A 144,179-nucleotide genomic window follows, 5' to 3' on the forward strand; every position below is an offset into this window, starting at 1 on the left:
CTTCCCTATTAGTCCTGTCTAATAAGGGGCATTCCAAGGTACTTACAAAGTTTCCGTTTGTACCCAATAGCACAGATTTTCGAAATCCTAAAGAATTAAATTTTAATTCGGTCTCCAATATTGCCTTCCGTTCCGGAGAAGATTAGGAAAGGAATAAGCATATGTACAGTTGGGTCCAAGGTAGTGTCTTTTAAAAAAATTGGCAACAAGGAAAACATTTATTTATACAGATACCGATAGACAGCTACTAAAGTCTTTTAGAATTTTATAAAATATAGTTATAAATGCATTGATCTCTTAGTGGATTTAACATCCTATTTCATGATAAACCTGCCATGGGATCCAGGACATAGTGATATCCCTGTAAATTGTAAAGCAGATGAACTAGCCAGAACAGGAAGCACCCTGCAATTAGATTCCGAAAAAGAAGAAATTTTTATGCCTATGGTCACTTGTAGATATTTAGTTGACAAACTTGTTATAAATATAGCTGGGTCTCAGTCCCTGCTTAAATAATGCCTACTATTAAAATTCAAAAGGAATGACATAAAAACTCTAATAGGAGTGTTAACAGTTCACTGTCTATTTGGCGGACATTCCAGCAGACTGGGGCTCTATACAATGACAATTGTAGAAGTTGGCAAGAGGAAATAGGAAGGTCAAGAGGTATAGGAGAAAAATCGCAACTATCGGTCGAGGGTTTCTTGACGATGTTTCGGAGGTTGCACAGATAAAACTTTTTGTAGTGATGACCTTCAGAGGTTACATAATAAAGTGAGGGGATTTTAGTTCCGGTGGATATATATATATATGTATGTATAGCACAATGAGTCTTCTAAAGGCCTAGGTGCGTCTGATATCTACTCTACCTACCTACATACCCTTTTATGCGATAAGGAACACACTTGTAAAAGGTACTATAGCTTGGTGCAGCCGAAGTTAACATTTTTCCTGTTTTTGATAATTTTTTTAAAAATAAAAATATTATACGAATCCACGATAGTTCATGCTTTCTCAGCAATTACAATATCTAAAGGGTTTGGATTGCTCCCTCCGAAAGAACTATTCCAATAACCAATTTATGTTGATAACCTTGAGAAGTATATAAAATCTGGCATATCATTGCAAAGAAATCAAGCAGCGTTTTAATTAGGTATTTTCAAAAGATCATAATGCAAAAATTTTCGCCTTATGTCGTTCAATCCCTTAAGAAAGAGACTTTGAGCCAAAAAAACAACATAAACTGAGTGATTTTCTACTTGTAATGCGATTTTTGTTGGTTTCCTTTATAATTTATTAATACTTCTTTAAAGAGAAAACAACACATTTTTGCTTTTTGAATTTTACAGATTCTATATACACTTGCTTTAAGTTTTTATACCTCTCTGAAAAATATAAGAAGAATCAGCACATAACCTTGTTAACATCTGCTCATTAGAATCTTCAAGGTAATAATGAAGAAACGAATATTAGTAACAGTAAAAAGTACATGCCACAATAATATACTCACATGTACAGCTCGACATATACTCACGTTTTACTTGCAAACAATGAAAATCCGCACCAAAGACAAATACAAAAGCAACAAGCAATCCAAACAATGTTAATTAAGCGCACGAAACGCAACATTGAATAGATAAAATCTTAAAAGCATGTAAAAATTCTCCACATGCGCTAAGAAAAGGGCGTAGGAAACTAATGAAGAGAAGTGGCGATGATATTTATACGGTTCACATGGTTGAGTTTAGCCGTTTTTACCCCATTGAAAAATTAGTACAATTGTTGCAAATTATTTAAACACAAACATGCGTACATCCAAAGCAAGCATGAAACAATGAACACAAAATGTAGCATACTTTTGTGGGCACCCAGGCGTAAAGAATGCGGAATACAGGTAGGAGGACAGCATTAAATGGTGTATAAATTAGCGGAGAACAATGAAGAAATTTCATGGTTACAGAGCGCATACGTTTTACGAAAAGCCTTTACATCTAGGCGCATTTGTATGGATACAAAAACAATGACTCACGAGCAAATGTGGATGTCGCCGCAAATGTGTGCTATAAGGTGTGTGCTCTACTTATTAAGCAGTGACACTTTAATTTGCTGGAAAAATCTAGCAACTTGATATTCTTATAGAATCTGTATATATAGAATTATACCCAAGCGCAATATCTAAGATTATTCCTTTGAACATACGATCCACCAAATTCTCTACATTGTCATAGGAAATTAGAACTTGCATCTATCTTCACCCTAACACCACATTATATCTTTATGTTAGATTAAACGGTCATTCGGCAAAATAATTCTTCAGTACCGGTATGAGTCTAGATAAATAATTATGTTCCGATTATGAACGAACTATATATTTTAGATAAATTACTTAACGTATGATATGACAAGAGTTAATACTCCATTGCATACGAACTGGGCTCCTCCTTACTTTTTCACGGATACCATTATATTTATTCTTGTTTATATACACAGAAATATGTATATGTTGGGAATAATTTTAAAACATCTTAATATAAAGAAAGGCATAAGGATTTCTTTCAGCTAAAAGAAAAGGAATTTGTTCCAAAATCTTAATTAGAGATAAACCTGTTTCATTCAGCGAGATCTACAATGCAAGCAGGCCTCGAGTAAACAACGTGTTTTAATTCATGAAATAGTTATAATGATATAATTATATATGTAGATAATAAAGTCCACTTAACATAATTTTTATATTTTACTGCTTTTCACAGTCTTAAAATTGGATGACTTTTCAACGCCCTAAGTTCGTATAACCTCTTACTATACAGTTGTCTGTTGACCTGCCGCTGAACTTAAAAGATCGTAATCTAAAATTTGAACTCTGGGTATTCTCTCTATATATTATAAAGTAATCGATTGTTGGCCGGAGATGAGATAATTTTAAAATATGAGTGGACTTCTAGGGTTCTAGTAGTAGAGCTCCTAGTATCGGATGACGTATTCTGTCGATTTTACTCCTATTACTACTTATAATGAGGCATTTTTTCGCTTGCAACATAATATCTCTACTAGCACACCTGTTCAAAATTCCGGCCGGATACTTTCGCCGCCATCAACACAGGTGTGCGAGTGTGCACTGAAAACTGTGAAAGTCTTCATCTTAATTAAATAACAACGGTACGCCAGCAATGAGTTTCGTGCACAGCTCATCTAATTATTCACTTAAGACTTACGTACACATACTTCTCCTGCGCCTTTTTTATTTAATTAAAAATATACTCACAACATAACGTCTGCTAGAATTGTACCGTGCATATGGATATGTGCGACAATGAGCGGAAGCGAATTAAATATGTCTAAATGGTAAAACGTGTACAGTTATACACACAGCACACAGACTGCTACCACATAATATGTGTGTATGTAAGTGTATTGGAGGCTTGCAGATGTTTGGCATTGGCGTACATCCTCTTGCAGATGAAAACAGCGACGTTGGCGATGTGGTACATAAAAATGTCTAAATATATTCAACGGCGCCAACGCCATGCTCGACTGTCGCGCTATCGTTGGCCTATTTCGATGGAGCATACATTTGTTACAAACTATTGTAAAGCTATAAACGATCACACACCCATACATAAACTATACGTGTGTGCCATTGTTAGCGCCTCTTTGTTCGCAATTCAGTTGTTTTTGGCGTTCGCAGCGTTTTACCTTGACTTGTTTGGCTAGCAATTAGTTAGAACGCCTACACTCATACATGCATGCTCTCTGCAAATATATGCTCATACATAAATTAACACAGCTCAACTGAATAGCAACCGAAAGGTTGGTAGTTTTCGAGAGACAAGTTACGTAGTTGCCTTGTAGTCCGCCTTTTCAGCAGACAATCAAATTATGTTACTGTCTTCACGTGATTTAAAGGTAAACACTGTTTCGGCATTCCTGCGCACATTCTCCTTTCTTATGTGTGTGAGCGTCGCTGGTTTAATTCACCGACTTATCATTTCAGTGTATCAATGGCAGTAAATTAGGTAGCTACCGAATTTCGGTTGTAATCCTTGTCATTTCCAAACGAAATACGAATATATTATATAATTATATACATGTGTACAAGTATATGTGGGTCTAATAAAAATAAATCCAGTATTTTTGCATTAAGTTTGCATTATTTTGTGCAATAACCTGTGGTCATTTTAAAGGTGATTTCATAATGTCACTCTCATAGAAACTCTCCTTCATATTTTCAAAAAATTGGGACAATCGATTTTCACAAGCTTCTTTTGAGACGAAGTTTTCACCACAAAAATTATTCGCCATGGACAGAAATAGGTAGTTGTTACTTGGTGCCAGGTCCGGACTATACGTTGGATGCCTAAAAGTCTCTTTGGCGAATTTGATTTTGCCAGATATTTTGGTGAGTTTCGATTCCTATTTATATCGGATGTTTTTTTCGATGTATAGAATTTTAAGCTCAAGATGGCGACCGATTTAACAGATGTCAAGTGATTAATTCTCAGTTTCCCAGATTTATTCACAGAGCTCGTGCCACAATCGATTTATTGAAAGACACGTTTGGTCACCGCCTAATTTCACGTTTAGGATCTGTGAATTGGCTCCAAGATCTTGTGATTTAACACCGCTAGACCGCTAGATCTGTGGGGTTATGTAAAGTCATTGGTCTATGCGCATAAGCCACAAACGCTTAACCATTTGGAAGACAACATTCGCCGTGTTATTGCCGATATACGGCCACAAATGTTGAAAAAGTCTTCGAAAATTGGACGTCCAGATTGGACTACACCCGAGCCAGTCAGATTATCTTTCGGATAAATAAAATTCATGTCAATCGAATAAACCGTCGTAGTTTTTTTATTTAAGAAATACACAGATCTAAAAATTTATAAACAGCTCCGAACTTCTGATAGATATTTTGGAAGATGTTTTAATGCACATATTTTAAGGAGTATCTATGTTAGACAATACCATTCGACTGAACATTAACATAGTACCTTTAGAGACAACATCCTATTGTTCGATACAAACAATTTTTAGCAAAGCCTAAAACCATATTCTATATACAACGCTGGGTCTTCAACGGTGTTCGATAATCAAAATCAGAAGTTGTATCGTAGAAAATTTATAGAAGTAAACCTATGTAAAATCTATACAGTAAGAAACTTAACCAATAATTTCATTACGTTTGTTAAAAATCTAAAGATGGAATTTGAAGGATTTCGGAAATCATCGTGGTTGAATATATAAAAGAAGAAAGAAAGAAGAATAAAGAAAGAATTCACTATCTTTCAATATATTCTCGTAGACCGTGACAAAAGTTCAGCATTCAGTGGTGAATCGGTTTAGTAACGTCCTGGGTGGTCAAAAAAGTTTAACGATAAGGAACTGGAAGCATTACTCAATGAAAAATGTTGTCAAGCACAAGAAGAGCTCACAGAATCTTAGAGAGTCACTTAACCAACCATTTTAAAATGTTTTAATCGGATACATTCAAAGGCAAGAAAATTAGTGCCATATGAATTGAAGTCAAAAGACGATATTTTACACAAAGAAGCCGCTTATGCGTCAAAGTTTTACTTGCGAAACTCAAATAATCAACCAAAACAACGGCAAAGCGGAAAAACAATGAAGCCAAGATAATGCTCTGTATTTAGTGGGATCAGAAGAGCGTGTTGCATCATGAGCTTATGATATTTATGAATTTGGTGAAACCATTTATGGGGAGCACTACCCGCAACAAGTTATCTAACTAAAGAGAGCAACTGCCAAAAAACGCCCGGAATTCGCGATTTTTTCAACCTTAGGGCGAGTTTGAAAATCAGAGTCTGAGAAGTTTTCCTCACCCGCCTTATAGCCCAGACCTTACTCCTTTTGACTACCATTTGTTCCAGTATATGATGACTGATTAATTCGTAAGTTATTTTGTGATGCAGTCCACAAATTTCCAGCAACATGGGAAAATGTTGTAGTTTCAGATGGCCAATACTTTGAATAATACCATCGTAACATACATTTTATTCCTATATATAATATATAGTTATATATATATTCAATACGTATCGGATTGCCTTCATATAGTTCAATAATAAACATCTTTCAGTAAATATGAGTGCGACTTGCTACCTTAAGTTTAGGGCAAAAAGCAAAAAGGTAAAGAAATATGCTATAGGTCTTCGCATTAACTCATGTTCTTTTATTTAAATATGTTCACTAAGCCCGATTGATTAGCGCTCTGTTCATTCCATTGGAGAATACTGTGGTTAAAATATCTTAATTTTACCATTTTTTACATTTTTATTTCTGAGGCGTTCTATTCGCATTATTATTTGAGTAATACGGCAGCATGTCATGTTATGTTAAATATATGTATGTACCTAATTTTCTTAACAAAACATTCTTCAAAATATTATCAATTGCTTCAAAGCAGCTACACAGCTTAGCTCGAGCGCAATTACCTTTACTTTGTGGCAATTATAATTAAATAAATATTGAATATAATGAGGCATTATAAGAAAGTGTTTTCGCACATCAGGCGGTACCACATCCGTAACATGTGAATTGCGTGACCGTTATATGTACGAGTGTTGGTGTTTGTACACACACATATGTATGCGAGTTTATCAAACCCAATGCCGGTAAATGTTAAAATGTTAATTTATATTCAAACAAATGGATACAAGCAAACATGCGCTCCCAAACATGCAAGCTAACACACAAACATATGTACATAATTCTGCTTCCAGAAGTAATTTTATGACTGCGACCTGTGGTAGCAAGGCGCGTAAATCAGAATGTAAACAAGGAGATCGTAAAAAGCCAAATTGCTGTGAATTTATTTTGTTAACACTGGGGAAAACATACACACACACATATTTATGAACGCACACGCATTTGCACATAACTACTTAAATAATTATGAATATTAATAATGGCAATATCAGCAGAAAAACGAAGGCTATTGAAATGCATACAAATAGATGAGGATTCACTTATTGTATGTATCTATACTGAAATGAATATGCCCAGTATAGAATAATGACAATTAACCAAAAAGTACTTTAGAGAAATAAGAAAACTTTATCATAAAACTGAAGTTGAGGAATAACGTAATCTTGCATATTTTGTTTTCATAAAAATTCATAATAAATAGTTACAATATGAAAGGTTTTGATTTGACTTGAGAAATGTATGTATTCACGACAGTTTTGGATTTTTTTTTATCAACCCACTTTCTGAGAGTTCTGAAGAAACAGAATTTGTGTGGGCTACGTACTCATGACTAAGACCCCAAGTTGGATCACTCTTAATCTACATTTTATTTCAATAGATTCGTACTTCATTCGCGATTACTTAACGTTTTCAAATTCTCAAAAAGTTAGTTAAGGTATTGCGAAAGGTTTTTGGAAAGGTAACCTCTAACCGTAACTAAAAAATTCGATAACCTTCTAACAATTTTGAATGGATAAAGTCTACGGTTTCGACCAACATCGCTGTGAATTAGTTTAACGGTTCACGAGTAAGCCCATAAAGCACCTACCACTCCGACAGATTTCTCATGCCTTATATGTCATGCAAGATATAACCTATACGATTATTTACAAGAGCGTAAAATTATGTCACGTTGTACTACATGGTAATCGATCTTCAACATTAGGCGTTCGCTAACGAAGTCACCGTAACAGCATCCATACTTGGATCTTACTTTGGCAAAAATGGAAAATTCCAACAGGAAATGTTGACTTTTTAAAATCCGTGGACTCGACGCGCCTGTTTCACTCGCGGAATTAAGATGGAATTAAAAATTGTGTTATATGATAAGTAGGCGAGCTTTGATTGAAGGTCCCGAGACATGGGTTTTCACCTAAATGATAAATAATACGCCCATCGTCCTAATTTGACACCGCCAAATATAAAGCCCTTTCGTCCATCTGGTTTATAAAATTTTATGTCTCTGGCGCATTTAGTTATACATTTATCGCACTTTTAATAAATAGTTTTTAGCAAAACTGTTATATGGGGAGTGGACGGGGTTATAGTCCACATTCACCCATTTTTACAAGTTCGATACGGATGCCAAAAAGATTTGTCCTGGCCGAATTTGCTTATTATAGCTTCAATGGTTTAGGAGATATTTACATTGAACTCATTAAAGAGTGTTCCACTCCCACTTTTTAAAAAAAATTTCAAAATTTGCCAAATAACAGTCTTGTATTTTATAGTAGATCCGATTTCGCCCATCTGCAATATCAACCCTCCGTGGATGTCAGAGAACATGTGTATCAAGTTTCATCAAACTATCTAAATTTTTACTCAAGTTATCACATACACGGACGGACGCACGGACAGATAGACACTTACTTGGAATTCAACTCGTCTCGTCATCCTGATTATATATAGGTATATGTATACCTCAATATCTATCCCGATTAGTTTTAGGACATACAAACAACCTTTAGGTGACCAAAACTACTTTACGCTGTAGCAACATGTTAAAAGAGTATAAAAATTGTAAAAGAACTTCACGTACCACAAATTATCAAATTTAAGGGTCTATTTGGAGAAAATTTAACTAAGACGTTATAAACACATAGCAATTACACAATAACTGAACGGTATGTAATAAATAAAAAAAAATAGTGGATAAAGACATTCGGAAACCAGAAAAGTCAATTTAAATGTGAATGCAATACTCAATTTAAACGAGATGTGTTTATTTACACGATCACACTTACAAGCGCTCCTTACACAGATCTTGGGTGAAGAAAAAATAAAATGGACTTTATAATAGTATACGCACATGTAAAAACATTTTCCTGGCTATATATTATATATTTACACTCACACATAATACAAATCTTGAAATATTTATGCGTGTACAGACAGTGGCCAAGAGAGGATTCAATGTTATTATGATATTTACAGATGAACATATTTTAATATCAACAAAAGTTTTAAAGTTCCTGTGAGCCAATAAAGATATAGCGCTCTCGAACGAGATATGATATTTATGAGAGAAGTGTTAAGGCCGAATATTTGAATGGAAGCTGTTACTGACCACCAAAAGGCAAAAAAGCTTATAAGATCTTAAGTCATCTAGTCATATTTCGGAGTTACGCCTGACTTTTCTGAAGGGAAGAATATCATAATATTTCTTTAGTACTACTGATCTTGCATATTTCTATAAAAATAAAATGCATTCAACAGAGTTCCTGACTAATATAAGATTCCAACTATACACTCTGTTTCATCATCAAATTAGATTTTATTAAGTTTCCAAATTTTTTTTTTTTTTGGAAGCTAGAAAGAAAGCAAGACTGCTTCTGAGAATCCCTATGTAAGTACAGTTCAAATTTTTTCGTGGAGGAACTCGCTCCCATCGGTTATTTCCGAATATCATGTCAATATCCATTAAAACCACCTGGGCCTTCAAAGTTGTATTCATTTCATCCGAAAATATTGTATGGAAATACATTTTAATAACTGATTTCGTAGTTTTTATAAAATAAATATTTCAGTTACTGAGGCCCAATTGGTTGAGGGGTTGCGCTCAGATAAATCCAACCGGCACAGTGGCTAGAAAATGCAAAACAACTCTGCATTGAACTGCTCACAATTCGACATATTTTCCTCGCATGCTACGTTTACAGTTTTCTTTCGCGTCTACTTTTTCTATTACTGTAGTAGATGTTTGGATTTCTCTAATAATTGGATACCACATAGTGACTGCGCCTAATTTTTTAGCGACTGCGCTTACTTGCAAGCCAAAACTCTATCCTTACGTTCAGAATCAAGTTCTTTTATGGAAAGCTTTTGAACTTGACAAGATATCTTCAAATTTAGCATAAATTCTTTTCCAAGTCCACATTACAATTTCCGAACATATTGTTCAGATCGTATCACTATAGCATATAGCTGCATTTGTATAAAAGATATTTTTAATTTATTAAGCCACCTTCATTCGACGTGAGGATTTACAACTACAAATAGCTTGAAATTTCCGACCTTTGAATCATATCTGAGAAGGTATTTCGTTTTATTTCTGTCACTGAAATAAAAATGTTAATTTAAAAAGAAAATGTATAAAAATGTTTTTTTAAATTATCTGTATGTTACTAAATTAATTTTGTTTTAATTGAATGCTATTTGTCTTTAGAAGTAATTTCTATTTTAATCACTGTATATTCAGTGGACGCATTGAATGTTAAAAACTGAAAACTACGCCACATGCAAGCATTATACAGACGTGGCCAGGCTATTGACCCGCTCACCTGTGTCAGCGCTTGTATTCCTATTTACGTAGCTCTTTCATTGCGTAAATACCATTACGTGAACAACATTATATCCGCGTGCATGAATTTTGCATCAAGCAATGCGTTAAAAGTGCAAAGGATTGTGGCTTCAAGAGGCCACGCATGCTGTGATCATTGCCAAACACACACACACTGACATTACTTAACACTGCAATGCACAGCTGTAGGCGGTAACACTTAACGTTCGCGTTAACACGAAAACTACATTAAAGATATTTATTTTACCTCATTTTGTCATAATCCAGCGGGAAAAAAGCTCATTTCCTTCATGCGCGTTTTAATGTGATTGCACACATGCCCACATTCGTGTTTACAAGTGTTTGTGTATTTAGTCATCTCAATGCCGGAGTGAACGATATCGGTCCTTGTACCTTCGTACATTTGTGTATACTATTTGTTAATATACTGTTATGTCACGTGCACGTGCCCGTTATAACTGCAATTCGTGCATTTCGCATTTACCGTTCATAAATATGTACCAAACTCATTTTACTCCAGAGTATATGAGTGTAAGAGCACACGCACACACTTGCTTAATCACTTTTGAGTTATCGTATACATTTTTTACATGACTGCTCCTCTTGTCGTTATTATTTATTTTTATTGAGGAGAACATGCGTCTACAAGTATAACTGCCTCAAGGACCGCAAAATTCATTAGCAAAATAAAAAGTCAAGCAAGATTTATTAAATCAATGTTATTTTTTTTATAACCAACGCATTGTATTAAAGCTTTGTTCATCAAACAGAAGTTTTTCAATTATTACCACAAAAATGAAACTAGTCCTTCTATTTATAGTTGTAAATTTTTGCCCGATATTAGAGGTTTTATTTTACTATTTTAAATGCGACCAAGCTTTAATATTCTCCCGCAATTAGTATGAACTATAGACTTGTGAGATATTTCCGCGTATATGTAAAAGTTTATCATTATGTTCTCTTTGCTACGGCCGATTGTCGTAATTTTTATACCCTGAACAGGGTATATTAAGTTTTCCACGAAGTTTGTAACACTTAGAAGGAAACGTCGGAGACCCTATAAATGTATACATAAATGATCAGCATGATGAGCTGAGTTGATTTAGCCATATCCGTCCGTTCGTCTGTATATACGCGAACTAGTCCCAAAGTTTTTAAGCTATCGATCTAAAATTTTGCACTTGTTCTTTTCTCACTAAGAAGCTGCTCATTCGGATTCATCGGAACGGCCGATATCGGACCACTATAGCATATAGCTGTCATACAAACTGAACAATCGGAATTAAGTGTTTGTATGGAAAACTTTTTTATTTAACGAGGTATCTTTACGAGATTAGATCGGAATCAAATCATTGTAAGGAACCTTTGTATCTGTGAAGGGTAATATAGCTTCAGTGCAACCAAAGTTAACGTTTTTTCTTGTTTTATCTTATTATTTAGATCTTATTCTATAGATTAGGACTTGGGCCAACACTAATTGAGACATTTTTGTTTATTATACATACTATTGCTGGGGGGCGAGGTATAAATCGGCATCACTAAATTTTTGTGCTGAAACACATATGTATGTGCTATGCTGTCCTAAAAAATATGGTATTAAGACTAGGTAGATTAGTTGACGAGCCTATGGAAAGGTGCGAACCGATATAATCATTTTTTGATCTAAATAATAATATTTTCAATATTAAATGATATTTAAAGTTAAAAGACAATCGGAGGCAAAACTCATTCTATTAGGTAAATGAGGCCTGAAACAAAATCATAAATTTCTACCGAATTTCATTACAATTTTATACAATTTTATCTAAATATGTGCCAATTTCAATGATTTTTAGATAAGGCACATCACATGTCAAAGGCACTATGTGATTCGTATTAAATTTTGTTTTGATATCTTCACTTAACCTCGAGTTATTATTATATGGGCAGTAGTCCCTTTTCCTCTATTTTCTAACTTATTATAGGGATACTATGACACCATTAAACAAAGAATCAAATTTGGAGATATGCAGTCCTCATTATATTACATATTTTGATATTATTATTTAAACAGTTTATACTTGTCACTCAGCACTCAACTCCCCATTACTTTTCTGTGATTTAAATAACTGTTAGGAAAACAAAACTATTATACTGCTTCTTCTGTTGCATACGGTAAAGAAAAACCTGCGAATGCATGCAATAAATTATTATTTCAATCTCGTTTTGAGATATCGATATACAATTTTGCACACGTCCTTTTCTTCCCAAGAAGCTGTTCATTTTTTGGGACCGGCGATATCGAACTACTATAACATATAGCTGCCATACGAACTGAACGATCGAAATCAAGTCCTTGCATGGAAAACTTTTTTATCTGACAAGGTATCTTCAAGAAATCGGTCATGGATTATTGTCTAAGCCAATGGTTCAATCTTCGAAGAAATTATTCAGATCGGATCGTTTTGACCTAGATAGATAAATGCTGATGCAATTGCTACGATTTCAATATCATTCGTTGCTAGGAAGTTGATTGACCGAGAGAATGATGTAATCCCATAATCCATATCTAAACTTATAATTCAAAGCCTAACCCCTCCTTTCAACATCAACTCTCACAAAACTCGGTTTGTGAGCTCTTGCCTGTAACTTGTGTTTGCATTTTCGTGCTCGTTTCTGTTTCTGTACTGTGTGGATTGTTTTCATTACAAATGCATGTAAAATGTTGTGGTAGTCCTATCACAAACAAACGCCAGAAACACGAACAATAGCAATATAGCAGCCCCCGACCACAATGAGAGCCCCTCGAACTGTTCATTAATACACAGGGATGTTGTAATTGTTGCTGTTGGCGCGACTACTTGCTACTTAAGCAAGCGCACCCCACTGACTTTGTGCGCATTCACTCGTCTGGCGTTGCCACCTGTGCTGCCTCATGTACTCCTTCGTTTACTTTGGCCTTTTGCATACACCATACCTTAATATTGTTGTTGTTGTTGTAGTTAATGTACATAACTCGTACTACAACACAAGAAGTAAGCCAATGGCTTTCAAGGCTGTGCACCAGTCGAGTTTATCCACAACCGGTGAACCGTACAACTGACACACTTCACTGCAGCCGCAGTTCTTTACCCATCGTAGCCGCTCTTAAGTGGCAATAAAGGCGGACGGTACAAAATGGAAGGCGGCAGGAGCACGAGTATGTTGGTGCGCAACAGAAAAATTGTGGCGAAAATGTAAAATAAATTAAAACTCCTCAAATACATTAAAGAGGGAAATAATACTATAAATCGACTAAATATAATATATAGGCTAAATATTTATAAGAGTTATATGAACTCATTAAATTAAGAAAAAACATTAACTTCGGATGCGGTGATGAAGGTAGTATCACATTCGAATTTATTATAGCAAATATATTTATAACTAAATCTAAAAATCAGCCAACGGTGATCATCCAACGGAAAAGGTTTTGCCAGTTACTCCTAGCCACGTTTTTTGATATAAATACGCTTGCAGTCGAATTACTTGTATATGGCAGCTATATGCTATAGTGGTCCGATCCGAACAAAATCGGACATTGTAGCGTTGGCGTTTGACAATAATCTATGCCAAATTTCGTGAAGATATCTTGTCAACCATAGTGGACATGGGTAAACCGATTCAGCTCGTCATGCTTATCATTTATATAATATAAACATTTTATAGGGTCTCTGACTTCCTTTTGGGTGTCACAAACTTTGTGGCAAACTTAATACTCGTATATCTGTTTCAGGTTATAATGAAATTAGAAGCGGAAATACCTTCATACCTTCTTCTAGATCCCATATACCCGGCCAAATAAAGCCGTATCTTTTATCTTTATTCGGTACGAATTTATTGTTCTCAGTTAGTCTGGTGAACTTTACTCCGTATGTGTTGGTAACAATGCGAGATATTAATAAAATTGGTAAGTATATTACAATTAATGTAACAATTAACATCAGGTTGCAAAAATGAATTAAACAAATTTATTTAACATTTAAATTGAAACCTTTTATTTTTGTCGGTTATAGCCGAGTTAATCCAACCTATCGTTTCTTCTTTTCGCTAATTGGAGATACCAAACGGAGCCAAATCCTTCTCTACATCATCTCTCTAACGGAGTGGGAGCCTTCCTCTGCTTCCAACGGCGGGTACGGTACGGGATCGAATACGTTCAAAGATAGAGTGTTCTTATCCATTCGATCTGTCCTGAGTATATCATACAGCTCATCATTCCATCGACTGCGGTATCGCCGTTGCCAATGCGGAAAGAACCATACATCTTTTCCAAAACCTTTCTCTCAAAAACTCCTTACGCCGACTCATCACATGTTGTCATTGTTAATGCCTGCGTACCATACTGCAATGGGAATGATGAGGCACTTTTAGAGTTTGGTCTTTGTTTCAATATTCTACTCAGTCTAAAGTAGCACCTATTGGTAAGAGTGATTCTGTGTAAGATTTCAACTCTGAAATTGTTGTTAAGTTTAATGCTCGTGCCAAGTAAGACGAAATTATCTATGACTTCCAAGTCTACAAAGTCGTGTGAGCCAAGTAGCAAATACGACTGTTTGTTTGATATTTCGTCTTGTCCTCATTCACTATCAGACGCGCTTTCTTATTCAGTCTGGATATACTGTACCGCACAGAACTAGCAGTACGGTTGTTGAGGCCAATGATATCAATATAATCGGCTATCGCCAGTAGCTGTACACTCTTATAAAAAATTATCGTCTGAAACCTCATTTGGTATCGAACCGGTCGGTTGCTTAACGTCAATTTACACAACCGTATTAATTTTGTGCCCTCTGTCGAAGGCGACTTTAAAATGGACTAAAAGGTGATGTGAGTCGATGTTCTCATCATTTTTCCAATGTTTTTCTTATGCTGAATATCTAGTCATCTTCGCTTGCAGCTGTTCGTAAAGGCCTTGATATGCCGTCCCTCATTTCAATACCGAGTTGCTGGTTTAACTACAAATACCGGATTGAAAAATAAAAAAAATGTTATCCTAAGTTTAAAACTAAAAACAAAAATTATTATTGAATTCAAATTATTTGGCGCTTAAGTACAGTGTGTTATACCATTTTGATCTAGAGCTCGCACAAAGCCATCATATTCAATACTAGACCAGGAGTTTGCCGATTACTTACCATACACACGCAAACGGTTTATGCCAATCAATTCAATAATCAATTTTATAACCTCGCAACATGTTGCACAGCGAATAATAGCTTTGTTCACCTAACGGTTGCTTGTATCACCGCAAACTAATCGAGATATATGCGGAGTTATAACGGTAGAAAGCCCGCCTTAGGTATGTATATTACCGTGACTTTCCTCCAAGGTAATATACTGGCGGACTGTTACCACCTCGTCCCCGCTCACGTCGTGAAACTGTGGTATCTATTACCAGTCGGCACTCTCAGGGAGGGTTCAGTTGAGGACCTCTAAGTGTAGTTTGGACCATTTTTAATACGTCATGATCTGTATTTTTCACAATTTCATCATGGTTATTTAATTTTATTATTAAAATAATTGTTCTCCAATTGCAAGTTTTCGTGTGCTTTTACCAGTGTAGAAAATCCACAAATTATTCATGAATAACCATTACATTTACTTAAACTAACAGTTTGGTTTGGTTTTTGGTATAGATCGATGATATCCAACTTTTTATGACCGCAATTGGAAGAAGTTGATCTTGAAAATATCTGGTTCCAACAAAACGGGGCTACGTGCCACACAGCACAAGCAACAACCGAATTATTGTGAGAAAAATTTGGAAATTTCAAAAAATTATGACATTGAATGGCCTCTAAGAAGTTGTAATTTAACTCCATTAGACTTTTAAATTTCATCTGATTCTTTTACTTTACAGAATACGAAACATCATTGAAGTTATGCGAGTGAAACTTTGAACATATAGTGACACAAGATATTTAATCTAACGACGAAAAATGTTCGAAATTAGACTACAACTTTTCAAAGACCCAGACACCAAATATGTGGAAACCATTGAATTTGGCTGATTTTTTACCAAACATATCGGTCACTCTTTGAGTTTTAGTATTGAAATTCGGGGAGAATATTTTCGTGATGACAGCATGCCCTTGTGCTAAAAATGGGTAAAATCGGATCAATACTTCCCTTAGCTCCCAAACACCTAATATTAATATTTTCGAACTTCCGGTTGATGGGTCAATATGTAAGATATCTAATGAAATTCCAAAAGAATCTGTTTCTAATAATAGTGAATCTTCTTGCCTATGATTGTAAATAATGGATGCTATACTTCTTACTTTTAATTGATTTTATCATTCCGGTTTTGCAATTTTAATTACATTACAATTCCCTACCCTGTTAAACATGCAATAAACATCAAGATTAGAATTAAAAAAATTTCGGGTAGTAATGTTATTTTGTGACTCGGTAAAACTAATATGTAATCAGCGGTACTTTTAATAATATACATATGTGTGTTGTGAGATCATACTAATATATATATAGTTCAAGATATATATATATATATATATATATAACTGTATTATATATTGAATATATATTAATGTGTAAGTCGTAAAATTAACAAAATAGTAAAATGACATTCACTTAACAACTCATAATGGTAACTAACTATTAACTATTAATTGTGTTTATGCAATTCTCGCAGAGTTACACATATAGTATAAAATTAATTTCACAGTTTGATAAGCATTAAAATTTAAATTGATATTTTGAACGATTGTAAGCTGGCGAGTATATTTAGTGGAAATGAGCTGCGTCGTTATATTTAGTGCATTCAAGAGCATATACTCGTATAATGTGTATAAAATTTATTATATCCATTTATGTATATGTATTCTCACAATAATGACAATACGTACACATACCTACATAAGAGGCTTAGGATGCCATGAAAATTACAGATATTAATTGAGAAATTTTCGGAAAGGTCACTGCCATTGAATGAATATTACTGTTCAGCATCAATGCATTCATATATTGCAAAATACATATATGTACATATGAATTTGTATTCAGGTATTGTTTGCGTTATATGCTCATATTGCTTTATATTCGGCTTACGAACAGAACAATTGCAGTAAAGTCAAAAGTTGCACATCATCATCATCATAAAGTGATGTGCTGTGCACTTTATACAATAACTGTAATGTATAATGAAGTAAGTCGAGAAATTCGTTTCCATTAGCTACCAAATTTTCTCATTTCAACTGAGCTCATCTTACTTATACCTATAAACATATGAATCATGAAATTAATGATTTTTAAACCAAATTATCAGTGGCAAAGAGCAGTTTTCCGATCATTTTTCAAGTTGGTTTCTGAAATAGGTTTGAATAATAAAATACTTGTATTATAATGAATCCGAGGGAAAAAATTAATAAATGAATGGAGAATCAACATTGATTATTCGACGAAATCGTGAATAAATTACACTCAAATTCGGTGTTTTATGTTTGAGAATTCTGACATTAGTTATATGAGGGCTAGGACACAAAGATGTACCGTTATTAGAAAAACACGCTCACTCAATTGTATTAAGATAACCCACATTCTGGCCGATATTGACTCATTTTCATCATATAGACATCCTACTATGAGAAAAGGGCTCTCTCCGAATTTCAATTATATATCTAACACATTGACTGATATTTTCAACAAAAAGTCAGACATATGCACTAGGTCTATATTTTCTATATATGGCATTTGAATCGTTATAGATTTTGACAGCTTTAAGACTTGAGACGGCATATTTTAAAGGCACTATTTGTGCAAAGTTCCATTCCGGTTGAAATTGGTTTATATGTTCCAGGGACTTACGTTTTCACCTAAAGATGGGCAGTGTCACGCCGATTGTCCAATTTATTAATCGGCTCCTTTACAACTCGATTGTAAAACCTTATTTGTAAGATTTGATGTCCTTTTAGTTATTGATGAATCGTACTTTAAATAGTTTTAATCAAAATCATTATATGTGGAGCGGGCGGGGTCAACATCCGGTTTTAACCTATTTATTTATTTATACATTAAATCTATAATGGGTCGGGCCACAACCCATTTTTAAAGATTTTCAAACCACAAATGATGGCATTAAAGTTTTTTATCTTAATTTGCGGCTTAGTTACGGCAGTTTATTTGTGGGGCATGGCAGTGGCACCCTTAACCGCACACCCAAAAACAAATTACGTACACTACTACCCTAAGTCCCCAGAACTCATTATATTAAGAAAAAAACCACCAAAGGTATTATTTTTTTCAACATTTTATTTAATAGAGAGGTACACCTTAGTGTTTTTATCATACGATAATCCTAAAAAATCATATAAAAATATTAAAAAATAAAGACTCCAAATTAAGCGAAAGTAAATCATAAAAATAGTGCTTTATACATTTCACTTAAGCATAACATATATAATAATAAAAGAGCTTTAGAAGGTTTTCTTTCCATTTAAAATAAAAGATCGTGCAACGGGTGAAGTTACTAAATCGAAACACATGTTAAATATATTTTTTGGCACATGTAACACAAATTGGTTGTTTGGAAGTTAAACAAGGTAAGTAGTTTTGTTGGACACAGTTATTCTAAGTAAGTAATGAATTCTTCATTACTGTATCAAAAATTTTGATAAAAACGTCTGCAGAACTAAGATCCATCATCTGTTGAGAGTTCATGCGTATGAGGTTATGTGTATCAATTGAACTTTTCGTATCGAAGCGACCACTGACCATTTGAATCTATTCTTACCATATAAATAATTATAATCTGCCATTTACTATTCTTCATCTTCATCCTCGATATCACTATTGGAATATTCTGTAGCAGAACCATGGTCAGTTGGAATGAAATCAGCATGACTTTTTTCGAAAATACTTCAAAAATACAATTTGAGAAGATCCTGCACGATCAAACCATACTTTTTCCAAAACGCTTCCATTCTCATCCTTCTCGGGCCAATTTAAACTTTTTATGGTTTCATCAATTTTACGCAAGTTACAGCTTGCACGGACGGACTGACAGACAGTCAACCGGATTTCAACTCGTCTCGTCATCCTGATCATTTATATATACACAACTCTATATCTATCTCGATTAGTTTTTGGTGTTACAAACAACCGTTAGGTGAACAAAACTTTGACAGTCTGTAGCAAGATGTTGCTAGAATACATAAATAATCAAACAGCAACTAATATATACATTTGTTATATTAAAATTAAAACATCAGGGATTAAGGAAGTCTATGATTTTCAAAAACAAAGTTTGGCTTAAGGCATCTCGAAACATTATTCAATTGGTAAATGCTGAAAAAAAAATTCAAAAGTTTATTGTTTCCGATAACATAAGTTCCTACAACTTCTGACGCTATTGAAAAAGGTAATCCCGAAGATTGACTCGGTAGCCGCCATATTAATTCAAACCATTATGCAAAAATTACATGTTTATTAAAGCCTTAACGAGGATGGGCTTTTGAAGGGCTCTAGACTAGCCCAACCCGTTTTTAAAGTCATCGACCCTATTATTTAACTAATTACTCAACTTAATGTAACAAGATTTCAGCATAAAAAATGTATATAATCATATGAAACAAACCGTTACTTTGGAAGCCCTTCTCGCGCCATCTATTGGTAAAAAAAAGTCAAACTGTTTTATTAACAATAGCAGCAACAGCAATGTGAATAGTCAATTTTATTGATTGGATATACCTTGATTTAAGAAGCTTAAGTTTTGGTTTGAACAGTTTATAAATAAAATATAAAAACTGATTAAGCTAGTGCAAATTGTACTTAAAGTCCCGAAATTTCTTATCCTTCCTTAAAAGATATTTAATCTAAATATACCTATATAACATGTACATGTAAGTACATACGTACCTATCAGTTAAGGCTGTTGGCCCTTTACGTGTATGCGTGCACTACATCAAATTGTTATGCCGCATTTAAATTAATTTTCGCTAAATTACAGTGCAATAGCTAATTAATTTATTGAATAATTAATAATGATATTGTCGTTGTCAACCGACGACAAGAGCATCACATACATACACATATCCATACGCATGTGCAACCGCGCGTGCACACGCATATTATATACCCCCCTGTATCAGACGTGTGTATGTAAATATACATTTATATTTGTATGTGCGCCTACGTTAAAATATCAGCTTTGGGCTTCGTTGCCGTTATTCATGCAAAAACCGAAAGATGAGTGATGAGTTTGTCAAGCCACATAGCACTGTGTGTGAGCGTGCGTGCGTGTTACCCAGTACCCAACTGCGAGGTGTGTATATTCAATAAGTGTTTTTACGTACGAAATTTATTTATGATTATACGTCGCTATCGCGTACGTGTTTTTATATGGAAGCGTCCATAATTTATGCTAATAACAGTGAGAATTTACGAGGTTATTTAACCAGAGTATTTATTTACGAATATATTGCTGCGTAATAAATATCTATGATGATAATATACAGTTGCTTTTGTAATGACCATTTAATTTATTTCAGTACAATAATACAAGTTCATTTAAAACTGATTATTTCCACACAATTTGATCAGTATTTTTGATGACGAACACTTACATCATATTATATAACGGTCCATACTGCTACTTTTCCCAATGTGACTATCATTTCGGAAATAAGCATAATCTTGAATTTCACGCACATTTTCGCGCAAAAAAGCTCTTATATGAAGGTTTGCAGCAAAATTTTCGGTGAGGCGCGATTCCTTAACCAATCTCAGTTGTACGGTCAATGAAAGCAAAGCTAACATCGCCACCATACCATCATAATGGTTACTAACTTCTAGAGTCAAGGAGATCGGATATATTGTTACCTTAATGCCAAGCGTTGATGCAAACATAAAAAGTCGGAATGCGTTCCTTTTTCAGCGGCTTGTTCCCAGGTATAAACGCAGAGAAACGCCACCGCATACTCGCCGACGTGCAGCGCCTTCAAGTAGCTTCATATGTTGTTTTGAGCAGAAAGAAACATAATATTATACATAATTTTTGAAAAATTATTGTTATACATCTATGTATGTGATTTCATCATCATTTCCTGTATTTCCTGTATTAATCTTCGCAAGTTGGAGTTAGCAGACGGTCATTACAACGGATAATTTATGATGACTTAAACCTGTTTCCGTACAAATGTCCACAAAGTTCAAATAACAAGTCGGTTAAACCCTCTAGATTTGCCTATTCGTCTGTAATTTTGCCAAAAAATTATTGAAATGGCCGAAGAAGACAATAACTTGATAAATCGCCTGTTTATGTCTGATGAGGGCCATTAACGGAAATATACAACAGTAAAATTGCCGTATATGGAGTAAATCAAATCCATAAATAATCCACGAGACGGAATTTCACTCAGAAAAATTCTCCGTGTGGTGCGCAGTTTCATCAAGGTGTATTGACGGGCAATGCTTCTTTGAAGACAACGGTAACTATCAATGGGCACCGTTATTTAAAGATGTTGAATGAGTTTTTTTACAGAGAACTGTGCCGAAGACGTATCCCTTTCAATAGAGTTTGGTTCCAGCAAGATGGAGCAACTGCACATATAGCCAGATCGGTTATTGCAGAGCTCCGACAAAAATTTGACAACAAATTACAATAATATCAAGAAAATCTACCATTCAAATCACCTATACAAAACAAAACCCAGAAATCTGACTGAATTGAAGCAGTACCCTACCAAACTCGACGCAAAAGTCGTTCAATTTTGCTTGCGTATCGGAGTGCTTCACAGACAATAAGCAAATATCATCCGCATACAATAGTATAGTATATATTATATGAATACTGTATATTCTTCTGCGCTCGTCACCTATGTATCTGATTAGGTTGTTGTCTATAACAATAAGAACAAGTAAGGAAGGGCTAAGTTCCGAAACCGAACATTTTATACTCTTGGAACGTGCAACGCTACCTCTATACCACTATTAGTGTAAAGTTTTGTCAAAATATATTTATTGGTGCCTGATTTGTGTAAGACTCATATGGAATTAAAAATTTTTTTATATGGGAAGTAGGCGCCCATTTTCACAATATGACATAACATCGTTCGGATTATGTTATATATCGAATGTGGTTGAAATTGGTCGAGTATGTCCGGAGATATGTTCTTTCACCGAAATTTGGGCGGTGCAACGCCCATTGTCCAATTTTGACACCGGTTCCGGTGTAGTTCACAGCTGCCCCTTTCTACTGCGATCCCCTGTGCCATATTATACTCGTATATCTTAATTTAGTGCTTAGTTATGGCTTTTTGATATGTTTTCGATTAATCAAATGTTTACTCAAGTTATTGCTTGCACAGGCGGATGGACGGACAGACAGACAATCACTCGGAATTCAACTCGTCTCATCATCCTGATCATTTATATATATATATAACCCTATATCTAACTCGATTATTTTTAGGTGATACGCACAACCGTTAGGTAACAAAACTGTTATACCATACTCTGTAGCAACTTTGCGATGCTGTCTGAGAGCTCGTCATTGTGAAGTACTCTGCACCTTAAGTCTGTCAAACACCGTACTATAGTCAACAAAAACAAGTTAAGATGTCAACAACCATTGATTCGTTAACTCATCCGATTAACAGATCAACACACGAACGATTCGGGCAAAATCCGGCTTGTTGCTTTCTCAGGCATTATTTAATGCCGCTTAAAAGTATACTAGACAGTACCTTGGACTTAATGGAGAGATTCCGCGGTAGTTTTTACATTGAGAGTTAAGCGATATAGCTCTACATAAAGCAATGTTTATAGAAAATCGATCTTTTAGCTTAATGAACTAAAGCGATTTGAAAATGCATAACATGTCTTGAGGGGTTATTTAGGAAATAATTTTAATTTTTAAAGTTAAACCAATCTCCCAGCTATATTCGAATCGGCTGAGCCCATAGCCATCGTTGTCTCAAAACAATATGTTTTAATCTCAACACAAATTATCGTTCAGTCACCAGTTCAATCAACTGTTTCGTAGTGAAACGCGCCTCGTAAATAGCAGTTCAATAGCTTATGTAATCCCCACTGTAATAACATGACAATGGCAATTGAGCGGCACAAGGGCCAAACCTACAATATAATGAAAGATTTAGGAGCACAAAAACAACAACAAGGGTGTAATAAGTATACCGATTATATGTTAGGCAAATAATTGGCCCAACAACAACATGCGATTGTGCGAATTTGTGACAAATATCTGCTGTTGTTGTTGTCGGCGTTCAACATAAATATTTTTTAATCTATCGCTCGGGTGATAATAAACGATTTAACACTAAAATTTTCTCGATATCAATGCAAATGCGTTTGTTAAAGCTTAAAGTTTCAGCTGTGTGTGTGTGAGTATTACAATAAGTAAACACATACACATTCACGTACATATCAGCCTATTTTTGTGTTTAGCAGAAATTGTTGCTTGTAATACTTGTTCGACTTTTCGCAAATAATATAACAGCAGCTGGAAAATGGTTGTCGAATTGTTGTCATTTGCTCTTTGCTGTTTGTAATTTTTGTTCATGCGCCTAAACATATGTTTTTGGTTATTTAGAGTGGATTTAATAACTGTGATTTTGGTTTTGAAAATATTTACTGGTTTGCTGATTGTTGTGGGTGTGGAAAATTTAAGACAACTACAAAAGTGAGCAAGTCATTTAAGTCTGTCGACGAAATTAAGAGCAATTTTGTATGCATTCAGCCAAATATTCATTTGCTAAATTTTCTTTTAATTTAGCTGTTTAATATTTTTGAAATACTTAGTTACCACAGAGAAATTGCTGCGGTTTTCAGTCTTCCTATTATTTCGACTGAAGTGAAAACTGTGTACATTAAAGTGAATACATCAAGATAGGAAAGGAAAAACGTATTTAAACTAAGAGTTAGAAGTAGTAATTGTGAAAGCAAACTGACCAGAAAATCATTAAAAATGATCGGACAGTGAAGTTGCGTGATATAACTAACTTCGTAAAGACTTCAAAAGAACGTGTTGCATTATATTGCATGAGCGTTTGTCTATGAGAAAGCTATGTTCAAAGTGGGTGCCACGTTCGCTGACTGCTGACCAAAACAGCAACGTGTTGATGATTCTGAGCAGTGTTTGGCCATGTTGACACGTAAAAAATGGAATTTTTGCATCGATAAAAGGATAAAACCTGGATCCATCACTTCACTCCGGAATCAAAATCGTCATCTGAGTGGACAACAGCTGGTGAACCTCGTCCAAAACGGCCGAAAGCACAACAATCAGTTGGAAAGGTTATGGCCTCGGTATTTGGGATATGAAAGATGTTATATTCATTGTATATCATCTATTTTGAGAAGGGAAAAAACATCAATATTGACTATTATATTAGGTAAAGTAAAAAGTTCGCTCGGTTTTTTATTGATTTTTCAAAAGATGATAACTTTGTGCACATCTGTCCGATTTAAGTCAAATATGCGCCGTTTTGTTTGTAAACTTGTGGCCCACGAGATGCCAACTTCATTATTCCCCTATCGTAGAAAGCTGCGTCCCTATTAGCAAAAAACTCGGAGAGCCAATTTTCACAGGCCTCTCTTGAGGCCAACTTCTCACCATTAAGCGCGTTCGCCATGAACAGGAAAAGATGATAATCACTTGGTGCCAGGTCCGGACTATAAGGTGGGTGCATTAGGACCTTTCATCCGAGCTCCCGGAGCTTCTGGCGCGTCACCAAAGACGTGTGTGACCTGGCGCTGATGGAACACAATTCGGCCTCTGTTGATCAAAGATGGCCTCTTCTGGATGAGTGCTGCCTTCAAGCAGTAGAGGGCCGAATTGAGCGTTTGGCCATAGCGGAGCATCTCGTAGTAGATGATTCCTTGCCAATCCCACCAAACACACAGCAAAACATTCCTGGCCATCAATCCGGTCTTGGCCACCGTCTGGGCTGCTTCCCCGAGCTTTGACGACGACAGTTTGCGCTCGATGTTGTCGTAAGTGACCCATTTTTCATCGCCAGTCACAATCCGCTTCAGAAACGGGTCGATTTTGTTGTGACTCAGCAGCAATTCACGGATGGAAATTCGGTCCATCATTATTTTTTGCGTTAGTTCGTGTGGCACCCAAACATCGAGCTTCTTTTTGAATCCAAGGTTATGCAAAGGGTTCCAAACGGTTTTCTGGTTTATCTTCAATTCCTCAGCAATTAAATAAGTGCTCACGTGATGGTCTGTTTCCACTATTTCCATGATTTTATTGCAATTTTCGACGACAGGCCTCCCGACGCGTGGTGTATCTTTGACATCGATATTACCGGAACGGAACCTAGCAAACCACTTTTGTGCTACACGTTCGTTTACAGTATCGGGCCCATAAACTAAATTAATTTTGTCGCTTTGGCTGCTTTTTCGCCTTGATCGAAGAAAAATTGTAAAATATAGCGAATTTTCTCTTTGCTGGTGTCCATCTTTGACGAGCGCTCACAACGTACAATCGAAAAACTGTCAAAGACAAACTTTTAGCGCGAATAATGTTATATGGGAAGTAGGGGTGGCTCTAGACCTATTTCATCCATTTCCGCACTGTAATATACAATTATTAGAAGAACGTTACGTACTGAATTTCATTCATTTTCACAGTGTCGGTAGAGGTTCTTAAAGTTCTAAGCGAATTTTGTTATTATAGCTTTAGTGATTTTGGAGATATGTAGATTAAACGTATTGGAGAGCTTGCCCAAGTTTTTTTTTTAATTTTTAGCCCACAGGTGCTCCTTGCTATTGATATCCCCTGTAACAAATTACAATTTTATATCTTAACTTTGTGTTTAGTTATAGCCTTTTATATGTTTTGGATTAACGGCGTTTTGTGGGCGAGGCAATGGTCCCAATACGCCCATCTACGAACTCGCTCCTACTTTTTTGCCAAAGAACACGTGTACAAAGTTTTAGATTGCACGGACAAACGGACGGACATTCACTCACCCGGATTTCAGCTCGCCTTATTCCCCCTAGGAAGATTAAAAATAAAATATATGAGAATCAGAATGTTTTTGCTATTAGTCCCGTTAGTAAACAAATCTGAATGGTTTGAATTAATAATATAAGTCCTATAGCTAAAGGGTGGTTTATTTGAATGAAAATTAATCTTGAGATTAATATGGAAGAATATAGGAAGAGTTGTATAATTGCAGAAGGTAGTTTAATTAAAATATTAATTTGGGTATTATTAATAAAGTTGTGATAAAGATGTGGTGTGTTGATGAATCGAATGTTATGTGTTCGTATGGTGCCATGTATGGTGTTATATTTTTTTGGGGGCGGCTTAACCCATTTAGCCACTGTGTCTCATCAAAGAAACACCTAAGTACTAGCGGCAGTGACCCTGCCCGCTTATATAGTTATGTAAATATCTCCCAGACTACTAAAGGTATACATATTACCCAAACTTTATGGCAATTTTTCTTTCTAGCATTTCATCATGCCATGTGAAAATATATATATGAGACCACGCCTATGGTATGCCAACGGTTATATTGAAAACTAATGAAAATCGCTAAATTAATACGTCAGAAGCTTTTAACTTTATAGTACGGAAGAACTGCATGTGAGCTGATATAAAAAATGGTAAAAGGTGTGGCACCGCACTCTTTTAGATGAATTAGGCATTGTGTGGATTACCTTAATGAAATTTATAAGTCACATGTTTTTGTTAATTTTTTTCCCTTGTGCTAAAAGTGGATAAAATCGGTTTAGTATTTCTCTCCGCTTCCACATTCCTATTGTAAGGTCTTTAAAGCATCATACTGTTTCGTACAGTATATAAATTTATATTTGTATTTTTTTATATATTGTATTCATATATGGGTGTATGCATTAATTCGTGCGGCTTTTTTACGAAAATTAAGACTTTATTGTGAAAAATTGTTATACATTTAATGTTTAAAGTATTACCCATCGGAAGCTATGATGTTTGCCCATCTTTCTGGCAGTTTGTGGATCCCATCCCAAAAGAACTTCTCCGGCTTGGAGGTCAAGAAAGAATCAATCCAATTTCTGATACCCTGTTCTGAAGAGAAGCGTACTCCGGTGAGGGCATTCTGCATTGATCTGAACAAGTGGTAATCGGAAGGTGCTATGTCTGGGCTATAAGGCGGGTGAGCTAGAACTTCCCACTCACAGTTTTCCAAATAGTTTTTAACTGGCCTTGCAACATGTGGCCGAGCGTTGTCATGATGAAAAATTATTGATTCGTGTCTGGTCGCATATTCTGGTCGTTTTTCCGCGATGGCCTTTTTCAAACGAATCAATTGTTTTCGGTAGAGGTCCCCATTGATCGTCTGACCCGATTTCAATAGCTCATAATAGAGCACACCCTTGTGGTCCCACCAAATACATAGCATAACCTTAGCAGCATGGATATTCGGCTTTGCCGTGGATGTTGATGGTTGGCCGGGCTTCACATACGATTTCTTGCGCTTTGGGTTATCATAATGAATCCATTTTTATCGCCAGCAAAAACGACTTCTTTTGGTGGCGTTGAAGCAACATTTCCGACATGTAGAATCGACGTTCGACGTCTCTTAGCTTTAATTCATAAGGCACCCAATTTCCAAGCTTCTGGATGAATCCTAATGATTTTAATCGTCTGGAAACGGTTGCTTGATCAACTCCTAATACTTTTGCATGCATCTGCGTCGAGAAATGTCTCCAATTCTTCGTCTTGAAGTTTGTTTGGCTGTCCGGGTCGTTCTCCGTCGTCTAAGTCGAAATTGCCACTTTTAAACCGTGCAAACCACTTTTGGCACGTTCGTTCGGCTAAAGCATGGTCACCATAAACGTCCAGTAAAATACGATGGCTTTCGGCAGCACTTTTCTTCATGTTAAAATAATGAAGAAGAACTCCCCGCAAAAACACTTTATCTGGTACAAATTTCGACATTTTCAAATGAATGAAACAAATTGTTGTTCACGCTCAAACAATTTATATCTACTGAAAACGACGCGAAATGGCAGTACCTTTGAAATGAATATAGACACAGATGAATACGACGCGAAATAATACTAGTAGAGCCCTTTCTTAGAAAACCGCACGAATTAATGCATACATTATTTAATATTTAAGATACTTTGGGAAAACTAAGTCGTATAATCATTGATATACATATTTAAGTTTAACTGGGGGAAATCGGTCCATGAATTACTCCAGCGCCTCTATGCTATATACAATGATTATTATAATCAGCCCAGATCTTCTCCTAACCACGACATAGCGATTTTCGATTTTTTACTTATTGAAAATTATTGTCGTGTGTTTAGTCGCAAACTCCGGCTACTTTTAAACATTTGGAAATAGCTGCTTGAGTGACTGCCAAAGATTCTGCGAGCTCTTCTTCTGTTGGCAACAATCTTTATCGAGTAATGCTTCGAGTTCCTCATCTTCAAAAGTTTTTGCCCGCCCAAAATGTTATGGGTCTTCCAAAAAAAAATCACCCCTTTTTAACCGTGCAAACCTATTTTGGCATGTTCGCTCAGCTGGAAAATCTTCACCAAAAACTTCCACCAAAATATTAAAAAATAGAGAAACTCCACGCAAAAACATTTCTCCAGCCATAAATTTATTCATATTTGAGTGAAAAAATATTCATTGTTGCTTATGCATCGCATAAGTGACATTTATTGCAAAGGATGCACTTTCCAACGATTGTTCGGAACTGCACGAATATAATTATACACCCAATACATTACAAAAAACACATTATTAAAAATACTATTAAAAACTATATAATAATGCAATCTAATCCCTTAAATTTGACTGTTTCCACATTTCGAATAGAAAAAACTAACAACTACAATCTGCCATCAATACTACTCACCATAAATTTTATATTTTCCTTCGATTTCCAATCGTTTTGGTGAAACTACTCAATTGCCTGAGCAGATTATATCCGCAATGATCACGGATTTACTTTGAGTGTCCGTCGAACGTTTAATGCCTGCCTTTGAATTGGACTGCTTGTCTAAGGTTTACTGCAGTCCAATGCTTGTCAAAGTGACTGGCTCTCAACTTGTTTGATTATGTGTTGGTGTGAGGGTGAGTGTATAACAGTCAATAGTTTGGTTTGTTTTACTCATTTTGTGTTTGTTTGCATGACATTTGCTGTACATTCTCTAAACTCTCCGTGCCTCTTGCGCGCCTTCTTCCAGGAGGAAACTGAAATGAATCCTTTTTCAGCAAATATTACTGAACATCCACACACATGTTAAACGTTATCTTAAGTAGCGGTGTGTATATCCAGTGATAGACAATATAAGTATTTAAGCAGGCGAATCCCGCATTAGACATGTGAGTAGCAGCTACATATGTACACACACACACATAACCGTACACAGCTCGGCCATCAAATGTCTTTTTTCAGTATTTTGTTTCGGCATTTCCTGCCTTTCTCCTTTACTTCCTTTTCCCTTTTTATTTGCCTAAAATGCTTCTCCCACCCCACTCAGGGGGTTAAGCGAACATGTGCGAATGTCAGAAGTGAAAATCGAATAGGATATGATAACGAGTAAGCGATTATAGTGGATGGCAAACAAACAGGCGATACGGCAAAAAAGAAACGGTCAATTGGTCAAATAAATGTTGGTGTGCGCAAATATGCAGACACACACTTGTGCACATACGAGTTTATTGGGGATATATCCATAGCGGTTCGTGTGTACTTCGTCAATCCATCTAACCAAATACTCGGTTTGGCTATAAAAATTTGTATTTTCATTGCCCATCGATTCGGTAGCAGCCCGCAATCGCTTGTTTGCCTTTGGATTTATTTTGCGGTCGAATTGATGATCATTAATCCTTCAGTGGACCGTAGCGAAGGCGTTGAAGCATTCGCCATCCACTGCACGAAACTTAATACCAGACTTCAGCACTCGTTAGAGGAGCCAAAAATGAGCATGTAATCACAAGTGCGTTTGTGTGCATTTTTGGTTATGCGCGGTAAGGCCCAAAAACAAATTACTTGATGCATCCCTTCGTGAATAGGTTGGTGCGACGTCAAAGACGGTCTGAAATACACAGTGAGTATTTGAAGCGGTCACTAGGAAAGTTTTTGGGAAAATTGCATTTAAGAGTTCTGTAACCAAATTACTTACCAAATATCAATATGGGAATGCTTAGCTATGTCCGTCTATATATCTATATACGAACTATACGATATCGACCTGAAATTATGCACACGTTCTTTTCTCACCAAGCTGCTTATTTGTCGGAAACGCCGATATTGGACAACTACATGTTAGCATATAGCTTCCATGCAAACTGACCGGTAAAACTCAAGACCTTGTGTGGAGAACTGCTTATTTGGAAAGGTATCGTCACGATATTGCTCGGATCTCTATAGCATATAGCTGTCAAAAAAATAAACCGATAAATATTAAGATAAAGATCTATTTATACACCTTTTTGCTATAAAAAATTAAGCTGTGAAGGTGATTGTTTTTGATTTCAGATGAGATAAGAGTAAAATGCGTGATAACCGAGATACGTAAGAGTTACGCTTTCTATTTTAACAATCCGCAACTTTGTGTTTTTTCTTCGAAAATTTTATTTGTTAACTCCTACAGTTAAATAAATAAATAATGTAACAAACCCCACTCTAATTTCAAATAAAGCGCTTTAGTTGGAGTGTATTTACCGCTTTTTATAATTGTATTTAATCCGCACAGCTTCGCTTCTTCTCTAAACTCGAAAAGTTTCACAAGTAGTTAAAATTCTCAACTTGGCTTCAGCACAAAGCAAGAATTATACTTAGCCACAACGATTTTCTTCACATATGATATAAGACGATTATGACTAATTAGCAACACTTTCTTTTATTACAGCAAAACTTTACTCGCAGAATAGAGATGGGGTTGCAAATGCGTTCTGCGAAATGGTGGAAATATTCTGTAGAAATTAAATGAACTTAAGTGGCTACACTTCGCAGGTTAAAAAACACCGGTTTAGAGTTGTGTAGCTGTAGCCTCGTTAAAGACAAAAAGAGCACAAATAGCATTCAAACCGGCCAGTACGGAAGTTCAAAAAATTTATTTATCGCAAAACTTTAGTTGTTGCTGGTAATCTAAGCCATTATGTACCTAATTCGAAAACAAAATTTGTGGATTATGGAAACAAAGTCGTTCTGACCGAGATTGTGTGTTTTCGATGAGTTTTTATTGACAGTTCACACACATATTTGTTTACATTTGTTATGTGGAAGAACAGTGACGGTCATCTGATGGGTAATATGACAGTCATTTCAGTTTCTATCATTTTCTTAAGAGCCTTGTTTTCTTTTTGTTTGTTTGTTTTGTTTTTTCTGAGTCATTGCTGACCATAAATCCGTCAGAGCTGAAAATTGTCAGTTATGACTGAAACGCTATCAGAAGTGAAAAATTCTTTTGCACAGTAGGTAATAAATGAATGCAACAAAAAATATAATAAAATATGAAAATATAAAAATAAATTTTCTCTTGATGCCATCTCCTCCTCTCAATAGCTCTGCGTACGTCTTTCTCTAATCAGTAGATAGTTCTGAATTTAAAAATGCAAATGTAAATTAACAGTACTGACATATCAAATATGAGTGTATTGGTGAACCCATCAGCAGTTTCTTATAGGGTACGTTTAGGCCAATTATGGAATGTAAACAAATTGTCAACTGACATTTAGGGCTGGCAAAATATGTCTTCTAATAATATCGATTAAACTAGAGCAGGCACCGATTATAATGAGTAGAATGTAAGTTTTCAAGGGGTTTTCAGCGAAAACTGTGTTTTCGTTTCACAGATTTTGTATGGATGAAAACACAAGTTTTCGCGTGAAAACCTCTTTTGTCTATGAAAATACGAATTTTGTGTCGGTGCGAACATAGTATAGTAAGTCCATTCGGGTTCGGCTGGATGCGTTAGAAAGATGACATTTCGTACTAAATGGTTTTCTCAGTCAGTTTTGTGATTAATTGACTCAGTTTTATTTGAGCGCGCGTCAAAGATGCAAAAAAACGTAAGCCAGGCTGCTGAAAATGAGAATAGCGTTTATGGTCCTGATACTGTAACAGCCAATCATGCGCAATTTTGGTTCCGTCGATTCCGTTGCGGTAATTTCGATGTCAAGGTGCATCTTTGCTCCTTCGCTCTGGAAGACCAATTAACAAAAAAGTCAATAAAATAATGGAAATCGCCGGGTCCAAACATCGATTACAATTGTCCAGGATCTAAACGTTGTACAAAAAACCGTTTGGAACCATTTAAATAAGGCTAGATACGCAAAGTAATAATTAAAGCATTCAATTTCATACAAAAATGATGGATTTCTTTTTACTACACCAATATTTTATAGAATCTCCGACGTTCTCTTCTGGGTGTTACAACCTTCGTGGAAAATTTAATATACCTTGTTCAGTTTAAAAAGAGCAATTCCCACTATCGTCAAAACTAATCCGGTTTTTATCCAAACAAAGGCTGTCCATTCCATGATTTAACCCTTTAAATGGGTAAGCAGCAAGTTAAGTTAGTTGTCGGAGAAATTTCTATTAATTGGATTTTTTAATCAAGTTAAAAAAAATTGCCTTGTAAGATATGTAGCCTTTATTTTTTTAAACATCCATACATATACAAGGTGTGTCCTAAAAATAACCGAACTTTTTGGATCTAAAATAAATGCACATTGCATTATCTTCGAAATTTATTATTTACTTAAAATAAGTTTTGAAATTAGAAAATAGTGAAATGGTGATATCTATACCCTTGTTAATTTTTATACCCTGAAGAGGCCATATTAAGGGGCACACACAGTGTGAAATTTTAAAAATATCAATTTATTCCATATTTCAAAAGCCTATCCTTGAAAAATAACATAATAAAATTTCAAATCGATAACTCAAATAGTTTTTGAGTTACAGCTATTTAAAGAGAAAAACATCAGTTTAATCAGCTGTAACAGTTAATCACTAAACGAGTTTTTCGCAAAAGTGCATTTTTCGAATTTGTCATTTGACAAGATATCTTCAAGAAATTTGGGAGAAAACGCCCACAGACCTTTCTTTTACCAAAATCTTCTGTTAAAGTTCCCTAAATAATGCTTTTACTAATATTTTATTCTTTACCCAACTTTCTTGTAGTAAAATTTTCATAAATATCAATAGTTTCGCGAACCTTTTCCACCAATTCAGCACCATTACTGGCTTCTGAACGACCCAGTGGTCGTTAAAATCCTCATGACATTCACAATACAAATCGCGTTAACCACCTATAAGCGTGAGTACCACTTTTACAAGCATCACCGGTTGTGAAAACTGTCCATCCATGGTTGGTATAGCATATGCTTGGACGTTAACCTTTTTTATACTTATAAAACGGTGAAGAATTTTACGTTTTGCTTTGAAATGTAAAGTGCCGAAACATAAGTATATCTGCTCTTTCTATGGACTCTCTTGTATAAACATAAGTACTACTACTCTACTTTCTTCTAGTAGTTTGCAAAATTCGGAAAATGAAGATTCCGGTACTTGCAAGTTTTGTATTCACATTGGTGTTGGGTGGTAAATCGTATTTGATAATACTATTAAGTCTGATTCAAACAAAGCTTTTCGGTTCCCTTTTATCTTTTCTTCAATATTTAGCATATAAGACAGAGTGAAATGAATGTGTCAAAAACAAAAGCTTCTCTTTTTGCTTTGCGTTTAATTTAAAAGTTGGAAATTTAATAATTATTTATTTAATTTTCGGATATCAACTTTGAGCTACCCACATTTCTTTGGATTGGGTCACATTGTTAACAGCCTGAAAATACCAATAGTTTCATGGAATTACAAAAAAAAAATGGGTGAAACCTAAATAAAAAAATTTCGACTAGAAGATTTTGTCCGTACAATAATCTACGGCAAAAATTTTACATTATATCTGTGATTTTTTTTAGGTTAAAATTTACCCATAATTTGCTCCCACAAACGATGCGATTGAAGTAATCACTTATATTGGAAAAGTGTAGTTTTGGGATTAATGCGTTTAAAGATACACTGATGAAATAGATTGCAGTACGCCTACATTTTAGAAGATTGTAACTTAAAAGATGTTTGAAATATTAACTTAAAATTATAGTATGTTACTTTTTAACGTATAAGCTATCGAAATATGACATTTTTTTTGTTTGTTTTTTATGTCCACACTAGGTGTGCTCTTTAACTACTTCGTTATTATGAACACACACTAATTCTATTACCTTTTTAACTTCGTATTATCTCTTGCCGTATTTGTTGGCGCTTTGTTCAATTTGCTTTTCGGCTGAATTGGTGTCCGCCAAAAACGAATATAGTTGACACCGATTAGTGAACCAAAATTATGTGTATCTCTATACGCATCAATACATAATTTCGACTTACAAAAATTGATATATTCAATTAACTTTGGTACAATGGCAGTAACCTCGACAATCTTTAAATACCGTCATGGCATTCCTACCGGGCCTTAATAAGCCGCAACTATCATTTCATTTTTTCTGTGGTTAGCATCAATAGCATTGGTATATCCGTGGGCATGTGACCAGTCAACACGGAGCGAGTGATGTATGTTGACGGAAAGCGAGCATTGTTGATGTTACAAAAACCGACCGAAATAGTCCGGCGAGACTGTGACTGAAGCTGATTAATCGTTGCAAAAGTCAATAGTTGGGCCGCACAAGCGAACGGCCGCCTGAGCGCACAGCTCAGCAATCCAAGCGCAACGCCAAAATCGTTTATTTCGCTAACCTGCTTCCTTGCTTCCCAACCATCCCTAGAATGACATTGACGCTAATGTGTTTTCATTGAGTTTTTTTTTTTGCATCAACGCAGCAAACTATATGTGGTTCTACAAGTGTTGAAGTGTCTACACATTAGCAAAATCGACAGCACACGCATATGTACATACATAGTTGTGTATATATTTTGACAATAAATAAATGAATGAGATACGCAAAACAAATTCTCGACTGGAAAATTGGTGTCAAATTCCGAATAGATTTGGTGCAGATAACATCAACACCAACATCAGTACATTACAAATAAGAAATACTGAGCATTTACTGTTAAACTTGTGGGCATGCTCGAATGTGTATGCGTGTGGTTTAAGCCTTCTGATGGCGTAAAAATCGCTCAAGGGTAAATACAAATTACACATGAAGTCGAAAACACGCACCACAACTCTGGGCGTTAAAGTCCGTGAGCTCGGCAGGGAAGCTTGTAGTGTAGGTGTTATTTTGTGGTAATTTATTTGCAAATAATGTGTCTGCATTAATGATACATAAAGTGTCGGACTGTTAATTGATTACTAATGTATACGGTAAGAGTTTACTGTTTATATTATATATTTTACACCATCAATACATTTATCAGAATTTCTGAGGCCTGTTGATGTTTGCTGATTTAGTATAAAATATATTTGAGATCTTCCAATATTTAAGTTATAGGTGTGTATTAATGGGAAATAAATATTTATATAATGGCTAATAAAGATCAAAATTTAGTAAAAAGCCACCATTGAATTTTCTTAACGGTACCTTTTGTTAGAAATATTCTTAAGAATTCATCACTTACCAGGAGACAACTCATGCGTTCCATCCACTTTATGTGTTTTTAGTTAAGATATAACTAGCAAACCATTGCTGGTACTGAGTAATGTAATAACACAACAATGAAGAAGTAGCTGGATAGATCGAAAAAGAAAAATGAGAAAAGTGTTGAGCCTAGATCGTTTGTAAAAGTGGCATATATTTACGTAGAAAACGGCGAGATGGCAATATTATAATCCTCAAAGCAATTATTGAGAAGAGTGATAACAAGTGTAAGTTTTACGTATTGTTAATCAAACTTAGAGCCAGTGCTGAGAGTTGAACTAAGTTAAGCTCGAGAATATTGAAAACTACAAGAACAAAAATTCTTGGTTATGTATATGTTCAAGAGCACAACACACACTGTTCAGACAAGATCTTATCTAAGTACAGGTAACTATGTCTACGCCGCTATAAAATGGAATCCAAAGCTTCTAAAAAGTATTTGAAATTTGCCGATTTCCCTGTATGTGAACTAGTATAATAGTAATAAGTCAATATAATAAAAAAAAAAACAAATGATCCAAGTAGGGATTTTTAATAATTTACTATACTACGAGTGAGTCGTGTCAAGCTGTCATGTTTTTTTTTATTCAATATTGTTTGGCATTTTATCATGGGAAGACCTACGCCTGAACAACGTTTACAAATTGTTCAACGATTACGAAGATTCACGTTCTTTAAAGAATGTGTTTCGCGCGCTTCGCACAACTTATGGTGAACATAAACGGCCTACTAAGTGTACTACTCGCAACCCATCTTGATACCCAGCATTTATTAAAACACAAAAAAAAACTCCTGAAGCAGCAATCATGCGTAGCAAAAGAGGCTGTTTCGAAAAGCTTTGTGAAGAAGCAAACATAGACCCCTGGGCAACCGCGTACAAAGTATGTATGTCAAAATTTAAAAATATGTCGCAGCAACCTAAGAACGCATCATTTATGAGGAAAATCGTCGGCGCATTATTTCCAACACTTCCTATGCTATGCGAAACGATGTTACAGAGCCCCCTCTATTAGTCACAGAAGAAGAAATATTGGCTATCGCGAAAAAAATTAAAATCTCCAAAGCGCCTGGAATAGATGGTATACCAAATAGAGCCCTAAAAGAAGCCATGACTCTGAGACCCAGTTTGTTCGCTAAAATGTACAATGCGTGTATATTGGAAGGCGTGTTTCCCGACCCGTGGAAGGTGCAGCATTTGGTTCTACTTTCAAAACCTAAAAGCCACCGGGCGAACCTTCATCTTATCGACCATTGTGCATGCTCGACACGATTGGTAAAGTGTACGAAAGCATTGTAAGAAACCGCTTGGAGGCAATCCAAAAAGCCGGGTCCGCTATTGACGCACTAAGAGAGGTCGTTGATACTGCGAAATGTGCAGTAAGTGGCACAAAAGATGGAAAGGTGGCACAAAAAAGTATTGCGCGCTAGTTACACTGGACGTGAAGAATGCGTTCAACTCCGCAAATACCGGGCAAATATAATCAAAGCTCTATACGAAACACGCGCTCCCCAATATCTCGTAAATATTATAATGAGCTATCTTAAAAATCGCATATTGTTATTCGACTCTGACGAGGGCACCCAGAGCTACGCTATCTCGAGTGGAGTACCGCAAGGCTCGGTCTTAGGTCCTCTACTATGGAACTTGATGTACGACGGGGTACTAAGAATACAGCAACCAAAAAGCGTGAAAACAATAGCGTATGCGGATGATCTCATAGTGGTAGCAGTGGCTAAACACCTAGATGACCTCAGGCTCAAATGCAACGGTTGCATAAACGGTCTGCGCCAATGGTTTGTTACCATGAGCTTAGAGCTGGCTGAGCAGAAAACGGAAGTCTTGCTCATAAGCACAAGGAAGGTGGAAGAAAGGTTATCACTCACCATAGGGGGTTGCGAGATTACTTCACAGCCGCAGCTGAAGTATCTGGGAGTAATACTAGACTCCAAATTAAAATTTAAAGAACACCTGGTGTATACTTCCGGCAAAGCAAACAAAATGTATAATGCGCTATCTAGAATGATGGCCAATAGAGTCTGAGTGCGCTCCAGCCAGCGGTTTTTAATATCAAAAGCAATGAGTTCAGTAATATTGTATGCATCACCAATATGGATACAAGCGCTAGACATAAAATCATATGCTAGACAAATAAACACAGTACATAGGCTTTCTGCAATCCGAGTAATAAGTGCTTTCCGAACGATATCAAGTGATGCTGCTGAAGTACTAGCTAGCATGCCGCCTATTGACATCCAGGGGGACGAATTCGCGCGACTGTACCAGCTGTCAGCGTTGTCTTCAGGAGTAAAAAAAGAGGAGAGAACCAAGAGCCTAACAATGTGGCAGCAACGGTGGCAAACTTCATCTAAAGGACGATGGACTCATAGACTGATTCCGGACATTTATTCGTGGATAGACAGACGACATGGGGACCTGAATTTCCACCTTAACCAAATACTGAGTGGGCACGGATGCTTTAGAAAGTATCTTTTTCAAATAAATCATGATGTTAGCCCGTATTGTCCGACGCGTACAGAGTGCATAGAAGACTCTGAACACGTATCACGTATTAGGGAAAAGTTAAAATCTACTCTCGGCGGTAGTGTAACGGTGGAAACTCTGACAACACATATGTGTCAGTGTTCTGAAAAATGGAAAGCTGTCAGCAAAGCGGCAGCTCTAACTATGACAAAACTGAGATACTTGCAACAGATTAGGAGTCAGTCAGTCCGTGCCGTAGAGGAGACTTAAATGTCCTTTTCACTCCCATGAAGTAATACTTAATCCGGTAGTTCCGTGAGAGATATATAAGATGGGAGTAGGTTAGGTTTAGTGGTACGTACAAAATACAGCTTGTGCAAGAACTGAAGCCGCTCGACCTTCCCAAGCGACATCGCTTCGCTCTATAGATTCTTTAATGGTTCCAAGAAGATCCGACGTTTGCGAGCCAAATTTTATTCAGCCATGACGCCATTTCATCCAAAAAAGACAACGGTTTGGTGTGGTTTGTGGACCGGGAACCTCAAAATGGATCACCCTTTACTAAATATACATACTAATATAATAAAGATTATTGAAAAGCTCGATAAGTAATAAACTCCAAAGAGATGTAATATTAATGATGTAAAAGGGCTCCGCTAAACAAAATTTTCTTTAGAACTGTGCTACAGTTATCAGTACTACACAAAGATGAACTATAGACAAAAGTCTAGAAATATAATTTATATGAGAGAGCGTCACTAGCATTATATTCATATGATTTGCGTTTACGCCGATTCCTTCAAAAGATGTAACATATTGGGTGACCCCTTATCTTGGATGTAAAGTATTTTCTAGTATCAAATAAAAACTATTTTTTGTGAGAAAAATTCTGAAATAATATTGTTAAGTTATCCGGGCTCTGTTCATTAAAAATTTAGAGAAAATTGCATCCTTTGATTAAGAAGAAAGTGCTGTTTCAATAATATAGTGCACAATGTCACAAATCGTTAAAAATTATGGTAAAAAACATAAGTCAAGCTTCACATTGCTTCCGTATCACTAGAAAAATTCTGAATGTGATTGCGACTAGTTACAGATATGAGAGAATGTTAGTTATACAGAAATTCAGCTGCAATAAAGAGCTAATCGTCGAGGCTGCAACAAAAGATTAATCGTCGACGAATATGGTATCTAACATCTGCGAAATCGCTATAATTGGGGCATTATTTTCGAAGGCACAAATATGGTAAATAGCGATGAAAATTAATCTAATTTTGTCAGAAAAATATGTTTTTCTTGATAACAATACGAACTTTTCAGGCTGCGTTATGTTGATGATAGTGTTATGTATACCGTAATAGGTTAACTTCTTATTTAAGACTTTCTGCAAACAGTTATTGTCTTTTACGAATTAAGTAATGAAATAAACTTTTTCCAAATTCGAAAAAACTCAAAACACCACCCGTAACGATGGTTATGGTCAACCATATATAAAATAAGCGGCGAAATCTTACTATCCCCTAAACTAAAACTACACATAAGTTCTGGGTAGGTATGTAACTTAATTATCTTTATTGAACTACATTTGGATTTTTGCATAATTATACACATTGTAGCGAGTAACAGTCATTATGCAAATATATATGTACTTATATACATAAACAACTGAGTGCAGTTGTGTGTTTTGAAACAGTGATTACTTTTAGTTACACCGGAGTGCTTAAATATATATACAGGCTTGCCAACAGCCGACCACGTGCGCACAAGCACACATGTACTCCCGGGCGTATGAGCAACATTTGATTAATTGCGATAAAACATGATTTTGGTTTTTCGCAACACACAGCTGCCGCACCACTAAAATAGAAACATTGACGACGACGCGTAATAAAAAGACATGTGGGTAATGAATAATTGTAATAATTTGTGTCCAGACATAAATCCGCGGGCAAATCGAAGGACACAATTTTCAAGGCATAAATGTAATAACGATTTTTTGTTGTTGTTGTTTTTTGTGAATTTTTCTCCCTCTTCATTGAGAAGGAAGAAAATTTTTTTGTGCACAAACTTTTACATCGCTCGATTATTAATATTAATTCTGCCGAATGTCTATTGTACTTTATTTTGTCATAAAAAGTTGCAAGTAGCTCTAAACTTTTTAATTACAAATGTGAATGTTGATTAAATTAAGTGCCAAGCATCTGGTGACGGCACTTCAACTGTGTGTGCAGTTTTCGTGCGTGTTTTTGCGTTGGTAGATATGTGTGCACTCAACTAATCAGTTTTTTGGGTTTTCTATGCCAACATCCTTGAACGTATTTTCTTTTTTCACTGTGTCAGCATGCGCTATATTTAATTAATTAGCGTAACTTGTTAAGCTATATACCATAAATACCAGCTCATTTGCAATTGTTGCTTTGAACTTGAAACTTAGCTTCGTTAAGCACAAAACATACTTCTTCCCTATCGCTACCTTTTCATTTTATCGTAGATATTTAAATATACGTATTATTAATATACCATAGGCATACGGATCAGCGGGCGTAAAAGGCAAGCTGTCGCATACAGAAATTTATCCATGCACCAACTTATAAACATACAGACCTTTCTTTGTAACCTCTACTTTGCTAGCTAAGTATCTGTTGATTATCACATGTGCCACGCTCTAAAGAATTTTATTACAACTATCTAATATGTGTTTAATTAAAAGAATCACCGTCGCCAGAGAGGCGGAGAAGAAAACTCATTACCTACTATTACATACATACATATTTCATTTAACTCACACACATTCACATTTACCATACTAACTGCGCTTGTAATGACAAAGATGCCATATTTTAATTAGCAGCATTTCAAATATTTCAACCGCTTGTTACAGTTTTCAACTATAATAATTCTTATAATTGTGTCTCAAGCGTGCGGTGTATGATAGTGACTTCTACGCAATATACACGTCGATAATAAATTTTATAATATAAAAATTTTGTGACCTATGAAAGCAAGCCGCGCTGATATTTTATAAAATCATATTCTATTTTTATATTGTTACAAAATTTAATGATTTTAATATTAGGTCTTATCAGACCCAGCATACAAAACGAACGCAGCATCTCTGTAAAAATGGGAAATTCGGATTATAAACCCACCCATTCTCCATATAACGGTTAAAAGTGCGATAAAACTATAACTAAACGAGCCGGAGACATAAAATTTTAAACCCAAGATGGTATAAGAAAACTTTGGAGAAGCCAGTGTCAAACTTGGATAATAGGCGTGGTACCCGTGAGATATATTATAGAAATTCGGAAAGAATCCTTTTCTGATAGTAGTATGTCTGTACGTCAAAAATGGGTTGAATCGGATTAATAATTACCTTAGCCCTCATATACCTAATAAAAAGATTTTCGAAATTCCGGTTGACTTTATGCCACATATATCGGTCTATATGGAAGTTATCCTAATGAAATTGAAAGACCGTCTAATAACAATGTATCGTTATGCATAAGGTATTTCCCCAGCTTTGTTCCTGGCAAGTAGCTAGAGTATGAAATGTTCAGCATTATAAAATGAATTATTTTGTTGTGTATATTAAATAGTTTCGAATAATGCTTAAATTTTCGTAAGCGAGATTAAAAAAGCTGTCAAAGCTCCACTTCAGGTTTATACTAAATTCCCCAATGAGCTCTCATATCGGTATCAAGGATTTCAGTCCCGTTAGCCTAATGTCGTTTCTGCAAAAAATCTTGGAGAGACTCATGGAACTTTACATTATAAGCAGAATATCGAGAGTAACTGTTAAAATTAAAGACCTTAAAAAGGTTGAAATGTGCAGAGTGAGGGTCTTTATGGTCAATCTTATAGTTCCAGGTACCATAATGAACCGGCGTTATAAGCTGTCTAAGTGAGATCCCTGTTAGGATCGACCATTTAACATAACCGACACCCCCACCTAAAAGCCTGTGTTAAAAATTTTGAATTTTGTTTATTATTCCTCGCTTGAAAAGATCTACTTTGGAAACTAGAGTTTGGAAGTATGTGTTGTTCGTATCAGTTTTGCTATATGTTATCTCTTGTAGTTATACCTACACGTGTATACAAATAACTATTGGACAGTTGGTCAGTAAATAGCAGTGTACCAATGAAAACATCAAAGAAGTTGACAAAATGGTTTTTAACCGCCAAAAAGAAATGATTGTCTAAAGAAATTTAAGCAATATGTTGGATATATGTATAGTTCATGATGATTTGGGTATACGAAGGCTCTGTGCAATCTGGTTTTCTTGCGAAGTCTCTATCGATCTGAAATAGTAAGGAATTGAAAAATCTGAGTAGCATTTGGATCTGTTCAACAGAAATAAACTTGAATTTTTGCATAGATTTACAGTATAATATCAACAGTATAATTAGAAGCAAAAGGAATATCGTGTTAAAAAGAGTTTTGAAAAGTTGGATCTACAATTGGTATATCGCTTTTATTAAAAGCTAAGTTGAATTATAAAATAAAAATTTTTTTTTCTTAAAAACGATACAAACTTGTCAGACTACCGCGTAAATATTAAAATCTGAAAAATTAAAAGTACCAGCGATTTTGCTTTCAAAGAGATTTATATCTAATAAATGGCTCTACACGTGTTTGTTTCAAATTTTAGAATGAAATGGCTGGTAAACAAGATAACAAAGATAGCCAGTGGATTGATTTTCACTAAAGCCTCTTGAAATTCATTTAAAGGGGCTTAAAATCAGTTGACACCATTTTCGTAGTCAAATAGGCGAATGTCCTATTAACCCTTCAGCCTTCAAAATATGTTCCGTTGTAATATTTGGGGGCAATGTGCTTCATATAACTAAGATATGATTAACGCCGAAATTTTTTGGACGCACAAACATATAGCGTCGAGAATACATGCGTTTTGAAAAACTCCCAAGCAGAATTCAAGGCGATACCTTTTTTATGGTACCCCAGAAGGAAAACTCCGAAGTAACATAGCTGTTCAAGCTTAAGGCATATTTATACCCTGAACCAGGTATATTAAGTTTTTTACGATGTTTGTAACTTCCAAAAGCAAACATCGGAGAATAAGCGCCGAGTCGATTTAGTCATTTTCGTCTGTCTGTCCGTCTGTATATATGCGAAGTAGTCCCTCAGTTTTTGATATATCTACTTGAAATTTTGCACACGTCTTTTTCTCACCAAGAATGTTCTGATTGGAGAGCTACAGCATATATCTGCCAAACAAACTGACCGATTCAACTCAAGTCTTTGTATGGAAAACTTTGGCAGGGATCATTATCCAAAGCAGTGCTATATTCTCCGAAGAAATTGTTCAGATTAGACAACTTTAACATATAGCTTTCATACTGCCCAAACGAACATAACGTTTTTTTGTTCTATCTTCAAGTTAAGCATATAGTTGACGCTCACGATATAGAAGTTGTCTACACTTAAAAATTATCAACCTTTCACTATTCCAAAACCCAACCATATTTCAAAAGATCTTAAAAAAATGCTCTTAGCTTAACAGAATAGAATAAGTGTTCTACAATACGGTCCTTGAGCCACTGTTCATAAAAGCACAGCAGTAAATATTTTAGCCAAAGAAAATGCAGAGGTTGCTCGGGCAAATGGTACCAGAAGCGTAATACGTAAAGTAGCGAAGCATAAATGTGCACACTGCTCATAAATACTTAATGCATGCAACATGTTACGTGTTGCACAAGACTAGAAAAGTAAACAGCATGTGAGATGAAACCTTGGAAAGCAAAGGAAGTGAGCAAATGACTAACAATGCGCAGGATGTGAGCAACTCTCAAGGAAAAATGCGAAAAAAGCGTGAAAGATGACAGAAGTCACACGCATACACACTAATACACATGCAAACGCGTGTTTGTGTATGTATTAAAAAGTGCAGTAAATGCTTCCAAATGTGTTTGAGTCACGCGTGGCTGCACACCTATCTCACAGCTGATCACCATCGCATGCCGCACAAGCGGCAACCAACTCCTCCTCCTTGCCACTTCGCTTCCCATTACCGCTGTGATTTATGACGTCGCTTAACGTTAGAAATTTGTCAGGATATTGCGATTGCTTGGCAAAGCACAAAGCGTGCACAAAAGCATGCGACAACGCACAGCGACAACAAACAATAGCAGCAACAGCGAAAGTGGCAGCGGCAAAAGGAGCTTGTGCATCATCTGTGGCAATTGTGCACGTCGTAAGCATTGCATGTGGCCTTACACGGCACAGCTCTCGACTGTTGCACCGTTCACGCAATGCGCGAGCTATCGAAACGAGCAACAAGCTTTGCACAGCTGCGTGCCCATATGAATCTTTCCTCTCTAAAGGCACAATTACAACTAATACATTCGCCATTTTGGATAATGTTGCATATATGGTTATGCATTTTTTGTGAATTCTAACCTCCCAGGTGCAAATATACCGTTGCGAGGCACTTTACACCATGAAGGCATTGGCCCTGAAACAACCCTATTTCTAGTTGCTCTTAGCTTTCTAGTCGTTTTCCCTTACTGGCGCAGTTTCATCTTTAATGTAACGTGTATCTGTTTATAAATTGCTTTCTTTTATGGTATACTCACGCAACACGTTACACAGGGTATAATAGTTCTGTTCACCTAAAGGTTTTTTTAATACCTAAACCTAATCGTGTTAGATATAGAATTATATATTATATATCAAAGTGATCACGGGAGGAAAGGTAAGGAAAGACATATCTAGTTTTGAGAAGTGAGCGTGACCGAGCTACGTAATAGTTTCAATGTACCACTCTCACAAACTTCTAAACCTATATTATTCACACTTATTTGGCCTATATTGCCTAAATAGTACATTTCAGGTGTGGCACCTACCATTAAAAAATGTCAAATATTAAATAAAACCTTCCTAGCCCCCAGGTGCCGAATATAAAGGCTACTGTGCGTACCGACTTCGTGGGTTTTCTGTTTTCATTCAAAATTTGAACATTTATTTAAAAACACATGTATTATTCAAAGAAATGTCCATCTGAACCTATAACATTTTCCCATATTTCTGGCAATTTGTGGATGTCATCCCAAAAACACTTTTTGATACACTGTTCTTATGTAAACCGTATTCCAGTGAAGGTATTCAGCATCGATCAGAACAAATCGTAGCCAGAAGGGGTAACGTCTGGGGTATATGGAAGGAAAAACTTCCCTGCCACTGTTTTCCAAATAGTTTTTAACCGATCGTGCAACATGAGGCCGAACGCCAATTTTAATGCTGCAATTTTGCTTTAACTTTGTAAACGTTAATTTTAAAAAGCTAAATAGAGAACTTTCTACAATAACATGGCCTAATTATAATGGTGATATTGAATTGAGTGTCTTGCATTTTAATAACATTATTACGAACTTATTTGAAAAATATGTTCCAATAGTAATTGTTAATAAAAGTAAAAGTATAAGTCCGTAGTTTTCGAAAGAGTTAAAGACGTCCTACTTAATTTAAATCTTTCCTAAAGAATAGTGCCATATATTTACTTGCCTTTGACAAGGATATTTAATTCTTCTCTTGAACAGGGTATATTTCCTTTAATATGGAAACAGTCGTTTGTAATCCCTTTGCATAAAAGTGGATTTAGGGCCAAAATTGAAAACTATAGAGGTATCGCAAAACTATCAGTTATATCTAAACTTTTTGAAGCTATCATCGCTGACAATATAGTATTTTCGTTTTCTCCGTTAATTTCCTCGTCTCAGCATGGATTTCGTAAACGGGAATCAACTCTAACAAACTTGCTTAAATTTGTAAACCATGTATCATTGGATTCTAGGGAACATAAGCATACGGATGTTATATATACAGACCTTAGCAAAGCTTTCGATAAAGTAAATGTCTCGATTCTCCTACATAAACTTGATTTGCTGGGCTTTCAGCCAACACAACGAGTGATATTTGAGGATACACCTTCAGATACAATTAATGTTTCTTCAGGTGTTCCGCAAGGTAGTCATCTTGGCCCGATTCTGATCTTGTGGTTTATTAACGATATCTCTCCAGTAATAAAATTCTCATACGCCGACGACGTAAAGCTTTTTTTCTGGATCCATTGACTGCTTCCTGATTTGTATACTAGAAAGCAAAAGAGTCAGATGGGAATCAAAAAAATTTTTATATAAAAAGCAGTTAGTAATTTTCTCTGATTTCGCCCATTCTCGCACTGTATTGTAGAAATATCAGAATAATATTAACTTCCGAATTTGTTTAAAGTCGGTAGAGTAGCTCCCCCGATATGGGTTTTTACCCAACCATGGGCGTTGCCCATTGTCAAAATTTTACTCCGGCTCCGATAAAGCTCTTTCTGGCGCAATTAATTATAGATTTATCAGACTTGAAATAGTTCTTAACAAAATCTTTATATGGGGAGTGGCCGCGGTTATCATTTGATTTCGGATGGCCAGACGGACAGACAGTCACCCGGATTTCAACTCCTCTAGTCGTCCAGACCATGAATATATATATCTTATCGATTAGTTTTAGGTGATACAAACTACCGATCTCAAGTATACCTCAGCAATGTCAAAATTAGCTCAATTAGGCCATCCTTTTTTCTGTCCCCAATGTAAATGGGTTTAAACGTTGGACCAAACCTTATATGGTTGACGTTTTCACATCAACTCATTACATTAAATTTAGTTGAGTTTGATACACGTGTTCCTTGACACCAGCATAAGTTTGGTCTTGTTGATGGTCGTAATCGTTCCATTGCTCCCCCCGTCCCAAGAGCCATTAAACGAAAACTAATATATTGCCGTAACTAAGCTCCACAATAAGATACCAGACTGTTATTTGAAATAACGAATCACATTAGGTAGTGGCATCTGCAGTAAAAAATTTGTTTGAAGTGGGCGTGGTCCCACCCTTTTATAGGTTTAATGTGCATATCTCTTAAACTGCTAAAGCTATATCAACCAAATTCACCCAAGAAAATTACTTTTAGCATCCCTATTGACAGTGTGAAAATGAATGAAATAGGATGATAACCCCGCCGGCTCTCCACATACTGCTTTTGATTAAAACTACTAAAAGTGCGATAACTCATTAAATAAGCAAGACAGAGACGTTGAGTTTTAGACATACAAGTAGATTATTACAATTAAGCTTTATAGGAGCCAAAACAAAAATTTGACGTGGCATCGCCCACCTTAAGGGGAAACCCCTATCTCGGGACCTGCTTGACCGATTTCAACCCATTTCAGTACACAACATTACTCTGACATTCCTATGTTACAGTGCAAAAATGGGCGAATTTGGATCACAATTTTAAATTCCATCTCATTTTTTCACTTTCCGGTATACAAATCAAGAAGCAACTAATACAACGGGATAAAACTTTGCACGAATAGTGTTTTTAAAGTATGCTACCTTATGACTAAAGATTGTGTAAATTAACGCAAAACTTTTCAAGCCCCTAGGTACCAAATATGTGGACCCTAGTACCTACAGTTGACATTTTAATTAAACTATCGGCCAATGGGTGAGATATTTAATGAAAATTCAGAGAGGATCTATTCCTAATAAAAGGTATGTCAAAAATGGGTTGAATCGGTCCAATACTTCCTTTGCCCCTATATACCTAACATAAAGAGTTTGGAATTTCCGGGTGACTTTATACTACAATATTTATCGGCCAACATGTGAGTTATCTCAATGAAAATTAGAGTGCGTGTTTTAATAATACCAGTGTATCTTTGAACCTAAATTGGATAAAATTGTGCGAAAACTTGACCTAGCCCCCTTATAACTAATATCAGGATTTTCCAACATCCGGCAAAATTTACTCCATATGATTGGTAATGGTATGTGAGATACATTAATGAAATCCTGGCGTTTTATTAGTTTGAGGCATGATTATAGTATATAGTATTGGCATATTGATCAAATCGGGTCAATATTACCCCCAAATACCATATATCTACTACTTATAATGGTTTTCGTTATTCTAAGAAGCTGTATGGCGAGTATGTCGATCCGTGAATATTATTTATATATAAAATTGTTTCCAAATATGTTATCGAGTATACCTGAGCAATGGCAAAATTAATTCAATTAGCCCGTAAGATTTCCTATCGCCTATATACTCGTACCCCGTTAAATGCTTTCTGTTATTCCACCTGTCTTTTAAACATTTAGTTGGTTCAGTGGACAAGTTTTCTTAAAAATAATGTGGTTTAGCACTGAATTACAATGGAATTCGGTCTATACCTTGGTCTAAACTTAATATCCCTAATAATGAAGAATGATCCTTTGGTTGACGTTTTTCACACCAACTCATAATGTTTAATTTTACCGCTTCGGTCGAGTTAATTTCACTTACATATATCCCATTAGAAGATGATTTTAATATAATTTTAACTGACGCAATGCAATATATAAAAATAACAATATTTCATCGAATAATGGGTGTTTAATTCTTTCGTAACATTTTTTAATATACATTTTTGCCAGCACCTGAATAAATATACCTTACGTTGATTCTTGAAAGTTGCAAGAGTTAAAAATAAAGTCACGCAGTTTTCATGGAATAACTCCACAAATCCACATTACTCCAATTTTGAATTTCATCTAACAGGCCAATAGTCGCTTTCTGCTTGGCAGAAGTGTATTATTTAGAATGAACCCAAGCTGAACTGATGGAGTGAATCGCATGGTACACAGATATTAAATGTACTCAAACTTATTTTAATTTCTAAAACAAACAATTCATAGTATGATATGGTATAAAAGTGATCAAACCATCACAATGCATTAAAATTTCATGAAGCCCACTCAGAATAGATTTAGGCTCAATTAAAACCATATACATATATGTCTTCTTTCCTCATAACGCCATTTTTAATTCCCTCTGTACCTCCTACTCGTAATATAAGTGGCAGTGAGCAAGTGTTGAACCAAAACACAAAGAGGATAATATCGCTTCTAATTAAATTGCTTCAATTTCCAGGTCAACAGGAGTACGAGTATATGGTATTACCAAACTGTAAATTTAATTTGGGTGGCAATCTTTAGGATGAATATCAAATTGGTGGTGCGAAATCGAGGTGTCTCCCCGAGAGCATCGAAAAAGCGCAGAGTTAAAAAAAATTACATATCATAGTTAAATTGAGCTGATGTAAGCGACTATGAATCTATAATAAAATTTATTGCAGCAAGTCTCTGTGATGAGAAACTCTACCGATTCTCAGTATTTTTGGCTCAGTTGTTATAGTAAAGAGTCATCGAGCAACATATTTACAAGTTATTTTCATATCTTAGCTTGAAGTGGATTTGTGACTTGTATTCTGCCATTTCTAATGTGAAAACTTTTACCTAATTAGAACTAATGATACCCTTCGGCCCCGGCACACAATTTCTGAGTAGCTAGATCAATATCCCCTTAGTAATCCCGATTAGCACACCTAGTATCAAAACAAGCCAGTATGGCAGTTAACTGCACAAGTGCACACAAGAAGTGTCTCTATAACAACTCATATTCCAACAAGCAAAGTGAACGGGCAATCGCCGAAAGCAATTTAACTGAGGCGCAGCAGCAACAAACAACGACAAAGCGAACCTCACAAAACAACTACAATTGGCAACTGGCAATCAATGCGGTTACGGCCGAAGGCATACACGGCAAACGATAAACTGATAACAAAGTCTATTGCTGCGCTCCTGGTATGCCTCTGGCTTGACGAACAACCATCACAGACTATCTTGCGTGGGTACATAAGTGGTAGATTGATAGATCGACATATAGTCGCTGGCAGCGTTAGAGTTTCTGCGTCAACAGACGCCGGATCGCATATGTGCACCTCTGATTTGGAAGCAGACACAGCACACATTGCAAGGCACATACGCCGCTGACGATACACTCCACTCAAGCATTGGACGTTGCAATTACAATTGCAACAGCTGGAAATTGTGAATTTCCTTGCGACAAAAGTGCTCATTGCTGTAACCTTAAGTCGCAATGCACATGGGTTTGGCAACGCAGCGACAATTGTATTGCATGCAACACTATTCGATTTCGGTCAATGTGTCAAGTAAACACACATATGTGGAATAAGTATTGACGTTTGTGTGCATGTGTGTGTGTGTTTGCAAAATACTGCTACAGTGCGCATATTGGAAATGATCTCATAGCTCTCTACCGCTCACCATTCATTAATACTCTGTTGCTGCACATCACTCTACGGTTGGCCTATCGACTGTTGTGGCATTTAAATTGCAATTAATTATGGATGCAGCAACGAATTCACACGCATATTTGCATGTATGTGAGTATGTGTGTACAATATCATGCTTACGCTCTTGACATACAACTCATGCTTGGTGTTTGACCTCGTACTAACACTTTGACATTTTGCATCGCCTTTACCGGTTTGTGGGTTTGTGTGTTTGTGTGATCTCTAGTGTCGGTGAGGCCAGTTGCCTCAGTGAGTGCCGAAGCGTATACGTATACGCCGGACCACTCAACTACTGGACCTAATGTATATGGAAAATCCTTATAAACGTGCTTGCCTGCCTTGGGATATGTGTGTGTTTGCAGTTTCCATTGCGTTTAGCCGCATTGCCCAAAGTGATGGCGGTCAATGTTTGGTCGCTGTCAAGCACCTGAGGCATTGGCTGCATGTGTTTCCCTCCATCACGTGCAATGCGTGTCAAGCTTTTTTCACACCAAGAGCTCAATATGTTTTTATAACATTGTTGTTGTTGTTGTGTTTTTTGCCGCCTTTTTAATCTCTTTTTATAAAGGTGAGTTTGCGTTCAATTTCACATATTTATATTTGTTGTTTTTATTAAGTTTTTGCGGTTTATATAGCTACAGAGAGCGTGTGGTTGCCATAGTATTTTCTGTTCAATATAAATATTGCTTACATACATATGTATTATAAATGAAATTTTTTCCATTCAGACTATTACTATTTTGCATTATTTTTTGTGATTTTGGTTTCCGTTCGCTTAATGCGCTTGACCGCAGTTCAATTGGGTAAAGAAATGTTTATGCCAATTGAAAATTAACTAGTAAGGGAGTGCTGAATCAGAAGAATATGAAGAGTGTAAATTTAACTTAATCAGAATGTTTAAGGAATAACCACCGTGCTGGTCAGTCACTTTTTATACTCGGGGTATACCATTTACTTAGGATTAGTTTACAAGGGAAGTTTGTAACCAACAGAGTCTCTATAAAACAAATACATATATTAATGATAAGGATAACGAGCTGAGTCGATTTGGCCATCTGCATATACGCGAACTAGTCACTCAATTTTTAAGGTATCGATCCGAAATTTTGCACACGTCCTTCTCTCCCAAAGAAGCTGTTTTGCGAAACCGCTAATATGCGATAGCATATAGCTGCCATATAAACTGAACGATTGGAATTAAGATCTTGTATACAAAATTTTTTAATTGGATTATTGCCCAAAGCAGCGGAAAAATCTCCGAATACATTTTTTAGATCGGATCACTAATTATATAGCTGCCATACAAGCTGATCGATCAAAAACAAATTGAACAAGCTGGAAATTAATTAAAAATCTAGATATCTTGATGAAACTTGGTGCCAGGGTTGCGAATTTTTTATTTCAAACATTTGGGATTAGGACAATTTTTATTTTTTAATCCGGAATGCGGGATTACAATTTTTTTTGTTGTTTTTTAATCCCGTATTTGTGATTACAAAATAAAAAAAAATTTTATTCAATTGTTAATTTAATTATTTTTTTAATGCATTCTTTGCAACCCTGCTTGGTACGTATGTTTCTTGGCATAAGAAGGTTGGTATTGCAGATGGGCGGAATCGGGTCATTGACACGCCCGCCCACAACGGGACATTAATTGAAAATTTTCAAAGTGACATTACTAAGCCGAAAGTTTAGATACAAAATTAAAATTTGGTACAATGAAAATATTTTAGTACGACTTCATACTTTTTCTAAACATATTTAATTAGGTCAGCGATGTGGTAACGGGTAATAGTCGATCACGCTGTCATTTCGGACGTTAAATGTCTATCCTAAGCTCGTAAAATCGTACTAGCACATACCAAAATTACGTTTAAATCAAATTTTATTTTTCTTAAGAAGAAAGGTGGTAGGTCACCTTTAATGTAAAATAATATTTAGTTATGATAACAAGCGAGTTAAATGTCGATATCTCGCGACAACTTATCGATTGATCGTAAAGGATTTTTCGGTGATAAAAGCCATTTTGACAGCACTAATTATTGAACACGATCGTCTTCCGCTTACAATCAAATATCCCCTACCAAACCACTTAAATTCTCATAATACGAATGATGGAAAGACTCTAATGCAACTCTTCGGAACTATTTTCTTAACTAAGTGAAAACAACTTCAAAACTGCTAACGAATTCTGCCCTAAGAAATCCATTTTAAATTCTTTAACAAATATTATATTTAGCTAGTCGAGAAAGCGCGGCATTCAACAAACAAAGCGACGCAAGGAAAATACACTCAATAGAGGGTAAAAGTAACTGCACATGAGTATTGTATGGCTGTGTGTTTGTTGTAGCGCACTTGCATGTAGGCGAGCCCACAAGGCGCTTAAAATATGACTTCCCCAAACATGTAAGCAAACAATTCGAATACACATGCATATTTGATCGCATCGCCGGTCATGTCTGTTGAACCGCAAATGCAGCGGGAATATCTGCCCGAACACGCGTTAGTACACACACACACACACATATTTGTATATATGTATCTGACTGAGTCAAGTATAATCTCGTTGTAAAGGGTGATGCATTCCGAGGTTTACTACTTTTTTAAAGAAAAAAACTCAGAAAATTCAACTTTTGGAAATGTTTATTATCGTTCAATAGAACATTCTTTAAGATTTATTTTTTGGAAATTATTTCATTCAAATGTTGGCCGCGGCTACGTCTCAAGATGATCCACATGTTGAGTCCAATTTTCGATGACTCGTTCGAGCATATCGATTGGTAACTGGCCAATGAAACGCGTGATGTTACTCGAAGCGGGATTGTCCGCATATAATTTAGACTTTACATATCCCTACAGAAAAAAGTCTAACGGTGTGATATCACAAAATCTTGGTGGCCAATCGACCGGCCCAAAATGTGAAATTATCTGCTAGCCGCAGTGTTCTCCCATAAATCCATTGATTGATGAGATGTGTGGGAAGAGACATCGTCTTGTTGAAGCCAAATGTCGCCGAGATCACGAGATTCAGTTTCAAGCATCAAATAGTCGGTTATTATGGCGCGACAACGGTCGCCATTGACGGTTACATTCTCACCAGCATAATTTTTGAGGAAATATGGACCGAGAAATCCACCGGCTCACAAATCACGCCAATCCGGTGTTTCTTTTTGATTAAATGGCAGCTCTTGAATCTCTTTAGGTTGCTCCTCGTGCCAAATGCGACAATTTTCCTTTATTCATTGAGTCAGAAATGGGCGTCATCGCTGAACAAAATTTGGCTCGAAAACGTCGGATCTTCTTGCAACTTTTCAAGAATCTATAGAGCAAAGCCATGTCGCTTGGGAAGGTCGAGCGGCTTCAGTTCTTGCACAAGCTGTATTTTGTACGCTTTTAATTTACGATCTCGACGTAAAATGTGCTAAGTCGCTCCATACGTTAGTCCGAGTGCGAACGGTGCCGAATAGACTCTCCACGGTCTTCTTGTACACACTCAGCTACGGCCACTATATTTTTTTTACTGCGTTTTGGAGGTTGTCTATTCGGTCGAATATTATCCTGTAATAAATGCTGGGTATCAAGATGGGTTGCGAGTAGTACACTGAGTAGGTGGTTATGTTCACCATAAGTTGATCGAAGCGCGCGTAACACATTCTTTACAGAACGTGAATTTTCGTAATAAAGTAGAACAATTTGCAAACGTTGTTCAGGTGTAAGTCTTTCCATGATGAAATGCCAAACAATACTGAACAAAAATAAAATGACAACTTGACTCGCGCGTGATCTGTCAAGAAAAGGCTATTGAAGAAAGTACCTCTACCTCGATCACCCGTTATAAGCAAAAGCACTTGAGCGACATAAAAGGCGCACATAAAATATAAGTAGGCGCACACAAATGGAAATAAAAGTAAATTGAATCAAAATCGACATAAAGGCAGTGGAGGGTGTGCCAGGACTAGTGGGTGGCAACCAAACAGCTTGTATTTGCACGACTATATCGACGAATATTCAAACGCTTAAACCTTATGGAACTATGCTTTCGCACCCATACATACATACGCACATGCACACATGCATGTCCAGTATGTATAAATACAAATAGTTGTATTAAGTAACCCAACTAACCAAAACTGGAAATAAACTGATATATAAAATAATTTTACATTATAAACTGATTGCCATGAATCATTCCAAGGTCTGCTACTTACAACCTATTGTCTTGTGGATACCCGGATTAGAGGATATGACCGATTTGGGAGTGTGAATATTTTGAGTAAAAATTGAGATATCTTGATGAAACTTGGTACACGTATTCCTTAGCACCTAAGGGGATCGGTATTGCAGGTAGGCGTAATCTGCCCACTACCACGCCTACAAAACGCCATTTAACGTAAACCTATAAAGTATCATAACTAAGCACTAAATTAAAATAAAAAACTGTAATTTGTGGCTAAACATTTTTTTAAAGTAGGCGCCCTCTAAATAATTAAATCTAGCTATCTTCTAAATGGCTGAATCTCTCTTAAACAAACTTGCTGAAAAGAAGTCCTAAATCAGATAATAAAAACGCCCACTCTCCATATAACGGTTATGTTGAAAATTACTAAAAGTGCGATAACTCACTGAATAAAAGAGCCACAATCATTAAATTTCACAGTCAGGAAAGCAGGGAAGGGCTCAAGGGAAGTCAGTGTAAAAATTGGATAATGGGCGCGGATCCGCACACATTTAGGTGAAATCCAATATCACAGGAACTACTTAACCAATTTCAACCAAATTTGGTGTCTGAGGTTGTCCTATTATTCCTATTGTACACCATGGAAATGGGTGGAATCGGTTGTCAACCACGTCTTCTTCCCAAAAAACAAATTTTGAAATTCCATTTGATTCTTTCACTTTACAGTACACGAATCATACATCAATTATGTTACTATGGTAAAACTTTGCACAAATAGTGTCCTTAAGGTATTAAATCTAACTCCAAAAATTGTCGAAATCAAACTATAACTTTTGAAGGACCCATACACCAAATATGTAGACAGCAATGCATATGGCTTATTTTTACTGAACATACCGGTCAGTCTATGAGTTCTAGTATTGAAAATCGGGGTAAAATCGGACGAATACTTTCCTTAGCCAACAAACACCTAATATAAATATTTTCGAACTTCTGGTTGTCGTTATACCGCATTCCGAACGAGTCTCTTTCTAATAATAATGTATATTTTTATTATTATATGATTGTAAATAATGGATGCAATAATTCTTACCTTTAATGAAAATATATATGAAAATACCGTATATATTTTTACCTTGCGAGAGTATAAAATGTTCGGTTGCAGCTGAACTTAGACTTGTTTAATAAAAAGTTTTGCCAACACCTATGAGTATTTCTCCGGCTTTGATCCTTGCAATATGTGAGAGTATAAACATAAGCAAATATATCAACAAAGTACTCCAGCTACTTTAAAGTTTTCTTCTTCTTTGTAATCTAAAGCTTTCGATGGGTGTTCCAATCTGAATTAATCCTTAATTAACTAATATTACCTACAGGTATACGGCCGTCCAATGTCTCAAAAACTTGGACGAATTGGCGGGAGTTCAGAGAACATTTCGATCTGGCAGAAATCTTCAGCTGATTTAAAGTGATCAAAGTGATTTGATCACCTGACGTAATCGTTCGCATTGAAAGTATAGCAAGCTGGCCCTAAGACATATGCGCGAATTGAGACCTGAGTAATACTCGGAAGGGAGTGGTTGGCGGAATCTATTACGCGGAGCTAGATATCAGTCGACCTTTCAAGCTGCCGGAATACTGCAGTATCTTTCAGGCAGAAGTCAGAAGTATATACGTCGACAACCACGCAGCATTAAATAAAGCAATAATCTTATATCCCATTTCGTAAGAGAATGCCCTCAAAAGCAGGGAGGCAGTAGATATAATGGCTGCTGGAAGGCAGCTGCAGATATACTGGGTTCTATAGCTAATAAGATTGCCAAGAGGGCTATTCGATTGACTACTGAACCAGCTCAGGAAATACGCAAAAATCGCCAACCTCATATGCAAGGGAGCGGAGAGAAAATATCCAACATTTCTACTCACGTGGTCTCGAAAAGACTGCAGGACGGCTGTTGGCCTAGTCATAGGTCAAACTTATTGGCATTACATGCGAGCCGTATGGGCATTAACAACGATGACACATGTAAAAAGTTCAGGGAAGTAGGCATGGAACTCGGCTTATATATGAAGGAGCTTCACAGTTCAAGGGGCTGAAGAATTATCACATTACATATCCATTCTTCATTAAACTTCCAAAAAAGCGTTGCCGTTCTGCATGACGTAAGACTTAGCTCGTTCTGGCGTTCCAAAGGACCTGTAGGCCTGGTGTTAGCTAACCTAATACTCGGGCAGCAGGAAAGCCAATTAAACAACATATCCGTCCATGAATTTTTCTGGATAACTCTAGGAAAACATGCAGCAAGGGTCGGTCCGACTATTAAACACTTCAAGACTTGTTTAATGCCAATAATGTCATTTAAAGCAACTATCTTAAAAATTACATAAAATGTATAAAAAAAACTTTGAAAAAATTCAAAACTAATTTGAAGTAAAAGTCGAGAGTTATAAGTTCAAGTGAAGAGTTTTGTGAATTCAACAATTTATTTGGCAAGTTTTGGAAACTAAATTAAAATGTCTGGCTACACTTAGCCAGTATCATCGGCGCCAACAGATTTTTAGATTTCAAACCGTTGATTGGTTTACTGAGTTACCATATTTTACTGTTACGGCTTGCAGCGGTTATTGTGAATATAAAATGACTCTTTTGGGTGTGCTTTTGTATTTATTTGCTTTTAAATGCAAAAGCCAAATAAAACATTTGTTCGATTGACTTCTACAAATAAACACAAAAGCTTCAAATGCAGGCGTTGCCAAGCACTACACGCTAGCAGCAGCAGCAGTGGCAAAAACAACTATTAAATGCAAATAACGATAAAAACAACTGTTAAGCAGATAAGAAAATCAACAGTATGTAAGTGGATTCGCATATGTGTATACAAATATCCATTACATGTACAACATGAAATGAATGAAAAATGCTCTTCAGTGCCAGCGCTTGCGAATTCCCACTCATATTTAGCGGGTTAGGAAACCAAAAACTACTCGGTGCCTAGAAGCTGCTGCTGCTCTTTCAGCTAGCTCGGGGAGTGGGTGATAGTTCCATATTTGCATACCACTTGTGTGCATGTGTGTAACATATGCCGATCTTTGTATTTCATATTGCACTAAGTGCTGTCAAAAAGACGATGGCGAGGGGAAGGCCTAACTGAAGGCGCATTCAAAACACGCTGACACCCACGCAAAAACACGCACACATACATGAACCCAAGTCGATGCATGAAAGCTCATTTTGCAGGACGCGCGCCTATACTAGCGCGTGTGTGCGTGTGTTTGCTGGTGTTTTTGTGCATTTTATTGCCAGTAGCATAATTCCGTTTTCCGTATCAACAAACTTGCAAATTGGAAATTGTGCAATCGAATCGTTTGCAATTTGATTTTGAAAGAGAGTCGATCGCATATTTAACGCCGCCACAGCCACAACCGTTGCAGGGATGTGCTTGGGCGATGTGCCTGCCAGCGTGGCTGACTAGCTGCGTGGTGTTGCCTGCGTCGTTGCCGTTGCCGCTACGGCTCATTGCATCACTGCAATCTCAAGTTGTTTTCCATTTGCCAGCAGTGCCTCTGCGACTCCGCTAGCGGCGGCGGTGGCTGCTGCTGGTGTGCCAGCAGTAATAAGGCGCACTGTGGCTGAAAGTGGTGCTCCCATGCAGCCCAACATATGTGTTACATGAATTGCTATGTGCAGGTTGCATACACACATATGTGTTGATTTGCTTTGAATTTAATTTTTTCATTTTACTGTTTGTGTAATATTGTTGTAGTAGCGGTGCCTAGATGAGTCAGTATGCGTGTGATCCTGCCTATAAATATGGCAAACTTTCACGATTTCTTGCTTGCAACTGCTTTTGCTTAAAGCACACGCACACAAATAAAATTAAAGCCCAGCTTACACACTCCCACTTGCATATATACCAGCAAGCTCGTTTACAAGCATTCAAAAGGTTTTCGTAGAAAATTTGCATTCATTTGTTTGTAGGCAGACGAGAATTAGAATTAGTTCATAATGTATTCGCATGGATCACCATTCACATTCTATTTAATGGAAAATTTAAATATCTTTCAATTTGCAATGTATAATAAATGCTACTGGCAGTTAAGTAGTTTTGCGAAATCAAAAATATTGAAATAAGGTCAGTGCTGGCCGCTCACAGAATATCGGTGCCCAAGTTATGTTCTGTATCGGAGTAAAAACGAAACCAAGAGTTCAATTGCAAGGTTTATTGATGACAGTGGGTTTAATAATAACGTTTTTCCTCAATTCCTCCGATCAATTCCTCGAAAAACTTGGCGGAAAACTGTTTTAAATCACTGGCAAGAAGATACATATATAGTGTTGCTCTGATAATTTCATTGATGTTTGATTTGTATATAGGTAAGTGAAAGAATCAGATAGAATTCAGAAGTTAGTTATATGGGAACAAGACACACACCAAATCAATTAGATCCTGAGATAGGATTTCGACTAAAGGTTATCGGTGCTACGCCCATTGTCCAATTCTTACACTCGAACCTATAAAGCCTTTCCGTATCTTGGTTGCGAAATTTTTAGTAGTTTTTAACTTAACCATTATATGGAGATAGGGCGTGGTTATTATCTGAGTTTACCCATTTTCAGCTAGTTTTGAGATATGTACTTTAAACCATTTAAAAGTGGAGCCATGCTCCCAAAAAGTATATCCAACAGGTGTCCCTCGTTACTGCGTTTCCCTGTACCAAAATACAGTGATGTAATTTAGTGCTTAATGGTGTCAAGGAACATATATAGCAAGTTTCATCAAGATATCTCAATTTTTACTCAAGTTATCGCTTACACAAACGAACGGACGGACAGACAGTCACACATATTTCAACTCGCCTCGTCAATATATGACTCTCGATTACAAGTTTTGTATTGTTCAAACTCTTAAAACGTGTTTGGCTAAGAGAAGGAAAAGTTAAGCAACGCCAAAAGCTGTACGTTTATGAATGATTCGATGCTGACGAATTTGAGGTTGTTAGGTGATTCACAGAAAACCTGAACGCCCTTAGAATGATAAAATTGTATATAAAGAGTTTACTGTAGTCAGCTGAAATAGTTTACGGCAAAAATAGCCTTGGATACTGCAAGAGGACAATGGTCCGAAACATAGGAGCAGACTTTGTACTCAATGGAAACTAGAAAACCATATTGTTACAGCCACAGACGCCAATCCAATGGAGAATGTTTGGGCTTTAATGAAAGCCAATATATAAAAAAAAACCATTTAGTGTCAACAAATGATTTCATTCGGCTACTCCAACATACCTGGTCACTTCATGTGGAATATGCACAAAATTTAATAGCAAGTTGCCATCAAAGATGTGCAATAAAATTCGCGAATCTTTCACTTATTGTTATTTAATATCAAAACTGAATAAAATCATATTTTCGGAGGGATATTTGTTTTACACAAGTCCCAGTATGTACCAAAAGGCCTGGAGCGTTTGCGAAAAACGACGTTGAGTAGAATTCGCATAAAATATGCTTGACAACGTAGCTGAGAACACTTTTAAACCCATTAAACGCATCAGTACTGACGACAAGACGTGGATTTATAAATATGACTCTGAAACTGTCCAACAATCTAATGAATGGGGCTCAAAAGATGAGTTGACACCGAAAAACTATCTCAAGGTCAGTCCAAATTCAAAGTGATTCTTAATGTTTTCTTTGATTACAGTGGTGTGGTTCATCATGAATTCTTTCCCCGAAGCAAACGGTCAATAAAGAATACTATTGGAGGTTTTGAAGCGTGAACGTAAACGACCGGATTTGTGTGCAAATTTAGCACATCTAATTACATCAAAACCATCAGAACGACCAGACAAATCGATATCACGACCTTTGCCGCCCGTTTGCAAATGGATTCAATCACAACTGTAAAAAATTGAGATGGGTTAATAAAGTTTTTCACAGAGTTGAGCATCGTGATAGCATCGTTACTTTCACATCCATCCCCCGGAAAAGGCACAGTCAAGCGAGTCGAGCAAAAACAAAACTAACGTGTCCCAATAATAACCGATCATTACGAGAGGAGCTACGGAAGGAGCGAAGTGCCAGTAGAAACGCCAGTGGCATCAGTGGAGAGGTTCAAGAAACTAATCGCTCTTCCCAGAAACAAATTAATGCAGCTTGTGGGATTTTACACTGGTCAATGTAGGGTACGGTGTCATCTGCACCGATTGCGATACTCTGTGTCGCTTCTGGGATCGAAGAGCAGAGACACTAGAGCCCATACTCCTAGATTGCCCCGCAATCGCAAGAAGAAGGATTCAAGCTATCGGGCAATTGAATCCGGGAGAGAACACCTTATAACCATTAACCCAGGGGCTTTACTAAGCTTCCATGATTTGACTGTGCATTACACAATTTCAATCTATATAGTCCTAACAAGATTAGATTTTTAAACTATTTACTTCACAAGTTTAATGCGGAATCAGTCAAACATATCATCAAAAAATGTAAAATTGAGTTTTGTATTCAATGCATAACTCGACAAAGAAAATAGCAGTATTTAATGTTTTCAAGTGTTCAAATTACGAATTTAATTATGAAAATAGTGAATGTGCTCTTATTTTTATGATTATTACATATCTTATATTTAGATAAATTTTCGACTTGTTAATAAAAAAAAAATTATTTTTCCAGTCATGATTAGGCTTTTGCGCACCTTTATCGCTCATACAAGTAAAGCTCCTTACCGAAAATTATGCGGAATTTTTTAAGTGTTCTGTTTAACTCAATGAAAACCTCCCTTTGCGTTTCACAAGCTATTAGGATGCTCTTGGAAACAAATTCTCAAAAATCAGTCTACCAGTGGAAGTGAATGAGAGGGTGAAATATTTATGCCGTTGCAATTTTCTCAAAATAAACTCAGTAGTTTAATATGTGATCAAGTTAGGAATAACAAAGCTATTTGTCAAAGCATTGGACATGGATGGATTTTATTTTATGTACTTGTAGGTAGACAGGTAGGAATGCTGCCACCATGGGCTCAATTAGCGTTGGGTGCGCCATTTCGATGCACTATCGTAGACAGAGAAAGTGGAAGACCCTTTCCGTATTCCCTTCTTGCTTGAAGCTGCGGCAACTATTGTTATAAGGCAGGACCATTTTTAGCACATGCTCTGCAAAAGACCAGTGCCCCGTTATAATAGCTGTAAATTTGTACCTTCTTTTTCTAGACTTAGATAGTAAGTCCTTAGTTCTATTTCTGTCATATTTGGGCCATATCTGCTTTGTTATCCTGCAGCTGGTTTTCGTATTTCCCCTGCTCTGCGCGATTTGTTCAAAATGAATATAAAGCTCTCTTTGGAAAATCTGTGGTGTGGTGTGGCTGTCCATGAATATGGTCATATAATATAAATATAACGTCAAGTAGGGAGGTGTCCCCGCGCTTATCCTGCAGTAAAATTTGGTCGGTATAGAATGAGGTAGCATCCTCTTCCGCTACTTCACGTCTTAAGGCAATCCTCAGCTGAAAGTGACTATTGAAAGCTAACCTTTGGAGAATATAGTCTGATTTGCTTATATTTAGTTGATTAAGGATGGCGCTATGTCCGTAGTCTCTCCGGCTCCATCCTCCTAATTCCTTAATTCTAATAGCTGAGCTTGCTGCTACTTTCAAGGTATACACGTCTATGGGCAGCTGATGTAGGAGTATGGTATATTGAGCGCATCTGTCGAACATGACTAATAGCCCCGGTAACTCCTGCACAGGCTGCGTTTTGTATTCCTTGCTTGTAATATATTTCCACCCCCAGGTATTTTGCCGTGGTGGACAGAGGAATTGTTGTAGCACTGAGTACGGGGAGATTGAATCGCGATATTTTTTCTTTACTCGTAAAGAGTTAGTTTCATTTTACTAAGGTGAATACCTAGTTCGTTATTCGCGGCCACCTTCGTAAGGCTCTTTCCATAATCTCCCTGATTGTGGAATGAAACATCCCTGATACCATCAACACTATGTCGTCTACGTATGCTTTAACTCCTCCTACATTGAGTTGAAGTAGTATTCCAATCACCCATAAAATCTAGGAAAGGACACCTCCTTGAGAAGGGTCCCTCCTGGGACTACCGCTTTGAATGGCAAGCAGCTGTTTATTGCATACAAGTATATAATTATTATTGCTTACTATGCAGCCGTATTGGTCTGCTGTCCTCGCAAGTAGTTCCGGTTGTATCTCCACTGCAGTTTTTCTAAATAATATCCTGCGGAGGAAGACACGCACAGTCCTTCGTCTTTAAGGAAGATATATGGATGCTCGTCGACCTCTTCCGTGTCGCCTTAGTCAGCCGCTTTATCGCCTTGGAAGATTTTCAGCATGGATACCAAAGCTGGTTTTATTTTCAGCTTTCGGTAGAGCCCCTATTTATCCTCTATACCTGCTATAGCCTTGTTTTGCAGCTTGATATACCGCAGGAGCTGTTAGAGGGGGCAGCCAAATGCGATCACAAAGCCTCCACGGGATATACTTGGCAAGTATACGACACAACCCGTAAGGACTCGACAATCTGACGTCGAATATGCCTGCCTCCTCAATTTTAGTTAACAGTACAACTTCGTAGCATTGCTTTTGTTATTTTAAAAATTGGTTCGCAGACACATTTGTTTTAAAAGGCTTTGATTCTTAAAAATTGCGAAAGTTGCTACAATGTTTGGCTGTCGCTGACGTTCTATCCGTCTATCTATCCGACCGTACAAACGATAACTTGAAAAAAAATTAAATAAATACGTCTGAAGCATTTAATTTCACCGGCACGATGAAGCTCAGAGACTTAAAAAAATCAATGTAAAAACAAGTAAGATAAGGAAGGGCTAGGTCTGGAAATTCTTGGCAAAACTTTATATTACAAAATGTTGCGAAAGAATTAAACATCTATTGTATTATTCGATGAAATCGTGGAATACGATATAAAAATATACCACTTATATTGAAGGCTAAAAACTTAGACTTAGTTTTATTGCTATATTTCAGTTCACGTCAGCTAAAATTATATTAAACACACCTTTAAATGAGATATATTACAAGTATATGTATGTATGAGATATTAACTTTAACGAAGAGGTTAAATGTAATTCATTGAGATGATGTAGAAAAAGTCAACCATAGGATTGGAATTTTTTATATTAAGGATAAGAGGCTTAGATCAAAGTATAGACCAGTTTCAATCTATTAATTCAGCGCTATACCATATAATTTTTAAGAAAACTTGCCCATTTAATGTCAGCCTAAACGGTACAAATACAGGTGGAAACACGGAAATCACTTTATGGGGTATATTTGGGATAGAGGAAGGGACGGGCGCATTATATTAATTTTGACATTGCTCAGGTATACTTGATGACATAACATGAAATTGTATATATGTATAAATAATACTGACTGACCGACATACTCGGCATAAAAGTTGTTAGAATAACGAAAATCATTATAAGAGGTATATGGGAGTTGGGGGTAGTATTGAACCAATTTTATAAATTTTTGCCAATACCTTGATATTAGTGAAATCCGCTCTCTCAATTTCAATGAGATAACTTACATATTGGCCGACATATGCGGTATAAAGTAACCTGGAATTTCAAAAAACTTTGATTTAGGTATATGGGGGCTATGGATCGTCTCCGAACTTCAGTTATATAACTATATATTATACATATGAAGTGAACTATATGTACTATATGTACCACATATTCGGTACTTAGGGGCTTGAACATTATTCCGCAAAGGTGTATCCCGATATATTAATGTTTGCTTTATTTGCATACTCGAAAGTCAGAAGAAATATCAGAATCACGTTACATACCTAATTTTTGAAATCAGTCAAGCAGGTCCTGAGATATGTGATTTCACCTAAAAGTGGGCGATGCCACGCCCATTGTCAATTTAAACCGGGATTCCTATAAAGACTTCTTATACTATCTCGGGGGTAAAATTTAATGTCTCAGGCGTATTGATTTATCACGCTTTAAGTACTTTTTAACAATACCGTTATATGGGGAGTGGGCGGGGCTAGAATTTGATTTCATTCCATTTTTACCGTATCGGTTTGAGTGCTCAAGGGATTTGTTCTGAGCGAATTCGGTTATTTTAGCTTGAATGGGTTTGGAGATATGTACATTAAACCTTTTAGAGCGCGGGCCAAATTACACTTCTATATCTTAATGAAGTGCTTCTATCTCGATTAGTTTTAGGTGATAAAAACAACCGTTAGGCGAACAATACTATTATACTCTGTAGCGACATATTGCAAGAGTATAATAAAAATTACGTGGTACCGCCCACTTTTAAAATTTAGAGAGGATCTTGTGTTAAAAATGGTAAAAAACAATCCAATACTTCCCCTGCCCCCACATATTTAATATAAAATTTTTGGAACCTCTGGTTGAATGACGTATACATTGTTCGTTTGGCTTTGATCCTAACAAATTGCGAGAGTATAAAATGTTTGGTTATATTCGAACTATACATGCTTGAATTTGATAATCAATATATACTTGTATATATCAATTTGGAATTCTACACCTCTCATAAATTTTCCAAAATTAATCCTAAGGATATTTATAAATTTAATAGGCCTTGTCGAGTTCATGGCATTCCAAACAAAATCAGTTGCCAACGAGTATTTGAATACAACCGAGAATGAGACCATTAAATGCTCAACATAAACGAGCACATACATAAGGCCTCACAGCCAAAGTACAGAGATATCTGTGTAATTCGGGGAGAAAAACAACCGCTTGACCTTTTTAAAATGTGAGTTGTTCGAAAAAAAACGCGAACATTTCTGATTTCCCTGCAGGCTGACTCAGGGCACCAATTGGAATATTTTGGCATTTTATGCCGGAAAAACACCCGAGTAAGGTCACGCTTTTGCGTTTGCTTGTATTTTGCACTTATTAAAAATTTCTGTTTTATTTATAAACATAAAAGCCTTTGAAATGTAAAACTTTGTTTTATCTTAGTTGTGCATTTTTTATTTACATACTGACTAGTTTACAGTTTAGCTACTGGAATGACGCGGCAAAAATGTTTAACCTAGTTGCCCGACAGTCAAATATATTAAAAACCTCCAGCAATTGACTACGAAATCGGTGGCAGGGCGGGGCTGCCGTTTTGGTCAAGTTTCAGATAAATGTGCGCTCGTTTATACTCATATAGTATAAAATATAGGGTGCTCCATTTCGAGATTCTCTACTTTTTCAAAGAAAAAACTCAAAACAGCTACGGCCGCTATATTTTCTTCACTGCGTGCTGCACATGGTCTATTCAAACGAATATTATCCAAAATTAAGAATGTTGGGTCTCAAGATGGGTAACGGTGTTGTGAATAGTACGCTGAGTAGGGCGATTCTGTCGACCATGATTTCAGCGAAGTGCGCGTAACACATTCTTTACAGAACGTGAATTTTCGTAATAAAGGTGAACAATTTGCAAACGTTTTTCAGGCGTAAGTCTTTTCATGATGAAATGCCAAACAATACTGAACAAAAATAACATGACAACTTGACACGACTCACGCGTGATGTGTCAACAAAAGGCTATTGAAAAAAGTACCTCTAGTTGAAACATCCGTTATATAAATATACGAGTATAGTGCTTATATGTAATATCGCTTGCAGTTAAACTATTGGTCACAAGATCCGGTCTACTAGTAGTAGATTGTCGTATTATTTATAATACAAAACAAGAAAAATTATTATGCCTCAGTAAAGAAAATTTCTCTTTGTAAGTTATTATTTTTTAATTCCCCTATTTCAATGGAAAATGTATTGTTGGTATGCAATTGTCTTCGATTGACATCTATATGGAAGTAGGAGGTTGTGTCAACTTGCTAAAATTTATTTTAAATTAATATTTAGATTTCTGATTTTTATACCTACCTGCTGAAAGGTAATTTAATCGACTTTGCGGATGACCATTATGGAGAAGTGTGGATTTTCCAGCAGGATAATTCACAAATCCACTAAAGAATTTTATTTGTTGAATTGACCGACCACAAGTTCTGATTTAAACCCGATTAAAGACCTGTGGGGAAAGGAGACGCCTGTTTGCTAGTGGGCTCGATGCTAAATTGCTTAAACAGAATTATAATAACTAAAGGAAACCATATTAAGTTCAAAACTCACATAAAATATTTGAATATTAAAGTAATTGTTGAAATTATATCCTTTAAATTTACATATAATTATTTTCAATGGAGGTAAAACAATTAATTAAACAATTTTGTAAACTTAGATGATATAAAGCATTTACTTTCTTTGTATATAGATATTTTTAGGGTCTCTGACGTTTCCTTCTGGGTTATGCAAATTTCGTTTCAAATTGTGCATAGCCTGTTTAAGTACAATGATCGAGGATGTACGAGTATAACAGATTGACTCGGAATATAAAAAGTCACGGTAAAAAAAGTATAGCTCGAAAACCTAAGATTTAAAAACATTTATTATGTTTCATGAGTCCATCTAAAGTTAAACCTTATCATCATTGAAAGGGGAAAGCCTTTGAGCTCCACGTGAAAAGTCTTCGGTGCGGCAACTAACCTGAACTACTTGCACAAATCACTCCCTCTGCATGTATATATAGTGATGTATACAGATTCCTTTGTTATTCTTCCTTGAACATTATTGTTTTATTCGAAACACAAACCACACTCTTTTTTCAAACAATATTTGGCTACCTTAGGTTACGACTTACAGCTTTATCTCACACATGACCAAAAAGCTAGAAAGTGTCCCGTTGACTTTACCGTCACTAGATATTATCCAATATGACGAAACATCATTTTCTAAAACGGATGATCCTCAAATTAGCGTTTTCCCTTTTCGTTGTCCAAATTTTCACAGCAAAATGAGAAGTTGATATCATAGATTCAAAGTTCGCTTCAAATAGTTACTCTCTGAGAACACAATGAACTCTCGATTATCGAGAGCGTGTTTATTCCCATATACTATGGCTCTAAAGTAAGACCGTTCAACACAATTTATAAGGATCGACTCTTGATCTTATTTTCAAATAAACGGAACTATTGTATTTTAAGTTCACTAGCTTTGGCAACTTCGAAGAGGACACCTTATTATATATGTATTCCTAACCAGTTATAATCTGGAAAAATTCTACCCGCTACTCTTAGTAAATAACTCAGTTTTACCCGAAATTGGTTTAAATAAAGCTTAACTAATATCTACATGCTACTACTGCAGTACTAGTTACCATTGAAATCAGTTTATCTACAAAAACTAAGCAGTTTATGGAGCATTTAGCAGTATAGAACTACGCGTACGCACACACACAAACGAGTTTATTTCATAGGTGTGTATTTTTATGTGGCTGTACGTGCTGACATTGCGCCCTTGGCTATTCATCAATCCGAGTCGAGTTGATTTTTTATTGTGCACTTTTTCACTTTTACCGTTATTATTAAGATTTTTTATTATTTTTGTGCGAACGCGTTGATTTTTTCCTTTGTTTCTTGTTTTATTTAATAAAGTTGGTTATACCTCTCAAACTGATTGTTATTGTTGCCGCTACACGGCAGTAGTGTAGTAAATTAAGTAAATTGCTCGCTACACAGGCTTATACACATAAAAATGGATTTTTGCGCACAAAAAATTATAACACAAAAACACGCACACATACACACTGAAACTGCTGTCATAAGGCAACCTGTGTCTATTTGCGTGTGACTTTGCCGGATGTTTGCTGAAACTTCACAAACACTTGTACACCAATACACGCCCACATACGAGCAGGCAAAACCAGAGATTCAAATAAATTGGCAGTTTTGAAGTGGGTTTGCTGTCGCTCAATTTGATGAATGTGTCTGTGTAGCCGACTCTGGCAGCCAACTTACCTAGGGAGTAAGGAGGTGTGTAGCGCAAAGCGTCGACGTATGCTGAAGTCGAGCAGCTGATTGCCAACTTAAGCATCCTCAACACTTATTTACCGACAGCGGCTGATATTGGCTCTTCGTGCTCCCTCCCTCTTTGCAACTCAAGCAGAAGGACTCACCTCACACTCACCTTTATTGCTTCGTGAACGTGATATATTTCAATTTGGAATTGCTCTCAGTGCTAGCAGTGCTGGATATTGCGTACAGATATATATAAATATATATAAGTAAAAGTAGTAAAAAAGTTCAAATTATTTGCATAGCTACCCTTGAAGGGCATTTATTCTTCTTACTGTGTTAGATTACTAAGGTAGATCAAGGAATCGCGAGAGATATTTTTTACATTATATATTACGTTGCTATTCAAAAGCTTCCCAAGCCAAGTTCGTTGAAAGTGTATGTATATTTAGTTAACTATTCAAGAAACCCCGTTCTGTCAGAAACAACAGCTTGCTTTGGACCTTAACTATTGAAAAGCATCCGCCATAATCAGAAATACGAAGTAACATTCCACCTTGTGACAAATACGCAGTCGGTTGACCTGATTTTATAGAAAAATAGTAACTCAATTTAATTGACTCTTATCCAGAACCTTTCCTCCAATTCCCTTTAATAACTATTATTATATTCATTGTATATTTGCTTCAATCCTTTAATTAAACTCTAAAGAGTATGTTTAACAGGAGTACTAGCCTCCTCTCCAAAAGGGAAACAGCGGAAATTTTAAGAGGTGTATCTATCCTCCAAGTGATAAATGAAAGGTCATGGGGCAATAATTTTTAGGCATTAATTGGCAACAGTTGATTTTGTAAGATTCATTGTCATCATATACGGATGAATTATTGGCATTGATCAATAAAGACCCGAACGTTGTGGGAACGAGTTCAACTTATGCCCAGAGTTCATTGAAATAAACCGATTCCTTACTGCAGGAAATTATAAATTTTTTGGTATATTAAAACAAAAAATTTGATGCTCTGCTTTCAACTCCATGTGACAAGGAAATAATTTGGAGTAAATGTAAAAAAATTAGCATACTACTTATTTTGTAATCTTATAAATGCTTTCTACCAGTGATAAGATGAGAAACGCTTCACCCTCTTGTACCCTTAGTAAAATAAATGTCTACCCCAAATGAGTGAAAGAGCCTATAATTTTGTTTAACACTAAATATAATATGAACAAACAGTGATTGATATCTTATGGCTGGTATGTATAATAGATAACTGTATGTATGGTTTAAGAACTATGGTTAGGGTTTTGTAGGCAAAAGCAAAATTTCGGTTGGATTAACACCGTAAAAATAACCCTGGAAATATAATAAATTACAAATTGGGTGTTATATCGAATATACACTGATTATTGGTATTATATATAATATTTGTATATACGAGTATACATACAAGTATATAGTCATTATATTATCTCCCATTTCTAATCAAAACGTTACTGAAGTTACAAATAAAATCGTAAAAAACGATAACTATTGAATACGATTAATAAATTGTTATGAAATATGCTTTTCACTGAATGATTACTAAAGTATAATACTTAATATCTAGTAACGATCACAGTAGTAATGGACCATATCCTACAAAAATGTAGCAAAGCTCAAACGTTTATACCAGAGTGAAACATCGAAATGAAATCATCAATTCAACATTAAGTTTTATATAACTGCATTTATATGTATATCATCCCACCTACAATTTTCGAACTCTCAGCTGACGCTACTGTCTGCCACTTTCCGCCCGTGCTGGCTATTATCGCATGTGCTGCATTTGATTTATAGCCACTTGATTGAGGACTGAAAGCCTCTGCGCGCAGCAGCACGCCCTCAATTCCCACATCTTTTTTCCACATTTTCCGTAGCGCACAACTGATGAGTATTGTGTGAAAATTTGCATTTTCACGCACTCTGCTATTTACACCCGCCTGTTATATGAGAATTATTAAAGTACTGCTACAATTGTTACGTATACGCCACGACACATTTTATTTTATTTCCTTTATTTATTTGCTTTGCCGACCAGTCAACCAGCCAGTCGGCGGTGGTACTTTCAGAAACTATTTATAAATAAATGTGTGTAAATTGATAAATTTTATAGTTTTTTCTGACCTTTGTTGTTTTTGTTTATAAACTCGTTTCCGTTGAGCATCACATGGTTATGTTTTACATTTAATTACTGTTCCATTTTGCTCACTATTTGCATCCACCATGGCGCGTAAAAACAAGCGTAATTACTCTGATAGTTATTGTAAATATGTACATATACAGTTGTGCTTGAAAAAATAATTTTCATAATGACTTTTACTTTGATATTGTACATACCATATAATATCAAGATTATTTATTAAAAAGTAGCGATCGATCTCGCAGGAATTGAAAAATTTAATGCTTCACATATTTTTACAATTGTGAGGCGATTTTACTAAAAATGTAAAGCTGTACATCTGCCAATGTGCTGTTATTCCTTGAAAATTATTAGATTGGTTTGGCTTCGCTTACTTATTGACTATTTGTTTTTATTGACTATGTACTTCATTTTTCTTCGTGTCAGAGATATTTATATCGGGTTTTCCAATAATTATGATATGGTTTCTAAGTGTCGTTTCGGCCATTTTTAATATATCATGATCTGTAATTTTTTCATTGTATTCAGTAATGTTTACAATTTCATCTTGGAAATATATACGCAAGAACAACGTTTACAACTTACTCAATTTTATTATCAAAATAATCCTTCTCCAATTGCAACATTTCTTGCGCTTTTGCATTTTGTGCCTGTTACCTGTGCTCGCTATTCGTGCGGTAAATAAACAAAACTGTCGATTCTGGTGAAAAATAATTCATGAACAACCATTACATTCACCTAAATCGAAAGTTTGTTGACACCGTTAATGTCAATGGAGAGTGGTGTAGATAGATGATAACCAACTTTATATGGCTGCAATTGGAAGAAGCTGATCTTATAAACCTCTGGTTGCAACAATATATGTCATATAAACTCAACCGGAAAGTATATTTATATGAGAGCTGCGGTAATTTACATGTTTAAAATTAATTAGGATAACTTACATATTGACCGATATATGCATATGGTACAAAGTTAACCGGAAGTTTACAAATCCTTACATTAGGAAAATGTAGGCGATTGACCCTATTTTACCGATTTTTGGACACATTATCGCTAAAAAAAAAGTTTGTTTTTCAGTTTTATGTTATATAAAAAGCAGCCATAGGCAGTAGGGTCCCGTGGAATTTAAAATTTGGACATATTGAAAGTAGGCGTGGTTGTTATTCGATTACGTCCTTTCTCTGAGAGTGACATAAGAATGTTCAGGTAGAGTAGTTCTTTAGATATATTTTGGGAGTTCACCTTTTTATCATCGCGTCTTTTGACACTGCCGTTATTTGATACTTCCGATGAATTTATTTAACATTTTTCATATGTATTCTTTAAGTTAGTTCTAACAACAAAACATTTTCAATCTCTCTTAAAAGACTGTGCTTTCAGAAATTTCATGTGTTGATTTTGAACTAAGAATTACCAGACGTGGACGTCGTGGATCGAATTTTTAATGAATTCCATTCAGGGGAAGTATACTTCTGTTAAAATTTTTGCACAAAACCGAAACAATTTGTGATCTTATGATCCATATTTTACAATTGACAAAAGCCCCCTCAAGTTGGCGCTATCATTTCAGTCGATTTCCTTCTCAAAGGATAAAAGCGTTTGATATTTACTTAATATAAGTTTTCCAGTACTGACCTTTGAAATATAATACATAACCGAGTTCGAAGTTCCATATTTCTTGAAGAGATTTTCTTTCAATCATTAAACATTTCCTACCACACATAAACACGCCCGGTTATTCTCCTTTGAACAAACAGTTTATCTTTTAGCTAAATTAAAAGCTTTCAATAGTTAATAGCAAAAATGGCATGTAAATACGTATATATTTTCACACTTTCAGTAAAGTGCAGATCAAAATTCACCTGAGTAAATTAATAAAATAATAGTATTATTATAATGAGCAACGTAGGGAATACGTTCTGCATTAATTCATTTTATTGCAATAAAAAATTGAAGAATCGATTGCGTGCATATTTCATATGCGTAAAAGAAAAAACTGCTATCAGACAAGAAAAACGTTTTAGCGGTACTTCCGGTGGAAAAGAAACCGAACAATGTAAAATAAAAGTGCATGAGAAAAAAAAGTCCAAACTTTATGCGCACCACTTGGTGGTCGATTTAATATCAACACCGATAAAGTCCATCTAAGCGGCGGAACTTGGTCGATGGCCGCACTTAGGCGCCACTTCCGGTGTAAATGTCATGCATTTGTAATCATAGCCAGAAGAACCCAACGTAACACATTTTAGTGAAGTGATTGGTGGAAAGTGTATGTCAGCAGGTACATTTGAAAAAGTTTTAAAATGAAAAATTGTAGATGGAAATGATTTTTGCGAATAAAAACATATATTATTTTATAATATTACTTTTAAATACAAAATATCTCACCTTAAAGGTCATAGCTTTTTCGCTCTGTACACATTTAAATCTTCATCCATACCGGATGTCTTCGTGCTTCGTGCACCACAACAGCTTAAACCTAACAACCACAGTAGAAACCAACCTTCATGAGATCAATAAAACTGGCTCATTACCATATAAAACACACTTCTGCAGAGCCAACCGTATGCATGCTGCAAACCATCTTGCCTCATCCACTCTCCACCTTTCATGTAATCCGTTTCATAGCTGAAAAAACTAAAATACCTGCTTTATACTGCCGAGTTCAAGAGGTAAAGCGACGCACAGCAAGACTATTAAGTGATAATTTATTTGTAATCTCCGATGAGTCCAACAATGGCATTTTTATCGGCCATAAAGAACGAAGCTGCAACACAAAGCATGCGCCGCTCAAACTGCATTAACCGCTTTACAGCAACGAAATCATGACGGCGTGCAATGTGCTTCTTCCTGCACTTTCAGTCGCCGCCTGCCAGTTAGCTTGGCTGAGACGACTAAGGCCAGCGTCAGTGAAGCTGCCATTCAAAGCGCGTCAAGTATACGCCCTGCTGCTTCGTTCGCATAGCAACGTCGATTAAATGGCTGAATATATGACTTTACATTTGGGAATATTCCCTGCATGGGTATTGTAGACGTTTGCTGCAACTACTATAGTCTTACTGATAGAAGCGTGTACATATAAGTAAATGTATATCTGCTTTGCAGTGTAGCTGAATAGACGTACTTTTAATTCGAATATTTCTCTCTGTTCAGTGAACTCGTTAAAATATCAGTTTGAAATTAGGAGGTTACAAACTAGTCCAAAAACAAACAGTTACTAAAAACTACCAACATATACTTGATAACGGGATTAATAATAGTTTTGTTTACCTAATGGTTGTTTGTAACCCTTATGCCAATTAAGAAGATAATGGGCGTCTACTAGAGTTCATATTTTATTTCTGGCATTGCAACCGAAAAATAGATAATTGCTGATTTTAAATATATTATTTTTTGCAAATTGATCTCTATTATTTTCTGTACTAGTACTTATATAAATAAGTATATATGGAAAACTTTCTAAAGCCTGCCCCGGGTGAACCCATTATCGGGAATGCTAAAACACACTATTCCTTCTCGCCTTCCGAACAAGGAATAACAATACAGCAATAATGCTCGCAAGCCTAATCAGCTAACTATAATAAATCAATACAACGTAATAAGCTTGCAGCATAACGATATTACATAACAGCGCAAAAGCATTTAAGATCATAAGTTAAGCAAAATAACTACGCAAAAGTACAAAAGTCACATACATATGTAACGCAAAACGTTTAAGATATGACGAATTAAACTTTACATATAAATGAACTGAACGAGAAATAAACCTCAAAACAAAATACCGCAAAGCTGAGTTGAGATATTTGTTACTAAAAAAAAAACCAATTTTGTTTTGAATAAAAAAATGTTAAATTTCATTGACGTTGGCATGCAATTTGCTAATTTCTAGAATGAGTCATGCAGTCAATGCAGAAATAAAGAAAATAATGAGCGTATATAAAGTTTAACACAATTTTTAGAGTTGTCCTAAAAAGTAGTTATCCTTTTTTTAAAAGCTAAAGTGTGACACTAAATTCGAAAATGCATTAAGTGTAAAGCTAATCTCGTGTTAAACATGTATTAAAAAATGTTCATAGCATCACTTTGATACAAAATGGGCCTACTGTCGATACTACTCGGGATCTCACTTGGACAGCTCATAACGCTAGTCAGCTCTCCTATAAGATTCATCATAAAGACTCTCATGCATCGACGAAGAGGTTTGAGCCGATGACAAATTTGTTGAGGCGGCTAATGTCATATCTGACTATGTCTCCTGGTTCCCCGCAGGTATGACTGCCGAAATGTTTCAACCTCAGTCTTGCAAAAGCTAGATATACAGACTTCGGAACAGGAAGTCTTCTGATATCTTAATAGCAGCTACTTCTGACAAAAAACCCTATAATAGTCCGCTCGACCAATCCATGAAAAAACTCACTGCGACTCTTCTTCAGCGACTTTTCTCCATACTTATATCCCTCGTTGGCATGCGAGCGGAGAAACAGCCATCAGGAGTGGCCTCAGCGGCACAATGGTTCAAGTTTTCAAAGACGCAATTGAAAGAGAAATTAATATCCCCAGCTTCCTGAGCCTTAATCGAATATTTAGAAATGGCGGAAAATTAAATTTTAATTAATATATAAAAGAAATATGCAGTTATAACAAAAATCGTACTTAGCTTACTTGATGTAACTACATATAAAGCTACAGTCAAAATTTCAAGTACATAAGTCTTTAGCCTCCGAATAACATGATTGGCCGATTTTAAAAGCCCGTTTTCAACGTGTTTAAAGCTTTGCTTACTAATAGTGACTGACATAAATTATATGTTGGTTTTAACTTTTCTACAACTATAAATATTAATATATATATATTTTTTAGTACCGCCATAATATACATATCTGCAGTAATATTCCCAAACATATAAACAGGCAACAGTTGAAGAAATAGTTGCAGCAAAAAAAGCAGTCGGAGCACACAAAATGAGCAACACGACCACTGAAGAAGCCACTTCACTCTCGTGACGCTTCTATAACCATAATGTCGACCATCCGACCACCGACCGCACCGCATTACAATCAGCGCAACCAACTAAAATGCAACAAAACCGCAATCGTCAAGTAATGATAATAGCAATTGTTGCAGCAGCTGCGGCGGTTTGTTTGTTTTTGTTGTTGGTTTTTAGCGTTCTCGTTTTCTTACTTCTTTACCTCACATTGGCGATGTGGATGACGTTGGCGATAAAAGTCATCAGCGCTGAGTAATCACTTTCGGTCTCAGGTTGCACCTTTTAGAGTAATTAAAAATGCAAGGCAAGGCAAATCAAAAGAGCAACAAGCTGTGCGCCAGCAAGAGCTGCAAAAAAAAAAGAATAATGCTACAATAATAATCTTTAAAAAATGCATCCTAGTGACGGTGAAGTACCGACGGCAGGAGAAGACGGTCGAACTCTGAGCGCAAGAAATTACAAACAACGCAAATATTATGGAAAATGTGCTAGGCTGCAAGTAAAATGAAAACAACAACGATAAGAACAGATAACAACATTATATAACAAAGAATAAATGGCGATAAATTTTACTACATGCATATATGTTGCAAGTTGCTCTGGTTTTCAATGTTTTAATATTTCAAATAGAACTTAACACTGTGAGAAGAGCTCAACAAAAATACGTCACTACAGCAGTATACAGAACACAACCATTGCAAGTGATGAATCGAATAGAATAATTACTTAAATTGTTAGGTAAAATGCTCCGCTGGTTAAAAAAGTTAAAAGTTTACAACCTATTACAAAATTTAAAGTCAAAAACAAGAAAAATCGTTAACTTCAGTTGCACCGAAACTAAAATACCCTTCTCAAATGCAAAATATTCCACACCAGAACTTGACAATAATCCATGCCAAATTTTGTGAAGATATCTCATCAAATGAAAAAGTTTTCCATACAAGAACTTTATTCTGATCGTTAAATTTGTATAGCAGCTATATGCTAACGTGGTCGGATATATGTGGTTCCGACAAATGAGCAGCTTCTTTAGGAGAAAAGGACATGCGCAAAATTTCAGATCGATATCTCAAAATCGCGACAGACAGACGGACGGACGTGGCTAAATCCAATCAAGGCGTCATGCTGTTCATTTATATATTTGTATTTTATAGGGTCTCCGATGCTTCCTTTTGGGTTACAAACTTCGTGGCAAACTTAATATACCCTGTTCAGGGTACTACAAAAAAGACAGTCTTAGCTCTTGTGGAATCCGGTATATTCCTTATCAATTTGTAAGGATTAAGGAGGTGTGAAATATTTCCATGTATTGAAGCCGATATTGTGAAATATGTTGCTAAGAATTCAATTTTCGCTATTTGGTAAAATGTTGACCCATTGATAGTAATAATACTAGCCTGGGCGAAGGTTCAAACTATGCCACTGAAATTTGTTATGATTTCTTGGAAAAAGCACCACATATTGTCATCAGATACCTAGTAAAACATTTAGGATGTATGGTATATGTATATTCACATATGTACGCTCGAATTTCGCATTTTATTATTTATAACATAACGGTTGTTTGGATATAGGGTTATACCATATACATATAATATATATAAATGATCAGGATGACGAGATGGGTCGAAATCCGGATGTCTGTCTCTCCGTCCGTCCGTCTTTCTGTGAGATTATAGATTATTGAAACTCAGAGAGAATCCGTATCTGATGTTAATATGCCTGTGTCAAAAACATGAGTTGAGCCGGATCAATAATTTCCTTAGTCCCCGAATACCTAAAAAAATGTTTGAACTTCCGGCTGACTTTGTCAATATATAATATAAGATATCTTAATAAAATTAAGTGAGCGTGTTTTCCTCCAAACGGTGCATATAACTAGTATCAGGATTTTAAAAATCCGGTTGACTTTATCTCTCATACACTACTGATGGTATGTGAAGTACCCTAAAGAAACAAAGATCATCTTTTTCTGTTAATAATATCATATGTGGGAATGGCAAAAATAGACATAAGAGATTAAATAATACCCCTATCTCCCATATACCTAATATAAGGTTTTCACACTTCCGGTTGGCTTTATACTGTATATATCGGCTAATATGTAAGATATCTTAACAAAATTAACTGAACTGGGTATACTATATTGGACCACTAATTACCCAAACCCACATATAATACATACTACATGGTTTTCGTTATTCAAAAAACTCTATGTGAATATATCGGTCAGTGTTTGAGTTATATATTTATAAAATTGTTTCAAAAATATGCTTGTTTAAACCAAAGCAATGTCAAAAGTTAGTGCAATCATCCTCGATATTTACTGCCCCAAATATATCCTAAATAATGATTTCCGACTTCCCACCAGCCTTTAAACCATTTAGATTGGTCAAAATGTATTCGAATATGTCTCTCATTTAAGGAAAGCGAAATTCTATGTCTTTGTAAGGTCAAATATATATAGAACTTTTTGTGTTCATTTTATAATTAAAAAAATATTGAAACTGGCACTTTTCATGTCAAAACCACAACAAACCAACAAAGATGAAATCTGTGAAATTAAGCTAGAAGTTTAAATATGCAACGTTTTCCAGACCAACAGGGCGAATCAGTAGAATATGTGCCCTATGCTACTTACAAAATTATATAAATATGCAAATCAACCTGCACACACACCTACAAACCACCCAAAGTGCAAATGAACGTAAACTGAAATGGCAAAGAAAGTGCCGAAAGTTTAAAAGAAACTTTAGCAAGTATCAAACAAGCTTAAAGCAAAGTGCAGTCAAGTGCACCAACAGACGTGCCGACTACTGATCTGGCAAATCACTTGAGTGCATGTGTACCGGCGTGGCTAACCGCAACAGAATGCTTTGCCTGTTTCCGAGTCTGCATAAAATGACCACCGCCAGCAAATGCACTTTTTGCCAGAAAAACTCTGGCTGTCTGTCTGTGTGCGCTGCTGTTGATGTCTGTCCGTGTGGCAATGCAATGTAATTTCATTTGCAACAACCACTGGAAGGCGCCACAAATGCGGTCAAAATATTTCTGTAAGATATGAAAATCATGCAGAACTTTGTCCGTCTGCCCGGAATGATGCGCCTACGAAACTACACCCTCCATTCGAGGTCAGGCATTACAAATATGTGGACACTTAAAAATTTACTTTACATATATGTATATGTAAAATGCAAAGGGTCAAAGCAGGTGGCAATCTCGGAGGCCCTTCCATTATTTTACAACTTGCTCAAATTAATAAATACTTTAATAAAGAACTGACTCGTTGGCTTAATTAACTCCAGATCTGTAATGAAATGCAAACTATTAAATGCAAGGAGAGAATACTCGAGGATATATAATAGTAGAGATAAACACGTTTCATTTTCTTTTCATTCGTTGAAGTTTAGAGAAATATTACATGCTGTAAGTTGTAGAATAGCATATGTATGAGTTGGTCACCACGTACTATATATAGTCGATTTACTCAGTTAATTACCTAATATCTTAGGATACAAGTATGTATTTACAAACATTGTAATATTATATATTCTTCATTTCTTCCGAAGCTGCTCTATTTGAGGTGAGCGCTTGGTGCTTCCCTTAAAGCTTTCAACTCAAAAGAAATTGGTAGGCATTTGAAATTGACTGCCATTAAAATGGAAAGAAAACAAATGTACAATAGAAGGTTTTCTAGACGGACCTCGGTAGGAACTTGAACCCATTCGACTACGACAGACTACGACAGACAACTTCAGAATGCTTGAATTATTATCTGTTTAAACACTGTTAAATACTTTTTGTGCTAGGGATTATTGGACACAGTCATATTGCAATAGTAGGAGGCAGAAGCATTTCGCAGGATCTGGGTTCGACCCAAGCTTCCAGCCAAAGCCTAAAGGTAGATGGCTCATTAAGGTACGATCTATTTGTTTTCATAAAAAGTAATATGTATGCTGGATTGGATACTCAATTAAATGAAGTAATTAACTCCTCAGCTGCCTCAGATCACTCAGCTCCTTCATTGTTTGAAGCAAGGGGCTCTAGAGGAACATCTCAGGTCTTAGACCGCTGGCAATACTGGGCATATCACAAAGTTACTTTGAAGTACAATCGTTTTGATGGTTGACAGACCAAAAAGCTTCTAGTTCTAGTCAAAATGGAACACTAATGAGAGAATCTGGTCTTAATACATAATCTTGTCATAATAATCGTGAAAACTAAATTATAACTAGATTTTTCGGGCTTTCAAAACGTATAGTTCAATTTCAACTATTTTTACATGAGAGTTATCACACCAAGAAGATGCTATTTATGTAAATTTGCATTCCTGTATCATCATTGTTGCTTGACTTCTTTACTGTAAAGAGAAAAATTCAGATACAATTAAATATATTGTATAATAGAAATGGTTGTAGACCGATTTCGCTCTATTTTTATACTCTCGCAACATACTTATGGTTGGTTGTAATAACTATCGTAAAACTAATCGAGATCACGCGACGAAGTAAGATCAGGTAGACTATCTGTCCGTCTGTCCTTTCAAGCTGTAACTTGAGCAAAAAATGAGATATCTTGATGAAACTTGATACCCATGTTCCATAATATCATAAGAAGTTCGGATCATAAGAAGTTCGCTTAAGACACGCCCATAAAAAAAGTGTCATAATAAGCACAACATTAAGATATAAAACTGTAACTTGATGCATATGTTGAAAACTACTAAATGAACGGCAACTCACTACGTAAATAAGCTAGAAGTATTAAATTCCACATATAAGATGGTAGGGAAGTGCTTTATTAGAGACGGTGACGAAATAGGGCAATTGGACCGTGTACCTTTTGGTTAAATTCCATATCTAAAAACCTACTCGATCAATTCGAATTCTGTTAATAATATCTTTCTGACACACCTACTTCCCTTATAACACAATTATAAACTCCATCTGATTCTTTCCCTTTCCAATACACAAATAAAATTATAAAATATATCGGGCTAAAACCTTACCCACACTGTATTGAATACTGCTTTAAAGATTTGCATTATCAAGACCAAAAATTTTTAAAACATGGACTATAACTGTTCAAGCCCAAATACCGAATATATACAAGTTCATTGAACAGTTTCTGCTCTCGCCAAGAAATAGCACAACTAGTTCCAAATTTTTTTCTCAAGTTGGTACATCTGTTCTGAGAAGATATGCAAAGTTACAAGTCATTCTGTTAATTAATTCTTTGTTTACAAGTCCTTTGAAGTTGACGTTTCAGAGTATTTTTTAATATGAAAAAATTTTATTTTATTTTTTATTTATTCAGTTTAGATATACCTGAATACAACCGATTTTTTTCGTCGTTTTATAACTATGGATAAGACTTGGATCTCCCACCATGATCCTAAATTGAGAAGAACGTTTACAATGGACTGAAGCTGGTTGTTCAGCTCCAAAGCAGGTGCATTTGAAGTTCAAGCGACAAATGTCACCAGTCATTGAGTAATGGGTAGGTTCAAAAACAATGTACCATAATTTTATACCTAAAATACAATAGATAAAACGGTGGAAATTTTCCCTAGCTCCCATATAACTAATATTAGGATTTTCAAACATCCAATAGACTATAAATTTAGCCAGCTCGGATGGATAAATCTCATTTGAGCTAATTCGCTTGATTTTAATATAAATATTTCGGAAAAGCAAAATATAGTAATGAAACTAAGTGAGTCTACAACATATAACATAAGTTAATAATATACTGAACATGATGGTAATCTTTCACACTATCGTCGAATAATGATTGTTGAATTTTTTTACAAAATATTTAAATATAAAGTTTTGCAACACTTGAAATTATCTCCCCGGATTTGATCATTCCATATTGAGAGAATATAAAATGTTCAGTTGCGCTCGAATTTAGCCCTTCCTTATTTGATACGATAAAATTTCGAAAAAGATTGGTTGATAGTTAGAGAGATACAAAACCACCTACTGTTTAACATCTCTTTTAAACAACAAAAAAACTTGTACAGGGAGATGGTTTGACTTTGAAGTGACTTATCTCCTAAACTATTAAAATTTCTGAGTTGCATCCAAAAGTGAGACAAAGGCCGTTTTATTAATTTTTAAAATGTAATTTAAATATATATTTATACTTTCGCAACATGTTGCATAGAGGATACTAGTTTTGTTCACCTAATGTTGTTTCTATCACCTAAAACTAATCGAGATAAATATGGAGTTATACATATATATACTTGTAAATGATCAGGATGACGAGACAAGTTGAAATCCGAGTGACTGTCTGTCCGTCCGTCCGTCTGTCCGTGTAAGCGATAACGAGTAAAAATTGAGATATCTTAGTGAAACTTGGTACGCCCACTGCCACGACACAAAACGCCATTACACGAAAACTTATAAAGTGTCATAACCAAACACTAAATCAGGATACAAAACTGTAATTTGGTGGCAAGGATCGCAGTGATTAATGCCCCCCATGTGGGCTAAACATTTTAAAAAAGTGAGCGTGACCCACCCATCTATATTGTTAAATGTCCATATCTTCCAAACCACTGAAGCTAACTCAACCAAACTTGTTGAGAAATCAGTTTTTTAGCATTTCTTTACACACTGTGAAAACAGAGAAAATCAAATAATAACCACGCCTACACCCCATATAACGATTGTGTTGAAAGTTACTGGAAATTATTTGAGCTGGGAAAGGCTTTATTGGACATAGGACGTGGTTTTAGGTGAAATCCCATAGCTCAGGAAATACTTAACCGATTTCAACCAAATTTGTAGTGTGAGATTACCCAATCACTTCTATCATACACTGTGAAAATGCGTTGAAAATCAAGCCTTTTTCCCATATAAAAAACTTTAAAATTATATCTGATTTATTTACTTTACAGTAAACAAATCAAACATCAATGCAGTAATAGAGTAAAACTTTGCACATTCATTCAATGAAAACAGAGTTACCGACCATTTACTCCTTCGTTTGCTTTCATTGCACCACACGATGCACCTTCCTCCAAGCTGAAAGTCTTGTAATGTTTTATCTTTCAGCGCTTAGCCTTTTTATCGCCATACAAATCGACGACCATAAGAACCCAATAATTTAATTTGGGATATTTTTGGGTATTCCTTAACACTCCGAGCAACTTTACTCTCAGTCTGGGGCGTGGAAATTTTTTTTGGAGATCTTGACGAAATCAGTAGCAAAGAGGACATCGCCGAGGCTATACGCAGTCAAATAAAAGAGCTGAACCAGTTTGATACAAACTCGATTCGGAGCATCAGGGTGGCGTACCTAGGAACACAAACTGCTGTAATAAGCCTACCCGCGCTAAAGGCAAGGACGCTCCTGGATGCACATAAAATTAAAATAGGTTGGGCAGTGTGCATAATAAGAGCGAAGCAAAAACTAAAGAGGTATTTCAGGCGTCTCGAATACGGACACCTTGCGAAAGCATCCAAAAACTTCGATTATAGAAGCAAGTGTTGTGTCAAGTGTGGAGAGAACGGAGAATTTGAAAAACAAAAAACTGTCGTGTAGCGTATATAAGAGTAAGGGCATGGAAGACACCGACCACCAAATAGGTAGTTAAAAATGCCCCTGTACCAAGAAGCGTGCAAAAATAACAAAAAATGAGAGTCATGCAACTAAACTTGAACCACTGAGAAGCTGCACAAGAGCTCCTTAAACAGAAGGTATACGACCAGAAAGTTTATGTGGCCTTACACAGTGAACAGTACAAAAAATATGGGACATGGATCTCCGATTACACGAATAAAGCTGCCATATGGGCATGTGGAGTAAAAGCTTTCCTTTACACATGAGCAAAAATCTTTTACAACCAAGCGTATTAGATACTACAATGTGCGGGGTAGCATTTGTACAAATAGGCTTGGAGATGCCCTGCTAAAAGCTTTCTCTTTGCTAGGCATGGTGATGCTATATACCGGAAACAAAAATGCCTTTAAGAAAAATGGTCGTGGCCCTATTATAGATATAACTTGCGTTAGCAGCTCCCGGGTGCGGACAGCAATCTGGCAGGTGTGTGACCTCTACACTTACAGTAGCCATCAAGCTATTATGCTTGAAATCATGCACCTAGTTACCCTAAATCGAATGAGAACGCTCGCAAAACGGGTACAAACGAAAGGGTGGAAGGTCGAAACCTTAGACGAAGAACTGTTTAAACTCTTGCTAGACGACAATATGAGTTGCGCGGAAGACGCAGATCGATAGGCGGAGATGCTATAAGCAGAAGGAAACGTGGAGTCTACAGAAAACCCGTATATTGGTGCAGTAATGAAATTGACACCCTAAGAAGTGAACGTAAGGCAACACCGGCTTACCTAGTGAAAATTGTATTCAGCTACCTGTCAGATCGACAGTGGCTGTACGATACCGATGAGGGACCGAAAAAATATACGGTATCGGATGGAGTACCACTGGGTTCTGTACTCGGCCCACTGTTACAAAATGTACTCTCCGACGGTGTTCTGTGCCTTCCACTACCGAAGAAGGTGCAGATCATCGGATACGCGGATGACATTGCAGTAGCAGTGGTAGCAAAGGAACTGGACTAAATTCAGAAACTATATAAATCGAAAATCAAAGACAGGCTCGCTGCAACAAAACTTTAGCTTGCTGGATAAAAACAGTGCTGATCACAAGCAGCAAGAAGCTATAGCAGTCATTGAAGTACCTAGGGGTAGTCTGTGAAAAAGCGGCTCGTGTAGCGGCGGCAGTAGCGAGGATAGTGGCCAAAATCGGCCGACCAAGTCAGAATAGGCGTGCGCTATTGGCCAAGGTGAGTCAATCTATATTGATGTACGCGGCGCTCAAATAGAGACCAGCACTGCGGAATAAATAGTACGTCAAGTAAGCGAAATCCGTAATTCGGCTCAGTGCTATTAAAGTCACCTGCGCTTTCCACACAGTATCTCACGAGGCAGTGGCCATGGAAATCAAAAGAGTTTACGATAGATCCAGGAGTATAGGAAGACGGTTGCAGAGCGGAAAGACGAAAGGCAGATAAGCATCAATGAATGGCAGAAACGATGGGACGCAGCAACGAAGGGAAGATGGACCCACAGGTTTATTGGAAGCGTGTAGGTATGGGTAGAGAGAAAACATGATAAAACAGATTTCTACCTGACGCAGTTTTTGCCGGGGCACGGCTGTTTCAGAGAATATCTCCACAAATACGGCAATGATGACAGAACAAACTATTCCTTCTGTGACAGTAGCGGAGAAAACGCGATGTACATCTGCTTTTCCTGCCCGACGTATGGAAATGAGAGAGCAAATTTGGTGAAGCTAATAGCGGAGCGAGTGACGCCAGATAAAATAGAGCGTCACGTGATTAAGTCCAAACTGGTATGGGATTGAGTGAAGATGTGATCTGCAATAGTTCTGCAACGACTTAGAAGGAAAGAGTGGCAACGGAGCGGAAGAATGAACGAGAGATAGGCCTGAAAGGCGTGACTGATGTGCCGAATGGCTAAGCTTGGTCTCACGATGTTATGGAGTTAAGGGTTTAGCACGTGAGCGGTGCACCCTACGCGGACAATTCGAATCGTGCATATCGTCCGCAAAAATTACGATATCTTGGAAGATTCCCCCTCCGAGAAAAAAAATGTATTGGCGCCCTAATGCGAAAAATCAACATACACACACATATGAAAGAGAGTGCGTTTAATGAAGTAGACTTTCACACACTGCAGTTAATTTCCTCCGCACGGCATCTGTGTGTTTGTGTGCGTGCATGTGTGTGGGTGGGCATGTGGAAATATTTGATGTTAGCGTATGCTCAAAAGTTATGCAAAGTTTGCACTTCACACACACATACGCACTCATCAACAGACTCTGCTCTGCACTTTTTTATGCTCGGTGAAGTGTCGTTAAAAGTTTTTGTTGAAAGGACACCGCAGCAAAAGCTTTGATGGCTGCTGATACAAAGGAATGGAGAGCAAAGAAAATAGCTAAAAGTCTAAAAGCAGCAAATATTTACACGCGCACACATACACTCACCTGCTACGATTGCACATGGGTAGGCGTGCTGGAATTTCGCTGGTGGGACGAAGGAGGATAGAGCAGCACTGCCAGGTGTTACTGTCAACAATGACTTCCTGAAGTAGCATGCCACCTGAAGTGTGAGCTGGAAAAGAGAAATGCAGAGCATATAAGAGGTGGAAATAAAAACAGCTGAGGAGAAGCTGAGATGCTTATAAAGTACTCATAGCTGGCCAACTGGTTAGCTTGTGGGAAGTCACTCAACTGTCCAGGCCGACAACATGCAGAACAACAACAACCACAGTACCGATGTTGCATTATTGACAACTTCATCATGCCACGGAAGTGCAGTCCAATGCCGCACAATAACCGAAAATTACATGCATACACATACATATACCAATATGTAAACATACGGGAGAGGTCCGACTAGTACTTAACTCACAAAAGAGAAACAAAAATTTTGGAAAACTTGCGATTTATTACTCAACACAGTCTACCTCAGTCTAATATGTTTCTTGTGGGTTCTTTTCGACTCAAGTTTCAGCCCAACTAGTTACTTTTTTACTTTTGGAATCAAAGATAAACTGTAAGGAGTTGAATTTAAAGAATCGTGTAGGTGGGGCAGTAGTCGTAGTCGACCAATTTGATACCGATGAGATGTGATAGTGAAATAGCACTTTTTCCTTCGGGAAGTCAGACCGTTGTTTCTGAAATTCCGCGTCGAAACAGTCTAATAATTTAGCCTAGTAGAGTCCTGTGATCGCTTTGTCCTTCTCCATGCAGTAAATATTAAGGTATTATAATCTATATTGACTGCCAGAAAACGGCGATCACCCCCTTTCCGGCATGTAAGACAGGCTCGCCCTTCGCCAGGAAAATCCACAGTTCCGAATGTTACTTGATTACGAATCGACGCAGAAACTTAATCGGATTGTGCTTAAACAGAGTCGAGGTCAGCATACCCGGAATCCATCGCACCGCCTCCGAGCACGATGTTCAAATGACCTATTCGGTCTTTTGTGATATCTACTTCCTCAGTTACCATGTATTTTCTCAATCGGCAGCCTGTCGATACAACATCATGAACTGATTTCACACTATCGTCTGTGGCACCTGTTTAAGGGGATCCTGATACCGAAGTGTAACTACATTGAAGATCAGGAGATATATTTTTGACGTTCGCCTTTGAACGAAAATAATGATCGTAAACAATATTTAAATACTCTTTGATTTCACTGCGCTATTTCACCGGTCAAAACAAAACTACGGGTCCGATTCGGCTAAAATTTTGACAATAATGTTGTACAAAAATGTATTATTTGGGTAACCTTCGTATATACCATATATAAACCAACATTTACAAATATTGATATGTATCAGACTATATACCAGTAAGTTTTATACGGTAAGGTGGAGCAAATAAAATAAAATTTCATGCAGACTAAATTAATGCCAAAGAGGATATGAGAAAAGGGGGAGAGATAAAATACTGAAAACTGTACGCTAACGGTCGCTACATTATAAACCATTGTGGATTACACCTGGAGATTATTTTCTTCAGGTAGTCTGTTGTGCGGATTGAGCATTTATAAGGCACAGACGCTGTCACTTGCGTTGTCATGTGGATGTTTGAGTATGTGCGAACGGAAATTGCAATCATTGTCAACAAGGTTGCCAACAAAAGTTGCAAGAAACGTACGGACAGAGAAATTTTAACGAAAATAACAACAGTGCAGTACAAATGATATTGCAAGAATATATTGTAGTTATTACACACACCATAATTTAATTAAATATGTATCAGTGCAATATGGCAGGTTGAACATATACCTAGGTATACATACAAGTATATGTGGGACATCTGTATTCACATCTACAAATTCTGTGGAGTTAAGTAACATGCCTAAGTAATTGCCCCGAGTAGTTAGAGACGCACAAAACTGAAGCCTGCTAATGGTAATGGTTTACTCTTTTTAATGAAAATATAAATATACCAGTGTTGGGTTCCGAAACGATTCGAGGTAGTATACTCGACGATTTAAAAGAATTTTTTATAACCTTGACACGGTACATATATAAGTTGATAGAAGGAAACGTTGGAGACGTGAAGTACCGGTATAAGGTGAGCATTAAGGTACAAATGTGTTGGTAGGGAACATTTGTAGTGAACGAGTCTTCATTTTTTCTGCTTGGTTGGCATGATATCTCTCAACAACATCATATTTTTTATTGTTTTGAAAATGCCAAATTTTGTACCGGAAAGTGATGATTTACAGAAAGCATTGATTTTTTGTTTCCATTTGAAGAAAATGCTGCAGAGTCGCATTGAGTGGTTGTTGAGGCATATAGTGGTTATGCTCTATAAGAAGCAACATGCAAAAGATGCTTTCAACGGTTCAGAGATAATGAATTTGATGTGAGAAATGACAACATGGAAGCCCACAAAAAAACTGTGAAGACTCCGAACTGCAAGCATTATTGCATAGAGATGATACTTTGAGTCAAAAACAAATGGCAACCATGTTAAATGTTGCACAACAAACAACGGCCTGACCGTTTGAAAGCTATGGGAAAGATCAAACAATGTGAAAAATTGGTGCCACATAAATTGAAGAAAAGACAAATAGAAAACCGAAAAAACCCTTGTGAAATTTTTCTTCAAAGACACATAAGAAAATCCGCTTTGCATCGAATAGACATTGGCGATGAAATATGGATTTATTTTAAAAATCTTAAATCTTCATCAACATCGACTGCAAAAACAGATTTGGTGGGATCAGAAGGACGTGGTATTCATGAGATTCTACAACCTGGTTAAACTGTTAATACTAATCGCTACAGACAGCAAATGATCAATTTGAACCATGCATTGATCGAAAAACGACCTTATAGGCCCAGAAAACACGCAAAGTAATTTTGTCACACGACAGTGCACCTGCACACAAAGCAAAATCGATTCAGGATATAATCAAAGTACATGGCTGGGAGTTGCTACCCCACCCGACTTATTCACCAGACTTGGTACCTTCCGATTACTGTTTGTTTTCATCGATGAGTAACGCCTTGGCTGAGCAGCACTTCGATTCCTACGCAGAAGTCAAAATTTGGGATTGTGATTGGTTTGGGAAGGTGGGCAAAATGCGTAAAAATCAATAATATTCAATACTTTGAATACACTATTTTTACTTTCCCATTCAAAAAAACGCTCATTTCATTCCGGCACACGTGGAATACTTCAGTAATCTACGAAACCAACTAAGTATTAATGTAGATTTCCTGTTGACACTCACTATACGTATTCTGGGTATCTGTGACTGGGTCGATATGTGGGAGTAAACCTTAGATAGCGGGGTTCTACTTAGCTTAGCTTAACGAATGGGATACAGTCCATTAAAGTAGAGCTTAATACGAAACAGCGCTAAACGAGGCTATCCTAACATGTAAATAATAGTAGTGTTAGCGGAAGATGGATAGAAAATTGGTTAGGTATTAAGTTTAATAATTATGTTAAAAAAATAAATAAAACCAATGACTTCTTACAAACATAAAAACAATATGAACGAATATAAAAACAAGAAAAAACGTTAGCTTCAACCGATCTAATCTAGTGATCTAATGTGAACAATTTCTACGGAGAATACATTGTTGCCTTAAACAATAACTCCTGCCTAATTTCGTGAAGATACCATGTCAAATAAAAAAAGTTTTTCATGCAAGCAATTAATTCCAATCGTTCAGCTTGTATGGCAGCTATATGCTATAGTGATCTGATCTGATCTCTTCTATGAAATCACTACTGTCAAATACAGCTAATTCCTGGAGCTCATCACTAGAAAGACTGCTGCTGTTTCTGGAACTATTTCTTCGGCGCCTTCTCCATTTACCACGTCTAAACAAACATTTTAAATTAAATTTTTCACCCACGATGATACAAAAGAGCATTATAGGAGCCGCTTTCAAAATTAGACGATAGGCGTGGCACCGCCAACATTTAGGGGAAAACCCATATCTTGGGCCCTGCTCAACCTATTTCAACCAAACTCGGTACGCCCACTTCCCATAGAGCACAATTCTAAATTCCATTTGATTCTTTGACTTTTCAGTATTCGGATAAAACTTTACATAAATGGTGACCGTGAGGTATGCCATCTCGTGTCGAAATCGGACCACAACTGTTCAAGCCACCACATACGGAATATATCCGGGATTTAGGAAAATATTTCTTTGATGATAATATACTCTTATATTTATCAAAAATGGGATGAATCGGGTCAATACTTCCCTTAGCTCCCATTTGTCTAATATAAAGACTTTCCAACTTCTAGTTGACTTTATACCACATATATCGGCCAATATTGGAGTTATTTTAATGAAATTAAGTGGACAAGTTTTCTTAAAAGTTGGAAAATTATATTAATGATTTGACGCTCAATATAAATGAAATTGGTTCTTTAACATTGCCAACAACTGAAAGTATTTCCCCGGCTTTGATCTTTGGAAGTTGCAAGAGTATAAAATGTTCCATTAAACCGACATAGCTCTGCCTTACTTATTGCAAATTAATTTAAAATTTCACTTCTTCTCAAAGCTTGGACTCTACCTTGTTCTCTATGAACTTAATTTTCTTTCGCAAAATTTATCTTTCTTTTAGCGCTGAATATTTGCCTTCAGAAAGAAAAAGTGAGAGAGTAGGAGTATGGTAACTGCTAAGACAGCACAATATTATAGATCTAGTAAGTTTATTGGGTGTACATATCTTGTAGTTTCTACTTTCCATAAACTTTTTGTATAATGTACCGCTGAAATTTATCGAGACGTTAAATAACCATTCACTGCTGACTTCAATATCTGCACTCTTCTTCAACATTTATGAAACTCACCCACGACTTTCAATATCCACCACATTATTGCCAAGTCTCAACCCTTAATTGCAGCGGATTTTAAGTATGGCTCGAGCTTAATTTTCTTTTATGCTAAAAGTCATCATGAAGAGAAAATATCTTATTTAATTAATTCAATTTAATGAATATTTAATGGTTAGCTTAACTTCAAAAGCTAGTAACGGCTTCCATATCTGAAGAATTCTCGCTGCTGGAGCGCTGGAACATAATAAATCCATATTTGCTTTGAAAAAACTTTGTGCTTCCCATCTGCAAAGTCTCCATAAAACATCCGCTTAATTTAAAACTTACGAGAAGCCAGTTTACAAGCATGCACTTTAAATCAACTAGGCAATTAGTAGACTCTCTCGGTCAATCAACCTTCTCGCAATATCGTAATAATCAATCGAAGTGGTGAATTATTTTAAGAGAATTTGAAAGAACATTTCCTCTTAATGACCGCCAAAGCTGAAAATAAACTTTCATAATAAACTCCATGACAAATGAAAGCCTTTCAATAGCTTCCTAAGTTGAAGAAGAAAGTAAAGGGGCAAATTGTTGTCATGGCAACCCCAACAGAGCGCATACCGCGGAGACAAACCTGGCGTAAACCTCCAACTGTTCATTGTGCGAGTGTGGGCTCACATGTGAGTGGTGCATAACAAATGTGCGCCGAATTGTGGCAGTTAAAGCTGCAGCGTGCCGAACCACCACTCGTCGACAAGAGTAAGGAAGTGAAAAACATAAAATAGAAATAAATAATTATAGGTACATGTGTATCGAGGTGGGTTTACACCACTTGCATGGCTCTTGTTCGCCTACACCATTGCCCTACACTTGCGTTTGCACTGCTTCGCTCGTAACGCTTCAATGCACGTACTACAGTAGGAAATATTTTATTAGCTTGAGCATGTCGTAAACGTAATGCTTTGATGCACTCACACACACATACAGGCACAGCCACTCACAAGCATAAGGACACAACTATATTCACTTAAGCACTTAAGTGCGTATGTATAGTTGAAACAATCGTATGGAGTTAATTACGACCGGTCGAAGCAATTGAATCGGAAAGCACACCAGCCGGCAGACAGAGCGAACAGGCCATCAATGAGCGCATTTGTTCATACCTTCACCCGCAGGTAGGGCTGTGGTGCAGTCGTTAACAACTGTACTTCGGTTTCTTTTAAATGCTTCTCGCTTGAGTATGTGTGTGTGGGTGGCCACTGTGTTGCAAACTTGAGCGTCAACTCGTCGCAACCAAAGTCACAAAGTCGAAACTGTTCTTCAATCTGCTCTTACTTTTTGTATGTATGTGTGTGCGGAATCATGTGTCTGTTGGCAAGCGGTTGACTGGTTCTTTTGTGCGGGTCCACGACAATTTTCAGTCTTCAGGTGATAGTGGCACAATTCTACAATTGTTGTTGCTACTTGTTTTGTGACTGTTGTTGTTGTTGCGGGCAACAGCTTATTGCTTGAGCAGTCAACTAAAACCGTAAACTCTTGGCCACAGTTAAATGAAAATGGGAATGGCCGGCGTTGACGTTTCCATTCGCCAAACCACTTACAATGAAAACATTTCAATTGCACCGATTCCTATGGTCAAATGCTATGGTTTGTGTCTGTTTCGCTTTATGTATCGTTAACTTGATTGCTTCTCAGCTCTTTTTGGCATTGCTTCAGTTGCAGACAAATTGTCTTACTGCTTGAAGGAATTGCCGCAGGCTTGGCGTCTGCATGTACATATACGGTTTGTAATTACCAACTTGCAATGAAATCTGGAAGTTGCAAAATGAAATTATATTTCGAAACTGTGACAAAGAAGCAGTGACTTTAAAACATGTGGTAGTACTTCATTATTATAAACACGGCAAATTAGCTACCGCGATCGGACCACTGTCACGCTCACAAAACACATTTAATAAATAAAATCAAATGATAACCGTTCCCACTGCCCATATAACGGTTTTGGTAAAAACTACTAAAAGTGCCATCAATTAATTACTAAATGCGTCAGAGGCATTAAATTTCACACCATATATGGTGCAAGATAGCTTTAAAGGAGCCGGTGTCAAATTATTCGAGTATATCGACCAAAATTTTTCTTTTAAGCCTGGTTTTCGATCAATTAAAAAAATTTCATATCCACATAAATGTTTCTTCTGGATACTTTATCAGATCATTATCAAGTTATCATATATGTACTCGAGCAAATATAATAAAAAAAAATATTCATTATGTAAAATTAAACAATTTTTTTCTCAAAATAAACATAATATAATATCCATAAAATATTGGATCATGGGCCCGCATCTTATATCCTACCCGAGCGACAGTTTTCGGACAATTGATTCATGATACTCAACGTTCAGAGCGAAGCAAGGTTTGTTATTTTGAAAGAATCTTCCTAAAGCTGAACATTGGAGGATAAAGTGTATGGATGTTTCTGCCTCACCTTCTTCCATACAACTTTAACAGTTTGCGTCCGACTGGATTTTTAGCCTTACAGCATGAAGACCTATGGACAATGTCCAGTAAAATTTCTACGATTGCTGCAAGATAAACTTTGCTAAGAACAAGTAATTAAATAGATATCCTACGTTCTAGTCGCGCAGAGTCAGGTCGTCAATCAATGCTTGTTAAGCGCACGCGAGGTTCAGACTAGGCTACAATAGAACGTAAGATGATAACGGGGATCCGATTCCATTCCATATATATAGTGTGATAATGAAGTGGCTTGATGCTATACAAGTATTTAGTGAGTCACTCCTTGACTAACTTTAAGCGCACAGTTTTCGAGTTCGACGCAATTATTGCTATTTGTTGGCTGCTTTGCTGAAATTCCATACAGGTCATATGAGTATCGAAAACAATAAATGCAGTGCAGTCAAAGAGAGTTAAAATATGATCGAAAACATCAAAACCAGAAATTCTCAAAATGTATCAAAGGAAAGTGTTGAAAGTGTAACGTTCATGAATATTTGAATATGCGAAAGACCTGTGGAAAATAATTATTCCGCTATGAACTTTTCAACTCATCTGATACAACTAAAATAGTAAATCTAATCCGTACTGTATTTAATTTTTTAAAACAATAACTTCAAAATACAATATTTACAATAATTATAGACACTTTCTCTAACACAAGGATCTACCAGTATCTAGTCCTAAGGGTTAGGATCCAGTGAGAAAAATATAAAAGATAGAAACTTCAAATGTATTTCCAATAAAACTTTCTAGTTTCGAAGACTTTTCTAAAGATCTGTCTGCCCAATTTTTCGGTAAATTCCACGTAAAACGTTTGATTATCAATAAATTTATAGCAATAAAACTACCTTTCAAACGTCTGCATAGATGAATTGATGGAGAACATTATATTTACTATAAGACGAACTATCAAGAGATTTATATACTTGTACATGAGTAAACGGTCAATATTCACAAGTAAGGAAGGGCCGAATTCGAGTGGAACCCAACATTTTATACTCTTGTAACTTGCAAAGATCAAAACAAAGAAAATACCCTCAGTTTTTAGGAAAATTTTATATTATTGTAAATTGTTGCGAAACAATTCAACATTCATTATTCAAAGCAATCTTCACTGGACTTCAAGCAAATTTGTATTTTATTAAGTTATATTATATATTATATTTATTCATATGAGATATATGGGATATAAACTCAACTGAAAAAGCTAAATTTAATATATTATATGCATTGATGTGAAAACGTCAAGCAGATGATCGCAATTCATTATATTAGGGATATATGGTTTGGACCAATGTTTAGACCAATTTCATTCATATTCTCCCAAAATTTTTAGGAAAGCTTCTTCATTTAATTTTATTAAAGTATCATACATTTCACCAGGTCAGAAATTATTATACAGGCTGGAGACAGAAAAGGGGATGGGCTGATTGAATCAATTTTAACATTGCTGAGATATACTTGATATCATATTTTCAAGAATTTTATAAATATTTAATACACACATTGAACGACTAGTTTGGCATAAAGTTTGTTAGAATAACGAAAAACAATATATGTAGTATTTGGGAGTTGGGGTATTCGTGGACAAAATTCGCTGATTTTTGGTATTAAGCTATAGTTACATATAGGTATTTATATATAACAATAAATACATTATAAATATTATACGTAAAACTATAGTATATCCGAATTTATATATACGTTCGGCTAATTTTGCTAAGATATCTTACATATTGACTGATATATGGTATATGGCATAAAGCCAACCGGAAGTTTGAAAATCTTATACTAGGTGTATGAGCGATCTTATCTATTTTTAGCAATACAACATAATATTAACAGAATAAAATACTCCCTGAGTTTCAATAAGGTACTTCACATACCGTAACCAACATATGAAAATTCTGTGATTTGTTACATGAGGGCTAGGGCAAGTTTTCGTCTGATTTTACTCATTTTAAACACAAAGATGAAACATTATAACGAAAAAAACATCCACTTAATTTTAATGAATTAGCCGATATATGCGGTATAAATTAAACCGGAAGTTCAAAAATATTTCTATAAGGTATATAGGGGCTAACCAATTATTGATCCGATTCAATCCATTTTTGATATACTTGCATACTAGTATCAGAAAGTGACTCTCTCCGAATTGCAATAATATATCTCACAGATTAACTATTATTTTCATTAAAAAGTTAGCGCCAGGCACTGCGGTCTCCATATTCCGTAACTGGGGTCTTGGACAGTTATAGTCTGAATTTGACAGTTTTTAGACTTAATACCTCAAAAGCCCTATTTGTGCAAAGTCTTGTTCTAATATATTTTTTGGTGTTTGATTTGTACACCGGAAAGTAAAAGAATCATATAGAATTTAAAACTGTGCTAGACAGGAAGTAGGCATGGTTGTAGTCCGATTTCGCAAATTTTCTCATTGTGAGATGGGATTGTTAAAGTAATTTTTTGTACCAAATTTTTTGGAAATTGATCAGTTAGTTCCCGATATATATGATTTCGCCTAAAAGTTTTTAACAAAAGCGTTACATAGGGAGTGAGCGGGGTTATCATCCGCTTTAATCCATTTTTACACTTCCTGTTTCAGAAATATTTATTCAACATTCAACTCATCTCGTCATCCTGATCATTATATATATATATATATAAATAACCCGTTAGGTGAACAAAACTATTGTACTCTGTAGCAACATGTTGCAAGAGTATAAAAAATCAATAAATACATTCCATGTATAACCTTGACTAACCTTGCCCTTTTACATATTGTAAAACTTATTTATGAATTTGTAAGATAATCTCTATCAAGGTCTTGACATTTTCTAGTCCAATTGCACATTTATGGAAAATACTCTGTTGGTAGTAAATCTAAAGTAAATCACGAGCAAGAAAAGTCGGTTTGTACAATACTTAATTTCATTTCTATTATAAATATAATATTAAAGTAGTTGCCTGCGGTGCCGAGCATCCGGTTAAGCCTGCCACTCATCCATAAATGCACACAGACCCACAATTCCCTTCGTGTTTGCTATTTTGCTTTTCTCTCCGTCACTTACCACTTATTAATTTTATTACATTTTATATATTTCTTATTTCGCTTTTTTCCTGTACCAATTACAGTTCCTGTTTCCTGTATTATTTGCTTCCTCTCGATGCCACACTTCAATGCGCGCTTCCCTCCTCAGTGCCACGTTGGAACTGCTGTATCGGCTTTTATTGAGCAGCTAGCGAAGTTGTATAATATATCTCCTTACTCATTCACACCGCGCCTACTTTCACTGTTCGCCGTTTTTCTTTGCTGCCGGCGCCCGTTACCGTCGTGCTGGCTGCTTAATCGCGCTCTCCGTGTGCCGCACTTCACTTGCGCCATTCACTTGAACCGCTTAGAATGCTCACGAACGTCTTACACATCTTCCTGAGCGAAATTTTAAATGATTTGTGTTTTTTAATTAGCTGCAAAATCCACTTTTATGTGATGTGCATTTTCAACGTGTTACTGCTGCAGTCCAATGTTGGTTTTACCGCGCAAACGTTCGCATTGCCTTGGCAGCCGCTGCCAACGAAGTTCGCTGTTACATTTACAACGTTATTCTCCTGCGCTTTTGTTCTGTTTTTTTGTATATTTTTCATGACTTTTTTCGAATGCTCTTTCTTTGCACTTTATATTTCATGTTTCGCTTCCTTCTGCAGAGACCGCGACAACTTACCGGTCCACAGCTGCTTCGTCTATTTGCTTATCTTTCAACTTTAGTGCTGTTTGCGCTCGCTGCCACCTTAACCGTTGTTAGCGCTACTGAGCAGGTATTTTTTAAGCTCTAAAGTGTAGCTGCTTAACTTCACTCTTACCGAGATCGTAATTTCTGCATTTTACATTGAGCTTTGCAATTCAACCGCAAGTCTCCACAATCCCCCATTACAAGAACTCACCCACACACCTACACATGCACGCATTCTCATAGAAATTTGGCAAGAAAAAGTGTGTTGCAATAAAATAAAGTGTTGCTAATTAGTCGTAATCGCATTATAGCATATGTTAAGAAATTTGTTGTGGTTAAGAAGAATTCTTCCACTACGCTGACGCTGATTTAAGTGCTTACACATTTAGTGCGATTTTTCTTTTGCTTCCAGAGAAGCACAAACTGAGCGGATTAAGAGTGATTTTTGCGTAATTAGCTTTGGAAACTCAGCGAACACGCATAAGCAATTTGAAGAAGATGCCTCACTTGAAATTGGCTTCCCTTTACGTGTACTTGAAATGATATTCCAATTTAATGCTTTGGAATTAGAAAATTATTTTCAAAGGTGATCACACTAGCTAAGATAAGAACATATCTGATAGAAATCGGTATTAAAACAATTATCAAATGTAAAGTCTTCGTAATTACGGTTAATAAGTCGTCACTGGTTATAAATGGCTTTGTCATTTGCTAAATCTACTTCTAAAGTAAAAAAATATAAGCAAAACTGGTCTATCCAAAAGAAAAAAAATCCTGATGGCTGCTATCTCCGCTGTGTTTATAAAGGTGGTCAGGGGAAGCCCTGGGCCACCCCTAAGATTTGAAAGTGCCTTATTAGGTGTGCCGACGAACGGTCGGCATTCCTTTATAAGGAGGCGGTAGCCAGGGTGGGGGAAGTTTGGAAATCGGATCTCCCGATGCGGCCTCGTGCTCGCGTCTGGCTTCCGGCCAAACCCTCTACCCCGACCGAAATTGAAGAGATATTGCGGTATTGCAATTCATCTCTTCCCAAGACTGGAAGGTGGTTAGGCTGGAGAGGACTGAGGAACCCTATCGGCGAGCGCTGATACTCCTAAACAAGCTGATACTCCTCTCAGCATTGCAAAAGGGGCCGTAAGCTATGACTTCAGTCTCGAGCACCTGTTTAAGGAGGCTGAGATCGATAGTACGGATGATGGTGCCGAACTTGCACTGCTGGAGAAGAGTTTGGAGGATGAGGATCCTCCAAATTAACCTCCAGCACTCAAAGGTGACCTCCGCCGATCTATTGCTTCTTCTAGGACGGGACGAAGCTGACGTGGTACTTATCTAGGAACCGTGGCTGAGCAGCAACGGTATCTCTGGTTTAAGGATAAAAAGCCACAAGCAAGTAGAACCAGAGCCTGCTTGTTGGTCAGAAACGAACTTATCGTTTTTCTTTTGCCTAATTTTAGCAACGCAGATGTCGTCACTCCTAGACTGGAGGACAATGCTGGAGAACTCTGGCTTGTCTCAGCCTACATGCCGCACCACGACGACGAAGATGGAGCCACTTTCGTACCTGCTGAGAAGGGCTCTGGCAGAGGCCAGGCGCAAAGGTGTCGCAGTCTTAATAGGATCGGATGGTATTGTAATTCAAGGCACACTGTCTGGGGGAGCTCGGCCATCAACGCAAGAGGTGAGTCACTTTTTGATTTTATTTGTAGTGTAGACCTTTCTTTATGTAATAGGGGGATCAACCCTACCTTTGTGACAGCTAGCAGGGCGGAAGTCCTTGACGTTACGCTAGCCTCTAGGGAAATTGCTCCCTGATTTCGGAATGGAAGGTTCTAGACGACCATTCCTTCTCCGATCATAAATATATTGGTTTCAGCTTGAAAGCCTTGCGCCCGGAGCTCAAAACCTATAGAAATTTGAGGAATATCAACTGGGGCATATAATGCAGGAAGCTCCGATCAGCTCTTCCAACCGCATCTGACAGGGATTCGATCCTATCTGCGGATGCGGTTGATGAGCTCGTCGAGGTTTTCAGCTCTGTTAGTAGAACTACTATTGAAAGCTGCTGTCCTCTGAGAACTCAAAAAAGCAAAGGGAAACCCCCTTGGTGGACTCCGGAGATAACGGAGATCAGATCTTCGAGCAGAAAACTTTTCAACCCCGTCAAGCCCGTAAAAGTGGCTCTAGTGACGACTGGGCGTTGCCCAAGGCCGGACTGGCCATTTACATGTCCGAGTTGAAGAACGCCAAAAGGGCTTCGTGAAGAGCCTTCTGCGGTAGTGTAGTAGGCTGTCATCAGTCCTCACGGTTCAGGCGCATTTTTGCAAAAATTGGGGTATCTGAAAAATGCAGATAGTAGTTGGACAACGAGCAGCGAGGAGTCGTTGAAACTACTCCTGGATGATCATTTTCCACTAAATCATTCCGCTGAAGAGTTCCACTGGGTGAGCTGCAGGAGGGCTGTACAGCCTTCTTGGACCTTCTGGACGATCGTCACCTTACCTGGGCGTTAAAATCCTTCAAACCCTTTAAGTCCCCGGGGCCCGATAGCATTATTCCGGCGCAACTACAGCGTACGGTTAAGATGTCATGCAGCTGGCTGGCCCCCATTTACGCGAACTGTGTTAGATTGGACCATGTCCCGAAGGTCTGGAGACAGGTTAAGGTAACTTTTATTCCAAAGGCCGGAAGCTTTCACGTCGGTGAAAAAGATTTCAGACCCATCAGCCTATCCTCGTTTCTGTTAAAAACATTGGAGAGGCTTATGGATCTGTACATTAGGAGCAGAATACCGAGGGGGCCGCAGCATGCCTATATCAAAGGCAGGTCGGTCGACATGCTTTTCATGATGTAGTGTCATGGCACAAGGAATTTTCTGCAAAAGGAATTTTCTGTGGGCACCTCTCTCGACATCGAGGGGGCCTTCAATAACGTGAGACCAGAGGCAGTGGTTAAAGCCCTCGAAAAGTTTGAGGTGGAATCGAACCTCAAGCACCTCATTTTTAGTCTTCTTTGCGACAGAACTGTCGCAGCGGAGTGGGGTGGTGCCAAGACAACCAGAAAAGTGAATAGGGGAACTCCACAGGGGGGAATACTCTCCCCAGGCGCAAGGCTGTCGGGTGACAGCCTATGCTGATGATGTGGTTTTTATGGTTAAGGGAAAATTCCTGAATATCGTCTACTAGCTCACCGAAGGGTACCTGAATGTGGTATCTAGCTGGGCGAATAGAAGTGGTCTAATGGTTTTATTTACTAGGAGGTATAAGATCCCAAATGTGCCTCTCCCCTCCTTCGGGGGCTCACTTCTTCAACCTGTTGATAAAGTGAAATACCTAGGGCTTATCCTCGATAGAAAACTTTCCTGGAGGCCAAACATTGAGGAGAGAGTTAAGAAGGCATCGGTCACCTTATACTGCTGCAAAGAGGCTACGAAACCGTAGTTAAGCCAGTAACGTTCTATGGTGTGTTCGTCTGGTGTAAGGCGCTCGAAAGGTCCGCACTGGCTAAAAAGCTTGAGCGGATCCAAAGAGTGGCGCTCATCGGAATCTCCGGTGCACTGCGAACCTACAATGGCTTTAAATGCTATTTTAAACATAGCACTTGTGGACATTGCCGATAGGTGCATTGCTGCGAAGTGTGCTCTAAGGCTCAGGGAAGCTGGGCTTATTAAGAGGTTCGAACAAGGACACGCCAAAATTCTTTCCTCCTTCAGCTGCATTCCAGAAAATTTAGATCACTGCGTAACTGAGGCCACTAGAGGCGGCTCCTTCTCCGCTCATATTCCAACGAGGGACATGTGGATGGGAAGAAGCCACTGGAGAAGAGGCGCGGTGAGCTTTTTCTGCAAGGAGCTCTCCGTCAGTCTTAGCATCAGGCTACCGGACCACTGTAGGGTTTTTCAGGCGGAAGTGGCTGCTATCAAGATGGCGGCAGGAGATCGGGGGAACTTCTCGCCCTGAGCAAAGTGCATCTCGCCGCTATGGTAGGAGTTCTCACTGGACACTGTCCAATGGGCACTCATGCGGTACGGATTAGAGTACTACCCAATGCTAGTTGCAAAAGTTTCATAGAGGAGGGCGAGGTGGAATCATCCCAGCACTTTCTCCTCCACAGTCTGGCTTTCACTAAGCTGAGATTGAAAAATCTCGGCAATCACACTTTTGGCGGACCTGAATACTTAGCCGAAATGGATATTGGCTCCTAACCTAACCTAACCTAACTTATATGCTTGAGATTAAAATTGTTCTTTTTTACCTTTCTATCCGGTTTTTATTAATTAAAAAAATTTGTTTTTATTGTTTCATCTGGTATGTGGTATTAAATTTTTTTTATTTTTTAATCCGGTATGCGGAATTCAAAATTTTTTTTGTCCCCTATTTGGGATTCCAAAAATAAATTTATTTTAATGTTGATCTTTTTAATGCATTATTTGCAACCCTGTACAGAACAAAAAAAACGCAATCTTCGCCTGCACCGAAGCCATATTACCCTACCTGCATTTTTTATAGCATAAATGTGTTCAAAAGGATTTTTTTCTTGATTTTGATCATTGTAGGAATACCTTAGATAATAAAAATTTCTATACAAGGACTTGATTTAAATTGGTCAATTTGTATGGCAACTAATGCTCCAGTTTTTTGATTTGTACAATTTCTTCGGAAATCTAAGCCAAATATCATAAAGATGCGTCCACAAATAAAGAAGTTTTCCATCAGTCAGACAAACAGACGTGGCTACATTAACTCATTATATATATATAATTATATACTTTATAAGGTCTCCAACGTTTCCTGTTGGTCTCTTCAGGGTATAAAAATAATATTGACGTACCTAACAGATTTTCGTTCCAGACGTGAAGCCTTCGAAACATAGTACAGTTTTTGCTGGTATAAAATATTGTAAAACCTTGAGCAGAAATATGGAAAAGCTTGAGTCTAATTTCTGTCAATATGCTTTCTGTGTAAGCATTTGTTGGGTTAACCAATCTTAGAAGATTCTACTAGTTAGAATAAGCATTATTCGATTTCTAATTTGATACACTAGAAAATAAGATATAATATTATTAATGATATCTGTGCTTTTTATCAAGTCTCTTTATATGTGATATAACTATCCGGCTCAACAGATCCGATATTTTCTGAATAATACCTGACTTTTGACGGAGTTTAAGTTTACATAGCTTACTACTCACGCAAAAAAACATGTCAATACAAATATATTAGATTGCCGGAGCACCAAACCCTAAATAACGATATAACGATTTATTAATAAAATACTAGAAGAAAGGTAATGAAACCAATACCAACACCTCAGTATTTTATATTGAAGAATGAATGTTCTATATATACAATATAAAATACTGAGATGTTGTTATTGGTTTCATTACCTTTCTTCTAGTATTTAAATACATATATTTAGCTCTATTCATACTAACCAAATTCATCTTTACAGCGAATAATGCAGATGGAAACTATATAAAGGAAATCCCTTGATTTACCCCAAATAAGTAAATAGTTACAAAAAAGAAACGACCAGAAGGAAACTGCAAAATTTAAACAAACCAGCTGTAACCCAATTTTTATGAAAAATAAAGCGTAGAAATCATAGGAAAGATAATGACACCAAGTAATAAGTGATAATAATAGTAAGTAATAATAAGTAAGTAAGTACAAATACTGGACTTTGACACATAATATTCCGGGGAATATCTCACACATAAATTATTACTATAACATAAATATTCACTCATTTTTCTTCCAACCAGTGTGTGGAGTGTAATGCAACCAACACTCCCTAAATAAATATTAAATTAAAGTATTAACATTGAAATTTGAAATGTAGTATTTGCATAAAATACAAATTAGCAAGAAGTCGTGTGCAAATAATGACGTGCAAATTATTATTTCACTAAACAGTGTTAACACAATTAATCATTACCACGTTTTAAATAATATGCTAATGATTAGATTTTGCCAAAATGTGTAAAATAGTGATTTCGGGATCTTACAAATTGTCATTACTAGTTGTAAATTTATTCTGGTTCTGGAAATCATAACCAATGAATATACTCGAGAGTAGAGTGCGCCCATTCGGGACACACAACTCTAGACTGCAGAATTATAACAAAATTTAATTAATTATAATAAAATATTATGCAAATTGAATGAATTATAGGCAATGAACGGAATTCAGCTCGCGATTAGTGAGCAAAATTAATTAGAACTACACACATACATTCAAACATACACGTACAATTTTTTTGATGAGATGTTAGCTCCACTCCAGGTATATCATGTTGTTTGTATATAAATAAATATGTGCTTACGTGTCGTTATTATTTACGAAAGGTTGATTTGTTTACTCATTAAATTACGTAAAATCATTTAATTAAAATGCGAATTTCATATACGGAGCTGTTAATTGGAAACAGAAACACGACGGAGGTGAAAAAGGAAAACGACTATTTGTGTTGGATTTCGGCGATTGTACTGTGCTAAGTTGAGTAATTTAAATGCAAAGCTGAAGTTGGATACACCAATAAAACAAATGCACACTCACATATATTGCAACACAAATGAAATTTCAAAGTCATAACACATACAAATATTTAGACTTAGGGTTGAGAAACGTAACGGGTTGTTCCTAATAACATAATTTTCAATCAAATCAAATCAAATAAAATCTAAGCAAATCAAATCAAATCAAACAATTTTGGAACTACCCTGCAATGGGAGTATGGTAAGTTAAACTCTAATTCAATTGTTTGTGGCAATTGTGGCTCATACATCTACTTAGCGGTATTTACACACACGTTTATGTAATTATGTGCCCTGTTGTCAAAGACAAAAGCCGCAATGTGGCCCGGCAAATGTCAACCGCTGCGGTCGCACTAACTGCACATGTGTAGATGGGCACTCACTCGCAGAACTGTACACATATGTGCCCCAGCACTGAGTATTTGCAAAAGCACGTGTGCAATGTTCAGTTGCATTTGTCACCTGCTTGTACGTGACTCGTTTGCAAATGCATTACACGCTTTCAGATAAGTGCAATTGATCGGATATTGATTAAAATATGTGACAGCTGTGAATAAATTACTTTAAAATTAATTTATTTACATAATGAATTCTTTCCATATTCCAAATATATGTTACAGTCGGATCAAAGAGTGTGGTAAGAAGTGTAAACGCTTGAGTCCTATAACTTTCAACATAAAGAAAACATTTATTCTAAGATAAGTTGGTGCTCTGTATTGAGTTAAGCGAACCAAACTTCATTCTACTGAATTAAGTTCCATCATTGTTTTTGTAATAATTGTTAAAATTTTAAATTATGACAGATTTTTTAAGTCCCAGGAACTTTCGCCTTCCTTCTTTTTCCTAGTTCTGTTCTTGCACTTACCGATTTCAGCTCCAAAAATATCATGTTAATACAACCTAACATTTGTATTTAAAAAGATAGAGTAAGCGTATTTAAAAAGTAAAGTACGAAAGCATGTGTATCTATTCCGAACAAGTCTTTAAGATAAATATTCATCGTAAGTCCGGAATATTCCAACAAGCTCATGGAAATCTGAAACGGGGTGCTTATTTATAACGCTCTTCTAACCAATCTTCCCATGCGTAATTCAATTAAAACAAGAAAACCTGTTAACTTCGGTTGCGCGTCAAATAATAGAGTTTCCCATACAAGTACTTGATTCCGATTGTTCAGTTTATAGAGTCTCCACGTTTCCTTCTGGATGTTACAAACTTCGTGGGAAACTTAATACTTATACCCTATTCAGAAAATACAGAAAACTAAATACGCTGGAGATTAGACACCTTAAAACTAGTTGCCTTTTTTTGCAACTATCACCTTAAAAATCATGCTTATTTTTAGTAGATCTACGACAACCAAATACATCACTCCCCTGAGAGGTACCTACATGGTAAACAAAACCAATTTTACACGTACAGCGATATACACATACACATGTATATTACTAAATTTGCACATGCTTACAAATGTGTATATATTACCTAGATTACATGTATATGTAACTGTGTATGTGGGAAAGCGGTCTCACTTATAGCCTGCTGACTTTACCGCATTCCTTGACAAATAAACTGCCACTTTGCAACAACAGCAAACCGTAGGGTTGTCAACAATGTTGTCAATGTGCTATTTACCTTTTTGCCATTACAGACATTATAGCTGCTGCTTTTATGGCTATTGTTTGTTGATTTTGTTGCTACTGTTGGTTCAGCTAGTCGATAATAGTAATTGTACGGCGCTGAGCGAAGAATGGCTGCGGCTGCGGCAGCAGCATTTACTTGTGTTGATATTGCTAATGTATGTGGAATATCAGGATTACAGACAAAAATATACATACAAACACCCACGTACAAATGCTTACAGGTAGATAGCGACTTGTTTATGACACATTTTTTTAGACATGTGTGTGAGTTCGGATGTCATCTTAGCCGCAACTTAATGCTTAAAAATTAGCACAATAAGTCACCCTAATGACTCGCTGCAAAATAGAGTGAATGGCGAAAAGGTTGCAATAAAGTTTAAACGAAGACATATGCTCATACCACGCATTGAGCGCAATTTCTGTTAAATAATTTTGGACAACTTCTTTTGTTCTTCATTTTTTGTCTCCAATTTAAGTTTTTCTACAAACACATCTAAAATGAAGGACACAAAGCATCCCCTCGAATGCAATTTCTGATTTCTATGTACTCGTATGTGTGCTGAGTAGCGCCTGAAATGCTGCTGTGACTGAAACGTTTCATTCTAACACAGCGGCAAGCGCACATGTGTACAGCTGCTTGTGGACTTCTCTACAAATCTCGCCCGATTTAAATTTTCCTTTCCATCGTCACTCGGCCATTTGCTCATTTCGTTCTTCTCGATTGTCGCTTTATTCTTCCAACGTGTTTTTTCCCTAAGCTCATTCGTTGCTCTTGCACTAGTTCTTCCGTTTGTTGACTGGTTGACTCTCGCCCTGTCCGTTGCTGCCAACAACACTTAACCCCAATACACAATTTAATCTTTTAACACTTTTTTATCAGAAGACACAAATCCCATCAAAGATTTTTAACACGAAACGTGTTAACCGTCCAAGGCACAAGGTATACGGAAAGCACAGTGTTGCTACAAGTGTGTGTAGATTCATGCTGAAGCATTTTGGCCACAAGTGTAACAGTGAGGTAAAAAAGTAAAAAACAACAGAATAGTTTTCAATGGCAACAACTGTGGCCGTGGCCACGCCTTCCAATAGGTTTAAAGTATATATGTATCTTACAAACCAATAACAGTTATATAGAAAACTAGTAAAAGTGCGATAACTCATTAAAGATATCAGTAAAGTTACTGGAGCTATGAGTCGGTGCAAAACACTGAAAATGGGACTGGCAGCACTCACTTTTGTTTGAAATCTCAAATTTGGTAGATGACAAATGTTACAAATATTACAAATCATGCCTACTTCCCATATAATAAAATCTGAAATTCCATCAGTTTTTTCACTTTGCGATATATAAATCAAGCAGCAACGAAGGTTTCGGAACAAAAATTTTGCACAAATAGTTCCATCAGAGTGTGGCATCTTTCCATTATAAATGGTCGTATTTGCACCATAAGTTTTCAATGCTCCAGACACCAATTATTAGATCCTCAGCGTCAATGGGTGAAATTTAATCGAAAATATAGGTAAGCTTGTGAGAATTTTAATGAAATGCAGAGGTCACCTTGCTCTGCTATTGGTTTGAAATCGGTCTAGACCTTGATCTCACCCCCATACCGAGATTTGCACAAACCTAAAAATATCCCTTTGAGTCTTGTGTGAAATGTTCGGTCACTTCTAAACTGACTTCGTTATAACATGTTTGGTGAACATATCCTATGCAGTATTCTTCAGTACTCCACTTATTTAGAAAAAATTAAACTAGAAATTTTGACCGTGTGGTTGATTAGTTGTACATCGATTAGAATTGAAAAGCATGGATATATCGAAATTAGGCTATTTTCCAAAAGATCATGTTCACTCTTTACATTCAATATTAAATACCAATTTTAAGCCAAAGTGTCGTTGCATTGAAAACTAAGCCGTTAGAAGAGTGAAGCCCTCCACTTGAGTACGCCAGTGTGTACGAGTGATATTAATTTGACAATTATCTAAAGTTATGGAACACAAAGAGGAGCAACAAAGGCGTGAACTGGAATGTGAGATGAGAAAAATTTGATTTTGTGCACCACTTTTACACACACACAAACGCTCATGAAATATAAAATTGGCGTAGGAAAGGAGGAGCGCAATGATGAAGTGATGCAAAGGGTTAAAACTTTTTAAATTAAGCCAAGCAAAAGCCAGCGTGGAAACGCAAAGTGTACACAGGACAATCAAAGCAAAAAAAAAGAAATAAAGCGTTGCAAAAAAAAAAAACAGGAAGGAAGAAAAAGCACTACATGTTTATCACTTCCTAAGCTGCTGCTGAACGAAAGGCGGAAGAGCGGGAGCATAAAAAGCGTACGGCAGCTAGTCGGGTTAGTGAGAAAGCCGAGTGCTGCATTGTTAGTGACTGGCGCTGCCGTTGTTAGTTTTGTTGTCATATTGTTTCCTTCCGATGTGTTGTTAAATGCCAATAACTCTAGTTGCAAAGCAAAACCAGAACACAGCCACAATAACGGCCGGCTCCGAGCTGTGTAGGAATGTCGGCAACGAGTACGACAACCCGGCGAGGAGCAACGGCAGCAGCAGTATTACGTGTAGTAACAGGATAAAAGCTGCATATGTCGCACCAATACTATTCTAAGTCGTGCCACAAAAGCGTGCCGTGTCATGCCATGCAAGGCCAAAGTTTTTTGCTAACATTGAGAAAACTTTTGCAAAGCAAATGTGTGGTTGCACGGAAGTTTTTTGTTGCACACCAGCCGAAGCAGCCAAGGCGCTAGCAATGAAATGCTCGTATTTTATACAAACGGCTGGGCTGGTGTGAAAGATGCATGCAGTACAATGCACTCTCACCATACACACACCGCCATTTAAGTGCTCCGCATGCATGTCTGTATATTTGTATATTTTTTTGTTGTGAAAGTAGCTAGGGAAAACTTTCAACAAAAGGCGACACTTATAAGTTTCAACTTTTTAGTTTAAAATATTACAATATGGCAACACTGACACACCGCAGCTACCAAGCGGGAGTGTACTCTTGATTATAAATAAAATTTGTAACGCCTTTTAATAAAACTCATAAATGAAAATTAGATACGAACCGAAGGCCAAGCAAAGTTGCATGCTACAATAAAAGTAAGCAAAGTTTAAGGGCAAAAAAAACCACATCTACTACAAAAAACGCCGGTAGGGTACAGCAACATTAAACTACAGTTTTATTACTTTCCCGACTGACTGACATGCATAAGGAGAGCACCTGAGGTGGTCAATGTCGTCAAAGCTCAAAACTCTAAACGATGCGACAAAATGCTAGGAAGTATATGAACATCTTATTTTTATAACCTTAACATTTACATTAACATTAGTATAACCATTAACATTAACATTAGCATTAACATTAACATTAACACTAACATTAACATTAACATTGACATTAACATTAACATTAACATTAACCTTAACATTAACATTAACATTAACATTAACATTAACTTTAACATTAACATTAACATTAACATTAACATTAACCTTAACATTAACATTAACAATAATATTAACATTAGCATTAACGTTAGCATTAACATTAACATTAACCTTAACCTTAACATTAACATCAACATTAATATTAACATTAATATTAACATTAACGTTAGCATTAACATTAACATTATCATTACCAACAACATTAACATTGCCAACAACATTAACACTAACATTAACATCAACATTAACATTAACATTAACATTAACATTAACATTAACAATAACATTAACATTAACATTAACATTAACATTAACCTTAACCTTAACATTAACATTAACATTAATATTAACATTAACGTTAGCATTACCAACAACATTAACATTAACATTAACATTACCAACAACATTAACATTAACATTAACATCAACATTAACATTAACATTAACATTAAAATTAACATTAACCTTAACATTAACATTAACCTTAACCTTAAAATTAACATTAACCTTAACCTTAACCTTAACATTAACGTTAGCATTAACATTAACATTACCAACAACATTAACATTACCAACAACATTAACATTAACATTAACATTAATAGTAACATTAACATTAACAATAACATTAACATTAACATTAACATTAACATTAACATTAACATTAACATTAACATTAACATTAACCTTAACTTTAACATTGACCTTAACATTTCCAATAACATTAACATTAACATTAACATTATCTCAAAAACTGAGTGATAAGTTCATATATACTCGTACAGTTAGACAAACGAATTTAGCAAAGAAAACCGAAAGTGAAGTATCTAATGGAATTTTAAATTCTGTTATGTGGGTAGACGTGGTTTTTGTCTGATTTCGCCTATTTTCACACTGTAATGTAGAAATATCAGTAATGTAGAAATATTATTTGAAGCACTTAGTAATTGATTTACCGTGCTTTAAGTAGTTTTTATCAAAACCGTTAAATGGTTAGAGGGCGGAGTTATTCCGATTTCAGCCATTTTTGCTCTGTCAGTAAAAGTCTTTAAAGGTTTTGGCCTTAGCGAGTTTGGTTATTGTATCTTTTGTGGATTAAGAGATATATACATCAAACCTATTTTAGGGCGGATCACGCCCATTTTTCCAAAATGTTTACCTGTTGCAATCCTCTGTACCTAATTACAGTTTTATATCTCAATTAAGTGCTTAATTATGAGCTTTTATACAATAGGTTTTCTAATAATAGCACTTTGTGGGCGTGGCAAAGGTTCTGATTATAACTCTGTATCTATTTCAATTCGTTTTAGGTGATACAAACAACCGTAGATGAGATTAGATAAAGAATGATATACTATTTTAAGATGCCAAAGTTATATAGAAATCAATTTTCCTAAAGCAAATTTGCCTAGATGAATATTTTCAATTTCTTTAATTTTGTACAGTATACTTTGGATTGGTAGTCTTATTTCTTGGTTCGTACTAAAAAAGTTACAACGTTCTGATCAGTTGATGATATGTAACGTATCATTCATTGAATTTTGAGAAATGTATAAAATATATTATAACAGTGTACAAACAAACAGGCAAAAGTAACATATTCCCTGCCGAAATAAAATTTTATTTACTTAAAAGTTCTAGCAAACTTCCTGCCACCAAATTAAATACCTATATAAAATAGTGTCTATCTCATTAACGCAATAAAAACCAAACATGAAACAAACAAAAAGCTCAAAAATATTTGCGCCAACTGAAAAAAATGACAAGCATTTAAGCTTCAAATAACCACAACCAATTTTCTTTCTCCATACCTTCACTTATTAACTTCACGAAAAACGCATGCGGTTCCCAAATATAAAGAAAACTTCAAGGAAAATGTGTCTCTGCGGAAATGTTTAGATACAGCAAGAGCAGGAAAACAATCCAATAATAATAAAATCTGTGCAAACAGCTGACTGAAAAGAGACAACAACTTTCAGTGATAATAAATTCTGTTTACCTTCCAAATGATTGATTAAATATGCAAAAAGTGCCTAACGGCGAATAGCGAATAGCAAAGATGTGAGAACGCAGTGCGAAACACGCACAACTTACCAGAGATAACACGGAAAGAAAAACACTTACAAGAAAACTCTAAAAATTTGAAAAATAGCCGCAAATATCGCACAACACAACAACAAAAAAACGCTCACACTACCACACTTTCCAGCAGTTGAGAGCAAACTGGCTATGAGTAACATAAAAAATGCCACTTCATTTGAAACACTCGCACATACACAAATGCACAATCACGCATATTAAAAAATACATAAACCGGAGCTGTTAATACGTCGGTGGGGACGTGTATGCAAGTGAGCGGAAAACTTGGTGAGCAGAAGACACGGTAGCGCCGTAACAAATTGTCAATTTACAAATAACAAAAGCAAACAACTTGTCCCAGCATACGGGAACCCATTACCCCCTAGGAGCTGATTTTGTTGCTATTGCCATTCTACGAGCTGTTTTGTACGCCATAAAATCTGTGAGAGCTATAAGGCGGTAGCGAAATATACGCTTTGTGCTCTTCTATGAAAATTTACTTAAATAAATAATAAATTAAGTGGGTGAATTATGCGCTGTGGTGCATAGTGTGCCGTTTTTACTACGCGCCCGTTTTATTTGCCAGCCATATAGTTGACTCTTTGACAAACTGCCTTCAGGACATTGTCATCCCGGAGGTCGCAAGGTAGGCAATTGCATGACATTATTTATTCGGTTTGTTTATGAATTTTGCAAAGTTAATGTTTTTTGCCTTAACATAACACATAGCAGAACAAAAATCCGTTCAAGTTTTATACCCTGAAGATTTCGATTTATACACTTTCTGAAAAAGGTGAAAGTGGGAAATTAGTGACACTAGACCACTAATATTGATCAGATGGATTCGAATATAAATAAGTGAACTTTATAAAGTAATATCGTGAACGATTTGAGATGCATATAACGAACTAGACTTTCCCAGTCAATTATCATAACTGTACCACAAGGATGTACGTGAGAAATATTCGCCGAAATATTTACGAACAATAACCCCAAAATACAAGAACAGTTAAGACAGTATGTATTGTATCTCGAAGAATCCTAACCTTTAATTTAGATGTACTGTTCTCATTGGATGTTTAATTTCATAATATCTCCAGATATTACATAGGCCCACAATGATTTTGGTGCCGCTTAAAATAAGATTGATTTCAAGTACAATCGGTGCTCACAAAAGCTTGATACTTAATTTTTTAATGCTACGAGTAATTTTCATCATCATCAAACCATCTAATAGCTTTTCATTACCTAAACCGGGAAACTTTATTGAATGATATACAAAATACAAACCAATTAACATATTTCTTCAGGGGATGCATTGGAGGCAAAGCACAGAGCACAGCTTCATGTTAATAATCAATGTCTAGTAAAACATACTTTAAACTTTGCTTACAGCAGTCCATAAACAATATCCATTCTTCAGCGTTGCACCTAGAGGGCTCCAGTTTTATTATAATTGAAGTTCTTATAGTGAACTATACCCTTTTAAGAGCTAAAAAATTTAAGAATATCTTTTTTCGCGATCACCATGAAATTTTATTTTTGTATTGTACCTTGCAATAATGAATTTTATCTTTGAGTCTAGATGTTAGTAGCTCAGATCGCTCTTTTGAAATGTCAAAATGGCGATGTTGACACTTCGAAATCTGTGGTTTTGAAAATTTTGAAAAAGGGCGTGGCTTCGCCCCCTAATAGATTTAATGTACATATCTCCCAAACCACTTCTGCTACGTCAGCCAAAATTGTTCAGAAATTCTTCTCAACACCTTTTCCGACAGTGTAAAAAGTAGTGAAATCGGATGTTAAGTACACCCTCTCCCCATATAAAGGTGATGCTGAAAACTACTAAAAGTGCAATAACTCAACATATAAATAAGCCTTTATATAAGCTGGTATCAAAACTGGGTAATGGGCGTGGCACTGCTTATCTTTAGATGTAAATCCATATCTCAGGACCTGTTATACCATTTGTTAAGCCAATTTCTTCACTGAAACGATAAAATCGTCTGTGCTAATTGAGTCGAGTACATAACATCAGCAAGTGTTTTTCAAATAGTCGCTCCTTAGTGCTAAGATTATCATCTACAAATTCAGATCTAGTTCTGTTTGATTTTCACAACGCAGATAGCTCATCTTCCTCAGTACCACCAGCTGGTATTGTATTGATTGTAACGGGTGTTTTTTTAGAGGTATAGAACTTTAAATTGCAATAAAACAACGATGGATTATTCAATTGACATGAATTTTATTTATCCGAAAGATAATCTTGTGGCATTACATTTTAAATGTTTCTGGCCTATGACCGCCACGGCTGACTCGGATGTAGTCCAATCTGGACATCCAATTTTTGATGACTTTTTCCAACATTTGTGACCGTATATCGGCAATAACACGGCGAATGTTGTCTTCCAAATGGTTAAGCGTTTGTGGCTTATGTGCATAGACTAATGACTTTACATAACCCCACAGAAAGTAGTCTAGCGGTGTTAAATCACAAGATCTTGGAGGCCAATTCACAGATCTAAAACGTGAAATTAGGCGGTCCCCAAAGGTGTCATTCAATAAATCGATTGTGGCACGAGCTGTGTGACATGTTGCGCCGTCTTGTTGGAACCACACCTCCTGGACATCATGGTTGTTAGTAATCATGGCTCTATACCGATCACCATTAACTGTAAAGTTCTGGATCTCATCATCTTTGAAGAAGAAGTAAGGACCAATGATTCCACCAGCCCATAAAGCGCACCTAACACTTGATGATTAGTTTCACTTCAAATACGGCAGTTTTGTTTGTTGAACAATGAATGTAGTGCGCGATACGTATTCCTCACAGAACCATTATTTTCGAAATAAAATTGCACTATTTGCAGGCGTTGTTCAGGCGTAAGTCTATTCATGATAAATTGCCATCTTCAACAGTAGTGCCAACTTAAAGTTCTATACCTCGAAAAAACCCACCCGATATTTAGAACTAGGGAAGCTGGATCCATACACACCATGTGGGGTTTTACTTTGATTAACTGAACGATATTGACAGGTTTAAGTTTGTAATACTTATTAATCCATTTCTTCCTATATGGTTTGTTATCAAAATAACTTCTACATTATAGATTAATGTAAGTTAAAATTATACTAAATTAACATACAAAACAGTAATTTGGTACACGATATCTCTGTAGCGAAAGACACTTGTGGGCTAAAAATCCCCTTAAGTGTTTAATGTACCGCCAAAGCCAAGGCAAACAAACTTGCTGAAAAAAATAACGGTTATGTTGAAAACTGCTAAAAGTGCAATGGCGTGGTGTCAAGGTATTTCATCTTACATCCAAAAAACGGCGAAATCGGAATATATATTTTCACACAAAATATGTGGACCCCAGCGCACATGGCAGATTTTTTATCTCTATTGGTTAATCTGAGAGGTCTAGTATTATATTTTTGTGGTGATAGCATTCCTTGTGCCAAAAATTTGTGAAATTGTATTAATACTTCCGTTAGCCTCCATCTATTAGTCAATATGTAAGAAATCTTAATGAAATTCAGAAGATCTTTCCTAATAACTGTGTATCCTCGTGCCTAAAATAGATGAAGCCAATGCAGTACATCGCTTAGTTTATTATAAAGTTTCGCCAACACCAGAAGCTGTTTCCCCGGCTTTGATCCTTGAAAGTTACGCAAGAATACCATTTTCAATAGTGGTCTGTTTACATTCGTGGTCAATGAGCTAGTTATCAGAACAATAAAAACTAATAATTTTAACTTTTAAGCTCTAAGAAATTCATCTTTAATATCGGTTCTTTGGAAACTACAAAATTTCCTCATTCTATTGCTAATATCTTTGTTTTGTAGTTTTTCCACCTTATGCTAAAGTAAATATATTTACACTGAGGAGCAATAGCTTAGCCGTTGTTTTTATGGTATATGTCAACCACAAAAACAAAATACCGAACACACCAAACGCTAACAAAGAAAATTGCATCAGCTCAGGTAAGTATATTGAAAGAAGCTGCAAGCAGCACCAGCTTAAATGGCTCGTGGCAGCCCCCGTTGGCGATTGCTGGCAACATTGGCTTTGGTATAACTGTGCAACCACTAAATTGGCTATAAGCAAAATTGCTGTAAAATGACTTAAACGAATGAGCTGTAGTAACAAACAAGTGAATGAGCGACAACGATAAAGGCGTGGGGGAGAAATCTGCCGAAAAAAGCACAAACAGCAGAAAACAGGACAAGAAAATGTATCTACAAAAAAAAAAGTGAAAAAAAATTACATTAACCGAAAAAGAAAATCTGCTGCTTTGAGCATCCGCAGGACGTCGAAACTGAAGCAACGAAAATAGCACAAAGCGTATAAAGAGGCGTAGAAGCGTAGGAGCAGAAAAGAGAGCGGCGGTAGATACCAGAAAACTGCCAAGCAGTAGATGCTTAAGCAGCAGCTATAGCTGCCGGTGATGCTGAGGGCAAATGATGCGCGGAAAGAAAATATGGCGATGCGACTCCGGCGGTGGCGCTGCTGCTCCTGCTGCTGTGGCTGCTACTGCTGTACAGGAAGATGAAAACATATTTTATGAGCTTCTTGGTGATGATAAAACTTTGTATTAAAAGGAAAAAATCCCGCTGGGAGAATAATTGAGACCTTTACATTTTATGCGTTTATATATCTATATGAGTACGTATATGTGTATTTTAGTGCAAGCTTCACATATGCACGCCACAGCATATAGAAACAATGTATCAGTGTGTGTGTGCGTGAGCGGGTGGCACTATCGCCTGAACAGCATGACTTTTTCGAGCAAACGCGCATTTCAGCGCTGAGGAAACCGCTAGGCGAGCGACCAAAAGGACGAAAGAGTAATATAAGCAAATACACAACTAAAACAAAATAACCATTAACTTCTTCTGCACCGAAGCTATAATACCCTGCTCAAGTGCATTTCTTACAGTATATGTAAAAATGTATAAAAGGGTATTTACCTTGGTTTTGATCGGTCAGCCTGAAATGCAGCTACAATACATATTTGCTATAATATTCGCCTTGGACAAAAATCCATACAAAATTTCGTGAAAATATCTTGCCAAATAAAACAGTTTTCCATACAAGAACTTGACTTTGGTTGATCAATTTCTATGGCAGATATATCATATGGTGTTCCGATATTGGCTGTTCCGACAAGTTAGCAGCTTCTTGCGGAGAAAATAACGTCTGCGAAATTTTAGATCGATATCAAAAACTCAGCGACTGGTTGGTATGATACAGATGGACAGACAGACGGGCATGGATAAATATATGTATAATAACAACAACATGTAGCAGCACACAAAATAAAATCAACATTATGGTGCACACACACACACTTACAAGAGAGTGGCAGCAGTAAAAGTGGCAACGATTTGCTATTTCTATAGTTTATGTTCAACCTTTTGTCAATGCTTTGTTGTTGCTGCTGTTTCTTCAATGCCATTTGCTACTTTTCAGCAGCTCAGCCACTTAACTGCAATCCTTTTGCAGTGCTCGCTCCACTTGCACTCGCATCGGCACCCAGGGAATCGATTGTAAGTACCCGCACAAAGTGCATTCACGCATATTTCAGTTGCTGTCGCAGCTGCGCCGCACTTCGCGCTTCACCCTCTAGCACCCCACTGTATTTTGACTAAAACCGCTTGAGGAGTTGGCGTATACTCCCGCTGGGACTGCAATGGAGACGCTTGTGTATAATATTTACGCTTGGTTAGTTGGCTTAAACAATATTGGCGGCTATAAGTAGCATTATTCGACGCTTTTAGTGGGTTGGAAAACTTGTATTAATAAATAGATTTGTGTATGTTTTTTCTAATTTTTTCAGTGAATTAATTATAAAATTTCATAATGACAATTCGTTCTGTGATAGTGGAAAATGTATGTATTGTCTTCATTCCCCTTTTCAGTTTATTATTTTAATTAGTCTATCTGAAGTACATATAAAAAAGATTCTGACTTTAAATTAATTCAGCAATACAAATTATTGCATGTTCTACAACAATTGATCAACATCACATGATACAGGACCTTTAAAATAGGCCAATAGGTAGGTGGAACTATTTCCAATTTCCCAGAACTTTCTGGAAAAGAATCCAAACAAATATTAGTATTATCTTTTTTGACAGAAATTTTGAATTTATGCCATTTGTAAAACTGGTCTCAAATCTGCCATATAGCTTTAAAGTAAGCGGATGTAACACTTTAAAGGGGTATCAGCATACTCTTTTGTATCGAATTCAATTCATTATATTCACGAAATTTTCCATGGATTATTGTCCAACGCAACGGTATAACCTCAAGAGAAATTATTTAAATCGGACCACTATAGCATATATCTGCCGTACAAACTGGCCGATAAAAATGAAATTTAGAATATTTTATATTTGTAAATGGTATTATTACTTTGGTGCCGAAATTACCGTTTTTTCTTGTTTTGAATATATATATACATATATATATATTTTTTACAATTTGTCGTGCGACAATAAGTAAATGCAATTATATTACAAGATTAGCACTGCTGCTGAAATTGCAATTCGTCCATTTAATACAACAGCATTTGAAGTATAAGATTTTTACTATATACCACAATTCGATTAGTTTGGTATTATACTTTACAACTTAATCAGTGCAGTTAAACTTAAGATCTAAATGTTAAGTCTAAGGGATGCAGCCGCCGAGTCTCGGATAAACTCGCACTTCACCGTATTTATTTTAATATATTTTTGTAAGTTGTTATTTTTGATGTACCACATAGCATTTGCGATCAACCTGAGAGGTTTGGAATTTTGCTACGTTCGACTTATATCCAAACAGTTTTAAAATTCATTTATATAAATCACTTTTCAGACTAAATTTAGATTTAGAACCCAGTAGCCAGTACATTTTCTTGGTCTTGATTTTAAGCTTATCTCGTTTGGCTTTTATGCGTCGCTGCCATGTAGTCGTCTATTTAAGTACATCGCGAAAAGTAACTGAGTAAATTAAGAAATAGTAAAAAATGTTGTGGGTAGATAACTAGGATAAGTAAAAAAAGAACCAAAATAGACTATGAATGTTATAAATCAATATATATTGACTAAAATAGACTTTTTTTAACTATTTAAACTTTTTACTGGGATTGCAAAACTAAAATAAAATGTTAAAAATTCTACCAAATATGAACTAGAAAGCGCAAAAAGTATCCTGTTAATACTAACCGATTTATTCCGCAGCACTTGCTTCCTTACAGCATACAAAGCAATGTGATTATTTTCACTTTGGCCTTTTGTTATTTTCGTTAACGTTTCGAACAAGATTCTCATTTCGATCAAGATGGTTAGTTTGTTGGTTAGTTGTAAAGGAATGTCTTCTGACCTGGGAGGAGCTTTTGACCACAAGGTCAGACTTAATTTAACTTAAGCCATCATTACTGGCGTTGTGCTTCCTAAGCACTATTCAATACTTCTGTAGATCTGACAAAAAGAATTTCTAAGCTTTCTTTACCCCAACTGTGCAATTTCTTTTAAATTAGAACATTGGTATATCGTATTATCCGGCTGAAGGGAGATGATTCCCAAACGTAATGTTTTTCTGTTTCACCATATTGCTCGCAAACTATGCATTCATCCGATTCTTCTTTCCCGAGTTTAAAGCTGAGATCTTAGGGGTTAAAGACATGCGATAATTCCCCTCTTTGTTAGAAGTAGTCTTTTGGTTAACCTGCCTTAATGGTATTTTAAGACCTAAAGGGTTTTTCCAGCATTCATTATTTCAAGCAACACTCGCAGGAGCTAAACGGCAACTGCTTCAGTAGTTTATTGCGGCACTTCTTCATTTGAGTACTTTATATATTATATAATATATACCTACATCATAACTAAAGCGATATAATAAAAGAGTGAAAGTTCAAAAACTCGTCTTACTTATATGTTGCTAATGGTCTGGATGTGGTAAGCTTTAAAATCGTTTCTCTTCCATCGGTTTTATGCCTCTACAGATTTTGGTTCCCTCACTAGAATCACATATTATTTGCTATATGTTGCTTTTATACCTTAAAATAAGAATAAAAATAAAAAATAGTTCTGAATCTGCTTTTATGTGTACAAAGTACAAAAATTCAACTCAATAAAAATACACACGAATTTTACATATATATAATTTATTAAAAGATACCAATTATGCATTCATGTTCCGTAAAATATTCTCTTACTAACCTTCATATATAGTCTCCACTCATACTTTTGGTATATTGCCTTTGATAACGTCCCTCAAATTCCATTGTATCTTGAGGGAAGCGTTTTGCTTGTCCTAGTTCGAATAAGCTCGCGTATTATCTAGAAATTTAACTAAATGAGAATGTAACATGTGTAGCCCATTCTACGTCCGATGATGGATGTCAGTGATCAGCTCGTCATAATTGTCAGCCGTATGGTTTCCAGGCAAACCACGCACTTCTGCCGAAAAACTGCCCCATGTTCCCTCCAAATTCTCGGCACTGAAACTTCAATGCTCTTTTTTTACCTCGGTACCAGCTTAAGCTTAGCAATAAAAACGTAGCATATTAGATTCTAACTAATATTATCAAACAGTTCATACTTATTATAAAACAAGAAAAAACGTTAACTTCGGTGGCACCGAAGCTATAATACCCTTCACAAATACAAAGGCGCTTTACAAGAACTTGATTTCTAACGTTCAATTAGTATAGCAACTATATGCTATTGTGATCTGATCTGAGCAATTTCTGCGGAGATTGGATGATTGCCCTAAATAATAATCCGTGACAAATTTCACGAAGATACCTCGTCAAATGAAAGAGTTGTATGAAAATACATGCACTTGATTCCGATTGTTCACTTTGTATGGCAGCTATATGCTATAGTGGTCTGATATCGGCCGTTCCGATAAATTAACAGCTTCTTACTGAGAAAATGACAGGTGCAAAATTTCAGATCGATAGCTTAAAAACTGAGGGACTATATATACAGACCAACGGACAACTCAGCTCATCATGCTGATCATTTATGTATATATTTTATAGGGTCTCAGACGTTTCCTTCTGTGTGTTACAAACCTGGAGGAAACAAACTCACCATCCAGAATATATCTGCGAGGGTTACATGACATACATGAATCATGTTTACTTAAATCATACTTTTTCTCACTTCATTTAATAAATTTGCCGCTCTCTTTTGACGGCAACAGCCCGCGAAGACCGACGTTATATAGGCGCGAAGTTCAGAAATGGTCAAATCACTTTAATTGCTGTAAACACATTTATTATCGATTTTCTATCACATATAGATATAAATACTTATATAACTAGAATATATTAAGTAAAGCCCACGTGAAGAACAAAAAAAAAATTGTTGACCTGTGTAATCTTTATCTTATACATATGTATGTAAAACTGTGTATTTGATAAAAAAAAAGATTGCTAGTAAATTGCAAGTATTAGATAAAATCTAAATTTCTGATTATACTATATTTCTGAAATAAAGCACAAAAATGTCAGTAATGCGTCCAACTATTTGCTTTCGCTAGCAATCACTGCTTTGATGAAACAAAGCAAAAATCAATTTAATAAGACAATAAAGCAAGGAGTTGCCACACACAGGAAAAAATGCACACATACATGATATTTCTGCTACTGCTATGTTAAATTGATAATGTACAAAACAAAACCTTTAACAAAATAACAAAAATAACAAAATAGCAACTATGGCAACACTTTCTGCCCCAGAGCGTCAGAAAGAACTAGCAGCAGGTGATAGTGCAACAGCATATGCTCCTTGCATGCTTACAAACTTGCAAATAATACATGCGATGGTACAACAACAACAAAGGTTGCATTGCTCTAGAAGATTAGAAAAATTTCAGTGCAGCCACTGAGTGATGGATGCGATGCTACTGGAAGGACATTCAATCAAAATCAAGCAGAAGCAATAGCAAAACGGACAAAAAACTAATGCTGCAAATAAATTTGATCAGAAAACTGAAAAGTTGTAAATTTACCTGAGGATATGCACACTGGTACATGTGTGGATATGGCAAAGAGCGTAGCGTTGCTGAAAAAAAAAAAAAAGAACAAATGGACGATGGATGAGCAAGCAAAAACACTGTACGCAACAAATAAATACGTGTTGTCGCTTTTGTTGTTTTGCTTATGTAAAATACTTGGATATCGTCAATTTAAAGAAAAGTACATGGAACTTATGTTTTTGTGTGTCAGTGCAAGTATGTGTGCATACAATGAATAAAACGGAATGTATAGAGTGCAATTCTCATTTTCTTCTGTAGTTCATAAGCTTCTCCACGCAACTACAACAGTTTCTTAGTCTTCAGTCTTCAGACTAAAGCGACTCAGTTAATTTATAGGGTGACTTCGTGGGAAACTTAAGGTACCTTGTTCGGGTTTAATCTTATATGTATACTATCGGATATGGCTATTTATGCCTTGATGACCGCGAATGCGTTACTATCTATCGTTTTAGAAACTAAATCGAGAAAAGAGTTGGTAAATAGGAATCAGCAGAGTAAAGAGCATGCACGGAAGATGGTGAGACGCTAAAACATTACATTTGCGAACCAGTTAAGACGGTCCATCTTATTATAAAAAAATTCGTTACGACCAATTCTTAATCAAAATATTTCTTTCAAATAAACTACAATAAAGTACTAGATTGCGCCTCTAGCTAATAATATATGTACATATACTTCATATTCCCTGCCACACTTTGATGTGGCACACGTTTCTACACTGACAAGATAAGAAACAACTCAGATTAAGGTTAGGTAGCATTATAATCGACACTCTCATATTCAATTTCAATATGTTTTATTCATCTAATGCATCATTACTGGTAGCGAGACTTGGCTCTATGAATATAACCTCAAAACTGATCACTAATCTAACGAATGGCGCTTAAGAACTGAGCCGAAACCGAACGAACCAAAATTCGCTAAAGGCGATGAAGGTCATGACAGCGAAGACTTATAACAAGTGTATGGAAAATTGGAATAAGCATTATCATGGTTGTATTTTCTCAAGAGCCTATTTTGAAAACGATAATAAATATTTGTATTAAAGTACTTGAAAATGCATTTTTTTAGTCAGCCCGGATCAATTTTAATCAGTATGCATCCCGTTGTTTTGAAACAAACTCAGGATAGGTAGGTAGGTTCATACAGTATCTTTTATAATAGACTATACATATTAATAAAGTACAATCCGAAATTATTCTTCTCCATCCATCTCTGCGTCCTTTCTCGGCCCATGCTGTTTTTATAGAAAACAAGTTGAAGTAAATTTGCCTAACCTTAAATATTTGGAGTAAAATCGTAATAACTCAAGCATTAACATTCCACCTAAGTCACATACGAGAAAAAGGAAAAAGTTGAAGCAGCAGGAAAATATCTTTAAAAGCCATAATTAATATCTAATGTAAAATAATTATAAATTTGATGAATGATTAATTGGATAATTATCTACTAGTAAGAATTTGATATAAGACAGTCTACTTGATATTGCTAAGGACTGATACTAGGCTAAGTGTTATTATGTAAAGTGCCATGCCATGGATTTTTTGTTTTTTTTTACTTTAGAGCTACAAAATTTCAAAAATGTTTCCATCATAGTGTTAGCAATTAAATAGTCATTTCGCATATCGCATCAATGACATTTTATGGATAAGAGCCTTGAAGAAAAACTGAATGATTAGGAAAAACTACTCACTTGGAAATATTTTGTGAATGTTGTCCCAAATTTTTTACTAAATCATAAATTGGAATATAACAAAGATTTAATAAACGAACTTATTATGTCATAATGTGTAAAGCTTTAATTAATATACACCTTAAAAATACATATGCTAGACTCTCTTTTGGATTTCTTTCCGGCAAATTTGGGTGCTGTGAGTGACGAACAAAGCGAGAGGTTCCATTAGGAAGTTAGCTTAATGGAATGGTTTTGATGTAACAAGAAAACCTGACGTGTCAATCACATATTTTGGCTTCTAATACATTCAAAATGTATTCTAGTACATTCAAAATTTTATCCAAGGATTTATTACCCAGTGTAATTGAAGGTGCGTAATCTTCAACCTCTATATAGAAATGTTTAACGTAAAATTAGACTCGAAATTTGATATTAAGTTTTCTGAACTTTTTTCTCTAAATATCTGCCTGTCAAGCACTTTGTATTCAAAAATATTCCATATGAATTCTTGAATCGATCGATAATCAACTTACATACTATAGATCATTGACTAATTTACCACATATTTTGGCTTAGTTTAGTGCTATGTAAAGGACATCCGGAGGAGGGAAATCACTATATTGGGGATATCATTCATATTGATGTGTTCAAAAAACCCAGTTTACTTAATTTCAGTAAAATATCATAAATATCACATATATACCAATATTTACGGTCAAGAGAAAGAGCTGAACCAATTTTAATTTCCTACAGAGCATATATCCATACTCGTAAATATGTGAATAGATGATTTGCCGATTATACGTTCACCTGCTTGTTAGACAGTGGATTGCAAAGCGAAATTTTCCCTTTCGCTAGCCCACTCACAACAACTGAATGAACTAACGGCAACAAAACACGGAATGTGCTCTCAGATACATATGTGTATATATTATATATGTCGTTATATAAATACCGATTCCTTACAGATATGCGTTTATTCTCATATATTCACTTATTGATATGTGCATTTCTTTAGAGAATTTTCATTTTCCCGGTTAATTTTGCTTTTCGAATAATATCAGGACTTTTCTGTCTTGTAAGTAAGCTTGGAATTATTTATGATTGCAAATGGGCTGTGCCGTCAAAGGTAAACATAAACTGATATGTATTAAAGCTTTATACATGAACATAATACACATATGTATATGTAAGCATTGGTATATTCGCTTCTGATCACAGGTTGTTAGTTGCAGGATAGCTTTGCGACATATCAGGCTTGTATGTGAATGTGTACACAAATTTCTATGTGAATGTGTACACAAAGTATTTTATCTGTTGATCGCTTGATTTCGATACATTATTTTCTAAAATTCTTTATATAATATTTCAAATTTTCTCTTCGCATTTGGTAAATATCAGTGATTTAGTTTCGAGTTTTAGCGATTTTCTCTCAAAGAAACTCAAATATTTGCACATTTTAATTTTTATTCTTTGCTCTAAAGAAGTGGTTTGGATTTTTGCATTACAATAAAATGAAGCAAAGAGTACAGTTAAAGTACTACAAGTTTATCGGTGGTGATAAATGATTACCATAAGCTTATATTGAACTCAAAACTTCTGAATTTTAAGGCCCCTCTTTTTTATACATTTTATTGGAATATTTTTTACTGCATGCCAAAGCTGGTGACTAATAGAAAGAAATTTACTGAATTTCTCAATTTTGCACGACTGAGATTCGAACCTACCATGCATACAATATAATGGTCCTCATACACTTGCCTACGATAACAGCCAAGGTACGTAGCCTCAAGCTAGTAATACGGGAATGAAATTCAGAAATGGAAATGGGATAGGGCTTTTAATTATCCCATATATGATTACTTTATTTTTGATACTTTCGCAAAATGTAGTTACAGAGTATAACAGTTTTGTTCAACTAACGGTTGTTTGTATCACGTGAAACTCATTGAGGTAAATTTTCAACCTCCCCTATGCCGTATATGTGGACCCCCGTTGCGTTTGAACCAATTGTTAAAGCACCTTTGCCACTCTGATTGAATTATCTCCAAAACTTTTTGTTTTGAACGCATCTTAGTTTGTTTTTACGTACGGAAATAAAAAGAAGTCCTTTGATGCCAAGTCATGACCATACGTTGGATGACTCATCAAATCGATTTTTTAAGTGCACAAAAATGCAGATGCTTCAGTCGATGTGTGAGAGCTCGCCATGTCGTGGTGAAGAGTGATCCGTCTTCGGCGGTTGGCTTACCTTTTTTCTTGAAAGACCACTGGTACACAAATGGTTGCGTACCACTCACAATTCACTGTTCTGATGTTTTAGTGGTATAGTTGCAATATGTCCAGTTTTTCAAGAAAAAAAAAACAGGCAAACATTTGCTTGGAAGTGCTTCGTGCGCAAACAACTTTTGTTGGATTTGACTCATCTTGAAACACACATACAGTAGACTGCTGTTAACGTTCGGCCACATACGTCTAAATTCACGATGCATCATCTGTCACGATGTCATAGACATGTTTGGAAGCACTATCGCTCTATGGTATTTTTTTCTTTCGACCAATCGACACGAGCCTTTTTTTGAAGAAATTGTGTGGGATCCAACGTGAACACTTTTTTTACAATCAAATGTTCATGCAATATCGAATATACGTTAGTCCTACTAATGCCTATAGTGGTCTCATTCTCACGATAGGTCACATGACGATCGTGCAATATCCGTTTACGCACAGCACCAATAGTTTCTTGTTGAAATAGATGAAATTGCCATAGCTTCCATATACCTAATTAAAGGATTTTTTAAACTTCCGGTTGATTTTATACTATATATTTTTTTTCTAGACAGGTACAACCTTTTTTTATGTTCTTGTAAAGCTTGGTTTCCGTATGCCAATTAGAGTGTGCTTGGACACTGTTTCTCTGGCATTTTTACCATGAAAAATCTAATCGAACAACAAATTTGCTTGAAATTTTGGGTTTATAATAGAATCACAGCTACAAATCGTTAAAAATGTTTCAGATATTTTTGCAGAGTCGAATTTACCACGAACGCACGTATTTGAGTGAGTAACATCGAAAATTTTAAGGAAACAGTGAGATAGCATGAAACGTGTTAATGAAAAAAAACGTGTTAATAAAATAAAAAAGCCACACAATTTCTTTAATCTATTTCTTTTAACAAACGAAAATCACTCAGCTCATAAAAATACCTTAGCGCCTCCTACAAACAAAGAAAGCAATGAATATAGTCGAAAATTTAAACGTTCTTCCGGCGCAGGTATATCAGCATAATAAAAAAATTTACAACTGGACTCTCCAAAGCCCCGAAATTTTAATTTTAAAGTTCCCGACATTTTCTGAGCATGCCTCGTATAATGATTTTCATCAGTGTGCGAGTTATCTTGAAAAATTTCGTGAAAACATGTTCTCGATTATACTATATTTTAGTAATTAGTAATGCCCAAACGTTAATGCAATCAGCTCAAACCTTCCCCTATTTCGGACTTTCCACCTGACTTTAAAACAGTTATCTGAGTCAAAATGTGTGATATTTTAATGAAGCTAGGAGAACCTGTTTCTTTTTTTACAAAATTAGGTTTAAAGATGAAATGAATGAAATTGGTCTATACATCATATCCCTATTATACTGTTTTCCAATCCGCTGATATTCTTCTCATATACCCAATATATTAAATTATTATGCCTCTTTGTTTGGGCTTATATCACATCTCCCTTTTGAGTTAACTACGTTGATTTTAATATAAATATCTTGGGCACGAAGCAAAATGTAGTAATGAAACTAAGTGAGACTCACTTAGACTCATTACCTAAAATATAATTTATCAATAACACTGGCAAACAAAATTAAAATTTTTTTGTTTTATAAAGTTTTTAACCGTTTCTTATTTATTGTTCGTGGCTGATTTCAAGATTTGAATCAGTTTATTTCTAGCAGCTTTAGCTTTAGTGATACAGGTACTTCTTGAAATATCGTTACACGTCGTACTTTAATTAATTTTTAGGGAAAAATTTACTAAATTTCATAAATGTCGTTAAATGCGTCTGATTCTATAAAAATTCCTATTTGTTATGGGTAGTATGAATGTGATGAATGGCCCTCTAGTGGCCAGAGATCTCATTATATTACCCCCTCGTCATATAAAGTTAGGTCTGATAAAAAAGTTTGTAAAAGCTCTAAGCAAAAATGGGGGATATTTAAATCAGTAAAATATGTCCGAAATTGAGCACAGATTAATTAAAATTTAAATTAAAGATTAAAAATTAAAGCTTTTATTTTTAACGATCCTCAAATCAGGGAATTAATAAAGAACCAAGATTTTTCTGCTGGTATGACAGATAAGGAGAAATCTGCATGGATTGAATCCATTTGGTTTGTGCAAAATTTCTTAAGAAATATAAAGTCTCCAGATTACAGTCAACACATGGAGTAGGTCCTGTGCACTTCCAGAGACTAGAATGTAACATGAGTATCAATATCTTAAGTGAAGAACAAGGAGAACACTTTCATCAGGATACTCGCACTATTCAAGAAAAAAAAAGTTTTTCATATTAAGTAAGAGCAAAATACAATATTTTATAATTCTTAAATTGTAGTATTTTTGGCTAAAAATGTAATATGGCCATATTTCGAACTGGACAAAAATTATTGTAATCCATTCATAATTTCGTAGAATTGCGTACCTAAACTAAACCCGTCTTTACTAATTTTTTTCACACATATATACTCACTAAGTTGTTGTTTCCAACAAAGTAATAATCTTTAAAATTAAAAAAAAATTTAAATTATATTAACATTTGGATGCAAAATATCTGCAACAAGAACTATATTTTCAAGAGAGTCTCTACTGGCAACGGCGTTTCTATTAACTCGAGACCAGTCCAACATCTTAAAAGCAGTAACCGGATATTCACTGGCTTCATTTCAGTTGAGGCAATTACATTATAGTTGGACAATTTGGCATTAAAATAAGGTACCATATGACATGTTATCGTGTAAGAATTGGTTTCATTTCATACGTTAAATATGGACCCCGTCCGCACCAACCATTTTAGTCAACTGCTGAATGCCGACTGATACTGGACAGTCACTGACATTCCGCCCTTCCGTCGTATCGTGATTCGGTCTACTGTTTTGCATCGGTCACTGTGTAGAGGACTTTAAAAAGAGATTTATCACGATATATTAATTGGTCTTTATTTGTATACTGGATTGTGAAAAAATAAGATGGAATTTAAAAGTGTGTTAAATGGGAAGTAGGCTTGGTTGTGATCCGATTTTTTTCGCACTGTAATATAAAAATGTTATAGGTCGAGCAGGCCCCTAGATATGTGATTTCACCTAAAAGTAGGTGGTGCCACGCCAACCGTCCAATTTTGATACGGGCTCCTATAAAACCTACCTGTGCCATCCATGGGGGGTAAAATTTAATATCTCTTACTCATTTAGCTTATCATACTTTTAGTGGTTTTTAATAAAACCGTTATATTGGTAGTGAGCGGGGTTATCCAATTTTACTTATTTTCACGCTATCGTAAGAAGGGTGGAAGATATTTGTTGTATGAAAATTTGGGTAATATAGATTTATTGGTTTGGAAGATATATACATTAAACTTATTAGATGGCGCGGCCACGCCCAATTTTCAAAGATTGACAGGTACCCCTCTTTAATTAGAAGGTTGTGCCAAACTTGATTTCTGTATCTTAATTTACAGCTTAGTTATAGCACTTTATATGTTTTCGATTAATGGCGTGGCAGTGGTCCGATTAGCAGATCTACGAACTCGTCCTTACTTTTTTGTCAAGGAACATGTGTACCAAGTTTCAAGATATTTTAATTTTTACTAAAGTTACAACTTGCACAGACAGACTGACGGACAGAGGGGCATCTGGATTTCAACTCATCTCGTTATCCTGATCATTTATACCTATATACATAACCCTATATCTAACTCGATTATTTTAGCTGATACAATCAACTAAAACAGAAAATTTACATTAAATATTATTGAAATTATCTTTGCAAAAACATGGCATTGCGCAATTGAAAAGGACCCAGCATAAATGCGTGTAACACTCACCTACACAACCAAACACAGACCTGCGTCAGTTGACTAAGGTACCTAAGGACTTAACAAGCTACAACTTGAGGCATAGCACACATAAATCAACGCAGCAGAAAGCCAATTTCAGTTACTAATAAGCATGTAAGCGTGACAATACTTTTAAATAAAATTAATAGATAAAATAATGTACAACAAGTAAGGAAGGGCTAAGTTCGGATGTAACCGAACATTTTATACTCTCGCAAGGTCAAATGGTATACTCGTTTGAGATTTCTTTGTGGATTGACTGATATTTTCGGTAGAAGGTCAACTATAGGCACTGGGGTCCACATATTTAGTACTTAGGGGTTTGAACAGTTTTGGTTCGATTTAGACAATTTTTGGCCGCAAGGTGGCATACTTTAATTGCATTATTCACGCAAAGTTTTACCCCGATATAATCATTTTTACCTGATTTGCTATATGCTGTAGTCCGATTTCGCCCATTTTCGCACTATGACATAGAAACATGAAAAGAACGTTATGCACCGAATTTGGTTGAAATCGGTTGAGCAGATCTCAAGATATGGGTTTTCACCTAAAAGTGGGCTGTGCCACGCCCACTGTCTAATTTTGAACGCGGTTCCTATAAAGTCATCTTATACCATCTCAGAGATAAAATTTAATGTCTCTGGCGTGTTTAGTGCTTGATTTATCGCGCTTTTAGTAGTTTTTAACAGTACCGTTATATGGGGAGTGGGCGGAGTTGCCACCCGATTTCAACTATTTTCACACCGTCCATAGAAGTAAAAACATTTGCTTCCAGTGAATTTTGTTATTATCGCATTAGCGGTTTAGGAGATATGCACATTAAACCTATTAGAGGCGGGACCACGCCCACTTTTAAAAAAAAATTTTAACTGCAGATGCCCCTCCCTAGTGTGGTCCTGTGTACCAAATAACAGTCTTGTATCTTATTGTGGAGCTTAGTTATGGCAAGTTATTTGTTTTTGATTAATGGCGTTTTGTGGGCGTGGCAGTGGTCCGATTACGCCCATCTGCAATACCAACCGTCTCACGGTACCATGAAACATGTCTACCAAGTTTCATAAAGATATCTCAATTTTTACTCAAGTTAGAGCTTGCACGGACGGACGGACAGACGGACAGACGGACGGACGGACAGACAGTCACCCGGATTTCAACTCGTCTCTTCATCCTGATCATTTATATATATATAACCCTATATCTAACTCGATTAGTTTTAGGTGATACAAACAACCGTTAGGTGAACAAAACTATTATACTCTGTAGCAACAGGTTGCGAGAGTATAAAAAGACACGCAAACGAAGACAGCAGAAGTGCAGCAAAAAAGACTCTACTTATAATATATGTTAAGCAGATACAAACGTATTTAACTGCATTGCACGTACACTTATCCGAGCCCTCCTCCATGAAGCATCCACCATATCTATTGAGAAGCAATGGCTGCCAAACACAATTCTCTCTCATATGGTCCTCCGTTTTCACACTTCGCAATCCGCAGCACGGTGTTTTTACTTTCTCTTCCCTTAAACCTGTTAATAGCGGCTTGCAACGGCCACATTTTAATTAATCGTATAGAAGTCAAGAGAGCTTTTTCACGTTGGTGACGCAGAGTCACCAATAACCGTCAAAGTGGCCCAAGAACAAAAGTTGTTATACAACGGTAAACAGTGCAAAGACAGCTAGAAGAAAAAGAAGAAGAAATAAAATACAAGTAAAGTACCCCAAAGGAATATAAATGCGAGAGTAGCACAATGCAGCCCGAAATTCAATATAATACTACATTTGAGCATTTTCCAAAAACTCACCTCTTAGCGTATAGAAAAGTTAAAGTATTGCTGGAAGACATTCGTCTTGGGAAAACTGCAATCCCCACCTGGTTTTTTCTTATTTTATCCGCCAAACAATTCTCGTAAATTTTAAATTAGTCGAAGCCGACAATTGTAGTAACAATATTAAAAATAAATTTACACACGTAAAATATCATAAAAAATCACTTTTGGTGCCGTTGCGAAGATAGACAAGAAAAAACGTTAACTTCGGTTGCACCGAAGCTATAATACCCTTCACAAATACAAAGGCTCCTTATAAGAACTTTATTCCGATCGTTCAATTTGTATGGCAGCTATATGATATAGTGATCCGATCTAACTAATTTCTTCGGAAATTGGATTATTGCCTTAAATAATAATCCATGCCAAATTTCGTGAAGATACCTCGTCAAATAAAAAGTCTCCATACAAGTACTTGATTCCGATTGTTCAGTTTGTATGGCAGCTATATGCAATAGTAGTCCGATATCAGCCGTTCCGGCAAATGAGCAGCTTCTTACTAAGAAAAGGACAGGTGCAAAATTTTAGATCGATAGCTTAAAAACTGAGGGACTAGTTTGTATGTACTATACAGACAGACGGACATGGCTAAATCGACCCAGCTCGACACGCTGTTTATTTATATATGTATATACTTTATAGGGTCTCCGACGGTTCCTTTTGGGTGTTACAAACTTCATGGCAAACTTAATATACCCGGTTCAGGGTATAAAAAACTCCTTTATAAAGCATTTTCGGAGCAAATGTAAATCTTCGTAACAATTAACGTTTAAAATATCTTACGGACAACAAAAGAACACCTCAATGGCCGAAAATTAAAATCGGACCATAACTTATCAAGCCCCCAGATACCGAATATGTGGAGCCGGTTGACTTTTTACTGAAAACTCCAGTTGACTGTTTACCATATATGTATGTTTGGTGGTCAATATGTCAGGCCCCATGATGGAACTCAAGAAACATCCATTTCTTGTAACATTATGTTTTCAAGCCATAATTGAGGAAAACGAGGTACTCATCCTAGCCTCCAATTACCCAATATAAGGATTTTCAAATATAGATTGGTCAATCTGTGAGATATCTTACTAATCTAATGAAATGAAGTAATACTAACATTTAATAAAATCGGGTAATACTACCCGTAGCCTAATTTACCAAATATAAGAATTTCAGACTTCCAATATTTCAATATATTATATATGTTATCTTAGGAACATTAAGTGAACACACAACGCTGGATATACTTTAGTTTAATGCCGAAAATATGTGAAATCGCTCGCCGTACTACTCCAACTCCCAAATGCATTATATGGAGATTTTCCATCCATTTTGACTTTTAATCTAACTTTAAAGCGCTTATGTCGGTCTATATGTGGGATATTTTAATGAAACTAAGAATGGAAAATATTTTTAAAAAATATTGTGGTTTTGCGCTGAATAAAACCAATCTAGACCTTGGTTAGTAATATAAATAATTAAGAAAGGAAGAGCTAAGTTCGGGTGTAGCCGAACATTTCATACTCTTGCAACTAGAAAGGACCAAAGCCGGGGAAATGCCTTCAGGTGTTAGCAAAACATTATATTAAAAAATGTTTCGAAAGAATTCAAGATTAATTATTTGACGAAATCGTGAATGGATTACTATCAAAATTGAATCTTACATTTATAAAAATAGGTCATGAGCTCAATTAGTTTTATAAATATAGTTTACTTCTCGTCAACGAAAATTATATTAAAATCATCCTCAAGTTACACATATCTGACATAAACTTACCCGAAGAGGCTAAATTTAATAGTTGATGATATTGGGAATATGATATTAATACCTAAGTCTAGATCAACTCCAATCATGTCCAACGCTAAACCGTTAATATAATAAGGTTTGTTAGAATAACGGAAATTATTATATGTAGTATAATTATCCGCGGTAAACTAAAGTATATCCAATATTATACGTTCAGTTCATTTTGCAAAGATATCTTACATGTTGAGTGATATATACGGTATAAAATATAAACGGAAGTATGAAAATCTTTTATTCGGTATATGGGAGATAGGTGTAGTGTTGACTCGATTCGAACTATATTTAGCATTACCACATATTATGGACTATCACCAATATATAAGGAATAAAGTCAACCAGATGTTTGAAAATCCTGATATTAGTTAAATGGGGGCTATGGCAAGTTTTCACCCGATTTATACTTTAGCAACCTGTTACTACAGAGTATAAAAGTTTTTTCACCTAACGGTTGTTTGTATCACCTAAAACTAAACGAGTTAGAGGATAATATATATATAAATGATCAGGATAAAGAGACGAGTTAAAATCCGGGTGACTGTCTGTCCGTCCGTCCGTTTGTCCGTCCGTCTGTGCAAGCTGTAACTTGAGTAAAAATTTAGATATCTTTATGAAATTTGGTACACATGTTTCTTGGTAACGTAAGACGGTTGGTATTGCAGATGGGCGTAATCGGACCACTGCCACGCCCACAAAACGCCAATAATCAAAAACATATAAATTGCCATAACTAAGCTCCGCAATAAGATACACGACTGTTATTTGATACACAGGATCACATTAAGGAGGGGCATCTGTAGACAATATTTTTTTTAAAGTGGGCGTGGTCCCGCCCGTAATAGGTTTAATGCATATCTCCTAAATTGCTTAAGCTATAATAACAAATTTCGCTGAGCACAAATGTTTTTAGCACCTCAAATGTTTTTAGCACCTCTGTCGGCGGTCTAAAAAATGGAGTGGGTGAAATCGGATGACATCTCTGCCCACTCCTCATATTACAGTACTGTTAAAATCTACTAAAAGCGCGATAAATCAAGCACTATACACGCCAAAAACATTAAACTGCGTTCAGTAACCGATTTCAATCAAATTTGATACTTATTTCTATGTTGTAGTGCGAAAATGGGCGAAATCGGATTTCCTATATAACACCATTTTAAATTCCATCTGATTCTTTCACTTTCCACTATGCAAATCAGGCAACAATGACTGTATCGGGATAAAGCTTTGCGTGAATAATTCGATTAAAGTATGCCACCTTGTGACTAAAAATTGTCAAAATTGAACCAAAACTGTTCAAGCTCCTAGGTACTGAATATGTGGACCCCAGTGCCTATAGTTGACTTTTACTGAAAATATCGGTCAATGTGTAAGATATATAATTAAAATTAATATAATAAAATAAATAACTGAAACCCTCGATAATTGTATGTCTTTGTGTCAAAAATTGTTTGAATCGGATCAATACTTTCTTAATATGTTGAGAGAGTATAAAATGTTTGGTTACACCCGAACTTATACTTCCTTACTTGTTTTTAATAAAGTTTTGCCAACTTCTGAAGGAAGGTATTTCCCCGCTCTGATCGTGGCAAGTTGCAAGAGTATGAGATGTTCAGTTATACCCAAACTTAACCCTTCCTATCTTGTTTAATTTTAAATTCACATATTTTACGATTTAAATAAACATATTAGACTCTAAAACCCATAACTTCAAAGTCTTTGAATCGTCAAAGAACATAAAATATAATTCATAACAGAGAAAAGCATTCATAATCGGAAATAATTTCGTGCAAATCAAACATGCCTTATGCCTAATTTATATTAAACTTTGCTAGCTTTGCTCGACTGCTCATACCTTAACGAGAAACGAAGAAAACATATACCCTAGGTCAGAATGAACTCTTTGTTTCGCCTGGTATGTATATAATATTTCGTTGATTGTCAAAGTTTAAAAAGATGAGAGTTGACCAACATTTTGCTTTTCTTCGCCATGATGTGAACAAACTTATCTCTCAAAAAAAGGAGTCTAATGTAAAGCAAACCAAAAGTTGTACGTGAATCAGCTATTAGCGGCACGATCATATGCGATGTTATTTCGTCATCATCTCATCAGAGACTTAATTGTTTAAAATTTACGGGCCACTTGACAGTTTTTCAAAGTTGCCTCTTCTCATTCTATAATTCATTACGTAAGACGAGGTATCTTTAAGAAATTTGGCATAGATGCCCTTATCATTTTTCAAACATATTGGCAAACCCTTTTCTTCATTTTGGCCATAATATTAAATTCCAGTTTGGTTGTGAAGTGTCTGTTCTCACCAAGAATAGCACTACTAGCTCCACATTTGTTTACTCAAGTTGGTACATCTGTTGTGAGAACACATGCAAAGGTTCAAGTCATTCTGTCAATTAGTTCTTTGTGATTGCGCAGTGGTTAGATTCTTTGTTTTAAAAGGTTGAAAAGGAAAGGAAATTTATGAACAACTGTTAGAAGTGTATAACGAGTCCTCACCTTCAAAACGTACCGTTGAAGTCTGGGCTGGTGAATTTAAACGTGTTTGTACTAGGCTTGAAGACGATCCACACAAAGACGGCCAAAAACCACAACCGCAACAGAAGTCATTGAGCAAGTTCCCTATATTGTTAGTGAAGATCCAAGTTCGACTAAGCGTGAAATTGCTAACTATGGATGAGACTTGAATCTACCACCATGATTCTAAATCAAAACAACAACGTTTACAGTGGACTGAAGCTGGTTGATCAGCTCCAAAGCTGGTGAAGTGACAACGATCAGCAAAGGAGGTTATGGCATTCGAGGTGTGTTTTAAAGAAAAGGTGAATCTTGATTTTTTTTCAAGTACTTATTTATTCATCAATAACTGTTTTGTCCCCTTCAAAGTAATCTCCCTAGGATATATTACTCTTGTGCCAACGCTTTTTCCAATCCTCGAAACACTTCTAAAATGCTCTTTTCGGTATGGTCACCAGCTCTAATTGTGGCAAAACGCTTTCCTTTAATTGGTTTCTTCAGTTTCGGGAAGAGAAAATTGTCGCAAGGAGCCAAATCTGGTGAATTGCGGAAACTCGGATCGTTGTTGACGTCATTTAACAACAACTGAGCGATGCTAATGTGACATTGCTTTTGTTGAAAATTTAGCAATTTCACACGTGTTATGCCCAAAATATTCGAGAAAATTTAATAACATGAGCCAATTGATATGCCAACATTCTCTGCAACTTCCCTAATGGTGATTCGACGATTTTCAAGAACAATTTTTTTTACTATGTTTTCTCCGCTTGTTGACGTGGTCGCACCTCCAGAATGCTCATCATTATCAGCATCTTCTCGGCCTTCTTTAAAGCGCCTGTACCACTTATAAGCCCTTTTTTGAGACAAAGTGGACTTACCTAATACTACAGTCAACATGTCAAGTGTCTGATAGCTCTTTTTTCCATTTTTAACGCAAAATTTAATACATATTCTTTGGGCCATTTCTTTCAAAAGTCAAAAATCGAACAGCACACAAAAACATGACTAACCTTTTCTTTTGTCAAAAACAAACTACTTACCGAAATTGGTTCCTATTGCAAGCTCATGAAAAACATATGTATCCGATTATAATAAAAACAAAATATAAGGATGAAAAAATTCGTGAGAAAAGACCGGACTTGCAGCAAAAAATAATAATTTTTCATCAAAACAATGCACCTACTCGCAAAGGTGTTTAAACGGGCATAAAATTATTGGAGGTTCATTGGAATAAGTGTATTGAAGTTAAGGAAGATTATATTGTATTATTATTTTCATTTTGAGCACAGATACTTTTTAACCAACCTGTATATTCGTTTTCTTTCTTCATCATCGAAAATTTTTTCATTTGACGAGATACATATCTTCACTATGACATGGATTAGTGTCTAATGCAATAATGCAAACTCCTAAAAAATTGCTCAGATCAAATCACCATAATATATAACCGCCATACAAACTAACCGATCAAATTCAAATTTTTATAAGGACTCTTTTATATTTGTGAAGGGTATAATAGCTTCGGTAAAACCAAAGTTAGCGTTTTTTCTTTTTTTTGGAATTCTACTCTGTTAATAATCCTTTACAAAGAGATCGACATATAACCGGGAAGCCCCGTACGGTCTAACGCCCCGTACGGTCTAAAGCCCCCGTACGTAAACGGCAGACAATCTGAATACTTAGTCGTATGAAAGGTGTCTTAAAGAGAAACAATATTTGGTCCCGATTTCTATACCTGAATTGAAGAAACACAATTACAATAAGGAATATACAGTAAATTATTTGTATTGTTTAATACTTAAAGCCACACCTCAACTAGGCCATATAGCAGACACATGAGTTAGTTCAGTGTAGATGGTCTAAATTTTTAACTGTTTATGTCAGTTCCTCAATATTTCAAATAGTTTATGTTGGAATGTGGTGTTGGAATGTGGTGTTCTAAAAACTGGCGTAAGTAGAAATTATTTTTAAGGAAAAGTATATAACCATAATAAATTTCATAACAACTAGGATAAAACTCTTTCGTTACTGAAATATCAAAAGTTTACCTTTATTTCGTTGGTTGTAGTGAAAAAAAAATATTTGAAAGATCCTCTTTGTCTCTCTCTTGCAATATTCCATATATGTACACCAGCAACGATAACACATTTACTTTGAACTCATACAAAAGTATACAAAGGTTTTAAAATGCCCTTAAACTGCAATTATGAGTATTGTACAGAAACTCATACAGAAAGAAAATTAATTTACGCACAAAATTCTTACCGCTCAATGAAAACATTTCCATTACTACAACGGGGCATACGCCATGAAAATTATGCAAAATTAAGGTTTTCTTTCGCACAAGTTTGTCGACACTTTCTCCACAGCTTCACCTCCGAAGAAGAGAAGAAACACACATATATGCACACATGCACAGTCGTCTTTTACGGCGCCAGCGAGCGAAATTCATAAATACTGAAAAAAGTTTCCCCAAGAACTGCGCCAACAACTTGCAACTCACCTTTTACGCGTCCTCCAAAATGGCAATCACAGCTCACGCATTGCCACATGGAAGCGCGCACTCACTGATTCAGCGCTCGTTGTGTGTGCTGCGCCTTAGGTTCTCTACTTGAACACTAAAAAACTTTGCAGAATTGCCTTGCCAACGCAACTCAGAATGTCTTACGCTCTTCATTTTCGCTCGCATTTTACATTAATGTCCTACGCTGTTCCTTAACCACACACATATATATTATATATATATATAATATATGTATGTGGAGTAATTAGTTACCTGCCACGAACGTATTCCATGGAGTGAAGGAGGAGCTGTGTGCATTTGTAATTAGCTGTAGGTCAGCGGTGCATATTTTCTTGCAATTATTGCATAATCAACTGGAGGTGGGCGTCAACTTTAAGTAAATAGAAGACCTATAATGAGTGCATTATATGGTACATATCATTTATCATATTACTCTTTCAGTGCACGAATCTTTTCCGTTCTGATCTCTACACGCTGACGTATGCAATCTCTCTATCTGACGTAACTAACGTCCCTCTATATACTTTATTTTCCTTTCAAGAAAAAATTGATATGTAATAGTTAAAACCTTCCGAGTACTCTGTAGGCGGCTGGCAATCTATATACTCGGTCGCATATCTAATACAAGGTGTTTCAACCTATAGGGCGGCTTTTCCTCATACCAACGGATTCCAAAGCTTTTAGCACAGTTTCCTTAGCACGCAAAACTTAAATTATAACCAAAAATTTTTAGTGGCAGCAACCCTCTTCAAAAAGTATTGTTAATATAGATTTGTTTAACCGAGATAGACATACAATTATGGGGTACATGAAAGGGGTCAGATTAAAGTGAGTCCTATTAATATTTAAATATGTTGTTTTGAAATTTTGAATTTTAAAATCATTCCCAACATTTTTATACTCTCGCAACAGGCTCAGAGAATAATATAATATAACAATACCATTATAGTTTTCATCACCTAACTGCAACTTCTAAGGCCTAAAAGTAATTGATTTAAGTATAGCGTTCTCAGAATGAGAAGTTGACTTAATTTTCTGATGCCTGTCAGTCCGTGATTGGTCGTCTATCAATTAAGTTACTTGACTAAAAACAAGAGAAACATTTACTTCGGTTGCACTGAAGCTATAACAACCTTCACAAATAAAAAAGTTTCCATACCCGATCTGAAAAATAATTTAAATCAACTCAGCTCATCATATTGCAGATGGGCGGAATTGGAAAATTGTTTCCTTTTGGGTGTTACAAACTTTGTGGCGAATTTAATATAACCTGTTCAGGGTATGATAAAGCCATAAAGATCCCTAATGATCGGAATACTAATAACAATACGTGCCAAATGAAGTCCTTAGAAGAACAAAATGTCAGTTTTATTGATTTTTACTCCCTTTGAAATCGCCAATACTTGATTATAATTAATTGAAGGAAAATTTTAAACCCCTTATTATCCCTTCATGTATATAAATTATCAGCGTGACGAGCTGAATCAACTTAACCATGTCAGATTGTCTGTCTCCCTGTCCGTCTGACTTTGAGAAATCGATCTGAAATTTTGCAGATGTCCCTTGCTCTCTTAAAAGCTGCTCATTTGTCGCAACACCGATATCGTCTGTCAGCTATGCTAACCAATCAAAATCAAGTTATTGTATGGAAAACTTTTTAATTTAGCAAGATATCTTCACGGAATTTGGCTTAAATTCCTTTTTCCCTTAAGGCAAAAAGGAAATTTTTCCCTAACTATTGAATTTTATTCCTTTAAAAATAGCATTACAAAATTTTGAATCGATGTCTCGAATAATTTTTGGATTACAGCCTACCGGTCAGTTCAATCACCTCTATCAGTTTAATTTTAAAGGCGTTTTTCTCAAAACACTATTGTTGGAATTTGCTGCAATGATTACTGGCAATCAAATAATCCGATCAATTTTTCTGTGCTTATTCTGCCCATCCAATGATCTAACAGTTGCGGTAAAATTTAACTTTTTTTTAAACACCGCCACTTTTTAAATTTTTTGTTCGTAGATTATTGTACGGACAATATCTTGTAGAGAATTTTTTTTTAGGTTTGATCCATGGCGAAACCGAGATCAGAAGCCGAAACCGAGCAATCGAAGACCTCTTTTTAGCACTATCACAGATCGCTTATAGCTTTAAAATTATTTACTTTTTTTCTTCAAAAATTTTATTGCGTATTTTTAAAATATGTGTAAATATCCCTTTAAATAGTAGTATATGGGGTTATATTGTTTTTTGAAAAGAGTGCTTTACCCCGCCCTCTAATAAATGAAATGTATGTATCAAGCTATTTAATTTAGTGGGAACATTTCTTTCTAGCACTTCTTCGTACAGTGAGAAAATTAAATTAGATAATGATCATCCTCCATACAGAGGATGTTCGATTATTCGCTATACGCATTAAGGTTTACAATTAAGATGATACGGAAAGGGCTACATAGGAATCGGTGTAAAATTGGACAATGGGTGTGACATTAGCCACACATAATACTATTCTGCTGATTAGAAAATTTTGGACTCATTACACGAAAAACTAGGTTAAAAGGAAACCCCTTAAAATCATGTGAAATATCAACTTTTTCGTCATTAATGTAATCTGTTAAAAGACTTTTACCTTAAATGCAGAAAAATACCAAAAACCACTATAAGCTAGAGGAGGAAACAAAGGTAAGGAGATGAGAATATAGATATAGGATAATGTGTTTCTACAAGATCATAAAATTTTGGGTCAATAATCACATTACATTTAGAACAAGCAAGAGAGCCTTCACATGCACCTTCAAACAGATCTGGATCACTTCTGTGGGCTAAATTAAGCAGAGTTTCTTCCTCTGCAGCTTCATAGCTTTTCTTACTTCCATCAGGTAAAATAAAAGTAACGGATGGCATACTATTAAAATTTCTACTAACTCCTATATATTCTCCAAATAATAACTATTATTTGCAAACTCTTTGCAATTTCATAGCCTATCTCTTGTAATCTGTATTCCTATTAGGAAAATAAGACAGATACCACCAGCATCTCACATAATTGCAAGCATGGAATTCTCTTAGCTTGAGATATTACTAAATTACCTTTATTGAACTTGATCTGCCATTTCTCCTGATCTTAAGTTATGATTTTACTACAATAATTCTATTTGATTAACTGCAACTTCAGCATTGCTTTCTTTAAGTAAATTTGCGGGACTATTATAATGATATGTGATTACAGCAACAACAAGACAACAAACTCCAACTCCTATCCCTACCGCTAACATTCCTAAGTATACTGCAATGGCTACTCCTGAAACAACTCAACATAGAAGCAACTATGATAGAAGTATTGTATTACGACACTTAGTACGAAGCTCATTTAGTTTATCTAATGCAGGATTACCATCTTTATATTTTAACTCTCCTAGTACATCTTTATTTTCATATTTGTTAAACAACTTCCAAGCATAACTTAATCTTGACGCTTGACCGTAAAACCCCTTCTCAACATATTCAACCAAGAGATCAAACGGAGTTTCAGATAGTGAAAAACGGAAAAACTCATACTCAGGAAAAAAAGAACCAACACTATGAAAACTGAGATTATTATCGAAGAAGGAGGAAAAATTTTTTCAGTGTCAAAGTCATATCGTGGTAGAATTAGTGATTTTCGCATAAGCATATGTTATAATTCCATATAAAAGTATCGTAAAAAGCCATTAACTCCAGAGCAAAAAGAGCATAATAGAAGATTATCATCATTTAGAATGAGAGTTGAAAATAAGTTCCGAGAGATAAAGATCTGATATACTTACATATTAACGGGTAAAAGTGGTTGAACTCGGACTACAACTAAATATACTCTCCATACAAGGTAATTTGAAATTCCAACAGGATCATTTATTTTACAATATATATGTAAATCAAGCATCAATGAAGATATTAAAATAGAACTTTGCACAAAGAGTGTCCTAAGGATATGCAATCTCTTTGTTAAAAATAGTTAAAATCAAGCAATAACGCCCTCGATAACAATATGACGACCACAGTGTCTATTAATGACTTTTCACCAAAAATATTAATAACTCTGTGAGATATCTTAATGAAATTCAGCGGTCACCTTTTAATATTCATAATGTCTCCTGTTGCTAAAACGGGATAAAATCGAATCAATATTTCCCTTAGCTCTCATATACCTAATATAACGATTTACAAACTTCCGATGGACTTTACTTCATATATATTTATTAATAAAGTATTTCGACGACGATACTCTATCGAAAATAAACGTATAGGTGTTTTTTAAAAATGATCGTTAGCTGGCGAATATGACGAAAACTAAATATCTAAAATAAAAATTATATCCGAAAAACGTAATTCAACCATTAGAGAAGGAAAAGAAAAGGTCAGGTCCCATTTAGTTTCGTTTAAGAGATTATAGTCGTCAACTGGACCGAAAAGACCGGATTTGTTGCTTAACAACACTTGATTTTGCAACATGATAACAAACCGGCCGTCATTATGCGAGATTTATTGAACAAAAATAATAAAAATAACATCCAATGACCACCTTCGCCTGGCTCCTTGTAATTATTTTCTGACAGTCACAAAATTTCACCCGAGGAATATTATCAAATTGATTGAATCCCATTCTCGCTGTATTGCAATAAAAATCCGTGTACTCGAAAGAGTACAGTGCGCCTAGAATTTTGTGGATGGTGGGAATACCTAATATATATTATATATAACTATTAGCTCCATTGAAATTTAAACTTTTTTCGTGGCTTCCCCACTCTTCATCACAAAATGAATGTATGAAAATGCTAAACGAGCTTTTATATGTCTAGTTAAATGGTCTGGCATGGTGTTTTACTATTGTATATATAATCCTACTATTTTTATGTATAATTTGACAAATTCTCATTTTTGTTATATTTAAACCCAAATGACGCTTTATTTGTGAACAACTCATTACTGATAATATTTCTATGGCGGTTTGGTACTGTGAAAATTTCTTTTATTTTCACACGTAGTTTGGGGCAATGAATGACATTAATGAGGAGAACCTCTGGACTAAAATTCTTTAAAAAGTGGGAGTGGGAGGCCTAATAGGCTTAATGCTTATGTATCCCAGGGAACTTTAGCTAAATAAACAAAACCCGCTCAGGACAAATCTCCCCCTCCGAAGGTGTTAAAATGCATGAAATCGGATTAAAACACCGCCCATTCCCCATATAACGGTTATGTCTCAAACTACTAAAAGTGCGATAACTTAATAAATACAAGCGTTAAAGATAATAAATTTTACACCCGGCGAAATATAAAAAAACTTTATAGGAGCCGGCGATCCGGTATCAAGATTGAATAATCGACGTGGCACTGTCCATATTTAGGTGAAAACCCATACCTCGAGACCTGCACGACTTATTTCAAGCAAATTCGTCACATAAAATTAACCTGGCGATACAGTGCAAAAATGCGAGAAATCGGACTACAAGCATGCTTACTTCCCATATAACACAAATTTATATTCTATCTGATTCTTTCACTTTCCAGTATACAAACAAAGCACCAATGAATGTACCGAGATAAAACATACGAATAATGTCTTTAAGGTGTGCCATCTCAAGCGTAAAAATTGTTAAGATCGGGCTACAACTATTCCAGCCCCCAGATACCGAGTATGTTTTTATTGCGAGGCATCTTATTCTGTAAATAATATGTGGGAATGCAAAAAATAAATAAAGTCGGGCCAATACTGCTCCTATCTCCTATATATCTAATATATGATCTTCAAACTTCCGGTTGGCTTTATATCGTAGATATCGATCAAATGCTATAGTATAATACCAAAAATATTAGAATTTTTTATTATACAACATACCATATAATGTTAATGCATAAATAACAAACCTTAGACCTTTCTCTCCCCCAATATAACCTGTATAGTGATTTTCGACTTTCTAACTAACTTTAAATCGTTTAGGTTTGTTAAAATATGTGAAATGTTATAATAATTTATTAGGATTTGTTTTGTTTTTTAATTATAAAAGTAAATCATTCGTTTAGCGCTGAATAAAAACGGCCCTGATCTAGACCTCGGATCCTCTGATTGACGTTTTGAACATCAACTCAATATATTAAATTTAGCATCTTCGGTTGAATTTATATCACATTTATTTTGTTTGAAGATGATGATAACATAATTTTCGAGCAAATTTGATAGTAATCCATTCGAATAATGAGTGTTGAATTATTTTGCAACATTGTTTAATATAAATTATTTCCCCGGCTATGATCCCTGCAAGGTGGAATAGTATTCGGTTATACCTGAACTTAGCTCTTTATTACTTGTTCTTATACCCTGCACAGGGATGCCATGATGTTTCCCAAAAGGAAACGTCAGAGACAATATAAAGTGTAAATATGAATGATCAGAATGAAGAGCTAAGTCGATTTAGCCATGTCCCTCTATCTGTTCCTGAGTTTTTGAGATATTGATCTGTAATTTTGCACCTATCCTTTTCTCACCAAGAAGCTGTTCATTTGTCGGCATGGCTGATGTCGGATCACTATATAGCTGTCATACAAACTGACTAGTCAAAGTTCTTGTAAGGAATCTTTTGTATTTGCGAAGGTGTAACCGAAGTTAACGTTTTTTCTTGTTTTTATTTTAAAAATATTTACTATTATATTTTCTACCAAATTCGAAAGATTAATCACGACGGTACTACGAATAAAATGAAATGAAGAAATCGTTTAACAATAAAGAACAGCCATAAGTTATAAAAACAATTTAAAAGAATTAATCTAAAAATAAGTGTACCACACTGTGGTTTTGCAATTAATTTCAATTATGAATAAATTGCTGAAAGGCACTAGTGCATATCTGTTACCATATCGAGATAAGAGGAGGAGAGCTGTATTAAATTGAACCCCCACATATTTTTGAAAACAAAGCTGAATCCTAATCCTATCCAAATAACTCATTTAAGTGATGGTCTTCTTTCATTAACT

At 36.0% G+C, this 144,179-nt stretch overlaps 1 long non-coding RNA gene across 2 annotated transcripts; it reads right to left on the reverse strand.

Moving 5' to 3' along the window:
• Nucleotides 1-14,007: 14,007 nt before the first annotated feature.
• LOC118679990 (uncharacterized) lies at nt 14,008-116,493 on the reverse strand. 2 transcript variants are annotated; one of them, XR_004975517.2, is made up of 7 exons: nt 116,022-116,493; nt 115,637-115,865; nt 46,237-46,501; nt 35,887-35,995; nt 30,428-30,682; nt 29,155-30,340; nt 14,008-15,261 (listed from the first exon to the last, which is right to left on the reverse strand). It is a non-coding gene; the product is annotated as an uncharacterized lncRNA (long non-coding RNA). The 2 variants fall into 2 exon arrangements; XR_011398089.1 differs by lacking the exon at nt 14,008-15,261 and having other exon boundaries at nt 28,954-30,340.
• Nucleotides 116,494-144,179: the final 27,686 nt, after the last annotated feature.

Source organism: Bactrocera oleae, chromosome 2 (genome assembly GCF_042242935.1).
Source record: "Bactrocera oleae isolate idBacOlea1 chromosome 2, idBacOlea1, whole genome shotgun sequence".
In the NCBI taxonomy this organism is placed as follows: Eukaryota; Metazoa; Arthropoda; class Insecta; order Diptera; family Tephritidae; genus Bactrocera; species Bactrocera oleae.